This window comes from Vigna unguiculata, chromosome 7, assembly GCF_004118075.2.
Source record: "Vigna unguiculata cultivar IT97K-499-35 chromosome 7, ASM411807v1, whole genome shotgun sequence".
NCBI classification, from domain to species: Eukaryota; Viridiplantae; Streptophyta; class Magnoliopsida; order Fabales; family Fabaceae; genus Vigna; species Vigna unguiculata.
Window position 1 is genome coordinate 29498611 of NC_040285.1, and position 144179 is coordinate 29642789.

A 144179-nucleotide genomic window follows, 5' to 3' on the forward strand; every position below is an offset into this window, starting at 1 on the left:
TAAAATGTTGAAAAGGATAACTATATAGAATAAACATATATTTAAACATTTCTTTATTACTTATCTCCATATGTTTTGAGCTATTTAATTCGATCAATTAGTCCACATTGTTTGTTGCAATATCTAATAATATTTCATCTATTTTCATTTATACGTGGTTGTATCATATACATCAAAAAATATAATTAATATTTCCTACTAATTTTATTATATTTTTGGTAATATCAATTAATTTCTTTCTTTTTATCCATCAAAAGCCATTGTTAACGTTGGAATTCGAAGTATTTACTAAAATTATAAAACGATAATGAAAATACTCAGTTTACGTGTGTGTCTGAACTGTGATTTGAGGTCCCGTGCCTTGTTGCAACACGTGAAGTTGATGATATTGTTATTGATTCTTCTCTTTTCCTTTGTTCTTTTCGGACTAAAACCAAACCAATCAATATATGTCTTCATAAATTTATCCAAATTGCTTATGCTATACGAAATCTAGGATAGTACCGCAAAGGCCAAAATATAATGTTCTACTTTCCATAGATATGTCCGAATTTGTTATTCTTCTTATAAAACCTGTTGCTATCTAATGTCTATATACTTTTAACTAACTGTCCTAATCAAGAATATAATATAAAAACTTAGAATATACACATTCATTAATAATATATAGATACTGTAAAACAAGCAATTTCCAAAATAATGCATAAGAACATTAAATTGCTAGAAAGGAAGGAAAAAAAAAACATTTCCTTAGCTCCTTCCAATTTTATTATTGCTACATATAGTATTACTTATTGCTATGGTTGGAAATTCAAATATGAAATTGAAATCCCAAATTAAGTGAAAATAAGAAAGTTGGGTACCATCTCATTTATGTGTTGGGTCTCATTTATGATCATTTCTCTAAAATCCATCACTTATTACACTATTAAGAAAAATATCAATTTTTTAAATATCACTATCGTTTCCAAAATAATAACTAAAATAGGAATTCAATTAGTTTATAACAATTCACCTTTCCAAATCAAATATACATTATTAGATGTATCTAACTTATACAATCCAAAGGCAAAAGGCAAGGGGAAGAATTTGAACTAGGTTGTAACTCAAATGATGAATTAAAAAACCAATATAATTAGCATGTGAACCCAAAAAGAAAGGGAAGCAACTTAAGTGGATGGAAGATAATGTGGTCAATAATCTTAAGCACAATAGTAAATCCGAAAGGAAATAAGCTAGATTTTGCAATGATCCTATTAGATATTCTAAGATCTTATCTTTTGTATTTTCCATTTGGGTGTGCAAGTTAGTTATTTTGCTAAATAAACTATACATGTCTTAGTTTTTGACTAAGAAAGGAAATGAAAAAAATTCCTCCATCCTTTCTCTAATTCCTCTTTGTTTCTTCCCTCTTAACCTTCCTTTATTTGGTGCTTTTCACTAAGAGAATGACAGATTCGTCATCCGCTAACGATGTTGCTACCATGGAAGCTCTTATTTCTATTATTAAAGTCCTATCCACTAAACTTGATGCTTTAGAAAGCAAAAATGTTGAGCCAAAACTCCAAATCAATAAACCATTACACTTATCCACCACCATCACACTGGACTTACCTAGATTCAATGATGAGGATCCCTTGGGTTGATATTCAAAGTAAATTAATTTTTTTATTATCATCGTGCCATAGATGAAAAACGATTACAAATTGCCTCGTTCTACATGGAGGGAGAAGCCCTAAGTTAGTAGCAATGGATGCACACCAATGGCCAACAATATATGGAAAAATTAATTAGAGAGATGTTGGATTCAAGTATGGTTCAACACAACAATAGTGTTTTCTCTAGATTGATTGTTTGATGTATATTATGGTCTGCACATGGTCGAACATTGTTCATATTGTTGGTGTTGTTATTTTTTTTATTTTTTTTATTTTTTTTGCTAATCATGAAAAAGAGCATTGACAAGTTATAAAATGGACACCTAGGTATCTCATACGTACTTCTAGGGTTTATTTATGCTTTTGAAGTGGTAAGCCTTTATTGAATGGTTACACAAATGCAAACATGACTGGTGATGTGGATTCCAGAAAATCTACTTCAAGTTATATGATGACTTTTGGAAGGAAATGTCACGGCAATCTAGACTACAAAAATGTTATTTTATCTTCTACAAAGGAAAAATTTATTATTGTAACAAAAATTGTTAAGGGGCTCTTGTGGATGTAGAAATTTCTACAAGAATTGGGTTTATTCACAAGAAAAATATGTTTTATATTGTGATAGTCACCTCAGTAAGAACATGACTTGCTATTCAAGCTCAAAACATATTGAACTTTGATATTATTGGATACGGGATGCATCATAGATGAAACAATATCATCAGAGAAACTCCATATTGATGAGTATAGGTAAGATATGATGACAAAGATCTTTCCTAGAGAAAAACTTGCTATTTGTAAGAAGAAAACCAGTTTAGTTGACTCTAGGCTCAATTATTTGGTGAGAGGGAGATTAGTCAAATGGGTCACCAATTTATTAGACCCACACTAGCTTTATTAATAAAAAAAAAGTATTTTTCTTTATGGGATATCTGCCCATTATGCAATTTAAAATAATACAATCTTTTACATGAAATTTTAGGAGGGAGACAGGAAAACAAAAGCTTTGAGTGCTACTAGTGAGAACAAAGAAGCCACCAAGAGAATGAAAATGAAGAAAAAGAAGAAAAGAACAATTAGTATATCTTGTGTAAATTTATGCAAAGAAACTAGTTTGGAGAAAAGTTTTATATACATGTCCTATATTATATTAAGTTCCCTCTATTGTTTAGTTAAGTACCCATTAGAAATTTCTTGTGTTATTATCACCTTGTTGTTGAAGAAAATATTTTTTTGGTAATCCTTATTAGTGAAAGTTTTTATGCATTTTTCCTTCATATTGAAATTTTTTCAAGTTAAAATGTTTTTGTGTAAGGTATTTTCTCTCTTTCGTGGTTTGTGCTTTCCATTATTTTGCATTTTAGCTATATAGAAAATAATTAATCTAGTTTTACTTCCTCTTATTACTTTTGTTATCTTTCCAACTTATATATATATATATATATATATATATATATATATATATATATATATATATATATATATATATATATATATATATATATATATCGAGGATTTCTCTTCAAACATACCTTATGACTATTGTTTTTTATTGATCCTCTAATCATAATTATTATTAGTTTAAAAAGGATCAAAATAAAAATTGAAATTTAACTTAAATTTATAATTTTATACTCTAGTTGTTTTTCTCAATCCAAATAAAGGAATTAAAATTTGAAATCAATTTTAGTTTTGAAGGAAATTACAATTCTAGTTCGAGGTGGAAACTTATAATATTATAATTGATTCCAAAATGTATCAGTTCAGGATGCATTCACCCACTTTATGTGTGAACTCTACTAATTAGGTCAAAAAAGCTTTCCCAAATTGACTGCATAACTCATAACTAAGACGATAATTGTATTTTTTTTTTTAAATCTCGTTTCAATTTTTAAAATTTCTTATCTTAATGTTTCTCCAATAGAATTGAAAACAAGTGCCGAATATCGAGGTATATGTAATGATATTATGTAAACCGCAAGGAAAATTCTTACAATTAACAGTAAAAGGATTTGGTTGTTTTCTATGTTACATGATAATGAGATTTGATTGTAATCTGATTCCTACCGTAAATTACTTTAACAAACAAACAGACAAGACAATATCGATTCCCAGGTTGACTGACTAGTAAACACTTTTCTTACCTGAATTGGAACTTTTAATAAATATAATATTATTAAATATTGTTTTATTGGATTATAGTTTTTAAAAATATCGATTCCCATGATAGAGGATATATATAAAATTTGTTATATTAATATTAAATTATCTAATCATATATATAAAAATTAACATGATACGTTTTTTTTTTAATATTAAATATAAATTATTTAATCACATTTTTATTGGTGTTTAATTTTAATAGAAATCGACGTCAACAATCTTGATGATATGAAGTTACACGATTTAATGAAATCTTATGTAAAATTACTAAAGTCAAATCTTTAATATACATGAAATAGAAATCCTTGATTTTTATTTTTGAGTCATTGACTTTAGAAGTTGTGAGGAGCTAAACAAACCATAGTCCAAAATTATTGTATTTATAACAGAATTCAAATGAGTGATAAAATGAGTCCTATATTTCTAATGAGTCTCTTTTTTTTGGTGGTTGAATATGCAATTCACCGACTTTGATTGCTCTTTTATAAGGTGTGAGAAAAAGATTTTATAAATGGTGGCGTTTGTCTAGTCATTTTTGCAATTGGTTATGCATCTTATACATATGGGAAATTGTAAAAGAGAAGAAAAAAAATGCAAAATTCTGTTTTTGTTGTTCTGTTCACATTAACGAGGTTGTTTTCAACATTAGTCAACCTTTAGTGGAAAGTAACTGAAAATGTTGAGTTTAAATCATGGTGCTACGTTAAAACTAAATTTAAAAACGTGTTTGTTCTCATATTGACTTAAATGATTCAAAGTAGTACTGTCAGATTTACTGGAGTATTCTGTGTATGCATTATAGTCTAGATACGAGTTATACATATCTAAGTATTCTAGCATATATTTAGTACGGGCGATAACTTAACCGTTTGTTCTGGTAACTTATAGTTTAGATTACTTGGTGTGTGACTCTTTGTCATTATGAATAAAATTTATTATTTCTGTCTGAAAAACATATTGTATATATATGAGTACACTATTTATTTACAGTAGATATCGTAGCATACGTAAGAAACAAGGGTTAAATTATTTTTTGTGCTTATAGATGTGTGTAATTAAGCATCATTGAGGAACTTGATGGGGGAATGGATATACTATATCTCCATATGATACCTCTTACTAAACATTAGACATAGCATTGTCTCCAAAAACATTATCGTAGGAATGCTAAGTTGATGACAGAGAAAATGATACTATGGTTGGAAGCATTATCGTTAACATGAACGCACACAGAAATTATGAAATGACATGGTTTGATACAGTAGTATATATATATGGTGGGTGTTTGTTTTCAGGGGCCCCTTTTCTTTTTGTCCTCAAAGTCTAGAAGCTCCTCCAACAATTTGTCGTCTAAGTACTCGAACTCAAACACCTGTGTTCCTTGGTCACTTCTTGCTCTGGGTTCCGCATTTGCATGCCTAGAAGAAGAGGATGAGGAGGATGAAGCGACGGAGGAATGGGTGGCGGCATTAGTGGCACCACCAGCAGTCATAGGGTACTCCTCAGGGAAGTTCAGGATTGCAAATGGACCTCTCATGGCATAAGCAGATCTATCATAGGCTCTGGCTGCTTCCTCCGCCGTGTTGAAAGTTCCGAGCCACACCCTCTGGCCTTGCCGGGTGGAGTCTCGAATCTCCGCCGCGAACTTCCCCCAGGGCCGCCGCCGAACCCCCCGGTAACGGACATCTCCGCCGTCGTCCTTGGTTTTTCCCCTTGATCCTTCCTCATCCATGGTTTGGTTTTGTTTTTGTGGTTTTGCATGCATGGTAATGGAGGAGGAGATTTGGGGTTTTATATAGGGTTGAAAAAATGAACACGTAGTGCAAAGACTTTATTTGATTAGGCCACATGAGAATTGTTGGCACGTGACGATAAGAAGTTTCTGCTATTGAAACCAATGACCGATGTTGAAAAGTTTTGTGTCCATTGTATTTGGATGGTCAAGGTGGTGGCTTTGCAAAGTTTTGAAATTCTTTTTTCATTCTAGTAGCATTATCTCTCTTTTAAATGCCTTTTACCCATCGTTGTTCGGGAATTCATTTTACAAGGAAACAAATACCACTTTGTGGCTCACAAAAATATTGAAACCAAAATTGCAATTATTTAAAGTAAAGGTAACCCCACCTTCATCAATTTTATGCAACTTGATTGAGAAGGTCTTTAGTACGTACTTGTGTTCTTCAGTGCTGCCATTTTCTGAAGTCAGATTGCTTATTTATGCTTACTTAGGTAATCAATATTCTAATCATCTCAGAGCATATCATTATAATTTCGGACACAGTATCCACCACATTTTTTTTTTGCACAACAAGGAACTACTACTACAATAACATGATCTTTTTTTTCTTCTAGAAAGGACCTGGTTCTAGAAAAATGGTGCAGGATTATAAATTTATTAATATTAAAATTTCTTAATGCAAATGAATGTTGAAGAGCACTACAAGGGTGGGGAATCTTGAGGCTGGGTTGTCTTCTTGAAGTAATTGTAGGGATTGAATGAGATTCTCTATAAATGGTGCAAGAATCAGAATATGATTTACAAGTTATTGATTGAAATGAAAGAAGAGCAACAATTGAACCATATATAAACAAATTAGACTCATCAGTATTACAATAACATTTTATTTTTAAATTATTTGATTCAGGGTACTGAGTGTGAGTGAGATTAGTAGCCGTTGCACCAAATTTAAACTATTAATATGAGAAGGACCTTAAAACAACTTAAGAATTACCTGGGCCATAATCAGGAGTATGTCCAAATCCAAATAACAGAATAAAAGAGAATTAACCCTGGATTTAAAATAGTTTTTTAACCTTAATTTCCTATTTACAAGAAAAAGACAAAATCATGTACGTTGGAAAGTAGTGTCTAAAGTTGGTGAATATCTTGATTAATATGATTCGGAGCAAAATTACGATTCGCAGAGGAGTTCAGTGAATATGAACAAGCCTTTTTAGGGTCTTTTAAGCATAAAAAGGAGCTAAACAAGTTCAATATATATATGACGGTCACTTTTGAAAAAATAAGAATATTTTGTTGTCGATAAATGACACCAATTTAAAAAATGTAAATATGAATATTTATCGGGTGGACTCACAGAGACTAGAATCTCATTCTTACTACAAGGCTTATAATACTAGGGATAGGCCCAATAAAGTTATATAGTGTTGGCCACCTTTGAAGGCATGATCTACAAAATTGGGCTCAACACCATTCCTTTTGCTTTCATACAATGGTGAAATTATATGAGATATCAGGGTAGCATTTGCCTTCATTTTTTTTTATTTTAAAATTTATTTCAAACTTAATAAAGTTTTTTTAATGACTTTTATGTTTTAAAATTTCTTTCTATTTGAAGTATTGGAGTGGTGTGTTATTGGACAAAATAATTTGGAATAAAAGAGAAAATGTAAAGTAGAAGCAAATGTGAAGTAAACCTTTTCTTTTTCAAATTTTCTTCATTAGAAATGTATGTTTTTTTTTTCAAAATTTTCTTTCACTAAAAATATATGTATTCTTGAGCGAGTTTGATAAACAGCAATATCTATAAAAAGTACGAAGATTACCATAAATGGTTTCGTTACGAGGGTAATGATGGAAGTCAAAGATGCAGTACTCGGGGTATCTTGAACAAACCTCCATTACTAGCATTTATGGAACTGAGAACACAATTGAGTGTGCATTTAGAGCAAAAGTGAATAGTGGGTGAAGGCCAAGAAATCATTGGAGTTGGGGAAGGTGATGGAAACTGAAATATCTATCGGTCTTGGTGAGCAATGTCATATCGAGGTAACCAGAGTCACAGTAACAAGATTAAAAATAATTAATATATATTAAATCTTATAAAAATATATAAATAAGTATAATATTAAATAAAATCTGACTTGATAATTATTAATGTAACTTTATTTTTTTTAAAAAACAAAAATATTTATAAATATTATACATATATATTTAATATTTTATTTAATATTTATAAATAAAAATTAAAAATTAATTAAATAGTAAAATAACTATATTTTAATATTGTTAAAAATTAAAAATAAAAAAGTTTAAATTAACAGAAAAACTAACAAATAAATAGTGTTAAACATCTAAAACTTTAAAAAAATAACATAAATATCGTTAAACATCTAAAAATGTTACAAAGAAAACAATTAAAATGTTAATTTAAGACTTAATTAATTTTTTTTTTTTGTAAAAACCTTAAAAATTCTAAAATCCTTATTTTTTAACAATAAGTTATTATTTACAAATTTAAAAAAATATTTTTGTCTTTATAAAATTTATTATGTACATTTACTATTTTAATTACTATTTTAATTACTGTATTTGATTATTTCAGATTTTTATATAAAAATAATAATATTAAAACACATGTATTATTCCTTAATCAATATCACACTCATTAGCATTCTCCATTTCGATCTATGTAATATAATAGATCATAAATCATACCAGTGGCATTCGTAGAACTCATTTTAAGGAAAACTTTAACGGTCATTCATTGTTTGTTCTTCTTTTTTTTCTTTTTCTTTTTCCAAAATTTTATAACTTCAATTTATATAATTAATTGCATCATTTAAATCACAAAAAACATAGTGAAAATGAAAATTTATAACTGATTCTTGAAAAGTATATTTTATAGATGTTTAACTGAAAAGTTACAAATAATTTAATATTATTGGAATATGTATACGTATATTTATATATAAATAGGAATTTTCTTTGTTGTGTTCCTTTTTTTTTAATGCTCCAGTTACTATTTTATTTAAATTTAACTGGTTTTTTAAATTTTATCATCTTATTTTCTAAATTTAACTATTTTTCTACAAATGAGAATAATTGAATAGATGAGAAATGGTGTTACCATTATACCCCTACAATAAATAAATAAATAAATATATATATATATATATATATATATATATATATATATATATATATATATATATATATATATATATATATATATATATATATATATATATATATATATATATATATATATATATATATATATATATATATATATATATAGTATTGTGTGGACGGAGAGAATGTGATTTTGTAACTGAGAATGTGAGTGTGATTTTTCAAAGTGAAAAAAACCCTATAATATTTTACTATATTATTATTAATTATTATATATATATATATATATATATATATATATTATTTATTATGTATAATAAATTATGATAATAAATAATATATGTATATATATAATAATTAATATAATATATATTTATATATATAATAATTAAAATATTGTTAAAAATATAATGATTAATATATTAATATATAATAATTATAATATATAAAATATTATTATTTTTCAACATCCAATGAACCAAGTAATCTTACTTGAAAGTATGCTTAAAATATCAACAATCAAATAAAACATTTGTTAAAATATAATTAATGTAAAATATTTTTAAAAAATTGTAATATAATATACTTAAAAAATAAATTAAAAATTATATTATAATTCCTTCCAATTCCCAATATACAACATAATAAATTATGAACAATCAAATAGAACATTAGTTAAAATATAATTAATGTAAAATATTTTAAAAATAATGTAATATATTACACTAAAAAATAAATTAAAATTTATATAATAATTCCTTCCTGTTCCCAATATATAACATAATAAATTAAGAATAGTACTATAAGTTGTGATGTAAAAAAAAAAAGGACAAGTTGGTTGAATCCTTAAGTAATGATAGATGTTTGATTTTTTTTTATTATGAAAACACCATCAATAACTTAAAACAAATATTATTTTCACAGTTCTCAATCATAAGAATACCTTTCTTTAACTTCAGAAATATTGGACAATGACTTTGACCAAGTCAATAACCTGAGATGGGACATGAGGTAGTAATTGAGTCCGATTGATAATTGAGCCAAGATCTAGATTTTGTACTCTTAAATCAATATTGATTTAGAAGTTTTTAGTTTGTGAATCGATTGGAATAGACTTTAGAAGAAGAAATATATTTTATTTTTGGGATAAAGTATTAAATTTTAAAGTAAAAGTTAAAATAAATTTTAGATATATATCAGCTCATTTTGGAATTTGACCAGATCATACATGTTCGAAGACCATAAATGATTTAAATTAGGGAGGAAGTGATAAGTTAATTAACTAATTGGTAAACTTTTGTCTATACTCACTTGAGAATGTCTCATGATCGTCTAATTAATTAATCAAATGCAAACCTTTATATTTTGTTCTTTGTTTTACTCTGGTTTAATTTTCATCTTTTCATGATATGCTTTCATTTCATCATTAATATAAATTAAATTTTCTATTAAAAAATCATAATTGATTATCATTTATTCTTTATTTCTTTGACGTGAAAACAAAAAAGTTAACTTTAAAGTTAGATAGAATTAATTAACTTAATTTATTTTACTAAATATAATTATATGTATAATTAAACCGATCTCCATTATAACTTTTTCTACTTTACAGTGAAAGATTAATTTTAAAAAATTTCCAAAAGAAAATACAAGTGTGAGTAAAGTAATTTATGTTGACTAATAAATAAAAATAAGCAATTATATGCAGAGCGAGTTAAATAAAGAAATTAAACTAAGACATGCATGCAATATTTTGTTTTTTCTTATGTGGATTTAAAAAGGTACACAGTGCAGAGATCTTAATAGAGAAGGGAACTATGGACTGTCAGAAGAACACGTGAAGACACGTGCACATTGTGTGAACTCACTAATGTCTTTAACCCAGAAAATAACAAATAACTATTTTTCTTCATTTTGTTTAAGACAACAAATAATGTGAAACGCTAGAACTTTGCATCCTACAATGGAGATTTCACCAGTAAGAAACTAAGATGGTTGTTGATTTGACATGTTCCATGCAATCATGTGATAGAAATTTCACCTTCATAAAATCTAACAGATATTTAGAAAAAAAAATCGCTATTTTTTCGAGTGATTTTCCATTTTTTTTTCAGACACTTTTGTTTGTTTATTTAAGCATCCATCCGTCCACATAGTATATTGAGTTAAAATTATTTAAAATCTTAAATGTAAAATTTATGGATTGATTTTGACGACAAGGCAATAGTAAAAATGTTTTGGGTGGTTATTAAGAAAAATGCAAATAATTTAGTAATAGATATGTAGCAATTGATGCATTCTCAAATCAGTACAAATATTCTCTAAATATTCATTTAACATTAATCTTTTCATAAATCTTTGTGGCACTGAACTGAATTCTCAAACAACTTAAAAGTAACATTTAGATATATATCATAGGACAGGGTATGAATCGCTTAATTGTGTCTTTCAAATCTATTGATAAATTATTGTACATGAATCAATGAAAACACAACTTGGTCGCTCAGTTTTTATGAACACACATTAAAACGTTTATATACAATAAATATTCATTTAAGTCCACATTCCAACTAAATATGTATTTAGAAAGAAAAAAATCTTGGATTAATAATATAATGATTTTATTTTCAAAAAAATTCACCTTATGTCATTTAACTTTATATTCTAATCAAATAAAATAATAAATTCTTTCTTTTGTAACATATATCTTATACATGTCATATATCTTATATTTTTCATATTTTGACTATTTTTAAAACTTTTAAACAATCATAACATTTCATATTATATAATTTCAAATATTATAATATGATTCTTAAAATTTCATAAATCTATATCTCAATTAAATTCACATCAAACTCTTAATATTAAAATACCAAATTAAATGAATGTTGAGTATATATGCAGCCCACTATTGTAAATAACTGATGGATAAGGAAATCTGTTGAAAATAAAAAGTATTTATTGATGCCAAGGCACACTTCTTATTCACCTATTCTAGTGTATGTATTTATATTATTTTTAGTTGTGTTGAGGAAGTTGGTTGAGAAAAATACAATGCTATTTAAATATCTTTTTCATATTGATGTTTTTTTTGGTACAATCGGTGTTGACGTTTGATGTTTACTTGAACACGTCTTTATTATTTAGTTTTTTTTTTTGGTGTGTAAAGTTATATTTGGGAACTACAATTTATAATTTAACACGTTTTCAGCAAACATTAAATATTTTAAAATGACTAACCACTGATGTTCCCACTCAAAAAGAAAAAAAAAAAACCTGACCACCGATACATTTCATATAATTTAGACCTTAATTTATATTTTATAGACTTTATCGTGTTATATTTTTTGAAGATATTTGTGTAACTTTTATTTTGATATAAAAGTTTTTACAAGACAAACATTGTAATGAATGTTTAATTTAATTATTAATAAAAGTACATTTCTAAAATAAAAAAAAAGTATTTTTATGATTCAAAATTTTAAATTTGATGATATGTTCTATTCTTGTAAGGCCATATGGATACCATAAATGAGGGATATCCAGTTCTTCCCGACATGCAATGTTGCAAAAACGATTATCTCAAAACTAGTGTATTTTTTTTGTCCATTTTCTAACTTGGACGATATAAACACATGCATTTCTGCAAGTATATGGTGTGTAGAATAAAGAAGAGAAGAAATTTTGTTTGGCACCAGAAATGAACACCACCCAAAAAGAGAAGTGACATTAAGCACAACCCAGTAGTTGGGTGAAGTGACGGAAAAGAGACAATTATTGTGAAAATTTAAGGATTTATTTAGAGAAAAACGTTGCGTGTGTGAGCTCTTTTCCCAAGTAAACTGTCTAATAACAGCTGTTGCTTCCATGCCATATCCATGTGCCTCTTTCCCCTCACGCTAATCTTACTATTTCTATTATTTTCCCTCACCACTCACTCAGCATGGTGGTCCAATATTTCACTGCAACCATGGAAACCATTAACTAGCTGCACCTATATGCTCAACAACAGGGACACATGTGCTCCCATCATATTAAATCACCAAAACTATTTCATCGCAATAATATAACCTCAGTCAACAACCTTCGAGACCAAGCTTGACTTTCAGTTACAATTTTAAATGTGAAAACGAAATACACAAACAAAGAAATGTTACATTACATTCAACTTCAACCTAGAAATTGACAACAGTATCTGAAGTCACCAATACACACTGGCTCTAGCTAATATATTACTACTCAGTATCGGATGAGAAGAACTCTCCCCAATATGAACGCAGAGGGAGATTTTGAAACCACTATGGGTTAATTTAATTAGAATTTGTGGAAAAGTGGTGGGGGAAGTTTCTTCTTGCAGACGCCACAAGGCGTAAAACCTTTGACTAATGTGTGAAACACTTTTTGAAAATGGGAAAGCAAAAGGGTAACCGTGTCTGTTTTTTTCTCTCATTTGTGAATATGTGTCGGTTCTGAAACCTTTTATATATCCAACACAACAACACTGCACATATATTTGACTTTGTCACAAGCCACTGCATCAGGAACTGAGGACCCACAAAAAAATTTCCCTAACGTTAGACCACTGCCACACTTCCTCTGCCCAAAGCTTTTCAAACAAGATAGGCGGATGGTCAACATCTTCCCTCAACGGTCAGCCCTTTGATTAAGGACTTATATGGTGGGCTGCATGTGGGGTGCCTGTCTCACACCTTTTCTTTATCATTTAATTACTTGCAAAATAAATTAACCCTTTTTCTTCATTAACCTTATTTAAAAACAACAAAATTAACTTTTATTTCCTCTCTCATTTAGTAAGCAAATTTTCTTTCTTTTTTACCTTGCTCGGTTAAACTCCACCGATGTGGGTGTGCTAATAATGATCTTTTGGTCTTTTTGGATTCATAACGTGTGAATGATTGATCGAATGTAAAGAACAATTATCGCTAACGTTCTGATAAAATATTTCTGCTCCAAGGTTTCCTTTCTCCTGTAGGGACATACACTTTTTTCAAAAAAATGGGCCAGGAAATTCTGAAGTTAATTTTCAGTCCCAACACATTAATTACCATGAAACGGTGCAACATACGATATGTGGATATTTAAGTATGCAGTGCACCCATTCGTACTGATACCATGATATATATCAGTATTTTTATGTGTTAGAGTATATAGAATTATATTCTGCAATTCTGTTTTGACTCAGATTCTGTATTTGTTATACGGTTATAACCACTGTGACAGCTCAGCTCTAGAGAATATATTCCTTTCTGTTAGATGTTCCCTATATATAAAGGCCAACATTCTGGTCTATCAATATGAAGAAGATCTTTCATAAATTCTCTGCTGGTTTTCTTTTCTCTGTTTTTCTTTCTATGTTACAGTAGATTTAATTGTAATATGGTATCCAGAGCGTGAAGCCTAATTTATGGGCACCGGTCCTGAGCTCACGACTCCTCTTTCTCCAATGGCATCTTCGTCGACGACTCCGATCATCTTCTCGTATGTCATATCTGAGAAGCTATCCGACACTAACTTTTTAGTCTGGAAACAACAAGTCGAGCCTGTGATTAAAGCCCATCGTCTTCATCGTTATCTCGTCAATCCGTCCATTCCCTTGCAATTTCTCTCTCTTGCTGATCATGAATTAGGGATTGAAAATCCAGAATACACAACTTGGGAGACCCAAGATCAACTCTTACTTTCATGGTTGCAGTCTTCCTTATCTGCTCCGTTCTTAGCGCGTATGCTTGGTTGTAATCATGCGTTTCAAGTTTGGGATAAAATTCATACCCATTTCCACTCTCAGACAAAGGCTCGGGCACGTTAGCTGCGTACAGAACTCCGCACCATCAAGAAAGGTGATCGCTCTATTAGTGAATTTCTTCTCCGTATCAAGGCTCTCGTTCACTCTCTTAATTCGATTGGTGATCCTGTTTCTGAGTCCGAACAGTTAGATATTCTCCTTGAAGGCCTTCCCGTTGAATATGAAGCATTTCTTTCTCTTATGCATAGCAAACCTGAACTGTTCTCGTTTGCCGAGATCGAGTCATTGTTGGTCGCTCAGGAAGCACGTCTTGAGCGATTCAAACATGATAATGACAGTGTTTCTCTCAACCTCACTCAGGCACATTCACAAACAGCTTCAACCCCCACTGTTCAAGTTACTGAAATGCGCTCGCCGTCTCATCCTCGCTTTCCCCATCCGCCCTCTACACGGGGAGGTTATTATCAGCGCGGCAGATCCAGTCGTGGTCGTAGGGGTGGGCGCTCTGGTCGTAGCAACGTTCAATGCCAAGTTTGCACCAAGTATGGCCACACCGCTTCAGTTTGTTATTTTCGCTTTGACCCCAACTATGTGGCTCCATCATATACTTTTGCTTCTGCACCGCCTCAACAACACTTTTATTCCTCCCATTCACCTCACTTTCAAGGCACTCAGTTTCCAGGAGCCTCTTTCTCGCCACGTTCTCATCCACCATAGGCATCTTCTCCTCATCCTATGCCATCTGTTCCACCTCATGCATATGTTACTCATGCCCCACCTCCACCGCCTCCACCTCCTACATATGCCCCACCTGTCCCGGTTCCTGCCCAACAGTCTCAGAACTGGTTTGTTGACTCTGGCGCGTCACATCATATAACCCCTGATGCCACAAATATTATTGACCCTATGCCTTCTTCCCGGGATGATCATGTCTTCCTTGGTAACGGACAAGGTTTGCCCATTCATCTTTCAGGTTCTGCAACATTTTCTTCTTCTCATGATCCCCACATCTCTTTGCAGCTTAAGCATTTGTTACATGTTCCTGCCCTTAATAAAAACCTTGTGAGTGTTAGTCGGTTTGCCAAAGATAATAACGTGTATTTCGAATTTCACTCCTCTGTTTGTTTTGTCAAGTCTCAGGTTGATCACTCCATCTTGCTTCGTGGGTATCTTGGTCGTGATGGTCTGTATCAATTTCCTCTGCCTCCGTTGCGTTCTCATCGTCAGCCTTCTCTTCATGCTCCATCTGTTTCTGTTACACACAAATCACCCTCTGTTTCCACTGTACCCACACACAAGTTCACTATGTTTTCCCTTTGGCATAATAGGCTAGGCCATCCATCTGTTACAGTTTTACAAAATGTTCTTAAATGCTGTAATCTCTCTCCATTAAATAAAATTTCTTCAGATTTCTGTGTAGCTTGCTGTATGGGAAAGTCCCACCAACTTCCTTCTCACTCCTCTTTAAATTCTTATACTAAGCCGTTACAACTTGTTTTTTGTGATTTGTGGGGTCCCTCGCACATTAAATCTTCCATGGGGTATAACTATTATGTTTCATTTGTTGATGCATACAGCAGATACACTTGGATCTATTTTCTAAAGCACAAATCTGAAACCATCCATGTTTTTAAACAATTTAAAGTTTCTGCTGAACTTCAATTGAATCACAAAATTACAGAAATTCAAACAGATTGGGGTGGTGAATTTAGACCTTTCACTCATTATCTCACATCCCTTGGTATTCACCATCGTCTTATATGTCCTCATACTCACCACCAAAATGGTGTAGTCGAACGCAAACATCGTCACATTGTGGACATGGGTCTTACTCTTCTATCTCAAGCTTCTCTTCCTCTGTCTTTTTGGGACCATGCTTTCCACACTGCCGTTTATATCATCAATCGTCTTCCCTCATCTGCTGCTCCTTATCATGTCCCATATTTCACTCTTTTTCACAAAGAAATTGACTATCATTTCCTCAAAATCTTTGGTTGCGCTTGTTTTCCACACACACGTCCTTACCATAACAACAAATTACAGTTTAGGTCCACAGCCTGTACCTTTTTAGGCTATTCCCCTTGTCACAAAGGGTATAAATGTCTCGATACTAATGGCAAAATTTTTATATCTAAGGATGTTATTTTTGATGAACATACTTTTCCCTTTGCCACTCAAGTCCAGCCTCCTTTATTAGCCCCTTCATCCTCTCGAGTTCTTCCTCTTGGCATCATTCCTTCTGTGATTGTCACTCCCACTCAGCATGCTACTCTTGACACACCTCTTGTTTCGTCTCCTCCTGTGTCTTTCTCCTCCCAATCCCATTCATTAGACCCACCTGTTGTTCCTCCTTTTCCTGTGTCAACTTCTTCTCCTGAGTCTCACTCCTTGCCTCCTGTTTTGCCTTTACCATCTCAACCCACTCATCCTATGCAAACCCGTTCAAAATCTGGCATTGTTAAACCCCGTAGGTTTCCCACCTTACTTCTAAATGTTGCAGAACCTTCCACTGTTAAGCAAGCTTTGTCCTCTCCTCCTTGGCGTGAGGCTATGCAATGTGAATATGATGCGTTAATGGCCAATCAGACCTGGTCCCTTACTGCTCTTCCTTCTGGCCGCACTGCTATTGGTTGCAAATGGGTGTTTCGCATCAAAGAAAACCCAGATGGTTCTATTCAAAAGTATAAAGCCCGTCTTGTTGCTAAAGGGTTTCATCAAAGGTTAAGTTGTGACTATTCTGAGACTTTCTCTCCAGTTGTTAAGCTGGTTACTGTTCGGTTGATTCTTACACTTGCTCTAACCAATCGCTGGTCTGTGCAACAAATTGATATCAATAATGCCTTCTTAAATGGCATTTTACAGGAAGATGTCTACATGACTCAACCTCCTGGTTTTGAGTCTTCTGATTCCTCTCTTGTTTGCAAACTTCATCGTTCCATCTATGGCTTAAAACAAGCCCCACGTGCTTGGTATGATAGACTTACCTCTACCTTGGTCAGTTTTGGATTTGTTCACAGCAAGTGTGATCCCTCTCTGTTAGTTCTCACTACTGCTTCTGATTGTGTTTATGTGCTTATCTATGTTGACGACATAATTTTCACTGGGTCTTCTGCTGTGTTGCTGCAATCTATAATATCCAAACTGCATGCTGTTTTTGCTCTTAAACAACTTGGTGATCTTGAGTATTTTTTGGGTATTGAGGTAAAACATCTTCCTGATGGCTCTCTTCTTCTCTGTCAAACCAAATACATTTGTGATCTCCTTGTCAAAGCTGGCATGACAGAAGCTAAAGGCATTTCCACTCCTCTTCAAGGTGGCCTCAAACTTTCCAAGTATGGCTCTGACTACTTTGATGATCCTGCTCTCTACAGATCCATTGTGGGTGCTTTGCAATATATCACTATAACCAAACCTGAGATTGGCTTTAGTGTCAATAAAGTTTGCCAATTCATGTCTCAACCTTTATCTGCTCACTGGAAAGCTGTCAAACGCATTCTGCGCTATTTAAAGGGTACTCTTTCTTATGGGTTACATCTTCAGCCTGCTCTTAGTTCTTCCCAGTATACTCTCACTGCTTTCTGTGACGCTGATTGGGCCTCGGATATTGATGACAGAAGGTCCACTTCAGGTGCTTGTATTTATTTTGGTAAAAATCTGGTTTCTTGGTGGTCTAAGAAACAAACTTTAGTTGCTCGGTCCAGTGCAGAGGCCGAATATCGCAGCCTTGCTATCACTGCTTCTGAGCTCTTATGGTTGCAATCTCTTCTTAAAGAGTTAAAAATTGCGTGTGCCACACCGGTCATCTATTGTGATAATCAAAGTACTGTCGCTTTGAGCCATAATCCAGTTCTACATTCTCGCACAAAGCACATGGAATTAGACATCTTCTTTGTTCGAGAAAAGGTTTTGGATCGCTCTTTAATTGTCTCCCACATCCTTGCTACTGATCAAGTTGCTGACATCCTCACCAAATCCCTCTCTCAAGCTCAGTTATGTATCTTACGTCACAAACTCAATGTTATTGATTCCTTTCAATAACCTTGTGTTTGAGGGGGAATGTTAGAGTATATAGAATTATATTCTGCAATTCTGTTTTGACTCAGATTCTGTATTTGTTATACGGTTATAACCACTGTGACAGCTCAGCTCTAGAGAATATATTCCTTTCTGTTAGATGTTCCCTATATATAAAGGCCAACATTCTGGTCTATCAATATGAAGAAGATCTTTCATAAATTCTCTGCTGGTTTTCTTTTCTCTGTTTTTCTTTCTATGTTACAGTAGATTTAATTGTAATATTATGAAAAAAATATATATGCTCCCGTGTTATCCATATCAATTCAAATTTCTTCTAAAAGGATTATATGTGTGAAGTACTTTTTGTGTAATTATAATCTATCTGCATCAAGGTAGAGCACATTATTTAGAAAGACTGTTTGGTGGGTATTATTGAAGTTTGAGCATATTAAAAAAAATGTATAAAAGGGAACGAGAGAAGAGAAAAGTACTGTTTTGATGTTTTTTATTCCATGACAAATTAGTGGTCTCTTTTAAGGACTCAACAAGTTTTTTTGGTACGCTCCTTGATTGATTATGATGAAAACAGAGTATAACTAATGCTTGTACATATACAATTCTGAAATATTTAAACTATTCAATCATTTATGATTGGATGCTTATGGCATTAAACACATGGTGCATTGGTCCTTCTTGGACCCTATCACTGTTCATGAACCCTCATACACTGTTTAAAGTCTCTGATTTTTAAATTGGATCATACGCTGCTGTTACGTAAAATATAATAGGAACAGTGTCCAAGACACTTGAACAATTTTCTAGCCTAACTCTCTGTGAACCTCTGAGAAATTCACCAACTACGTAGTCTGAGCTAAGACTCCACCCTCCAACCTTAATAAAGAAACACAGGTTTTTGTCAACATTTTCATTCAATTTTAAGACCTTAATGTCTTGTCCACCTCACCCTCACCACACCACCCTCATTTAAACACCATCTAGGTTTCCTATCTCCCCCCTTCATACTCCTCCATTTTTCATTGCTTTAATAGTCTTGAATCTGCTTTCAATTCTCTCCTCATCCATCTTTTTTCAAAACTTGTTTTTTCTCCCTGTTTGATAGCAACTTAACAGCCAAGTGCTTCACTCGTTTACTCTGTTCACTCCCATCTTCTACTTGATAACAATCATAACTTACCTCAAGTACTACACAGTACACAAGCTTTAGATTTTCAAAAAGGTGATATTTATTCTCAACCTAAACTCTTACATAGGGGACTCATTCTATTCATGTCTTTTGCTTGTGTTCAAGATCTGAGAGAACCAATTGGTCTGCATTTTTGTCTTTGATATCTGGTATGGATCTTGCAAGCAGAAGATACTTGATTTATGTCTCACAACATGTTTCACAATCAGAACCACTTTCTCCGGTCACAAGTCCAGGGGGTTCATTCTTTCATCCTCACCAGCACTCTTCTAGCACCAGTTTTCCCATCATTGCGATTGCCATAATAGGAATAATGGCCACGGCTTTCTTGCTTGTGAGCTACTACATCTTTGTGATCAAATGCTGCCTCAACTGGCACAGAATCGATATTCTAAGACGTTTCTCTCCGTCTAGAAGGCGTGAAGATCCATCACCAATGTACTCACCAGGCACAGAAGCGCGTGGACTAGATGAGGCAATGATCCGGTTAATCCCTGTGATTCAATACAAGACACGAGGGGACGATAGAGAATCTGGGGAATGTGCTGTTTGCTTGAATGAGTTTCAAGAAGAGGAGAAGCTCAGGATTATACCAAATTGCAGTCATGTGTTTCACATTGATTGCATAGATGTTTGGCTTCAGAGCAATGCCAATTGCCCTCTGTGCAGAACAAGCATTTCCTTGACAAGCAGATTCCACGTGGAGCAGCTTCTTGCCCTAAGATCTTCTTCCCCTCCGGATCAAACTCCACCCAGGGAAAACCTCATTGGAAGAGATGAAGATTTTGTTGTAATTGAATTGGGCAATATCCATGACAGAAGCCAGAATTTGCAAGAGAGAGGAAATGGTTTGGAGTTACCATCACCAACATCTGTTATGCGTTCTTGTACACCAAGGAAATTGGAACAAGGAAATGTGCAGAAGAAAGCAATGAAACTGCATAAGGTGACAAGCATGGGAGATGAGTGTATTGATATCAGAGCAAAAGATAAGCAGTTTTCAGTGCAACCAATCAGAAGGTCTTTCTCCATGGATTCATCAGGGGATAGACAGTTCTATTTAGCAGTTCAAGAAGCTCTGAGGCTGCAGAACAGGCAAGTGAATGAAGTCAGCACCACTGAAGGGTGCAGTGGTGGTGGTGGTAGCAATAGAGTGAAGAGATCATTCTTTTCCTTCGGACATGGAAGTAGATCCAGGAGTTCTGTGCAACCTGTTTCTTTGGAACCCTGAAATTTCTCTTTTCTCCTCCCCTCTTTCCATTATGTTTGCAACTTGCAAGTTTCTTAGTTTTTTTTTTTTTTTTTTTTTGTGAGATAGAGATGTTACTATGTTAGATGATGAACAGGTCATAGGATTGTATGACACACAAATATTCAATTGCATTTAATTTTAACTTGAAACCATTATTGCTGTATTTGTATGTTTCTGAGTGTGTAAAATGGCATAGTGTTGTGGTTCGGTCTGGTTGTTTCACACGACAAGGAGATATGATAGTGAGCATCATTGCAGAAATCATCACAGAATAGCTTTCTATAAAGAAAAATACTTTTCCATTTTGGATCAATTAAGTGCACGTTTGTGCTTAGTTACGATTAAGGTAACTGTACATTCTTAAAAAACACCCATGTTATTACTTTTGAAAAAAAAAAAGTTATTTTGAATCGGATTTCATGCTTAACTTAAATCTACAATGTAAGTTGAAATTAATTTTATCGAACTTTCAACTCACATCTTCACATCCGAGGAAACCTTAAAAATTGAACTTTAAATTTAATTTAGTTCCACAAAAATAACTTGTGAAATAAGTTTTGAACTCAGTTATACAATGAAAATTGATCTTTTATCTCTAATCTATTTGAGTTGAGACTACTAAAATTTTTTTTTAAAATTTCTCAAAAGCAAAAGGTTAGTATGGGTTTGAAGTAAAAATAATAGTAGGAAAAGAAGTAAAACAAATGGAAATCAAAGTGGAGCAATTACCAAAATGGAGAATCCAAGGTTGAATATGAAGTAGACAGGTGAAGGTGTCCCAAGGTTTATTTTAATAGAAGGGGGAGGGTGGGGGTTCTTTTTCCATTGATAAATAATATTCACCCACCAAAATTATAATTTTGTACACACTGTGTGTGTTGTAATGCTGGTGGATGGAAAGATAAGTTTGGTCATATTTGGTTGGTTTGGTGATGGTTTTTGTTCCACAGTTTCATCAGTTTCCAGCTTGTAAGAATCAATCATTAATTTGCGGTTGAAATATTATATTAACTAATGAAGGAACATCCAAATTTATTGGTGGTAGTAGTTCATCAATCATCATTGTAGTTATGATTTTGCCCAACCAAACATTTGTCCGCACATAGTAATTTCTCAAGATCGATTACAGGAAAAAATTGAAACATTGATATGAAGTTTTTTTACCTCTTATTTTACTCTCTGCTATGTTTTTCTGATAACAGAGTCCCCCAAAGTGGTGGTGTCTTTGAAGGCCATGTGCACGTAAGCATGGGCAGAGGTACAAGATCTGCTGCACACTTGAGGAACCCGTGAGATGCTACATCTTTGTCAAAAAGGGAAGGGAGAAAAAACACAACCAAAAGTTTAAAGAAGGTAATCCCAAAAACAGAAAAATATAATCATCTATTTCATGGGGCCTCACTGTCTCTGTGTTTTTTCAAATCAGCTCAACATTTTCTCTTCTGTGTGTGTATTTATTTAAAAAAATGTTCTTGGAATAAGACCACACAGTGAATGCAAGATTTGATATCATTTTCTCTCAATTCCACTTGCCTTTTCTTTTCCTCTGTCAGAAATTTCACTTGCTTTTTCAGTGTGTAAGAATATTCTACCAAAAACAACAATGCATAAGAATAATAATCCCTAGAATCGCCTCCCATACACGCTTCCTAAAACTCTTCCAGTAATTGGACATGTTCCTAAAACAACCCTTTTTGGTATGACTACTGCAAGTATGGAAAGAGTCCCATCAAATTGTGTAACATTCAAAATAAAATAATGAAACTAAATGAGTCAAAAGTAACGTCAAAATTTTAAGTTTTTATTGAATAAACAAGGAAAGTGATAAAATAATGAAAATAAATGAAAAGTTGAATAAATAAAATAACGAGGAACCTTTATTACTTTTTAATTTTACTTCTCTTATTTTTTTAGTAAAACATATTAAATTATATTCTTTCTCTATTCATTTTTCCCTTCCCTCCAAATGTGAGTGAGTTTAAAATATATATTGGAAGTTCCAAATCAATTAGAGATAAAATTAATTCATAATATATAAATGGATGCAATCTTCACCTTAAATTGAGTTTTGTAGGATTGAGTTAGATTTAAAATTCACTTCTAACATAATATCAGAATCAAGTTAAAACTTATTCTAACAAAATTCCGTAGACATTCGGTGGGTTTTGTCGGAAAAACAATCATTCTATTATGATCATTCTATTATGGATCAAAATCTCCGAAAACCAATAATAATAAGATGTATGAAGAAATTTGATGGGATGACATTTAGGAAGAAACACCTTTCCATAATTTGGTTATTTATTTTGTTTCTCATATTTATTAAGGTTATAGTTGGGCTTCAGAGGCCTTTCTTTCTTATTGTATTGAGTATCAGTAACGTTGGACTATATGATAACAGATTAGATGACATTCACACGTCAGTTTCTTCGTCCACCTCCATATCATTCTTCTGCACCCGTACATTAAAGAAACTTTCCATTTTTTTATTTTTAATTATATAATCGAAAAGTAAAAACTACTTGTGCAATTCAGATATCATATTTAAAAAAAAAATTGTGAATTGCCAAAAATTGTTAAGAAAAAGAATTTTCGGATTGTATAATTAATAATTTATTTTGGTCTTTAAATTTCTCCTCTTAATCCCCCGTCACCTCCACGAAATTATCTTCTTTTCAATCCCCTCCTTTCTCTGCAATTTCTCAACCCCAATCACCTTGCACTGACTCAGTGATGAGTATTTTAATGAAGAGTATTTTGGGATTAAAGGTTTTATAGGGGTGCAAGAAGAATAAAAGGAAGGTGCAGAACGAAATGACCAGGAAGCAATTGCCTTCTTATTTTATTTCTACAGTTTTTAATTTGACCCATTCTCTCTTGAGTCTTTCGCATATACATTTTCTAAAATATACTAATTATTATTGTCTTTTTTTTTGTCTAAAAAAAACAGAGGAAAACTAGTAATTAGTAAATATATTCATAACCAATATATTTATTGCATAGTACTAATTGGATCGTAGTGTGATATTTATTTATTCCTACACAGTATCTTTTAAATATATATATATATATATATATATATATATATATATATATATATATATATATATATATATATAAATATATATATATATTAAAAATTAAACTAGTAACCATCGAAATTATAGTTTTTCAAATAGATCATATATGTTTATGAACTTTATATTTATTTCTGTCTCTTTTACCAAATTGAGAAATCAAATTTTAGTTTATTTTATCTTCCTTTCATTTGATTATTAAAAGCATGGGATAGAGATGGAAGCCGTGTCATGTTTGTCGTAATGAATGAGATAAGCGCTAAGCTAAAGCGTTGGATAAGATCAATTGCGCGCTACCAACTTCTACACGTCACTCCTTTCTTGCATTGTTCCTTCTTTTGGACCCAAACATAATACAGAATTCTAAATGTCTACTAATTCATTATCATCGTAAACTATTATAACTTTCATCAATCTCTTTTAAATTTTAAATTTTAACATACCATACATATTCTCTAAAATGATTTAATAAATTTCATTCACAAGGCAGCATATTTATAATTTTAATACTAAAATCATCTACCGAAAAAGAATCAAGTCTACTAAAACAATATCTCCCAACCCAATAGGACAAACTAAGATTATTCACATTTAACATTTCACCGTATCTTAATCTTAGTCGGGATTACCTCTAAAACAAAAAAATGCATGTAAGGAAATAAAAAAAAAATTGAATATATTTTGTAAAAAGTATTTAATTTTAAAAAATATTTTGAAGTAATAACACCTATCCATTATGAAAAAAAAATTTAAACTCATATTATCGATTGTCGAGGAAATTAAATGCAAGGCTACTCTTTTTTTAGTTAATGGGCTCAACTTTAATGAGTAAAGACCCATAGTCAGTCACATGTATTCCCATAAACCTATTCAGTTGTTCTTACTTTCCGTTATGTCTCTCCAACCTAAAATATCTCACTTTTTTTCCTCTCTTTCTAAAGTTGGACCTAAGCTATGGAAGCTGCAAGACCCTCCTCCAACGTTCCTCCTCCATGTAAGTTGAACAAAACTCTCTTTCTTTTCCTTTCTTTTCATGTTCCAAGTATTGGTTGTTCCTGATTCGTGATCATAGACCTCACTATTTTTCTTGCTCTTGGTTGTCAACTCCTTAAGTAGTAGTCGTGCTGTGGTGCTTTGTTGTTGGAGCTTGTTTGATGGGTTAACATATGTCAATGTAAGGGAAGCTAGGATTTAAAGCTTTTTTATAAATTTTGCATGTTTTCTAGTTTCTGTATCATGCTTCCAATGCCTGTTTGATGTTCACATTGTATGAAAATGAGTTGGGTGTGGTGTTGCTTGAGTTTTTGGGTCTACATGTGCGAATATATGAAAAACTTGTTAATCTCGTCCAAACAAGCAACTCTCGCCAAAGTGAGAGTAGCAGAAACTCAATTCTGCTTCTGCTCGAGTTGTAGCTCAAGCAAGGAGCTTCAGTTTTAGGCGAAGAGAAATCTCGTTCATGCAAGAATGGCCCACGTAAACCAAAATTTGCAAAAACATGATAGTGCTCACTGTTCGAGCTCTCGTCCGGGTGAGAATGCCTAGCTTAAGCGAGAGAACTTCTGTCGCTTAAGCGAAGACTTCCAGCTTGAGCGAGACTGGTGCAAGGATGTGCTTTATTGCTGCTCTCTTCTCTGATTTGGTTGTTTGTCTCCACGATTGAGTGATTTAACTTCAAGCATGAAGTAAGATACCATGTATGTTTTATGTGATATAATGAGGCTAAGATTTTTCTATGCTTGGTATGAAATGATAATGGATGTGTGAAAATATGTATATGGTATGAGCTAGACATAATTCCATGAGTCTCTTAGGGAAATTTTATGGTGGTGTTTGTATGTATGTAATGGAATATGGATTCAAGCAAGGCTACAGCCTAACACTCTAATGAATTAGTTAGACTCACATAGAATATACTGGTTCAAGTGGTGAGAGTAGCAGGAGATCCTAGTCTCTGGCAAGATAATGACCTTAGATGATCATTGACTAACCTTATGCTTGGTAGGGTGAAACTCATTGGCAATGACTCTACAAAACAGTAGAGGTCACCACAAGTGCAAGGAACCAGTGAATCCGATCTCATTACATGTATCCTAATAATGAAGTTAGAGGGTCTTTTATTGCTTGCAATCACATGCTTTGTGTGCTTACTGTTTTTGTTTTTGCCTCTATTCACAATCTGTTTAATAAATTGTTTGTTCATTTATATGTTAAAAATTATTTTTTTATTAGCTTACCATTCTTTTCTCTTTGCGTCTGATTTCTTGTTGGTTTTTTCCTTTGCAAGGATCACCAAATTTTGGTGTGAGCAAATATGAAGACCCTTATTGATCACTATGGTGATGGAGATGTTGTCTAGTTAGGCGTGTTGGATCATGCTCTTTGAGCATACATTGATGAACTGTTATTTTGAAATTCTTTGTTCTGTGAGCAATCCTTTTAAACAACTATTTCATGTTTAGTCTATGTTTATGACATTATTTTGTGTCTATGATACTTCTGTTCTAGTATATTTCGGAAAACTGTAATAAGTTAATTCTGATATACTTATATTATTACTCTAATTTATTATAATTTTGTGATATTTTATTGATTAGATTTATCTATTAAGTAAGATATTAACAACGTGAGATCACATTCCATTACATTAGTGTCAAATCTCGTATTTATATTTTACATACTATAAGAATAAAAATTGAATTATCTTTCTTTTCTCTAACTTTTTAATTTTAATATATTTACATAAAAGAAAAGTTTTGTAACTTTAATTTATTAATGAACTTATGTTTAATATACTGAAAAATAATTGTTTCTGTAATTTAACATATTCTTAATAAATACACAAATTTACTTATTTATAGAACATTAATTTATTTCTGGGAAAGCCATTGCAAGCCTTTTATCATTCAAATATATTTTTTTAAAACATGACTAATAATTTACTGATTCAAATTATACCTCTTTAAATAATGTTTCCAGCATGATTCTCCAATAAAATTTAGTTATTCCGTTCTGATGACTCAGAAGTCTTTTTGGATAAAACATTAAGTTCAACTAAAGATTGATGTTTATGTTATAAGATAAAATACTTGTTTTTTTTTTAATTTTATAAATTAAAAATGTTTTTTTATTCTAGTAACTTATATATATATATATATATATATATATATATATATATATATATATATATATATATATATTATCATTGAGTTAGGAAAGCTATACTGAGAATAACAAGTGTACTATTTTTTACTGTGAAATTAAGCAAAACCCTACTTTTAATTTGAAAAGTAACATCTAAAACATCAGCTTCGACCATGTTGGTGTTCATCTCGGATTAAACTGTGTTGTTTGTTTAGTTTGCAGTTGGTACAGCAAACACAGCACATGCACTCTCCTTCTTCTATATATCATCTCCACCTCCACTCCTAAACGCACACACCGCATCTTCAACCCATCACAATGAAGATAATGGTAGCCGTCAAGCGAGTCGTCGATTACGCCGTCAAAATCAGGGTCAAGCCCGACAAGGTAAGAAACTCACTCACAAGCTCACCTTTTTTTTTTCTTTCCGCTCCCAATTTGGCTCAACACGACGCCGCTTTGCAGACGGGGGTGGTGACCCAGAACGTGAAAATGTCGATGAACCCCTTCTGCGAGATTGCCCTGGAAGAGGCCCTTCGCATCAGAGAGTCTGGCTTGGCCTCCGAGGTTGTCGCTGTCAGCATCGGACCCTCTCAATGCGTAGATACTCTCCGAACGGGTCTTGCCATGGGAGCTAACAGAGGCATCCACGTCGAGTCCACTGCTTCCCTGTTCCCTCTTTCGGTTGCCAAAATCTTCAGAAAGCTCGTGGAGATTGAGAAGCCCGATCTTCTCATCCTTGGCAAGCAGGTATTACTACTACTGTTATCCTTTCCTTCTATTTGTGGAAATTCAGGTTTTTGTTTGTGCGGGTGTTCTGCAGATCAATTATTAGAGTAGAAATTGTTGTTTCAACTTGTGTTGTTCTCTATAAAGTGTTCTTGCTATTTTTTTTTACAGGCTATCGATGATGATTGCAATCAGACAGGGCAGATGGTAGCAGGACTCCTCAACTGGCCTCAAGGGACTTTTGCTTCAAAGGTTAGCGTTGTCCATTTCATCATCTGCATAATTAGTAAACAATGTCTTCATGACTATCTGTGATGTGCTAAGTTACTTGTCATTTTAATGCACTGTAATCAGATTATTTTACTGTTTCTGTCCTCCATTCTTCCCAATTTGGTCAAAGCTAAATGTTTTTCTTTGAACATCAAATGGGTTCCTTCAAATGCAGTGACGTTGGTTGGGTTTTCTCATTTTTTTTTCCTACTATTTATCACTGCCCTGCCCATCTAGAATAGGATTATTGATGCCTTTGTGAAGTCATTAGGCGTTAGTCATAGGACTTCCTTTCTTCATTTTATTTTAGGATGGGTATATACATGACATGTTAAGTTGGGTATGTGTACATGACAAACCAACCGCTAATAGCATGCTTGGTTCTGTCGCCACCCCAGATAGTAGTGGTTTGTGGGAAAGCTCCAACGTTTTAGAACGAAGAACTTAGTAGTAGCTTTTCCACAAACCATGGTTTGGGGATTTTCAAAGCCTAAATCTAAGATGTTATCACCAGTTATTATAGAAAATTTATCCAATCTTATGCAGTACTTGTTGCACCCTTGACTAATTTGCTCAAGAAGGATAAACTTTTATGGGGAGCAGAGCAAACGAAGCCTTCTCCTTGCTCAAGCATGCTATTACCAAGGCACTAGTCTTAGTTTTACCTGATTTTTCAAAACCATTCACTTTGGAAACCGATGCCTCAGGGTGGGTATAGGTGTTGTCCTGAGTCAACAACAACATCCTATTGCTTATTTTTCATTAAGACTGATAAAAAAAGCCTCAGATCTCTCAGGAACAACGATGTCATACACCTGAACAATAGAATTGGTTGCACAAATTGATTGGGAATGACTTCACCATTGAGTATAAACCTGGAAAAGAGTGGAAAAGAGAACGTGGTTGTTGATTCTCTTTCTAGATCCTTCTTGATGGTACTATCTCATTCTCAACTCCAGCTACTTCCAGCTTCAAATCCATCTTCCCCTTTCCCTTCAAACAGCAAATGACATCAAACCTTTCCCTTCAAACAGCAAATGAGATCAAACAAACACAGGCTAAGGGAAGCTCTTGCATCAGACCTGCAATTGCATACAATTATGCAGATCTGTTTACAGAACACTCCTCCTAATCCACATTACTCAGTTTCAGATAAATTACTATATTGGATAGATTAGTTTTACCCAAGGGACATAATCTGGTGCATAAAGTTCTACAGAAGTTCCACAGTACATTGTTGGGTGGACACTCTGGTTTCACTAGAACATTGCAGAGAATCACAGCTCAAGTTTATTGGCATTGTATGCAAAAAGACATCAAGGAATTTGTGCAAAATTGTCTCATTTGCCAACAGGCCAAGCACAATACAACACTACCATCTGGATTGCTTCAACCATTACCCATTCCAACTCAAATATGGGAAGATGTGGCCATGGATTTCATCATTGGCCTCCCTTCTTCAAATGGGCATACTCTCATCATGGTGGTCATTGATATGCTTTCTAAATATGCTCATTTGGCAAGCTTGAAATCAGACTTTAATAGTAAGCAGGGGGCTGGGTTATTTATGAGAACCATCGTAAAGTTACCTCTTCAATATTCTTGAATATTGATTGAACTTATCCTAGATTCCTTGTAAGATCAGACCTTGTGCCATCCTTTCACCCAATTTTTCTATCAAAAGTAGTTTAGAATTTGGTCATTGTTGTTTCTTGTGTCAAACTGTTTGGTAACAAAAATTATTGATCAAGTTACTTAGCCACTGCTTTCAGAAAAAAATCTCTTTATTTGGCACTTGATTTTCTTGGAAGGATACCCGGTCATTTGCTTGATTTGAATTAGAGTAATCAAGTTTTCATGTGGTAGAATTTATTAATTTTTCGTTATGTAGGCATATAGAACATGTTCTTTCTTCTGATTAAATTATTTTATAACTAACTGCTGCTTTCCAGTAGGTTGTCCTCGACAAAGAGAAAGGGGTTGCCACAGTGGACAGAGAGGTTGATGATGGTATAGAAACTGTGCGTCTGAATTTACCAGCAGTAATAACGTGAGTGTCATATTCTTTTATGTTTTAAAAGAATGTTGTATACACCCTATCTATATTTCTAAGAAGCCTTACCTTTTTATACTTGCTGTCATCTGGGTTTACCTTTATCACATGGTGGTGACCTAAAACCCATTTATTTTCAATTTTCTTTTCATTTCTTTCATAACTAAATTTCAAATAGCTTACTGGATCATGAAGCAACGTAAAATCTTTTATAAACTAACTTCTCCCTAAATTCGTAAGAAAAGCTTTCTCTTTGACTAATATTGCTGGTTTGTATGCATGTGATTGAAAAGAAGGAATATCATGTTAATTGTAAGGTTGTAGTTTTCGTTTTATTTTCTGTATTGTTTAGCATGGGAGTGTTTGAAATCACAAGTGTGGTATGAAATATTGTACCCTTTACCAAATTTCTGAATGCAAACATGAATTGTTTCTTGTTTAACATATCAAAGTCACTGTGTCATCTTCAAATTTTGATCTATTCATAACTATTCTTGAAATTTCCCTGGGATGCGCATCCTTATGATGCAACTATATCAAGTTTCGTGATTATTCTTACAAGATTATCTCTTTTCTTCATGCAGCACCGATCTGAGATTGAATCAACCAAGGTATGCTACTCTTCCGAACATAATGAAAGCAAAGTCGAAACCCATAAAAAAATTCACTCCGGAGGAGTTGAATGTGGAAATAAAATCTGATTTGGAGATAGTTGAAGTGACAGAACCTCCCAAGAGAAAAGCAGGGGTTATTGTTTCATCTGTGGATGAGCTTATCGACAAACTAAAAAATGAGGCTAATGTCATTTGATTATTCTCTGTTTACCCCAGTTACTTCTCAATAAAAGATGAATAATCATGATCCGACATTCTTATATATTTCATCAAATAACACGATAAGTTAAAATAGTGTTCCTTTTTACTTTATTTATAGTAAAATTGAAATAGTTTGAATTGAATATAGAATCAACTATATGAAAAAGAAAATCACATTATATTATAGCAAGAGTTTCGGCAATAGTTATTTCCTTAACAAAAATCAACTTTTCCTGATTGGTAGTCATTTTCTATTAAAATATGAGAAACACTGGTGCCACTGTTAAATGCATTTTTGCATTTACATTATCCCAGAGATGAGCATCTAATCACAGGAAAAGAAATCCACAGTTTGATTTATAAATTGTAACGTAATGTCAACTTGTTTCTGAACCACTAAAATTCAAAAATAATTTGTAAAATTGAAGAATTCAATCTAGTTAGTTCCACTATAGATTTTTTTTTCTTTTCAGAAATAATGTTTTAAAAGATATTATCTTAGTAAACTCCTAGTTATTCTGTTTTTCACACTAATATGGATCACTATAGCAGTAGGGAATTCAGAATTCGGAGAACCAAATTCCCAACTATATTTGGTATCTTTGGCGACAAAAACACATGAAATTTAGTTTCATGTGTTTTTGTCGAATTTTGGAAGGTCTTTTTTTTGTCGTACTATTTGAGAGGTGTCGAAAGTCCCATTTAATTAAAAATAAAGTTAATTTATAATATATATATATATATATATATATATATATATAAAGTAAGTGTAAATTTAATTTTATAATTTAATTTTATAAAATTAAATTAAGTTTATAGTCTACAACATAATTTTAAAAAGTACGAGTTAGAGTTTATTGAAAATGGTTTAAGGGTTTTCGAGATTTAAAATAAATTTAATAATGAAACATTTTTATTTATTAATAAAATAATTTGTTAAAATATATCATAATTTTTTTTTTTACATTTTTGTTATGCACCATTGTCTATTAAATTGTCAGTACTAATTATATGATTAAGTATGTTTTTAGTTCCTTTAATGCAAAATTACAAATTGTCCATCTCTGAAATTTAGATAAATTTTTAAAAATTAATTGATATAGTCATTTTAATTTAATTATGTTTTTATACATTTCATGTTAATATTTGAGTTGTTTATTCCGTTTGATACATTCTCATTCCATAATCTGCTAAAGATATATACTAATGATAATGGTGGTAGAGGAGGAAGGAAAAAAGAAGAGATGAAAAGAAAGAAAACAAAGAAGTGGACGAGAAAGAAGATCTAATTATGATATTTATTGATGAATTTTAATTAATAATTATAAACAAATTTTGGTCATCGATAATTATTAAAAAATTCAAAAAACAAATATATTATGAACTAATTTTTTATATTATCTATATATATTTTGTTTGTAAATAATTACCCATTTTTTTATAGTGAAATACTTTGACCTTTCCTTCATGGTACTTTACTAGTCAATTACAATAGTTGTGGCCATTCCTTAAATTTGAAAGTTTTAAATGGTTAAGAAAGGAATAAAAAAGTTTTATAAGGTGGGGTCTTGTGAAAAGTATTTAGACAACGAAAAAATATTTCCATACTTAATTTGGTTATTCACCGCTAGGCATACAAACTTGTCTAATAGACGTCAATTTTTTTTTTTCATATGTAAAAGATTTTGGAATAACAAATATATTAAAATTTAAGGAAATTAATTAATTAATTAATTTATATATATATATATATATATATATATATATATTAATTAGGATCCTTCACATGTAATCCGTCTAAAAAGAAAAAAAGAAAAACTTGTTCTTCTTTATTTATAATTTCTTTTGAAAAGTGATTATACATTAGCAATCAATTTTTTAATGTTAAATTAAAATATAATTTAAAATATTTAATAAAAATGTAGTTAGACGTTGATATGGAATTAGAAGTTAACACCACTTAAAAAGAAAAGATACGTTAAAGCTGTATACTGTTGTAAAGGGACATGGTTTTTCAGGTTGGTTCATCGTACTTTTAGCATTTCTATTTTTATCTTATATCTATTTACAGTTTCATAAATTATTATTTTATTATAGCATTCATTAAGTATTTATTTTTATTATGTGAATGTAATATTATTGTATTATAAAAAGAAATTATGAACGACAAAAAGTTATGTTTCATTCCTCTGCATTTCAAAGGACATTTCCAAACACACGTTAATGCTACAAACTTTTACTTCAACACAAACACGATCTGATTTTTAAAAGGAATACTTGAGAGGATTGGAAAGCAGCAAACTTTGTTGGTTTTACAGAAAAGTGTTTATCGAAAAAAAACATAGAAACCTAGCTTCATGACTTCCATGTTCTGTTCTCTTCCCAATTCCTGTTAAATTGACTACATTCTGCATTCTGGGTCTGCAGAACTGCACTGTGATTTATCTGTGCTCTTCATGCAAACCACTTGGTCACGTTCTTTGCCCCATAACAGAAAGTAAAGACCAATTATGACAATGAGTGAACCTATGATGCTGAACATCCATCACAAACAAATTTCAGAAATGTATTAGTTAATTTCTCATTCTATCTACTGCATGTTCTACCTTAGGTAAGTGTCGCATGCTTTAAATCAGGGATAATGTGATCAAGATCCTTATATCCTAATAACAAAACTGCTATAAATTAACTAAATATTCACTATTTTTAGGATAAAGAAAAAACGATCATGTTAAAACCAGCTTTAGCAGAATTGCATTCTTTTGTAAATTTTGAAAGGCATCGGTTATTACCTTCCCAAATAAAGTTTCTCACCAAAGACAAAGTAGGCTAGAATTGCCACCAATATAGTAGAAAGAGGGTTGAACATTGTGACAAAAACTGGTCCTCTTTTCTCAGTGCACCATAGTTGAATGTAGATTATCAAGCCAGCAACTACAACTCCCTGCGATCAATGATTGATATCGTTAAAATTATGGATTTTATGCTTCCTTTTTGTTGGTACTAAGATTTTATACACTTCATTTAACAGCTTATTGTATTATATATATACTGACACCATATATTGTGGACCACAAGTCAATGTTTAGCCCCATAGTCCATGCAGAAGAGTCGTGTTCTATTATAACAGTAAAAACAGCTGATTGTGCTGCTCCAACAAAGCACATCCACGTGGTGAGTGAGAGTTGAGCAGGGTATCTTTTCAAAGTCGATGCCTGAATTCCACAAAAACATGATAAAACTAAGAATTGTCACAATTTCTAGTTACAACCAAAAGAACACCAATAAGAATCCATGTTGTCCGTATATAGACACGGATACAGATATCTCACACACAAACGAAGATATGATTAAATTTAAAAAAGTATAGAACACGAGATACCATAAAAATTGTGACACAAATATACGTATATATTAGTTTGAAACTCTCAATGGTTATTAATATTGTGTTGAAATCATGTAAAAAAATCTTTTAAAAGTGTCTTACAAGTACAAGTATTGATATCCTATATGTGTAGAATACCGACACTATTTATGAGAAAGTTATGATAGGTTAACAAAATGTTTTTGAAAAAGTTTTCACAAACTTTCTTATTCAGGCAAAAAAATATTATATTATTATTTTATTTTTACTGAAAAATAAAAATTTAATCTACTTTAATTCTATTTTTAGAATCTTCATTAAGTTTGTCAAAAATTTTGTTTTCAAAAGATAATTTTCCTTTATGAGGCGCGTCCCTGCTTCATAGATAAGAATAGAAAGTAGAAACGAAACTACTTTATGCATGGCGTGAAAAATGTAGACAGAAGTTTTGAGTTAAGGTGAAAACCTGCATAATGTACCATAAAGACCATGCAACACAGCTTGCAACTGTAAGAATCGAACCCTTTAACCAGTCTTCGGTGATAGCAGCACTTTTCGGTCGAATGTGGATTAGAGGACGCCATAAATTTCTCATCACGGGTCCTTTGTACAGGGTCATAATCAAAACACCAGCTAAGGAGATCATGGTCCCAATAACTTTTGCAATACCTCGAGGATTCCAAACATCAACAACCTCAAACCTACACATAACTCAACTCTTCTAAGGATTAAATAAATGTATTTTAATAACTCTAAATTCACGTCGATGAAGAATTAAGCAAACCTGATTGCTACTGCAATAATGAAGGTAAGGGAAGCTATGGTGTTGACCATGGAAGCAACAAAGGTCGGATTTGTGTAGTTCAGGCTTGCAAAGTACATGTTAAGGGTTACACTAACCCTGAAAATTTTCATGTTAGACAAATCAAGTTTCCACTCTAAGGTTATAAATATTAGAAGCATGCATGGTCCTTACCCTAACAGAGAAAGCAAAAAAAATTCCATGAGAAGAGCAAATGTCAGCTTTGGTCTAACATCTCTGCATGATAAAAGTTATAGGATCATACCAAACTCAATTGTTAGCATAAATTGAAGTTGATGAGGAATGAAAATGCAAAATTTGATATGAAACAAGTGAAGTGTGTATACATATGTACCTCTCCAGAAAGTATGCAAAAGGGAACATAACAAGCGTGGCCACAATATGGCGATAGGTTACATAGACATGAGGACTCATCCCATGATTGAAGGAGGCTTCAGTGATGAAATATAATAAGGTATATCCCACCTGAACTATAACCATGAACAGGTGTGGCTTTAACTCTCTGAACACAAACACATCAGAACCTCTTTTCTGTTGTTCCATAGCTTTAGCCATTACTGAATGACTATATGTGATTCAGAAGCTCAAAATATAGCCGATGAGCTTGCTGAATGTGATTCTCATTGCAGTTGATGCGGTATCATGTTCTTTATTAAATTCCCACAAAATGTACTCAACATTCATGACTAGACTATGACTTCAGAATGCGCAACTAGATGGATACTGGAGCAGAAAAAAAAAAAGTATATATTATCATTTTCAAAAGTATACTGATTGAACGTTTACTTACCCGAAACTATAACTATTCTCTTTATTAATTTATTTGTTGTGCTTGCTGAAGTAGAGTGAGATCATACGTGAAGCAAAATATAATTCTGAATTTGTTCACTTTTTCCTGCTATGTTTTGCTGACAAGGAATTTCTGAAACACCCCACACGTTAATCTGATTCAAATTTAAGTTTGAGACTATGTCTTGTACGAAGTTACACTGCTAAATATTCTGAAAAACTCAATAATGATATGATAGTCGAGATAAATTTATATGGTCCAATGGCTGAAAACTACAGTGACCCCTTATAAAATGGTACGTCCCATTCATTTTTGTACTGATCTAATCTGATATGGGAAAAATAATTCAGTGCTTTAATAAATTGCCCCACAGTGGGTTGAGATGTTTTATTAAATTTATTAAAGCAATTCAATTTCCATGTAGCCATGCATTATGATATTTCAGGAAAGGAAATATAGCACTACTTTTGGTTTTCTTCTACCTAAAACGCAACATCTAAAGCAATTAACTTTATTGTATGGCCAGTACCAAACACTATTAAAGCAAGGATAGCTCACAGCATTAATGGAGATTATACCATCTAATAATTTATTTATAATTTGTATATAATCCAAAATTCAGTGTCTGTCCTTTCATCTTTTTTGATGGGGATTATTCTTTAGTTGTTTGATTCAACAAACCTGCTATGGACTGAATCGGTATATATGAGACAATAATTGTTATTCAATAATTTGGATACTTTTTTTATTTTCTTAAATCATTGCATTTCTTTTTGTTAACTGTTTTACTAAGAAGTGATGTTTCCAGTCAAAGCTTGTTTTGCTTGTATTTTTATTATTCCTGATCACATGTCACTAATGTAAGTAATCCTTAACCACCACTTGGATTTAGTCTCAAACAGAATAAATATCTATTAGTTTCTAAATTATTTCTTCCTCTGTAATTTAAATACATTCCAATTGTTTTCCTTCTCACTTGGAATACAAACAGAAAAGATTAATTCCAAAGAATAGATACGTTACAAAAATAATAGCCATTTAGTAACGAAAAATATAAATAATTAATTTAAACTATCTTATAAATTAATAATTAATAATTTTTTATTTATAAAATAATATCTAAATTAATCCCTAAAGTAACTAATTATCTTGGTCTCTAAAATTAATTACTATTTATATAATAATTATACGATTAATCAACCATATATTTCACCAATTTTCAAGTTTTGCACATAAAGTTTATTTTATTTGCAACATATATATAAACCATCTGAGGTTTGAATTAAAAAGGAAACGAAAATTATTTAATTCAGATTAGGATTAACATTCCATTAATAAGGTAGTGTCTTTTATTAATATCTTTGTGTAATAAAAAAATAGGCTATACATCGAATATTTATCAAAATTAGTAAAATTGAACAACAAGCACCAGTGGTCTAGTGGTAGAATAGTACCCTGCCACGGTACAGACCCGGGTTCGATTCCCGGCTGGTGCACTTGTAGTTTTTTTTTTTTATGCTTTTCCTTTTTTATTATGATTCAATTTTTCAATAGTCGATGTATTAATTACAAAGTATGAATTCTTTTAAATTAGAAGTATTACTTTCAAACATTAATAGTTGCAGTTTAACTATATAAAAAAATTATTAATGAAACTTGAAAATTATTATTATAAAAGTAAAATAAATAACGTATAGTTGGAAAATTCTAGTTTAAATATTAGAAAAATTATTTTTATAAATGACATTAGACTTACTAAAATCAACTAGTGATATTATATCAATAAAATTATTATTATTGTATATTGCTATAATTATAAAAATAAACATAAATAATTTTTATTATCTTATTATAAATAGTTTTAATTTATTTTGTAAGTAGTTTTATAATTATGAAAATGATTAAGTTTAAAAAAGGGTCAAATTAAAAAATGTTTAATTTAAAAAAAACAATTAATTAAAAAGTAAAATTGATGAAATAATTATTTTAGTTTAAATAGTAAAATTGAAAAATAAATGTGAATAAGTTCATGTATATTCTAACATCCCAAATTAATAGAATAATTCTATTAAATGAAGCATCACACAACTATAAATAATTAGAGCACCAGAGATGAAATATAAAGACTTAATCATTATAGTCATCCCAAATTATACCGCAAAAGAGAACTTAAGGCACAAAACAATGCCAATAACAGAACTAAAAACAGTTTAGCAAAAGATTGCTGACAGAAGAAGGAATTACAAAGGCAACAATGCCTCAAAAGATGCCCAAAAAGAACAATAACTAAACACATAAACTAGACAGCAGCATCACTACCCCTACACAATCACCAGAAACTCCCATATCTGCTCACACCAAAATTGGTGATCATTGTAGTAAGAAAAAAAAAAAACCAAACAGGAACACAACATAAAGAGAAAGGGTAAGCTAGAGATAAAAATAATTTTCATCATATATATATATATATATATATATATATATATATATATATATATATATATATATATATATATATAAACACTTAAAATTGTTTGTCATCTTGCAAAAATTTGTTTTGATGTTAAGTTTTTAACATTTTTTTGATAAATGTCTTTTGCAGATTTACAATCGACACAAATTAAAAAATTTTGGTTAAGCAAATCAGATTGAAATTTTGAAACACAAAGAACAATTGCTAAAATTTCTTTCTTAAGAGTCGAATAATTCTGCTGTGCAGGATTAACCCACCACTTTACATAGAAATTCTTTTGTAATATTGGTAGTCTGTTTGGATGTTCTTTCTTTTCGAACTTATATTGCCATGAGAATACCCTTGCTAAGGAAAATTCGGAGTAGTACTTCAAATCTGCAGGAGTCATTGAATCGATATATATATATATATATATATATATATATATATATATATATATATATATATATATATATATAAAAGAAGATTTTTAAACCGGCATTTCAATAAGCACACAAGGCATGTGATGACAAACAATAAAGATCCTTTAACTCAATTATATGGATAAATATAAAAAGATCAAATTCATTAGCTGCTTGCATATGTGGTGATCTATACTGCTCTACAGAGCCATTGCAATTAGGTTTGATCTTACCACGCACAAGGTTAGTCCATGGTCATCTAGGGTCATTAGCTTGTCAAAGAGTAGCTTGGCAAAGGAGAGTTTTATACTATTCTCGCTTAGGCTAGAGGATTCTCGTCTGGGGGAGAATAGCAGTTTCTCTCCTATTCTTGCATGCAACATCAGAAACCATCCAAAAAATATATACATCATATTATCACACCATCATCCAAGCACTTCAACACAAAAACAAAACCAAAACAAGCAAAATATTTTAAAAACATGCAAAATCCTAACCTCCTTTACTTAGATAAAGAGTTACACTTGAGATGAGAAAACCTTTAGTGGAAGGAGTACCAAGGCCACGAACAACTTAGAGAGTTGTAAGTGAGAACACAAGAACGAGAATGAAGTCATAAAGAAGACCCTATACAGAACCAAGGTTGGGTATTGAACTTACATGAAAGGAGGTTTCGACTAGCTCGGAGAGGAGTTTTGCAGTGCCCTAGCTCAACTTTCTACTTCAAAGGAGAAGAAAGGGTGAGAACGGGTCTGGATGCATGTGAAAAAAAAAAGAGAAAAGTGATGAGTGAGAAAGTTGAAGAGATTGTTTGAAGTAGAAATAAATGGACTGACCTAGGACCTACCAAGTTGAACCCAAGACTTAAAAACAAGAAAGTGGACTTCACGTACATGTATATATAACTATATATGAATATATAACTAAATATATAAAAAATTATTTAAATGTTAAACAATTATTGTCGATTAAAATTTTTCTTAGTCAATATTTATAAAATAAATCAAGTAAACTATTGATATATAATAACATTTGAATTGGTAATAAAAGCAATATAATCACAGTAAAAGTTGATAAAATCATCACGAAAACGTGAATCAAATTATATAATGCACATCTTTTAAAAGATAGTTTTCCTAATATTTATTAGTAAAAATTCTCATATTATACGAGATTTTTTTTATAAATTTGTTAAAAAGAATATGCAAGAAAAGACTTTTTTCTGTTATTTTTTTTTAAGAATCTTAATTGGCAGGTCATTTCTTTATGAGTAATTATTTTCTACAAAATTATAAAATTCATAAGTATTTCCTACAAAATTTATTATGAAAAGTATTTTATACAAAATAATTGGCAGCAATTTTGTGCAAATTTTTTTCATAACAAAATTTATAAGTATTTCTTACAAAAATAAAATTTTAAAACAAAATTGACAAGAAATATGAGTTTTTTTAGTAGATTTTTCTACAAAATTCTGATTGATATTAAGTAAAAAATAATAGTGGTTAAACTCAATAAAAATACTTCTAACTATCTAAAAAGAAAATATTTTGTATCAATAACAATAGAAATCCTAATCGACATCAACCTAAAATTAATAATTTTAATACTGGTTCTTTATTAATGTCCATAATCTATAAACAAAAGATCGAGTTGAAAAAGAATTACTATGATAAAACATGTGAGTTTGAAAATTGAAGAATTTTAATTTTTTTAATTTAATATTCTTTATTTTGAATAATCCAATTACTTTCATAAAGTTCTAAAGTTTCAATTTATTTAAATTTGTCATACTCTAATAATATATTTTGTTATAAAAAATTCAAAATTTCCATGATAATGAATTATTCTCTATAAGATTTATTGTTTAAATATACTATCAAAATTACTTTGATTCAGTGTCATTTTTAAAAGCTACAATTAAACTATGCAATTATATATAAATTTATATTTTATTAACAAAATAAAAACTTTTATATTTTTAATAATTAATTTAACATCAAACCACAGATTTAGACATATATAGGTATTTAAAAAAAGCAATAGTTATTTCCCATAGTGGGAACAATTATTATGCAGAGGTGTATGATCTTATCTTGGTGAAGCAGAAGTTTGGCCCCGTTAACCGTAGGCAAAATATTAGTGCTTCCTATATGTTCCACTTTCTTTTCAACTGTGTACAGTAATGTTTTTGTGGTGGCGATGATACTGAATTCCACTTCACTTTTTCTACTAAAATAATGCAATCACATTAACCCTTTTTTAGTGCCTTTCCTCGTATAGCATAAAGATGCCACCAATTGCATGCTTCGTATTTTCTCAGCCACAAATTTATCTAAACAAACTGCCAAAACTGCCACAATTGTTTTAGGAATTTGCAGTAAACATGTTACTTGGAACTGTTACACATGACAATCCCACTCAGCGAGCATGCATATTTGGAAAACGACAAATATATTTTAACTCAATTTTTATTTTTATTTTTAACTCATCACTTCGATCATCACATTACATCATTAAAAAAAAGTTAAAATACCTTTTTGGTTACAATTTTTGTCAAAATTTTTCAAATAAGTCCTAATTTTGGTTTTGTATTCAAATAGGTTCCAATTTTTGTCAATTTTGTTCAATTGAGTCTTTTTTTGCTAACACCGTTTAAATCATTAACAGCAATAAACAGTGACTGTCACGTGTCACTTCGTGGTTTTTTTGAATTTTTTTGAATTTTTTTTGAATTTTTTTGAAATTTTTTTAAAATGTACACGTGTCAATCCAAGAGTGTGTCACGTGTCACTTTGTGGTTTTTTTGATTTTTTTTTGAATTTTTTTTAAAATTTTTTTAATTTTTTTTAAATGTCCACGTCTCAACACGTGTCAAAGTCAATGTTCTAAATTTAATTTGGTCCCTATTTGTTATTTTTGTTCAATTAGGTCCCAATTTTTGTTAACATTAACCAATTTGATCTCTCTCCAAATTAAAACCAAATTTAATTTTTATATTAAAATTCACATTTTTTATTAAATATTTTTATATACTATATTAAAATTCACATCATTATAACTTTGATATAAAAATTAAATTTGGTCACATCTTCGATAAGAACCAAATTGGTTAATGTTAACAAAAATTGGGACCTAATTGAACAAAAATAACAAATATAGGGACCAAATTGAATATAGAATATTGACTTTGACACGTGACATACTATTGGGTTGACACGTGGACATTTAAAAAAAATTCAAACAAAATTCAAAAAATAAAAATAAAAAATTCAAAAAAACCACGAAGTGACACGTGTCACGCTCCTGGGTTGACATGTGTACATTTAAAAAAAATTAAAAACATTTAAAAAAAATTCAAAAAAACCACGAAGTGACACGTGGCAGTCACTGTTCATGGCCGTTAATGATTTAAACGGTGTTAGCAAAAAAGGACCCAATTGAACAAAATTGACGAAAATTGGGACCTATTTGAACACAAAACTAAAATTAGGACTTATTTGAAAAAACTTGACGAAAATTGGGACCAAAAAGGTATTTTAACCTAAAAAAAATCAAAATAAATGATTTAATGGTGATTGAAGTAGTAGGTTAAAAATGGGTAAAAAAAAGTGGATTAAAATATCATTTTCCTTTGAAAAATGAGTTAAATATGTTTTTTGTCTCTTAAGTTTCAGTTAATTTTGAAATTAGTATCTTTTTGAAACTTTATACCAATTTAGTCCTTCATTTTTAAAAATGTGTGAATTTAATTCTTCTTGTCAAATTTTATTAAGTTTATTTGACATTTTAAATGTATTTTATGATAATTTTTGAGTTAACATTAAAACGAAAATGTATCAAACGGTGTAAACAATTCAAATACTATCATGAAATGCGTTTGAAATGTCAGATAAACTTAACAAAATTTTTTTAAAATGATTAAATTTACGTATTTTTAAAGATGAATGACTAAATTGGTCGAAAGTTTTGAAGATGACTAATTTCAAATTTTACTAAAACTTGAGGGACTAAAAACATATTTAACCCTTAAAAAATTATTCATTATGATTATGTTTATTAATATTTGGACAATAATAATATGAATTTTATTTTTTTGATTTTTATCCTCTATTTTTTAATGTGACTTAGTGTAGGTTATTGATTAATATATCACTATTTTTTTTAATTGAAAAAATCAATAATCCACACTAAATCACGTGAAAAAAATAAAGGATGAGACTCAAAAGATAAGAGTAAAAGTATAATTTTTCTTAAAATTTTATACTATGATCAATTGTTATATTAATGCTAACGGAAAATAATGATAATATCATTCTTTCTTGTTTTCACATTGAATGAATGTAAGCTAAATGTAAATCTTAATAAAATTGAGTTAAATTGAGATTTGAAAGGGATTTTTATTCCAGAACGAATAATCAAAAGGTTATGTTATGCAGGTACATATTACATTCTTGAAGGCACATTCCTTCCTACTTGGTATTGGTAATTAAGATTGTAATCAAAGGATCGAATAATTCATATGTGAAATTAATTATAATAATAGGCAGCATAAAGTTCATTCATTGGAGGTGTAAGGTTTCTCTCAAGAATTTCACCAAAAAAATCTATGTTATATTTTTAATAGAAAACACTTTTAGATGGGTCAAAAAATGCATTCAATAAACCCACATCACATCAAAGGGCCCAAAATTCTTTTATTCCGTGAGCACAGACAGCTAACAAAATCTGTAATTCACTTTTATGAAATTACGTCAAGATTACAACTTTTTTGTTCCGTGATTCAAGACGTTGTAAATTTTACCTAACCAAATAATTAAACTTTTCTTTATGCTGTACTGAATCTTGACACTAATAAAAATTTATAAAAGTAGTTATGAAAAACTATGGAATTCGTACTCAAGAAAAAGTTTTGGTTTCTCCTATTAAGAATCACTAGAGTATTAGGAAGCCAAAAATTGACTCTTGTGGGATCCGGTTTCAGTTGGGGATTTCAACGAGGAAGGTTTAGGCCATGTTTGCAAAAAAAAAAAAAAAGAGCACTTATAGGGTAAAAATAACACTTAAATTGTTATAAAGAAGTATAATAATAATAACATTAATTATATTTTATATTAAATTACTTTTATGATAAATGATAAAATTTTATTTTTATATATTAAAATATATTTTAATTTACCAATCATATCACATCACTCTAAACTTTCATAAATTTTTATTTTATTTTTTTTTTAATTTTTCATCACTTTCATTAATCTAAATAATACTATATTCATCCGTTTCTCCCCTTCTTCAAATTCATTCTCTCAAATCCATTTTCAAATTCAAATACAGAATAAAAAATAAAATAAAATAAAAACAAATAAAATATAAATTCTTGTAAGATACATAAAAGTATTAAATTTTGTTTAAGGTCAAAACATGTGTATTTTAGACTACAATATAAATACTTATCATTTTGGCCAGAAGTCTCTTGTTGTTAATGAGCTAAAAATTTAAATTCTTATTTAAAATAAATAAACAACAATGTTGTATCATTAGCTATTATATTATGTCATGTCACAACGGTAATAAAGTTTAATTGATTTGAATAGTGATATCTAATGTATTGAATTAAAGTTTTCATTGTACATACTTGGTAAATATAAAAATCTCGTTTTACTTCTCATTCAGCTATGTCTTAATTTGTATGTGATATCAACTATTACTGAAATTAGAATATCTATCATTGGTAATAAGTGTTTTTGTGCTTAATATTTTGATCCTAGATTCCCAATATATACATTGTGTATATCATATAAAGATATGCATCTTATTATTAGCACATTTTTTATATATATATATATATATATATATATATATATATATATATATATATATATATATATATATATATATTATACATGTATATAATCATTACATCATCGCACATTGCTTGAACGATCTTACTCTAACTATGCAACTGTAGCTTTCAAATTGTAATCCTACACCTTCAGCACATTCCATAATAAACATCCAAAAAAATATAAGAGAAGAAAAATCAAATAAGAGTTCAGAGAGAATTTGAATTCTGAAGAAATGAAATTCTTAATGAAATATAGAACAAATTATTGTAACACTATTATTATTTATACGTTAGAAAACTATATTTGGAAAGAAAATTTCAGGTCTTACATTATATAGATTCTAATTAGGCCCACCATGATTCATATGAGCTTATCCCTAACATACAATATTAATAAAGGATTTAGTGCATCAAATTAGTGATTAACACCATTACCATGCATTTCTTCTTAGTCAATTTCATCATGTTTAGACATATATAACACTCTGGTCACTCTCATCGTGATCATCCATCATCCCCATCCCATCTTGGTCAATGTCATCATCATCATCATCCATCACATTTTTCATATTTTCACTGCACCATCACAATTTGTCTGTGAACAACACATAATTTTAATAAAATGAGGTGGTGGAAGAGTGTGTTCCACAACTATCTTGTTTCACTTCACATATACACTTTAAGGCATAGTTACCCAATTACATGACATTCATGTCATTCTCAAATCACTTTATATTGGCTTTAAAGGGCAAGTTCTTCGATTCTCACCAAAATTTCATCAAATCCATCGTACGACAAATTATTCGACAAACTCCTAACCTTAAAAGGAATATCACCGATCAATATCTACACCATGAAAAACGTGGACCTCCACCAACATAGTCCACACTAAGTTCATTTTGGAATCTTCCATGGAATATAACACAAAAGTCCTTTTAGTAAATCCACACTTAGTGACAGATTTTTGAAAATTATTTTTTGGATGTCAAAATAGATATAAAAAGCTTTTCAAAGCCTGGATATGTAGAAATCAAATTTTCAACCCGCAACAATTTTTTCCTTAACAATTGTCCACTTAGAATCAAACTTGTGGCCTTAGGCTCTGATATCAATTGTTAGGATTGAACACTTTCCACTAGGCCAAAAACTATAACCATTAATCAAGGCGCAACTATTTTTACTTAAGAGTGTAACAGCCCAAACGTCACGATTCGATTGTGACTCGGCCCACTTGGCCTCCGCCACGGTGACTGCGAAGTGCAGATGTTCGATTTGTGGTTTTTCGTCATGTTATGTGGTTTTGCGTCATGGGTTGCAGTATGGTTCCGTCGGACAAAGGATGTATGGTGTTTATGCGCGAGCATTGGCTAATATTAATGCAATGTGTGTGGGCATTGGTTAGCATTGATGCATGGTGCATGGAAATTCTTGGGATGACTATTCAGAGTGAAAATTCTTGGGATTGTTTGATTTCAAGTGGAAATTCTTGGGATGGTTTGATTCCAAGTGGAAATTCTTGGGTTTGTTTGATTCCAAATGGAAATTCTTCGAATGGTTTAACTCCAAGTGAAGATTCCTGGGATGGTTTGATTTCGAGTGGAAATTCTTGAGATGGTTTGATTCCAAATGAAAATTCTTGGGATGGTTTGATTCCAAGTAGAAATTCTTGGGATAGTTTGATTCCAAGTGGAAATTCTCGGAACAACTTGATTCCAAGTGATACCCCTTATGGTGGAGTATGATTGCTGGTATAGACAATGAAGATGTGTTTATTTTAATTAGGGTGAAGAATATTGGGATGATGAAAATAACATGTTTTGAAAAGTCTCAGCTCTAAGTCTGTGATGTTCTTTGTCCCGAGTCAAAGACACTTCAAGCTTATATTTGACTCTTATAATAATCTTGTAATAAGAGTGTTGTGAGGTTTGATTTAAATTATTACTTTGGAGAGTGTGGGTGTACTCGGTGCCAAAGGGCATGGGTGTGTTGTCTATGTGTTTCCTTATGTTTATATTATTTCTCTATTAATAAAGTGATTCTCGGGGGTTTTTCCCAACAATACTTTAGGATAGAGGAACTACTGCAAGGATTCCTTCTCAATCATGGATCGTGTTTGGTTCTCTTAATACATGTAGAAAACAAAGGATAAAGAAATACATGGACAAAGGATAAAGAAATACATGGAGAAGGAGAGGAGATTGTGTATTATATATTGAGTGTTATAAAATGTTACAAGATGTATACACACAAAGGTAACCGGAGAGCTAGAAGTAAATGGGCCTAAAGTAAATGGGTATATGCGAACATAACATGTTAAATGAGGTTAATTATGTTTTTGATCTCTTAACTTACACGAAATTGAAATTCATTTTTTGTATCAAACTTTGATACAGCTTGATCATCAAATTTAAAAAATGAATAAATATAGTCTTCTTAATTCAACTACATTGAATTTGTTTTTGACTTGTCAAATGACATTTTAATTTGTGTTTAAACTGTTTTCACTATATGTCTACCAAGAACGTCGTTTAATACGTTAAATAAATTTAATGTCATTGGATTAAAAGAAGAACTACACTTATTCATTTTTAAAGTTTAGAGATCAAAATTTATAAAAATTTAAGACATGAATAAATTTCAATTTCATGAACATGTTTAGGGGTTCAAAGTATATTTAACCCCCTCAAATACACTAATTAAGATCCGTCCTTATCCACGCTCATCTTTTCTATCCACACACATTCGCTTACATTCTTTTTCGTCACCCCCTTTATTCATATTTTTCTCAACATCTTCATCATGTTCTTCTCCTCACCTTCTTTTTTTATATTCATTTCTTTCACTCACATTCATCTCCCTTATACACATTCATCTTTTTCATTTCTTTTTCTTTCTATTTTTTTCATTTATATTTTTTGAATATGAAAGTAATATACGAGAATTTATTTTTTATTGTTCGACTAAGCTGACACTAAATCAAATAAATCTTAAAATAAAAATATATTAGTATAACACTAAATTGCTTTTTAAAAAATAATTTAAAAATTAGTTATGAGTTAACATTGTCAAAAGCTCCTACTAACAAATTAACATCCGTGATTTTAAAATCAGATGCACATATTATGCAAATTTGGTTCTAAATATTTAGAGTCAATTTTAACTTGTTAGTGTCGACTCTTTACCAACACCAACATTAAATGTGTGTTTTCTCATATAGTGTTTTAATCACAAGTACCAATACCTCTGATACAACATTAAATGTGTGTTCTACACGGTTTCTTCTTAATGTTAGCAGGAGTTACCAGTGACATAATAAGCAAGGATAAAGGTACTCCAATAAAGATATACTTGTGAGATGAGAAAAGAGAAAACCATCTTGCAAAAACATGCATTAGCAACCCAATTCCCTGTAAACATAAAATGTTTAACTTTGTTCTAGTTACATAGTTACAGGAACAGGAAATCAGCATAACACTTTGGTAACTTAATTTCTTTGCAAGGCAAAATCACGTATACATTTATACTCTTTACAATCTACAGCTACCACATTTGGAGATGAAATGAAGGAATCGTTTTAAATGCGTGTAACCCTGTACTCTATTTCCTTTCCTATTGACACTTCCAAAGAAAATTTCCAATTAGATGAACACGTGATGGTATTCAAATATAGAGTATGCTAGCCTGCTGCTAATAGCCAGAGCATAATTAGGGATGATATTGAAATCGGTAACCAGCTCAAGAACGCTAAGGCCACTGAAATCTGGTACTTTTGGCATTCCTCTCCAAAATGGCAGTGTCCAAGATCATTGAAGTACAAAACTGTGATGCCAGCTGAGGAAGAAGCTGCAGCTAGTGATAGTGTTGCTGTTACCTGTACAAAGCAGTCAAGAACACTTTTAAATGAAAGATCATAACTTCAGAACTAATATTATGTAGCAAAAAGAATGATGAAGACACAAATAAGTAAATTCCTGAGACGTGTTGAAACACTATTCTTAAGGATTTATTCGCAAGTCAAAAACAAACTAGTAAGAGTAAAAGTTTAGGCAGAGGCTAACCCAATCTCCAACTACAAAGAGGCTAACCAGTACTGCGTTGTGGAGGACCTTCTTACTCACATAGGCATATGCGTCCAATAAAGCAATCCCAAAACTCCAAATCACTTGTAAACCCATTGAAGCTATCAAATAACTGTATCACAAAAGGAACAGTAAGCGTCAAGTTGATGTTCATCAACAACTTAAGTATATTTCCATATTATCATGTCAACGATAAAACAGTTTATGACATACATGTTTCAAGAGGTTCTTAGTGTCAAAGATTACAGAGAAAAACAGTTTTACTACAGACATCATTTGCTTTGGAGAACCAAAGCTCATGTAGCATTTTTAGTTTCATATCTTCATTTGGCATATACACCGATTAACAACAAGAGCTTGAAAGTAATATTCATAGGCTTTAGGGGAACATGACAAGTAGAGGGAATATCATATGAACATGTCCGATAGTGAAACAAACTGAACTGAGATAGATTGCGCCTAATGAGTAATCTGTTGAAACAAAAACAATGACCTCGAAGTAATTGTTCAGTGTAATTCTTTTTCCACATAAGTATGTCAAAATCTTCGAGCACAACTTGAGTGAAAAAACCAAATGTATTTGGAATTGAATGGTTAGTAGGTCCATGTTCTATAGGTCTAACTATTTGAAAATCAACAGACAACAAGAATTGTGAAAAATGCTGCTGATATCAATGAATAGTTGGGAACTTGGGATGCAGTTATCAACCAAAAGTTATTAACACAAAAGTATGATGATTTCATAAGGCTCCCACCTAGTGGAGTCTAGAGAGGGTAAACAAACTAAAATTTATTGTCATTAAACATGTAAGTCATTAAACATTACAGTTTATTGTCAATGCTGTGGATATATAACTAAAGATCAAGGAGGCACAGACACAAAATTACCACTTCTTATGTACAACTTAAGAACGAAAGATGTTTTGGTGAATCTTTCTAAGAAGTTACCAAATAACTTTAATCAAATTGTACATAGTACCAAACTCACTAAGAAGATGCTATTCTCATTCTCACCATCCTCAAAACCATGAAATAACCTTTCATTCCTTACCTTTTATATGACATTCAAGTTCAGAAGCTCATTTGCTCATACAAAAAATCGGATAGTTTTTATTTAATTTGAATCCGCCACAATGTTATAAATTTGAATTCTCACTCTTGATAGGATAATTTCCATCTGTACACCTCCCCAATCCTCATGTAGCCAAGTTTTCCTCCTTAATTAGTTATTCAACCAAAGGAGATTAAACCTTTCTTTAAGCAACTTCTTAAATTTCTTCAATCAATATACAAGGTTTAAGTACGTTTTTAATACCTATAAAATGATTGTGTTTTAATCCCTCTATAATTAGAAAACATTGCTTTAGTTCTTATAAAATGTATGACTTTTGGTTTAAATCCATATAAACTATAGTTCTCTGGTTTTCATTATTTCAAAATTTTACATCACCGTTTTGATCCTAACATCTATTGTTAAGATAGATAAATAACAAGCATTTTACAGACCTTAACAGTTTTTTTAAAGGGGTAACTTGCTGATACCATGAAACAGTCTCTTTACTTTTCATTTACCTCCCAAGCAGTTAACGAGTGTAGCATGATACAAAGGATAAAAAACAGTATTTTCAATTTCAGAGGGATGAAAAACATAAAGAAAAAAAATCAAATTACGCATCTTTTACATGCACTACAAACATATTCACAGCCTAAGTACAATTATATATTTGCAAACCATTGGTGAAGGAACCTTCTATAAATTACCACAAAGGTTTTTCAAAATTTGAACACGTCTACTTTTATGATACAAATTTGTTTTCTGAAGTATACTTTTGTATTTTTCACATGTGTTTAAAAGTACCTGCGACATACACAAAACTTATAGAGATTGATCAGCACCATGAACAAGTTGGTCCTGAATTACCTAATAAGTTATCCTCCATCAAAATAACTAGCACTAAGTTTCTTCTAGGGGAGACCTGTGTCAATTTCAGTTAAATGGTAAACAACTGATAAGAGAATTTCCACACAAGTTTGATCATAACGTGTTTGCTTTCTTGTTTCAGATGTGATTTTTAAAAGCTAAGAACATGTCTGGTTCCACATTTTGGATATGATTTTTATAAACCAAAAGTTAGCTTTTACATCCCATTCGAATCCTCTGTTTCCAAGCATAGCCTCAGTCAGGTAAAAATTCTGATTAGAAAGCTTCATGAATATCACATTTCCCAATTCTCATTTCCCAACAACAATGACAAATTTCCACTACACATTCTTCACTCCAATCACGACTAAAACAGCCAAAGTGCTAAACCTGCTTGAAGAAGCTGGATTAACTCAAATTACATGCACAAAAACAGAATCAACAACAGTTGGCTAACATGCAAGTTATGTGTTTCAAGGATTTCATCAGTACTGAAACAAAGTCACACAACAGATAAATGCAAGAAAAAGTTTCAGAAGAGCGAAATGTATAACTTATTACCAAAAGGCCGTAAAATTAAAGAAACTGGGAGTGGTAGCCATGGAAGCAATTGATCCAGCAGCAAAAACGAACTGTGATATCCTCAGAGCCAAAGCAAGGAGAGTGCCCGGTGTTCCAGGGAAATCTTTCATCTTTCCCTCCAAATCTAGGATTCTCAATGGCTATGGATGAACACCCATCTTCATATTTGACCCAAAAGTAAAAAAGAAAAGAAAGTTAAGAGTTTTAAGGCAAACAGATGAAGACCCAGAAAGAAAGAAGGGAAATTGAAATCTGGGGTGAGGAGAGGCTGTCACGGGCAAAACAGGACAGGGAAATGAGGAAGTTAGATTAGATAGATAAGGAAAGCAAGGATGTTAAGGTTGGCAAATCGCAATAGTCAAACGTGTGACCAAACAGAACAGCCTCGGTTCGGTTGCTTGTAAATGCATTTCTCTTTCTTTTCTTTTCTTTTCTTTTATTTTCTTTTGGTTATGTTCTTTTTCTGGCACAGTGAAAGTGAACTCTCACCCACGCGTCCCCAGTAGCGTGCAGGTTATGTCACAAAAGTGTATGGACCCACATTATGTATATACTATGTTATGTTCATATTTTTCATAAATTCTTTTCGAAATTGCCCATACAATTTTAGTATTGTCATGTCAACTTCCAAGGCTATGTTTGTCTTTTTATCAATATTTTTTTTTCTATTTTCTTGAACTTTGGGAAGAAAGAAGAGATTGATGTTATGTTCTGGGACTGACTTCTGGTTTAACAGAGCCGCCATCCCACAGAAATGAAGTATACTGGTCTCTTCAAAATATATTTTTGAAATATAGATTAAAATAAATATATAAACTGTCTATTTATAAGTTTTGCTTTATTTTTAACAAAAATGTTTCAGTAATAGTGTTTATTTTGAAAAAAAAAAAGGAATCACCATATTAAAGTCAAGGTTACAATATTGAATTAAAATAAAAGAGATTTTTAAACATAAGAATAGCATACCTTCAAGTAGACATTAGTCTTCTTTTACTGTAACTGATGCATGAATAACTTTTAACATAAGAATGGCAGACCTTCGAGACTACGACAAAACCTCTTCTCCTACCACCTTGATTTGACCATCTTAAGCAGTCACAGCCACAGCCACCAAATACTTGAAAATTTCTGTGTCACATAAAATTCACTAAAACTTAATTCAAGGAATACTTTTGTACTTGTTCCCTTCACAACAACCTTTCAAATGTAGAAGTCAAAGGTAGCCTTTTCCCTGCCAACATACTACTAAAAATTGACCTATTGGTATCAATTACAAAGATTGCTCAAGAAAAATCTAACTATTAGCTAGCATCATTTTCATGACATTAAGACTTTTACAAATTTAATGATATAATATTCATTGTATTTCTATTATTGGAATAGAAAAATTCTATACAGTAAACAAGAGGGAAGACCCAGAAATAAAAGCTCCTAAAGAAAATAAGTAGAACAATCAGAGTGAATGAGAGAAGAAGAGCATAAGGGAAAAACTCGGGAATCTAGCTATAACTCTATTGATGGTTTGTTAACTTTGAAAATTACCTCCGGTGGATTGAGGATGAAATATATGTATGATCTTCAAGTAAACTTTTGATGCACAAGTCTGAACAAACTATTTTTCAGATGAGAAAATCAAAATATGAGAGGGAAAGTACTACTATGTATTAGGAATAGAAGGTAATCCCCAATTGCTAAAACAATCTCATTTAAATGGCACTCAATAATAACACTTTTGCTACAATTTTCAATTATCAAGTTGAATTTTCAAATATTAGTGCTCTGTAGGATTAGGCACATAAATAAAACTCCCTATTTTTTGCATTTTAAAATTGTTTTAGAAAAATGCAGATTTAGAATGAACCAGATTTAAATCACAGGACACAGCACAGTTTATTTAATTGAAAAGGAACAATAGAAATTGCAAGGAATTGCTATATAGGATAGCTTAGGTTTTATAGTCTTCGATGTGGGACTAGAGAGCTGTTTATACCCTCAAGCGTTTACAACCTTCTATGCTAACGAGATTTCATAGTTGTAGTTGATTGGGGCTACTGACGATTTTATTTTATATTTTTTAAAAATTTATCACCTTCAGTCAGAATTTTGTAGACGATGTGGAACTAAGTTTACACCATTTTCAAAGAAAAACTTAGTCTTTGCCTTTTTCGTTAAGACAGTATTTTCTAATTTACTTTTTTAATAATTGTAGCCTAAACATGCTTCATTAATTCTCTCCTTGTTTTATATATATAACTATTTTCTTTTATCTTTCGTAAACTTCTCCTTACTAGCATATGTAGTTTCTTTCTTCTACTCTTTTAAGATTGTTCAAACTATTTCTCATATTTTACTTTATCAAATCCCACAAATGAGACTGTGACAGGAAGAGATGATTTTATTTAAATTTATGAATTTAATAAGTTTCAAATTATATTTCAATGTGGTATTGTTCATGTTGAAGCCTAAAATGTACAATTTAGTTTTCATTAAGTTATGAAATGTGTCCAAGTAAAATATTGTTTCAAAATCGAGAGAAATTATCTTAAGATGCCGGCACAAATTTCTAAGATAAGAAAAATCTCAATTTCATCTATCATTAATTATAGAGTTAATATTAACATTCGTTAAAAAAATAATTTATTTTATTATTGCTTTCAAAGTAATATTAAATTTCATCAAGATAAGTATGTATTAACTCATGTTGACATTCTTAAAGGGTGACAAACAATAAGTATCAACTACCGTTGACTTCTTAATGGTGACAAACAATTTATACCTGATGTCAATTGACTTTTACCTGGTGTAATATAAATTTACCTTCTACTGCCACCACATTCTTTTATTGAAAAATAAATAAAATCGCGTATCAGTTTACAACAATGTGAGTCACACTCAAATTGTATCAATTTATAATTTAATGAAAGAAACAAATAAATTTTTCTCGCCTTAATAATCCTAATACTTTAAGTAGGTATAACAGGCTGGGTTGAAGACTAATAGTGCTTATCTATATTATTCATCCTACCGTGGAAACAGATTCGTTTGGTTATCTATTTTATTATTTTGTATTATTCATGGAGTATTAATAAAAAAGTATTTGAACGTCTTTTTATACTCGTGGATATACTCGTAGTTATTTACAAAGATTTTTATATCTATTTTTTAAAAATTTAAATTTAATTATTAAAGTAAAACTTAAAAATAAAAATTTAATTTTTAAATACAATTCAAAATAAATTAATCATTAATATTAATGTAAACAAATTTGATACTTTTAGAAAACAAATTAAAATGAGTTGTGTTAGGATATAAAAAATTAATCTTTCATAAAATAAATTCAAATTTCATAGGACTAAATAAAAATATATAAATATATGAAGCCAGTTTTTAAACAATTTTTTCATGATATCTTTTTGTTAATAATTTTATTTTAATCACATGAATTTTAAAAAAATATATTTAAATAAAATTCATTAATAAATATAGTGGGTAAAAAGTATCCATAGGTCGGATGTCATGATATTTATACATGAGGATGATAAAAACCTTCATCCTTAAAGATATTTGTGAAAAAATTTCATGGATGATAAATATTCTTAATGAAAAAATTTTATGTTTTAAACATTTATTTTGAAATATATTTTTTAATAAAAAAAATAATATATAAATATATTTATGGATACCATGGATATTTAACTGATGAGACGTATAATAAGACAGAATTTGTTAGACAAAAACTACCCTTACTCGACTTGTTATAATTCATATCCATACTTAAATCTCATCCATTATCCATAAATATCAATGAAAGATATCATTTAGTATTTCTCACAAATTTTAAATATTGTGTGTACAATTTTTTCTCATCACTAACTTTAAGTAACTATATTAAAATGAGAATGAAACACATGATTCAAAATTCTAAAATAACTCTCATATAACCACACACACCTATATACAAGGACCAACGTTAGTTTGGTCTCAGGATCACAGTCTCCCCAAAATTTTTAAATATTTTTAAAAAATATATCCCAAAATTTTATTTATTTTTTGAATATATAATACACATTATATTGATGAAAATTAAACTATAAAAAATATATTTATTTTTATTTATAAATTATAATATTTAATTTTAATAAATAAAAAACCATAAAATTAAATATAATAAAAATAAAAAATTATTAGGATGTTGTTTATGTTCTCTTTCATTATTTTTAAGTTTTTCACATGTTCTATCTATCTTTCACTCTTATATATTTTCTTTTGTTCTTTTTTTATAAAGAAAGTTAGACACAAATTCATTCTTTCTATTCTCATTTATTCATATGTTCTCTCTATTTTTTTAAGATAAAAAAGGTAACTCTTTCATCTCTTAATAGTAAAATATTTATTTAATAGTTAATATTTTCTTTCATCTCATAAGTTTTTTGTATAATTTTTTTATGAATATTAAAGGAAGAGTCATGTACTATATGTTTTTTCATAACCATTTTTAGTTTTGACTTATCATATATATTTCTTTTAGTAATTACGTCTCTTAATTTATATTAAATTTTGATAATTTTTTCTTAATTTTTTTAAAGTGATAAAAGAAAAGATATTCATGAAGATAAAAACTAGATGGATTTACTATTCTATATATTTTCAAGCATGAGGTTGATGATTCAATTATTGAATTAAAGGAACCATTTCTTAAGATTAAAAGAATTCAAAGAATTATAAGTAGAGGTTTGATATTAATTCTTTTGAACATGGGTGAAAAAAAATTTAGAAACAAATGATTTAAAATGGATTTTATATCGAATACAACTTCAAAACTGTTTCTTTAAGAAGAAACATATAAAAAAATTTTAATACTAAATACTAAATACTAAATTATTTATATTGTTTATTACGTTACTGACAATAATAAAATATATAAATTTTGAATATATTATTTTGACCATTTCAAATATTTTGTCAAGATTTACACCGGACTATGTATATATAATACTTAACGATCAAAATTCAATTTGAAATTCTCTATTTCGTCCCCTCTCTCGATAAACAATCATGTAGGATTTCTTTCTTAAGATAAATATATGGAGATTGGGGAAAAAGAAAATATTATTACCTAATGTGGGATAAAACTTGAGATTACTACCTTAAGGATCTTTTGCAAATGAAGAGAGAATAAACTTTTGCAGCTCTCAAGCTTTTTCATTAATTAATTTTATTTAACTTGGATTGGAGTAAAGAAAAAAGACAATGATTTATTTCAATAGTTATCCCTTATTATTAACTCTTTCTCAACCCATCCCCTGAGATTTATCAAATTCTTCCTAAAAAAAAGGTGGAGGTATCAAATCAATTAATAGGAAATCAACAATATAGTACGGAGTCACGCGCACTTTAAATCTTAAAGCGATTGCAAACTAAGTTAGTTGAAATCAAAGCAAAAAAGAAAAATGACAAATCAATTAAAGCAGTAAGATAAGCATATGTGTTAATGACAAAAATAAAAAAGTGTTAAGCAGTATATGACATTTGTGTTTTTCTTGCATAACATTTATCCTCGTCTCACTAAATATTCCTAATGTTTCGGACCTTAAATTTGGTTCAAATTCTTTAACAAATCAAAATAGAGACCAAATCCAAATTGATTACAATCCGCAGAACACTGCGACCCTTTTTCTTTTATTTTCTCCCCTTCTGCGTCTGCTGCTGCTACTTCAAAACACAGTCACAATAATGGGGTTTTCCTCCTTTCTGGGTCGTGTCCTCTTTGCCTCCCTTTTCATCCTCTCAGCATGGCAGATGTGAGTCCTCTCTCTCTTTCTAGATCCATTCGTAATGTTCAAATTATTTAATGTTTGTCCATTAAATTTTCATTTTTTCCATCTGGGTTTTCATTCAGATTTGTATTTTCACATAGCTATTGTATAAACCCATGATGTTGTTTAATGGATACATTTTTTTGTATAATTGGGCTTCTTCGTATTGCTCAATGATTCTTTTGGGAACTATGCTCAGTTGTTCCAGTTTAATGACGCGTCTTTTAGTGTAAAGAGTTGTCTCTGGAACTTCATGGTTTACATTAATGTAAACTATTAGTTAATTGCTTAGTTTTCTTGGGTGTGCAGGCATGTTGGAATAAAAATACAAAGAGCAATTAGTAATAATAACAAAAGCGATCCTGAAACTTTGAGTTGCTCATTGCATGTATGTTTGATGTTGATTTTCCTGTAGTTTCTTCCTTCAAACCATTGGAGATTTTTAAGTTTGCAAATTGCAATTAGTACTGTGTTTGATGTCAAGTACAGTCTGCAAATCGATGGTTTTAATGGCTCATTTAACATGGCTTGAATTCTGGTTTGTTCCTAACACACTATACAAGGAGCTTCTAGGCATCAATAGTTGATGATTTCGAATGGTCTAGTGATGTAGCCAAAATGTACCATTTATGTGAGGGGCAAACTTTATGTCAGGAACTGGTTTTGTAGGAACTGGTTTTGTAGGGTTAAGTTAGGTTAAAATTCAAGCTCTAACAGCAATAGTATTTCTTTATGAACTATGCTTCCTGTAATTTTACATTTTTGTCTTTATTGGAGGATGGATGGATAGTGAATATAAAACCTCAGTAGAAGCCTTGTTGTGTATCAACTGATAAAGTAAGAACTAATCTGTGGCTTTCCAATGGCATTTATTACATAAAAACCATTCATATGCAATTTGTGCAGAGACTACAGCTCTATTAAATTTTATTGTTCTGATACGACGTCTTGCAGACATGTCGGTTGGCAGGCATTTCAGTAACCAGACACAACCTTTTCAGCAGTTTTAAGTCCTATTACTTTTTGTAACTTATTTCGTGGTGCATCACCATTTTGATGTTTATGAAAGGGCATAGCTATGTATACCTCGTACCTTGTTTGACAACATTTTATACTATCAAATGTTTGGTTGTTAATGTAATTTTTAGTTTGTTAGTAATACTTTTAAAGCAACATTTAGTACATTCCTACTTATATAGAATGCATATTGCCCAGGTTTAATGAATTTGATGACACTGGTGGACCAGTTGCAAAGGAGTTGATTCCCAAACTTGCGCTTGTGAGGAGAAATTTATCCTCCAAACTGGGGGTAGCGGTACCAGACATTAACGTAAGGCCATCTTTTCTCACACTATCAACTTTTTAGAATGGAATTTAATTTTTACTTGTATAATCTTTCTGGATAAAATGTTAAATGCAGGTTCGGCCAGTCATTGCCTCTACCATATTTTTAAAGGGGGTTGGAGGAATTCTATTTGTGCTTGGCAGTACATTTGGATCTTATCTTCTGGTGAGGGCTTACTCTCTTGGCTTTGAAATGAATACATGTTAATCTTAAATTTACTTTTCAGTTTTGATCTTTGTTTTTGGTTCTAAAGCGTCATAACCCTGATTACTTTTATTTGTAGCTCTTTTATCTGGGACTTTCTACACCAATTCTGTGTGATTTCTACAACTATAGACCTAATAACCCTGAATACAGTTTATTGCTGAGTGATTTCATTCAGGTATGTGCAAACTATTGTTATTCATGCGTTCCTATCTGATGATTTTACCTGAGTCAGAACTTAAAATGTGTTCACTTTTTTTATGGCAGAACACAGCACTTTGTGGTGCATTGCTATTTTTTATAGAGATGAAATACTTGATTAGCAGGAAACAAATCAGGAGGAAGACCCCAAAAGCAAAGACAGTTTAGAGATTAGAAAAAAGAAGTATGTATCTGTTGCCAGTAAAAAGGTTATTAAATTCTTGGTTGCAGCGTTATGGAATAATAATTAAACCCTTTTCGCATTGATTATTTTGTATGTGGGCACATAATTGAATTATGGACATGCTTATGCGTTCTCATGGAATTCTTTTGTATTGGCAGTAAGAATAGCTATTAACAAAAGCTTTGGATAGATTTTCTCGTCAATCAAGGTTTGATGGCCAGGATACTCTGGCAAATATTTACACAGACCAATTATCTCACAATGTTCAATCCGGTACAATTTGTTTAATGTTAACATAATTAAATGTAATTGAAAGATATCCAATACATGATATATATATATATATATATATATATATATATATATATATATATATATATATATATATATATATATATATATATATATATATATATATATATGTTTTTGGATCTTAACCGAGTCCAGAGAAACGTCAATCCGTCAAGTCTCTTCCCTCTGTATTTGCTGCATTGAAATGCAAGAACCTCATAATAAAATAGTGCAAACGAGTTTCCAAACACAAACTTATCATTTATGTACCAACAAGTAAATTTCACTTTTCTTATGTCACGAAATTCTTCGATCCAGTAGACAAAATACTAATTCAACGTATAGTTCTTTGACTATTATCAATCCAATAAATTTGTGCATACAGTGAAGATCGACCACTGATATATTCCCTACCAATATTATTCAATTTTATAATAACTCAAAAAAATGTAGAAGTCTGTGTTAAATGCCGACTTGAAGCTACAAATAATTTCCTTTAGCCATTTGATAAACTAGAGACACCTTGTCCAAAGCCATAAAAACTGATACAGTACAAATATTTATAAGTGGTCTCGATGTTGGTTAACCAACAGGAAAGCGAAAGACAAATTTCACTACAAACAAGAAGGAAACAAAGAAAAGAAAAAGAGAAGGGTACATTACAAAAATAAAATTGTCCGTAAAAAATGTATTGTTCAGGAAGCATCAATTTCTCAACCAGTAGATGATATGTTCAAAGAATGTTACTAAGTAGCCACTATTGATCTGATTAACCACTAATAGCAGTTAATTATTCCTAAATTGGAAGTAGAGAAAATTTTGCTTCCAACCAAGTCGAAATTCTTCATTCACCCCGTTATATACAAGACAAGTGCACATCATCAGCGAGCGGAATTTCGACGCAGCCTTGGAGGAAGTTAAGAACTTGATGATTAAATAGCCATCTAGATCGAGGGGGTGTTACATTACAACAAGATTTTTTTTTTTTTCACAAATGGATCAAACTACGAAGGGTCGACTCACACTTCAAATAACTTCTTCTCGCGGCATAAAGTCCAGTCTAAATCATCCCCTGAAGCAATTAGACCACCACCATCAATGCTTAGGGACTCGGCACCTGAACATGACATCAAAGCTCGAAACTTTTCTTTGCCAAGGCCATCAATTTCCTGTTCATTATCCTCAGTTTCAGTAATTGCAATATCACTGCTCAATTTTTTACCATCTTTTGTTTCAATAATGACTTGAGGACCTGAAAATTTATTGATATCAGAGTCATTGACATTTTCCTCTTCATCTGACAAGCATCTACAGCAGTCACATTCATCTAGATCGTAAGGTTGGCTCAGTGACCCTTCCCTCCATGATATCCTCATTTGGGACTGTGAAGCATTCACTGTTGTAGAACTCGATAACCAAGGGTCCTGATCATCCAAAAATTTTGGAAGTTTACTGAGATCAATAGATTCACAAGGCATATCTAAACAATCAAATTGAAAACTTGAATTAACAGAATCCACCGGGGGCATCGAACTATTGAGAAGGAAGCTTTCTGATAGAAGTGCGTTTCTGATAGAATTATTTTCCTTTTGATTGTCTGCATGCACCAATGATGATCTAACATGTAATTCTGAACTAGAATCTGACTGTGGAGTTTGAATAACATTTCCACTGCCAAATGAATTCAGGGAAAAGGGTGAATTCTCATCAATGAGATTGTATCGATCGCTTTTTCCTTTTCCTGAGATACCTGCCCTACAAATAGGTGTGGGATTGGGAGAAAACAACAAGGATGAATAAGAAGGCGATAGCATGTAATCAGAGGGTACTTGAAATTCAGCAAGCCCATTTGGAGAAATCGAAGAACTGATTTTTCTCATGATACCATTGGCACCACCAGACAAATCACTGTTATCACTTACATCCCAAAAAGTCTTGGAACCGGATGATGGGGAAGTACTGGAAGCAAGAGTTATGGATGATGCTAGTCCCTGACTTTTATTTAGTCCATTTTCAAACTTCTGACTCAGAATGTTCTTTCCCTTCTTACTTGGAGAAGAAAGCCAATGCACTACAGCTTCAGTTGGCAAAGGTAACACGGAAGGACTAGCATGGTCAATACTGTCAATTACTTTTTTCTCATCATCATCAAAACTACTATCAGCTACTTTACCACTGCCTAAATACTTCTTCTCTACAGTGAGAATCCCTCTGGGCCTACATTTCCTCTTGTCAACAACACCAGAAACAACATAGCCAGCGCCATAACAAGCAGGTGTTACTGTTTTTGGAACCAGAGAGGACCCACATTGTATCTCTGGGGAAACAGAGTTGTGAATTGGAGGTGTTCTACTGATGCTTGCATTTGGATTCTCCTCCAAATCCCCAAAAACTCTAACATCTTTCAAACACGACCCTGTTGCGTTTTTGCTCGAAGGAGTCAAGTTTAAATCACCATGACACAATATGACATGGTCATGCTCACCGGCATTATCATTTCTGTCTACCAAGATATTCTCTTTTTCCTTTACCTGGTCTGATGAAGATGGCAACCTAGGTAAACACTTGCCACGGTCTTTGAAAGTGGAGCAAGTCTTGGACATTTGGTTTTGACCAGTCCTAGAACCTGATTTCTTCCCAGACTGCCATTGGTTGAGGCAAGGGGGCCTCTTCCTATGATTCCGTGGCTTATCCAATGCAAGTGTCTTAGTTTTCAACCCAGCATCACCCTTTGGAATGTTTTCCTTGGAGGATTTCGATTTAGAAAGTTTCAAAGCAGCTGCATGAGGGGCTGAGCTGGGAGTTTTAGTGAGATTCTTGGGTCTGTGGACAGGGGTTCTAAAGGAAGAGGATGACAAAAACCTGAGGCATCCCTTTGGGGCTTCAGTGGAGACACTGCTAGAAGCATAACTACTGTTGCTACTGGTGGAAATGCGGTTGAGATCCTGCAAAGGGCTTCTAGGACTTCGCTTCTTTTTCCCACAGGATGATGCAACTGTGCTTGGTGTAGGTGGTGGGGGCAATGAGGAAGATTTCTTCGATGAAAATGCGTTATTCATAGTGAGGCCTGCAGGATCTACATCACATTGAACTGATCTAGATGCATTAATTATTTAATTAATCAGTTAATTAACATCACATTGACACATTCTGCAAAAGCACATTAGTTTTTCAAACAAGATGAACCCAACGGTAATCTTCGATGGAAATTAGAAACCCAGCACCCAAATGTAATCATGCGAAAACAAGAATGAACAATTACTAGTACGGAAAATTGAAGCCGTAGAATTTCTAAGTTGGGTCATTCTCATTCAATTTCCATAACATTCTTTAAAAAGTTGCTCTGGGAAAAGAATGTGGTGAGAAATTGGAAAGGAAAGTATAAGTGGGTGTGACGTTACCTGTGAAACGGTGTGATGGATCTGAGTGATGCAGATGAACCAGCAAAGGATTTCAAACTGCAACTCGCTTCAACCTTAACTGGGAACACTCCAACGATGAGTGTGTGGCGCACTTGCTTTGGTTTCGTTTTGTTTGAACATTTCACTTTAATTAAACTTTAAAATTAAAATGATAATATAATAATATTATAATAATACTTTATTTAAAGTTTAACTTAAGTGGTTTCATCATTCCAACCAATTCAAAAGCATGAACTGAAGACCGAAAAGACTACTATACCCTTTAACCCAAGTTCATAAATGGTTTAATACAGAAAATTCGTTTTATTCTAATTGCAGTAAAAATAAAATTGAAGCAATATATTTGCATATGGATAAAAGATTCATACGTTTAACTTAGGATGTTTTTAATTTATATTTATTTATTTTTTAAATAATTTGTTTAAAATTGTATTTCCTTTAAGAAATATTCATGATATCTATGGTAAGAAAATCTATGAACAATTTTTAGAAATAGATATCTTGTAATGACAATATAGGTAATGCGACGAATTTCTATCACATGCTCACTTATGGATTCAAAAACATAATTGACTCATTAGGAATAAATTTGTCATTATTTCAATGAAAAAAAAGAGTCTAATTTTTTTAGATTATCTCGTGTTATTGACATAAAGCATTTTTAGATTTTTTTAATTAATCTCTAACAAAAATTTAATTGATTATCATTAATTGTATAATATTCCAATAGTATAAAACTATTAAACAAAACATTTCATTACTGATAATCTTAAAATATAGAAAAACAAGATGTACTTATCACATTACAGTCATTCAAAAGATAAACTGAAATACAAGTTTATACATGACTAAAGACCCACTGGTTAATTAAGAATGCTTTTAGATTTTTGGGGTTAAATATACATACACAAAGCTCCGTCTTTTAAAAAAGTTTTAAACCTTTATAATTTTTAGTTTGCAATGATCTTAATCAACCGTCTTGAAATATATATCTTTAAATAAATTAGACTTATCACATATTAATTATATGTATTAATTATATGCACACATTAATGAAATTTTAAGGTTGTTACACTTAACATGTTTTTTAATAAAAAAATAACGAAGCATATAAACATTTCTAACTCAATCAAAGAAATTCTTAAAATTTTAACGTATAAAATTAACTCCTGGACTTATTTATATGACAGTAAGAATTTATATTCCTCAATTGATCAAGATAAATGGAGAGAAAACACATAAACATATAGGGAAAAGAAAAGAAAAATAAATTTAAAAATAAAAAATGTGTATAAATCAAGATTTTGATCAATTTATTAATACAGTCATTTATGGCTCTAAAAGTAAAACCAAGTTATAAATCATAAATTTTTAAAAATTTGAAAAGAAATTTATAAAAGAATAAACTAATACTTAGAAAAATTATACTTTTTTCTTTCAATATAGTGATGGAACTAGAGGTTTATAGAATATAGTATTGTGACGAAGTTGTGATACGCACTTTATGAACAACAATTGAAGTGAGAATAGACCAGAGGTGTTTTTGTTTTTAAGTTTGCCTTTTTATTAATTAAATATTTTTTTAGATAGATCCATTTTGATTCTTTCTAATTAATACAATTAGACACAATTTTAGACTGTTGTTTAAAAGTAGTCACTCATTAATGATATTTTAATCATTTAAAGAGTAAAATATTTATTAAAAAAATTGTAAATTATCGCTATTTAACTTTATACGAGCAAAAATATTTATTTTTTTAAAAAAAAAAATTTTAAAATAGAAATCTCATAGTCGGTTTAACCATTATGTAATATCATTCAACTTTTAAAATACTTTAATAACTTTATTTTATTACAGTTAGTATTAAAATTTATTTTTATTGTTAAAGTTTTTTTTTTAATTTATAAAACAATAATACCATAATAAATAATTCATATCAATTACGTTATTTTTCTATTTATTAATTAAAATCAAAAAGTGATAAAAACGTAGGGACTATATTGCATGAATTTGAAAATCAAAAAGATAACAAATGAATAAATAGTAAGAAGAAAATTAGTTAATTCTTTTTTAAAAAATAAAAACTATCATTACATTTCTAAATTGATGTAAAAAATAATTTGAAGAATAAATTATAATTTTAGTTTCCCTTCATTTTTAATACGTGGTTTTGATCCTTTATTTTTTGCAATCTTAATCTCCAAACGTTAACAAAATCCAATTTTTGTTTTATCATCAATTTTCCTATGTTTACATTTAATATCTTAATTAATTAAATAGCTTTTATAATATCTTAAATAAATTTATTACTTTTCTATAGTTTGATTGAATATATATATATATATATATATATATATATATATATAATGAAAGCTTTAACTGAGATATTTTTTTTAATCTGTAAACTAAAATTACAAAAATAATTAGAACTTAACCTAAAAGTTATTATATTTTTAAATAAACATACTTTGGCTACTTAAAAATATAAATTTTTTAACTTATGAGATTTCAGAATCGGAACCTTTATCAGGGACATTGTCAGATGTTTACTCAGTTTTGAACTGAGGAAGAACCGAAAAAGAAAAACAAAGGCTGAAAGGGAAAAAACCCACCAAATTTGAAAAACCTTTGTAACTCTATTCTCTCTCTGTCTAACTGCAACTACAACTACAACTTACTCTCTTTTCCATGGTATAATCTATTTCTCTATGGCACCGTTGCATTTTCAAACAAATTGTTCTCATATATCATGTTGGGGATGTTTTAATGTCACAGGATTACCTTAAATCCGCGCTTCCTTCTCAAATAATTTCAGAACGAGGCTCTAATCTGGTTGTTATCAACCCAGGTATGCAAAATATTCAATTTCGTTCACTACCCATTTGTTGCCCTGTTCCCAAAATAACACCAGAAGTTAACATATTCTAACTTGTTTGATACCATCCCCATATTACTCAGGTTCTGCAAATATTAGGATTGGCTTGGCTTCTCAAGACACCCCCTTTAATATTCCTCACTGCATTGCTCGCCACACCAAACAGACTGAGGGGAATGTCATAGATCAGGTTTTTCTGATAATTTGGTTGTTTTATTTTATACTCTATTGTATTCTGTTCCCCTCCTTTTTTTGCATGGATACATGTTTTAATTTAATTGTTGCTTTTTTTTTTACCTTTTGCATTTAGATGCTCAATAGTCATGTGGTGCCGGAACAGCACAAGGAAAGGGAAAAAGCTTATAATACTGTAAGTTATTACACACTTTGGTTCTGTTATTTTTTATTACAGTTTTGCTAATATGGATTTATACGCTTCTTTTGTTAAAAAAAGATTGCATCATTGTTGAAGATACCATTTCTGGATGAAGAAGCTCCCAGTAACTCTGTCCCTCGCAAGGTGTGTGGAGTGTTTATTCAGCTACAATTCAAATGATTAAACTGATCCTGTTTGTTTGTAGATCTGTTTTTCTTGTTTGCTGTGTCTGTGTTGTAATAATGTTTGGACCTGTCCAGATTTTCTCAGGATCTGTTTAAGCACGGGATTAATGTTTCCCTTTCAAATCTTTGCTTCTCAAGTAGTGTGATATCTGTGTACTTGATTTAATAAATATTTTGAGCTGAAGATAAGTGATGAACTTCAGTAGACAAACACGGTGGCAGACAAATATATTATTCATTAAGGAAAGAGTACTGTAATTATATTCACCCTTTTGAACATTCTTACTTTTCTATGGAGGTTTCTGCTATTTTAGTCCTTAATATAAGTAAATAATGCTATTTTTATGCTTAACTGAGCTTTTATATTTTATATACTATATATCACTTCTATTGTTTATACATATATGATTTGAAGATATATATTCAATGCATGTCCTTATATTCTCATGAAGTTTGTCGCTTCACTCAAGTATCATCCTGACAGTTCTTCTTTCGGTGGTACTTTTCTTCTAATAAAAGTTTTATTTGAATAACAATGGAACAAAATCTAGCATGTAAAACTGGATTATAGAAGACAAAAGAGGCAAAATAATAGGTTATGTAGTGAGAGAGCAAGAAAGATAAGTATTGGGATGATTGTTTTAGCTGGCTATTCATTGATTCTACGAACATGTTAACGAGGATGGATTCTAAGGTTTCTGTAAGTCACGTTCCCATTCTCTTGTTCAGGCAAAACTAATCTATTTGGAAACTTCTATCAAATATTTATGATGTTGTTATTGTTTTTTTTTTTCTGGGATTACTATACAACAATAAAACTTTAAGTGTAAACTACTTTTTTTTCTTAATTCATACTGTGACTTTCAATGTACATAATATGCAGATGGGACGTGTTGATGGACACAATCCTCATATTATCAGGAAAAACTTGCCCTTCACTTGGACTAATGTCATTGAAGAGGCCATTGATTCATCTGTATCATTAGGTAAGAGGAAATTGGCATGTTCTCATTGTGTCAATTAGCTTAGCATTTTATTCATTTAAGTTTGTTTTACCTGGAATCTAATATGAGCTGGATAGTACCTTTCATGTATTATACAAAAAAGAAGAAGTAATATTAGAGATGATGCATTACCTTATTTTATTATAAAGTATTTCAATTATTATATGAAAAACCACTTTAAGATAATTTTTACTCTTTTCCTTTTTTTGGTAACAGTAAATTAAAACATATTAGTCTTTCATTGTCTGGTTTGCTTAGCTGCTTGTTTTATTGGAACTGAGTTCCTCATTAGAAGCAACAAGTTGCAATGTTAAATGTTTTGTTATTTTAATATTAATTAGCACTATGTTATGAATTATATGTAAATTGGCACTTGTAGAAACTTCAAGTAAAGGTGAGAATGGTGAGTCTTCAGATCCAAAAGAAGGTACAGATTCAAAGGACATTAATGCAAGTGAAAGAAAATTCAAAGAGTTCATTTGTGGTGATGAAGCATTACGAATATCCCCAACTGAGCCGTATTGTATATGTCGACCAATCCGCAGAGGACACTTAAACATTTCACAACATTATTCCATGCAGCAGGTACTCACTACTTTCAAACTAGAATAATATTAGTGCAAGTTAGGAATTTTAGTTAGATCACACATGGTTAATTAGTGAGCAGAAAAGTGTATATATTACATAGTTTGAGAATTCTGTTTTGTAATATAGAGCTAGGTGTTTCATTATTATAATGTAATAGCAAAACATATTAGTGACCTTTATTTTTGTTTAATGAATTCATATCAATAGTTTTATTTGTAAAAATACGCATACCCTGCCTGCCTAGTCCTGCAAATTTCTAGTAGAGTTTTACTTTAAGTTTCTAAGTAATATGTTGAAACTGTATGCTTTGACTACTCAGGAAGACGTGATAAACAATCTTCAATAAATATACTATTACAGCATGACAATAATAGTGCTTTTAAAATATGCATACTTTACCTGCTTGTTCCTGCAAATTTATAGCACACTTCTTGTACGTATTACTAGTTAAACAGATTAGTCATGATAGAAAGAAAAATAAAAAAAGAACATGTAAAGCCTCTTGACAACCTAATGCTGTATGAGGGGATTTTCTGTGTCCTTTCAATGACAATTTGGCATTTTGTGCATATGTATCTTTGTCTTTGGTTTGATTACATAATCTCCACACTACATGCTAGCAAGGTTTTTGAGAAAGTATTGAGTTATTGTGATGAAGGTACATTGAAAGGAACATTCTTCTAATTGTACAGTGATCCTACTCATCCAGAATTTCGCACCTTCACTTTTTTTGTATTGATGTATGGAAGAATCAACACTGGATTCTCAATTAGAAGCCTCTGCTCAGTCTGAAATCTGAATAGATTTAATACAAAACCATTTGTGTCTTCACCTAATACCTAAAGCTTTTGAGATAAATTTGTCATTATAAATTAGTGTGTCTTTCCCTGGCGTAGGAGTCTGTCACACACTTCTCAGCTGTGCTATGTTTCTGAACTATCTATCTGCAAAATGATTAAGCTGTTAACCAGAGGTTGATCCATTTCCATACGACTTTTATTCTCCTGATTTCACTTGAGGTTATTTTCTTAGTTTGGAGATTTGATATACTGATTTGATGATTTCTTTCCTGTTATTTATGGATTTTTGGGCTTCTAAGTTATGTTTTGCGGCTTCTCAATATTCAATTGATTGGCAGCATGAAGATTATGAATAGGGAGATTCACAAAGCTAGAACAATATGAAATCATCATTCAAAACTTCCACCGGGAAAATGCCAATAACTTGGAAATTATTGGTTATGTTTAATGTTGAGATCCCGCATTGACTAAAGATGTGACCAATTATAACCACATTAATGGGTGTAGGATATCAAAATTTAACCATATCTTTAAGATTAGATGATTGAGTAGTGAGAATTTTGAGTGTCTTTGACACCATTCGTAACTCTTATTTTATATCACTGTCACTTGCCTATTATGCAGGTACTGGATGATCTACATACTATTTGGGACTGGATTTTGATAGAGAAACTTCATATTCCTCGCAATGAAAGAAATATGTATTCTGCTGTTCTTGTGATGCCAGAAACATTTGACAATCGTGGTATTTGGCAATCAGTTCGTTTAAACTGTGATAAATACTTGTCCTATATTTATTTGCATGTGCTTTTAGAATTCTTATTTTCCCACGCTTGATATAGTCATTTTATGTTTCTGTCCTTGCCACAAGCAGAAATAAAGGAAATTATATCTTTGGTGTTGCGAGAACTCTGCTTTGGCTCTGCAGTGGTACACCAGGTGTGATCTTCTATCTTGCTGTTATACCTTCTTATGATGATTGCAGGTATAAATGACTATTAATATATGAGATGATACACATTCATCATCGTGGTTATAGCTGTTTTGTTGCTGCTCTTGATAATATTATAACCTTATTTCTGCGGTTTTTCCAACTCCCTTGACTATTACAGATGGATACATACTGGTATCATTAGCAAGTCTCATTCTTGAGGAGTGGGTTCAATCCCTCAAGATTGGATCTAAGTATGTTGGTTATGAAAATTGAGGGAAATGAACAAATGTGTATTGAGCAAAGCAGTTCAGTTATTTCCCTTAAGTTTGGTGTTTTCATGGTCATAGATTTGGTTCATACTTTCCAAATAAAACCAAGTCTTACTGTTGGAAGTTGTTGCAGACAACTTTGTTCAAATTTCCGTAGTCTCAAACTTTTTTCTCTTGGTTTACAAATCTCTATGCTATAATGGTCACGATATCTTTAATCTACATAAGGGATCATGATTTTGATGGATTATGAAATTCATTTATAGAACGGGGTTGGTGGAGATCAAACAATACATCATCTGATCAAATTGGAAGTGAACCCTTTGTCAGGATTTCTTAATTAGCTTCTAAAAATTTCATAAGGTGTTATTTGACTTGACCAGGAAGGTATTGCAGCAGTTTTTGGAAATGGATTATCAACAGCATGTGTTGTGAATATTGGTGCTCAGGTGACATCACTTATATGCATTGAGGTAAATGAAACTTATTTTATTATTAAACATATCTTATTTTAACTTATTTGGGAGTTTTCTATTAGGATATCTTGGAAGATGGAATAACTAAATGATGTATAACATTTGCCGAGCACAAATCTGAAAGTTGTATTTATGAATTAATTAATATTTCTATGATCCACTACTCTTAACAGCAGAAAGTTTGGAACTAGATTAACAAAAGCACTGTATGTAGATCAACATATCACTGTATATTTATTCAGCATCACTTGATAGTAGATTAATTACAACAGAAAATGTATGTAGGCTCCTGAAGTTTACTTCATTTTGAAGTAACTACCCTGAATTTGTAAATTTGCTAATCTGGAAAATTGTGTTCAGTTCAGTTGGTGTATCATCATTGGTAATGTAAATAACAATTACTTTTCTGCTATTCTTCAATTTTTGAAAGAGGTCCTTATTTTCTAAAATTACACTCTTGGTGACATTAAAGTTAAAATCAAATCACTAGGTTGCTTTCATGTGTTAATTAATATGACAATAACCAAACCATTTGAGTAAGTGAGTTTATGCCTAATTCAACCTCACAAAAAAGTGTGGTTTGCAACCTACTTATATTATATATATATATATATATATATATATATATATATATATATTATCATTTGGCTATATCTCTAGATGATGTGAGATCTCCAATACAACTCTCACAATATTAATGTTTTCCCTCACTTATATGGGCTTTTCTTCTCCTGAAAAGTAGAAGCTCTTCCAAATGGCTTATATAGAAACTCTATTTTTGGTATTTTGTTAATAAGGAATGAGAAGCTTGGAAAATGTTAGGTCAAACACTACGTAGAGGGGATAGTCTGTGGATCAAATTATGCTCCATGCTGCTATCTTGGATTAGTAACTCTGGTCAGTGATATAACAAAAAAAAAATTCCACTGTGAGGTTGCCTTTAAATCTTATGTTGGCCGTGGTAAACATAAGAACTAAATATTGTTGATTGTGATGTTTGTTTTAATGATTTAAACTTTTTGCTGGTTACTGGATTTACTTTATCATTTCAATAAAACAACTTATATGGTAAAGTAGCTTCTCGGGCGACTTTGACACTTGTAGTTATTCTGAATATCATTTTGTTATTGGTCACATATACCAACTTTAACTTGTTTATTGGCTTGTGTATATTATTATGTTAACTGTCAATTTGAGTTCTTTTCACATTTGATGGTAGTTCAGATTGTTATGAAAAACAACAAGTCATTAATTCTCACATTTAAATTCTTCTCTTGTTGAATAGGACGGAGGTGCTCTACCTTCAACTGGAAAGACTTTACCTTTTGGTGGTGAGGTACAAAAGTAGTTCCATGCTTCTACCCATTACTGATGTTTTAAAATAATCCAAAACTTGGAAAATATTCACTTACCAGCATGCTTGATATACTAATTTTTGTTTTTCTGACTCTAGTTTTTCTTTGCTTATTTAGCAACAATGTTTCACATGTAGGGATGACAAAAATATTTGTGTCCATGGGTATCCGTGGATAAAATCCGCGGCGGATAATTGATATTCGTGAATATTTATTATCCGCGAATAGTGTGTATTTTAATACCCGTTTATAAATGGGTTGGGTGCGTACTTTGCCACAACCACAACCTTCTAAAACTGGAGCCACGACACCACAAAAACTAGTAGTGACTTGAGCTTTTCCATCTTGGATTTGAACATTGGTGTCATTGCACAAGAAGTTTCTTGATCATTTTGTGAAGCATAATTGGGTATTGTTGCTTGAGTCAGATTAAGAGAAATGGAATCAAGAACAAACTTCTTGCTGCACTTTTGAAGACATGACTCGTATGCAAGAAGAGCTTCAACTTCCTCAATAGAAAGAGGTCCAAACTTACTTTCAATAATAGATTCATAGTCTTAGATAAACCTTCAAGAATCACATCAATGTGTTGTTGAAGAGAAACATGGTCACCCACAAAGGCAAGATAGTCAACCAATGCTTTAGTCTGTAGGAGAAATTCCGAACTATTCTCAAGAGTAATGGAATGTAGTTTAGTGCAAGGTGGCACACTCCAGCTGTCTCATCTGTTTATAAAAGTACTCATGCACTTTATCCCAAATCTGATAGAAAGAATTGTGATAACATAGACTTAACCATGTCAATAGCATTTGATTTTGTTCCTATTGTTCCTAGGCACCATACGCTAGATTGATTTTTCAAGCAGCACGATCTGCTTCACAAAGAAAGAAACGGAGGTGGAATAGATAACTTATCTACAGTATTTTGAAAATGATGTCATTTGATGCATGGTTCCATCTGTTGCAGCCAGAGCAAGAAGTTGGAATCATCTAGTTTCTCTGAAATTTTTATGAGGGCAGCAGATTAAGGTGAAATAGAGGAAGATTTTTAGCCATTAAGGATCTTTAGTCTCTTAATACCATACTAGAGTATAGACAGAAAGAGAGAAGAGGAGGAAGCAAGAAACATAGAGGCTAATTTTGTATTACTAATAACAGATTACAGGAGCTCTCTTTGTATAGAGTAAAGAGAAGGACACAACTTTCAAGACCTAACTAACAGAAACAAAACAGCGTAACAACCATAACAGAAAACTTTCCAACGCAGCTAAAGAAAGCCGTGCTTGCAATGTATACTGATTCTCCGTTATGTAATAAATATGTTGCCATTTTCAATTTGCTTCTTTTTATGAAGATTTTAATATTATAATTCTTTGAATTATGTAGTGACATTTTTTTTTCTCCAAATTTTGTATATTTTTGGTAGTTTTTCATGTCATTATATAAATTACAACTTCATACTTTCAGGATATAACAAGGGGCCTTCTCTGGACCCAAAGACATCACCAGACTTGGCCACAAATTCGTACAGATGTTTTCAGAAAGCCTGTAGATCTGTTAATGTTAAATCAACTGAAAGAAACATATTGTGAAATCAAGGTGAGTTGTACTACTTCTCATTTTGCTTAGTTTGCAGTCGTCAGCCTGAGTATTTTAGAGCCCAGCCTTATTGAGTACGAATTTGACTTTTAATTTGAAAATTAGTTGCAGCATAATTGTGGCCATGTTCATCATATGTTTATCATGTTTCTAAATAACTTGAATATGAAAATTCTTTAAATAAAACAAGTGAGACTCTCTTTATGTGTCATGTGTGGCACCGCAGGTTGCATTTCAGCCCTAAACATCATTCTTATAGAAAAGGACACGTGATGTACATGAAATTCTGAGAGTAATTTGCTATTAAAAATACTTTTGTTGTGTTTATTATTGTTGGTAATGAGAAGGTTTATAGACTTGCTACTCCTCTTTGGTTTTCACTTGCTTCCAAACTTGGACCCTTTCTTTAATTATCTGGTGTCCTGTCTGTAGGAAGAGGAACATGATGCTGTTGCAGTAGTTCATTCATATGAGGACAAAGGCCCACCTATGTCTCACAAGATAAGGCTTACTGCTCTTAATGTATGTATCCAACATTTATTTTTGTTTTACCCTCACTTTTAATTTGAACAATGCTATGACTGTGAAGTGATGTTGATTATTGCTTAGGTCCCTCCTATGGGATTGTTCTATCCAAAGCTTTTAGTTCCTGATGTGTATCCTCCTCCTCCTCGCACTTGGTTAGTGGATTCAAGAAATTATTTCGGTGCTGTTAGCATGTTTGTGAACAATTAATCTTATTGGTTTCCTTGACCAGGTTTCATGACTATGAGGATATGCTTGAAGATACATGGCATATTGATTTTTCCCGGAGGTCTGACATGTCAGATACCTTCTATCCCAATGTTAATGGAGGATTACCAATGTGGGAAAGCTATCCCATTTTTTCAGCTAAGCCAAAAAAAGAAGAAAAAGTGGGCCTCGCAGAGGCTATTACTAACTGCATTCTCTCAACTGGTAATTTTTTGTCCCTTTTTTTTCATTTTTTATGCATAAATTTGAAGCTTGTTTAACTGGTCAGTACCATGTCACAGGTCGCATAGACATCCAGAGAAAATTATTTTGTAGCATACAATTGGTGAGTTTTACATGTTGAGCTTGGTGTATAATTGTCTTGATATTACATACTGATTGATAGGAGCTGACATATTTATTTGGAATAGACTGGCGGCGTGGCTTTAACAAGTGGTTTAGTTGCAGCAGTTGAAGAAAGGTTTGTTCCAAATTTCATTGACCTTACCATGTTAACCTACCCGGCTATAAGCTAATTGGCTGATACTGATGTTTGGAATGATAATTCAATGTATTGTTTTATATTAGAGAAAAAGGAAAACTAGTCAATGAGGATTGGCTCAATTGGTGTGATATTGTAGATGTATTAAGTACATCTTTTCCTTCTTGATGTAATTATATTTTGCATGAAAACAAAATCTCTTTTATTATAATGATTGTATTATTTTTTAGTTTATTCATAATTTTAATGAGATTTGCCTACTTTTGGAACTGTTTCTTCTTTCCTCGTCCTGTTTTACATTATCCGTATCTTTTAATACTTTTTCTCTTACAGCACTGTACTGTTAGCAGTGCCCATCATTTTGTTTTTCCCTCGACCTGCTTTAACATCATTAATTCTATTTTTCATTTGAATTTCAACACCCTAGTGCGATGCATGATTATTTAATTATGTCATGATATTAATGGGATGAATCACTATTCTTATGTCTCAGAGTTTTACACGCCATCCCTCCAAATGAAGCAATTGATACTGTGGAGGTTAGTTTACTATCATACGATCTAATGCTTATTTTTTAGTTGTTTGTACTTTAAATTATACATTATATATGTATCCAAATCTTTTCCAAGTGGTCATTAACAATAAAGGTTTGGCTACTATAAAGAATGGTTATTAAATTACCATGGTTTGACCTCTATGCAACCAAGGTCAGACTATTGAATTATTATGTAAAATTTAATATATGTTTTGCTTTCTTTATATAATTATTTTTGTATATAATCTTATGTAACATTTGTACATGACTCTCAAGGTTCTACAATCAAGGACAAATCCGACGTTTGTGTCTTGGAAAGGCGGGGTGGTATGAATTTCTTCTCGGTTGATTTTTCAATTGTTCTTGTCATTGTTTTCCAATTCTACTTTTGAAATATTTGTTCATTGCTATTTGTATATAGCCTTAAATTATTGTAGACAGAACTTTGTTAATTATTTAGCTTTGGAAGTCATTATATCATTATAATGTAATAGGGAAACGGAGAGTGAGTTTAGCATAAGCTAACAGTATTCATTTTATAACTATTTATCGTTTTACATATGTAAATTATCATTATTTTTTTAGAAATAAAATTATCACTTTCATGTACATAATAATAAATTTCTGTACATCAAGTTGGTACTTGGTTGGAAATATTCAAGGTGGGATTTTACATGACCTCTGGGATGGAAGTTAGAGTTTATTTATTGTGTTAACATAGGTGATAGTTAGTGGTCATATTCTGTGTTAACATAGATAGTAGGTAGTGGTCATATACTTTGTGTTAACACATCTTACATATGGCTTTGCAGATTCTTGGAGTACTTGATTTGGGTAGGGATGCATGGATAAGCAGGGAGGATTGGATTCACAATGGTATTCATGTGGGAAGTAGCAAGAAATACAAAGATTCCTATTATCTTCAAGCTCAAGCGATGTGTTATATGAATTCTTAACCATTGAAGACACTCAGAAATAACTATACAAAAGAATGTTTGATAAAATGATTTTAGTTGATTTTAGTATAATCTACTGTTAATTCAAATGTTCGACATTTGCTATAAGTTTAAATTGTAGTTTGTATAGATTGAAATTATCTGATATGGTTAATTTATATATTCAAATATAAGAAGAAATACGTTGTAAAGTATAATGAAACCTATAATAGAACATACAGTTGAAGTCCCACATCGGAAAAACAAGGAGAAGGGGTTGAGGCTTCTTGTTATAAATAAAAGTGAATGTTACATTTAAAATATCAAAAAGGGTCGGTTGGCTAATTATGCCACGTTCGCCCTAGATAGGTGAATGCTGTATGGCTATCAAGACATATGGCCGACATAATTTATGGAACCTGGAAGGGTTGGCTTCTTTGGCCGACCCTCTAATTTAATTTAAAATTTTAATTATTATAAATAATTTGTAAATTAGATTTATATAATGTTTTTAATTTTTTAAAATTAAGTTGTCTTTAATTATGAAGTTTTGTCATATAATTTATGGTATTATAATTTTAATTTGCAAATTCAAATTTATCCCTTAATATTTTATCTAATAATCTATTTATAAGATGCCTCATAATCTTACAACATTGTAAAATGACACCAATTAAAATATACATTTGTTTTATTCAATAATTTATTTATTTGATGCCTCATAATATAACATTTTAAAATGATTTATTTATAAGATGCCTCATAATATAACATTGTAAAATGACTTGGATGGTTTAGATTCAAAGATTATCAAAGTAGTATTCTCAGCTTTGCCAATATTCACTCCATTGTTCCATTTTCTTTGTCATTGTTTTTCTATCCAACAACATGGGTGACCACTTCTGATTATTCATGTTGTTTTGGCTAACTATTCAATCAACAACTACAGTGCTTTCTATAGTAGTCAAATATCACTTTACCTGATGGCTTTCATCTCTAACACTACTTCTGAGTTGTGGTGGTGGGTCCAACTTCTAGAAAACATCTTTTTATCATAAATCCAATTATCACATTTTTTTTCTTCTAATTAAGTATTTAAGGTAGTACTAATTACTCTGGTAATATAGCTTTAGAGATTATGGGAGAAAAATTTATTATATTTCAAAGTTTATTAGGGTATGTTACAAGTTTCCAAAATTCTTTTAAGGACAGCCTACCATATCATGGGAGTTTTTCTAAAAGTATTTGTTAAATAAAGAATTTTTTTTTATAAATTAAAATTAATTTATACAAACTAATAAAATTATATTATTGTGAGTTTCTTTAAAATCTAATTCCCATAATTTTATTTTAAGAAAAATCTCTTTTTTTCTCTTTTCTTATAAATAATTTTAAATTTTGGTCTAGGCACATGTACAAGAAATTAATATTGATCTAGTTTAGATCTATTTTTTGCTTAACTTGTAATATATATATATATATATATATATATATATATATATATATATATATATATATATATATATATATATATATATATATATATATATTTTGCTTAAATTAAAACTACAAATATCAAAGTCATTTAAACAATATAGGTAAATAGAAGAATTTTGTTTCTTTAATAACTCACTTAACATCGTTAAAATACCCTAAGTAAATTGTGCTCAATAAATATAAATTAGTATTTGTCGGAAATTAATGAGTTTAAATATCATATTGAATAAATATGAAAAATTAGAGTAACCAAATAGAACAAACTCTTTCAAAAGCTAATCACTAACAAGTCTAATATCAAAAAATAACCCAAACACAAATTAAAAGGAATCTATTGACGAAAATAAAAATTCTCAACTACCCAAATGAAAAAAAAAATGTGAGTCATCCATAGACTTTTAAAAAAAGGAAACATATTATAAAATAAATGTAAATTTCTTCTCATAATTAAATTGAATAAAATTACTCTCAATCTTAGATGTAATATAAAAGAAATGAGAAAAATATGTTAGAAGTTCGTTTCTTAATATAATATCAGAATTGTTGTCAGAGTTTTTTTTAGAAAATTGTGTAATTTATAATTTGTCAGATCTATTGTTTTCTCCAGTGTCATATTACTATATGACCAATCATTAATGTCTAATTTCATACATAATATGTATATACTTCGACGTGATAAAATGTGTTAGAAGACTCATATCGATCAGATAAAGTCAATTCACATTGCAAATCTAATCTTACAAAGTGAATAAAATTACTCTTGAAATTAGATACAATATAAAAGAAATAAAAAAATATGTCTTTATATTATTATTCAATTATAAATTGATAAACGTAATAAGTGAGTTTATTTCTGTAAAACAATTTTTAATTTAGCATCTATCACTTTTTATCAATTAATTATATAATAAACTTTTACATTTGTACGTAAAAGTTGAACTCGTTGTTTAATAGTTTAATTAGAAATCTATGATGGTTTACAATGGGTGAAAATCTATGCACCTATTACTTTCCTACTTTTGTTAATTAATTTGAACAAACTAAACCTGGTTTAAGATGAGATAACTTAAATTCCTATACCAATGATTAAAAAAAATATCTTAGATGAATTAATATGATTTTGATATCTGTTGTTCCATAAGCGCAACATGAAAATAAAATGTACTTTCATCATCTATTGTAGATGTGACAAAGCTTTATTCAACGAACTTAGTTGCTAATTTGACTGAAATTTAAAATATTTCAGTCCAAATTATTAAATTTAAATATTTAATAAAATGAATAGTTAAACGTAATGTTTACATCTACTCTACTTTTAGATATTTCTAATTACTTTTTGTTTTTAAAATTTATTTATTCTTCAATTGTTGTTTTTATGAAGAAAATATTTTATGAAAAATTAAAATAAATATAACATTTAAAATAAATAATATAATATTTTCAGAAATATTGAAGAGAATTTATGGTAGTTGGAAAGATGAATAATTTGAATATTTTTTGTATAGAAATTGGAAAAGTGGAAAAGTAACTATCTTCTTTAGTAGGGTTGTTTCTTTTTTAAATTTTAATAGATCTATTCTTGAAAACATAAATTTTCAAATAATTAATTTATAAGAATTGAAGCTCAAGAAAAAAAGGTTGATGTTGTTTTTGGGATGATATTTTTAAATTATGCTTCGAGAATAATGTTTCCATAAAAACATTTATTGAAAATGTAATTTTATAACATGAACCAACACCCTCAACTGAATCCAGTAACAATATACCAGTGCTTGATTTGTGTTGGTTATCTGCGCAATAAGTCTGTGACACGTGGATTTTGTGAGTAGAAGGTATATAATTGACCACGCCACCTACACCTTAGCCGTTGGATTGAAAACGATTTCTGACCATTGGATTTGCAATTAGTTTATTTCTTGTTTTTAAGGTCTCCAACTTCTTACAAATGTCTTCAAAACCCTCCGACAAATTTTCTTGTAGACTTTCTCGGTCATAAAATCTAGTTTATATGATTCATTCAGCATCCGGATTAAAATAATCTCATACACATATTCATATTCCACCATTCCTTTAACTATTAAAAAGAATTATATTTATTACTCTCTGGATTAGCTAAATAATTATATCAGTAAATGTATTTTATGAATTGCGAAAGTATTTTAAAATATAGTTTTTGTCCTTACCCCATGGCAGGGGTTAACCAGATATATTCCTCCTGCACATCAAATCATATGTTCTGAAAATTCCCATCACTACCTTTTCTCTACAATATCTAGCCTGTTACCAAAAGGAGAAAGAAGAAGAGAAATTTTTTTGATAAAGTAAAATAAATTTAGAAATGATAATGAGAGATTAATTAATGGAAGATGGAGGGATTAGAGTGATAGAATGAGAGATTAAGAGGAAAGAGTGAGGGTTTTGGCTTGTAGTGATGATGTGATTTGAGAGGGACCTAATAAGTGGGATTATTGTGTGATAATAATAGAAAAACGTCAAAAGAAAAGAAACAAAAGAGGCATTATTTTTGTGTATTGATGTGTCTATCTTCCCCTCTACCTCTCTCATGTCTTAGATTATAATAATATCATTCAATTCATTATTCTGTGTGGTGTCTATCATTCAACCTTTGACTCTCATCTACTTTTTCCTCCTTTCCACATCTTCCAATCAAATGCCAAAACAACTCTCTTCCTCACAACCATGTCCACCACCACTTGCATTATTTTAATTTAATATAACATTTAAATTCTATTTATTTTCATACTAATATTTGAATATTTATATGATATTGAATTTGAAATGGAAGAAGGATTTATGAAGAAAAAGATGAAATACTGAAAGTAGAAGGATGCTATATTAAGTAAATGAAACCCGTAAAAGGGAATAGTGAGCCAGCTAGCCAGCCAGCGTAGCCGAACCGAGCCGAGCTGTATGACAGATAGGTGGACCCCACTTTCATGACCCTTTCACTTCCCAACGTGTGTGTCTGCACTCTCTTCCTTTATTTCTTTATTACATATATAAAAAAAAAAAACCAGCACAATTTGCATTCCATCTTCAACATAATCACTCTTCTCTTCTGTTCTCGTTTCTTCTCTGGTGTTCCAATGTCAAATCCCCAGACAAACAATAACCGCCACCAGCCCAGCCGCCTGCAGCGGCGGGCCCCCTCCTCCCTCCAAATCAACCGGCCACTCAAGTGGAACGTCGCCATCCCCCTCCTCTCGCCCCTCGCCTCCTCGCCGCCGCCGCTCGAGGTTAAGCCGCCGCAAGAGGCGCCGCAGCACGAGCCGGAGAAGGTGAGCGTGTCCTTCAAGAAGTGGCAGCACCCGGCGGCTCCCTTCTGTTACGAGCCGGCGCCGATGGTCCCTCCCTTTGTTCCCGTGTAGATAGAAACAAAAGGAAGAGATAGCAGAAGGTTGCTGTTAATGGTCCATAATTAGAGAGAATTATGATCTAACGCTGTATTTTAATATTCTTCTTTTTTCTTCGGGGGAAGCCTTTGCCTCGTTTTTGCACGCCGGGGATATCACCAATTCATCAACACACACCCTGCGTGTTTCTTCCCTTTTTTTCTTTTTTTCTTTTTTTCAGCTTTTCCCTGTTTTTATTTTGCCTTTATATGCTGGGACTTTAATTAAAATTACTCCATAGGAACACATCTCTCTCTTTTTCCCTTCTTAATGTTCAGTTTTTGCACAATCTGTTTCTGTTATTCGTTTGTACGAATTATTCCAACAATAAGGAAACAATTAACGTAATCTTTAATCTTTAATGTTTTTCTTATCCGATGCCTCGGATGTTGTGTTGTTGTGGATGATACACCACCACCACCACCAGTCTGTGGAATCCTATATTGATTTCTTGAATGGATTTTTGTGTGCGTTCGAGCGGCTCAAGGTTTCAACTTCCAACACAATGGAATCAAATCACTCCTGTGCTGGTCTTTCCGACACGCTCAATTTTTTAGTGTTTAATTTTGCGGTGAAATGTTGTTAAATAGGTACTGAATTGAATTATATATATATATATGAAAAAATCAATAATGAAAATTGAATCTTAATGTTTAGTGGGAGGAGTCAAGGATGCGTCCTTGATTGTATGCCCCACAATTGACGATTTTTATTCTGGTTGTCTTTCCTGAGCGCGGTGTTCCAGATTGATCTTGGAACTAGTACTGCTGAAATTTGAAGTAAAAAATGTAGATGAATATGCATCCCAAAAGTAAAGAAGTTGAAGGTTGTCTGATTCACAACGTAAAAATAAGAATTAGTTAATTTTTATTTAACGTGATTTTTTTTATTTTATAATTGATTTTAAAAAAAAAAATCTACCTTAAAATATCAATTATAATTAATTTTACGTTATTTTAATGTATAACCAAACACGCACCACGTTGATGCATCACCAAATACGCAGGGTGGTTTATGCGTGAGAATGAATAGAATGAGATTTGGCAGTAACAATGGCAATAGACAGTGTTGATGTGATGTTGATTGTATGCAAACAGCACATGTGGTGTTTCCGACATCTATGATTCAACAACTATCCAACCCACATGTCCACAAGATTGCTATTCCTAAATAATTCTTCCTTCTGTCACCAAAATCACAACTGTTTGCCCTCATTTTACAGATTCACCTTTTTCCCCTGTTTTTCAGTAATCAAAGTTTAGGTGAGTTTGGTTTTCGCAACTCACCAAATTTAAAACATGTCTATTTAATATGTCTAAGCCTAAGAAAGTTTGAGAATTACATATCAACAATATTTAAATTTAAGTTAACAGAATATTTCGAAAATATGTTCAACTTTGTTTACATTTTCTTTTTTGAAACGTGACTTACACATATTCTCCTAAAATATGATTTTATTAAAATTTATGACAATGATGAACACGTATAATAAGATGATTCATTCTGGGAACGCAATATGCTTCCTGTGTGTAAAAGTTGACGCACTTTTTTATACACTGCAATATGTGTGAAGTGAGATAATGTTAATTAAACAATATTTATTCTTAGTTTTAATGAAAAAAAAAAACTTCTGCAAATAAATCTGTGTCAATTAATATAGTGTGGGTGAGTATCTATTTAGATTAAAATTTGTAATAAATTAATGAATCTCATTTTTTTAAAAAAAAGGCCTACCATTTACAATACAAATGTTCCATGAAACCCAAGATAAGGTACTCATCACTTTGAAAGATTATATTACAAAATTGTGCGTATAAACTTTGAAACAAAACTGTTTCAAATAAGGTGAGACTTCTATTTTTTTAAATATTTTTCAAAACCTTTCCAAAATATCACGTGAATCGAAAAAAAAATGATATTTTGATACCCAAAACTTGACACTATTGTCTAATGGTTTTTTTTGTGCGAAACAATCTTTTTCCAAATCCTAAATTATTCATTAAGCGCTTAACACTCTCAATGAATTCATTCGTAAACATGAGTGAAGATGAAACTAAGAATCAATACAGACTTTAATAAGAAAAAAATAATTATATTTTGAAACACATTTATAAGGATAAAATAATAATAAAAAGGTAAATTTTTGTACTTGTAAAAGAAAAAATAAGACGGAAAATATCAAATGAGTATAAACAAACTTTTGCGTAATGCTCGATAAAAATTTAGGAAGATTCGTTAAGGGGGAGAAAAAAAGATTTCAAAAATCCACACAACTACTATAAAATGTACTTCTAACCCTAATTGCTTCTTCTGTGACCACTTTATAATATGAGTAACCCTACATCTGCGTAATTAATAATTAGATTATCCTAATATGAGTTCAGGAATCTTAATATTTTTTAACAGAAAGGAATCTTAAGGTTAGAGAAGATGGCACATGCTTTCCGAAGTATCAAAAACAGAAGGTGATTTGTACTAGATTTATTGCTTTGTGACTATTTATAGGCATCAAATTTTAATTAATTTATCTTTTTTACGAATTAATTTTATTGAGATGTTGGGAAGTAATAACTTGTATGGGCATGAGAAGAAAGGTAATAGTACAGTAAGTTATTGTGAAAATTGAAGCGAGTTATTAATGAAATTGTTGAGGTTTGCGTTGAGTGAAAGGCAAAGATATGCAGATTTGAGTGGGGAAAGTGAAAGATGAAAAGAAGAAAAGAAGGAAGGCATTGCAATGAGATAAAGTTATACGGCAAATATAGAAATGTTGGTTGCTGATACGCAAAGCAATATTCTATCTTCGTGCCTTTCTTTTTTTCTCTTTTGTCCTTTCTACTATACATCTTCCTCATGCACCCAACAACGATTCTTTTCTATTTCTTTCCCATTTATTGCTTAAGCCATTCTTGTACATTATTAGGTAAGTAATATAGAAGGGATAAATAATTCATTTTGGTGTTAAAGTATTAATCGTAATTTATATATCAAATAATGATGCTAATTAATTCCTCAGATATTAAAATTGAAATCCTTTAAATGAATTCTTACTTTTTTTAGGAAGATATATTTTTTAATATTTTTATAAAATCAGACTATTAGAATGAATATTATATTTATTTATATATTATAATTTAGTTATATTTTTAGTCAATGAGAGATCTCTCTACCATGATGTTTTGGTATGGTCGGTCTGTACTGCAAAATTTTCGAATTATTTGTCTTGCATTTCTCCTATCTCTTGTCTGTTTAATTTCTAAGGTCTCTCGTTGGTCTTAAATCGCTTGGATGGTACTTGCATAAGGCATTCTGAATGGATAGAAAAAATAAATTTAAATATTATATAAGATGAAAGACCCATAACTTCATTGTCTTAAGGTTTTGAGATAAAGGTTGATGTCATATATATATATATATATATATATATATATATATATATATATATATAGATAAAGAGAGAGAATAACAATTTCTCAATGATTATAACTCATATGAAACATAAACCCATCAATGGTCAGTGGTATCAGAGTCGATGGTTCAAAGTGACTGACCACAAAACCATAACAAAAGCGATCACCATAGGCCGATGGTTCGAGTGATTGACAACATAACCATAACACAAAAAAAAGGGATCACCATACATCTGAGGGAAAATATACCATATGAAAAAGAAAAAAAAGGTACTCATCTGTGAGGAGAGATTGTTGGAAATAGTCCAACTGTGAGTCAAAGTCCCACATTGGATACAAAATACAAAGTTAAACACTATATTATATAAGATGAAAGACTCATAACCCAAAGCACTTTGATGCCTAAATTAGTAGGTGACTAATCACAAGAATATTAAGTGATGCATGTGTCTCAGCAATCATACCTTAGCCTTTATTCTTTTATTTATAATCGATGTTATGAGCTTTTACCTTTTTGTTAACCTAATCACAGTCCAATCATATCTTAATCAACGTTAGTTGGTTGATTCATGATTATCATTAGTGAAGTGTTAATCTAACTTTTATTTTCCAACCGATTGTTCTTGCCAATCGGTGTTGAAAGATGTTCAGCCAAAGAATTATTATTCCAAGGGTGATTAATCACAGAATGATTGACCCAAAGATGATTGATCACAGAATAATCAATCTAAGGATGATCGGTCCAAAGGTACACCATACACATAATATAATAAATGTTTTGTTATATATACATTTAAATCGTTATATTACTACACGTATTTTTAGAAGGTATTTATTTTATTTTAGTTGTTTTTATATGGAAGGAATATATTAGTAGATGTGTTTAGACAAGTTACAACTCATGAGTTTTACATTTCTTTTTCATAATAGATATAAAGACATTTTATTAGTTTTAAACATGTGTTGCAAACTTTCTATTGAAAAGAAAAAATATGTTTTCAAATACACGTTAATATATAATTCCTTAAATTCCGAATAAAGATAAGAATATAGGTTGTTATTGGAGATGCTACATAATTTAGAGATGAAATGAGTTTATCCTGATTGACTTATATTTTGTAGTATCATAAATTAAATGACAGAAACAATTAGATAAATTCAATTAGAATAAAAGTTATTAACGATATTATTAAAAATTCAAATAAATGTGAGTTTATAATAAGAAAGTTCAGTATTATATATATATTATTTTAAGGTTTTGTGTTAAAGGTGATATAATTTTAGTTGATAAAGCAAGTAGTTATTCTGGGAGGGTGAAATTCTTTGTGGTGTGGCTTCCATGTGTTTTTGAGAAGAAGAAAAAAAATGTTGTAGTTGAAGAAAAGTGTTAGTGTAAACTGGAAATCCTAAGTAGAAAAAGAGGCTTTTAAAACAATAATTTGGTTTTGGATGTACTTTTTGTTCACACAAGAGATCCATCCATATCTGCATGTTCATCAGTTATTGGAAGGAAAAAGAAGGAGCTTTGGTGTCACATTTAGACTAATAATTGGTCATTGAAAAAGAGGCTTTACAATAATTAAGATATTATATATAATATAAGGTTTTTCTTGGCAAACATCTTAACAAAATGTTTAGGGACTAATAATTCATCCATCAATATATAATAATTTCCAAATTTTAGAGTTATTCATATAATTTGCTTACCTAGTTATCGGTTTCTCCTTGCACTTCCACACAATTTTTCTGTATCTTCAAAAGATTTCAATTTTTCCATAATATTCTTCTGGTCAATAAAAATTAATAACTCTTTATTCTTTTCTCTTTTCTCTTATTTATTTACTGTACTCTTCTGACCAATAAAAATAAATTAATCTTTTCTTTCTTTTTTTTCTTATTTATTTACTGTACTGTTATCACTCAATACCCCAAACTAATAACTAGGAGAATACAGTAATTTGGAGGTGTTCAGTAAGAACACTACCATAAAGAATATAAAAGAGAGAAGAAAAAAAGGTGATTTATTTTTATTTATCACAGAATTTTTTTGTTGAAAAATTGAAATCTTTTGGAGGTCCAGAAATATTGTTTGGAGGTGCAAGGAGAAACCCATGTTATTGTTGTCCTGATTTGTAGATATTTGTATGGACTCGGCCCATAAATGACAGAGCACAGCCCAAAATATCGGGCTTAATAGCCTGGACCCATAATTAGGCAGACAACAGCTGTATGATACGACGTACGATTTACGCAACAAACAATGCTTGAATTTTAACGTACCACTACCACAATAACAAACTTCTAAATTATAAAAGAAAAATAAGAGGTAAAATAAAAAGCTAAAAGGCACCAAATGTTTTTATTACGTTAAAATCGACGTCTTACATTTTTAGAAACAGGTAAATGTAACTTCTATAAAAAAATATATTACATAAATTAATAATTACTATTGAATATTTAATTTGTTTATTATTTTTATTTTTTCTCTTATAAATATAAATAAAAGAATTTATTCAAATAATTACTTACGTATTTGTGAGGATTATAGTTTATTCTTGAATTCACCAAGATTATGAATCAAATTAAAACTATAGGTCTAGTTAATGATTAAACTGAATTAACTCACTCTTGCTTTCATATTATTCTTATCTCTAATTCAAACAAAACATCAAAACATTTATTTTATCCTATGCAGTTTTATAAAATGAATATAAATCGAAATGAATTTGTCTAGCAATACGAACAATATTTTTTATATATTCATGGATGAATTATTGGTTCCTCGTTGTTTTGTGCAAACTGCTGGTTATGAAGGACAAATTAAGAGGGTTAAAATACTTAACTCATAACACACTTTTTGTTGACTTCATAAGATAATGCATGGCTCGTCCAATCCTAAAATTAAGTTATAAATGAAAAATAATATACAATTTTTAAAAGATAATACAATTCTAAAAACTTTAATAAGTTTTAAAAATGTAAAATTATAGCCAGCTAATAATTTTTTTTTAAATATAACTTTTTTCTATAATAAAACTCAATAAAAGCATTAAATTTTTTAATCAAAATTATTTATTTAAAAATAAATAAAACTTCATAATGATATATGTAACCATTTAGTTTTACATTTATAAACTATTTCATTAATTAATTTAATAAACATTATGAATTCAATAAAGAGCTTATCAACTAAACATATCTAAGTATCATCAAACTCAATGAAATATTAATATATAATTTCTAGGACATTATTTGAATATATATATATATATATATATATATATATATATATATATATATATATATATATATATTAACAATTAGAATTTGCATGGATTCCCGTTGTATACTTAACGTCTCCCTTTGTATCTTTCAATATGTTTCAATCACTAAAAAGAAGTGAAGTAAAAAAAAGTATTCGCTAAAATGTTTGATTTTGTTATATTTTAAACATATAAAAATATTTTGTAGTATTTTATCTTTTAAATTAAGATTATCTCTATTATTATGAAGGTCATTTTATTAAATTTTAATTTTGTATCTGTAGATTTTATGTTAAATAATTCTAATTAATATTTTATTCAATTAATAATAAGAATATATATTTTTTAGATAAAATCTATTTTTTAATTTTTATAGCCTAATACCTGTATATCATATTAATTTATTTTACTACTAATGTCTTAAAATTTGTATTTAAATTCATAATCTTTTTCTATGATTTGTAATAGATACTAGTAATGCAAACAATTCAAAATAATATACTAAAAGAAAAAGAAAAGCTGGAATGATTCAATTCAAAATCGTGAGCCCTGACTTCTGACTCCACTTTTCAAAATTTGATTTCTTTTTTGAAATTGAATGGATAGTTCTGAAATAGCGATGAAAGCAAAACCAAAGCAATCATTCACCTCCCTCTTTCGTCCCTCTCTACCCTTTTCTATTTCAATTCCTTCTTTCCCTCCACTTTCTGTCTCTTCTCTTTTCACCTGAACATTTTTTTTCCCAGTTATCCTCCATCCCTCATCGAGTTTTTTTCTTTGGCCACGCACAAACAATCTCATTGCACCCTTTGCTTTCTTTCTCCGCCCCACCAACAATTCCATTCCCTAAACCGCTGTTCAGCGTCAAAGTTTGCAGCTTTGACAAGCTACCAGGCTCTTTTATTCTTGTTCCCCACAGTGGGTCTTGTCACGCGATTTGAATGAAGGGCATTTGGTGAAAGTGGTACATAGCTATGGTCGCTGAAGCTTGGATTGTGAAGATGGGTAACCAGGTAAGTGCCAATCTTAAACAAGCTCTTCTTCTTGAACCCTCAGCCAGGAAAAAGCACAACCCCAAAAGGCAAGATAGTAGCAGTAAAGAATTAATTGGAATTCTTTCCTTTGAAGTAGCAAACGTAATGTCTAAAACCATTCATCTTCACAGATCCTTGTCTCATCCTGAGATTATGAAGCTCAGGAACGAGATTTCCAACTCACAGGGTATTCAAAACCTGGTTTCCTCCGAAGAGGGTTATCTTCTTGAGCTGGCTCGAGCAGAGAAGCTTGAGGAGTTGAACCGTGTTGCTAGTGTGGTTTCTAGGTTGGGAAGGAAGTGTTCTGAGCCTGCCGTGCAAGGTTTTGAACATGTTTACGGGGACATTGTTAACGGGGTTATAGATGTGAAGGAATTGGGGTTCTTGGTTAAGCGTATGGAAGGAATGGTGAGGAAAATGGATAGGTATGTTAGTGCCACCAGGAGTTTGTACAGTGAAATGGGGGTGTTGAATGATTTGGAGCAAGCAGTAAAGAAGTTTCAGCATAACCAGCACGAGGAGAACAGAAGGGCGTTTGAACAGAAACTCACATGGCAGAGGCAAGATGTGAGGCATCTAAAGGAGATTTCACTTTGGAATCAGAGCTTTGATAAGGTTGTTGAGTTGTTGGCCAGAACAGTTTGTACCATTTATGCTAGAATCTGCATAATCTTTGGTGATTCTACGTGGAGGAAGAGTACTACTAGTCTTGGGCTTAGTGGAGATTCACCACCACCCATGCGAAGTGAATGCAAGCTAATGTCTGGCCAGATTGGTGCTCCTTTGAGTTCTGAGAAGTTGAAAAGCAATCATGGCAAGAGAAATAATGGTCATGGTTATCATTTGGGTTCCACTGCAAGAACTACTGTGGGAACAAGGGTAACTGCTTGGAAGCCTCAAACAGATATCAGGAGAGGTGAATTACCATATCTTCAACTTGAAGATTTTGGTTTTCCTTGTGGAACAAGTCCGGGGAAACTTTTCATGGATTGTTTAAGCTTAAGCAGCTCGATTTCGAAATTTGATGATGACAATGATGATTATGTTGTTGACAGTGAGGAGCAACATAAGATTTCAAGCTATCATAGTATTGGTGTTGAGAATAAGGTGAAGAAAAGGGAGCAGTTGTACCATTCTGGTGATCTGAATCATGTTCACAGTAGCGTCCCTATCACTGGAGATCTAAGTTTGTCAAGCTTTGGTCCCCACAGTAGATTGACACTTTATGCTCCTCCTTCTACACTTGGAGGGTGTGGTCTAGCAATGCACTATGCCAATGTGATAACCGTGATAGAGAAGTTCCTAAAGTATCCACATTTAGTTGGTGAGGAAGCTAGGAATGATCTATATCAGATGCTACCATCGAGCTTAAGGTTGTCTCTGAAAGGCAAACTAAAGAGCTATGTGAAGAACTTGGGCATATATGATGCTCCTCTTGCTCATGACTGGAAGTTAACTCTAGATGGGATACTGAAGTGGCTTGCTCCACTGGCTCATAATATGATCAGGTGGCAAAGTGAGAGGAATTTTGAGCAACACCAAATTGTTAGTAGGACATATGTGCTGCTATTCCAGACATTGTATTTCGCTGATAAGGACAAAACAGAGGAAGCTATGTGCCAACTTCTCATGGGACTCAATTACATATGTCGTTATGAACAACAACAAAACGCCTTGTTGGGTTGTGCTAGTAGTTTTGATTTTGAAGATTGCATGGATTGGCAATTGCAATGTGGCGCTTTTCCCAGTTGACATCATTTTGATGCGGCATTGAATTCTAAACTTAGTACATTTAGGACTCTTGTTAAAGGCTTGAAAGGGGGCAAAAAAGGATTGTACTGAAGTTGTAAATATGTTTTTTGTGCAGTTCACTTGATGCTTTACACTATGCTTTCGTTATTTATTTTGGGTACACTGCTTAAATTAAGCTTTATCACAACTGTTATTGTTATGAATGACACAGACTAATATTGATATTGAATTTATCCATGTCTTATTTCTTTGGTTAATGTTCATTTATTTGTACATTTACTTCAAGCTATGTTGATATCCTAAATCTCTTATACATTTATTTCAAATCTTTTACTTATTAGTTTTTAGTTGTGATTTATTATGATCAAGTAGTAAGGTCTAATATTGACTTGTTTGTGTGGTTGAGGAACCGATTCAAAAAGTGCGTGTGAAAAAAATTTGAATTGTAAAACTTCAAATTTCAAACTTAAGGTACCTCTCAAACTTATATACCTGGACTGCGTCAACATTCGGGTACAGGCTCATTAAACCTGTGTTTTGGATCTGCACGTGAAAAATTTAAGAACGAAGAAAAATAAGGGAAGATAAAAAATCGAAATATATATTTATTATAAAAATTAGGTTTAAATATATTTGATTCCTATTTAATAATTATATTTTAATAATATTTTAAATAATTGTATTTTATTTAACAATTAAATCTAAGAATTATATTCAATTAATAATTAAATTTAATAATTTATAATTGAATTTCAAAAATAATTAATAAAAACGTGCAGAAAAAAATATTAGTATAATATTTATAAAAGATATTAAATTTGGTACTGTGAGGCCCAATTATTTGTTTTTGTTTCAGCCCTAATGTCAGTGGGTCGCCCTTGTAGTTGGGCCTAAGGCCGGCCCAACATAAATGCCCTTAGGTCTGCCCTAAACCTAGGGTACCCTACATTTCAGAGACACTTTGCCCTTGCCTTGAACCCAGCAGCCGCCACCCCTCTGCTAGGGTTTCGTTTCTTCGTCTCGAACCAGTCCATCACAAGAGCTCGACTTGTGATTTCTGCTCCACGTAAGTAACTCTAACCTACTGTACTTACCTTATGAGGTTTACATTCGATTTCCACCGATTAAAGTACGAAAATAATCGTGTCCTCTGCTGTTTTCGCCAGTTTTGCAAGTACGCCTTTCAAGTTGTTGTGCTCCGAGGTCCCGCGTCGAGGTTCTGTTAACCTTTTCCAGGTACGGGAAGCTAGGGTTCTAGTTTCGAGTCTTTTTAGAACTGTTTCTGCGTTGGTTGTTGATTTCATGGTTGGATCTGTTGTTGTGATGTGTGAAAACAGCTTGCATGTGTTGTTTGGCCGGAAAACATGGCGGTACAGCGAAGAACAGTGGCGAGACCTGTTAATCTCGCCCAAGCGAGTCCATCTCGCCTAGGCGAGATGAAACAGGGAGCTCGCCTAAGGTTTTTGCGCGAAAAGTCGCCCGGGCGGCTCGCTCAATTTTTGAGCGAGCAGGCAACTCGCCCAAGCGAGAGGGATCTCGCTTAAGCGAGATCCCGTGTTGCCCATGCCCTAGTTTTTGGCGCTCTCGCCTAGGCGAGGGGGAGGCTCGCCTGAGCGAGCACGTCTCGCCTGAGCGAGACCCCTCAGCCTGAGCGAGGTGCTGGGCGAGACTGTGCTATGTATTGGATGTTTGATGTTTCCCGAGTGATCTATTTTGGTTGAGTATGATTGTATGATGGGTGATATGTATATAATGGAGCATGAGGTATGTTTGGCATGATGCATGAGTTGAGTATGACGGGTCGAGTATGATATTGGCATGTGAAATGAATGAATGGGTTGGAACCAAAGGAACACGTGATTAATATGAGATGAGACCCCAGACTCATTGGGGTGGTGATGATCAGAGGTATGGATTTGGGATGTGATTGATATGAGGATTAAACTTCAAGGGTTGATAAGGAATTGATAATATTATTTAATATTCTTTTATTGCTGATTTTACGAATGTTGGTCCGTGTCAGCGTGTAATTTCCTTGGGGTCTCTAGGTGAGACCTCCGGGGTTGCGCTTCAGTGGTCGGGACGTAATTCCATGGCCTCTGTTAGTGGGTGTTCATGGTGGTGCCCCATCTGTATAACTAGGTAAGGATTCAAGGTAAGGTTGCATCCTGACGCTCCGAGGAGTCAGTTAGTCTCACTTAGAGCGGACTGACTCTTGTGGTGGGAGTAGCAGGAGGCCTGAAACTCACTAAGGGCTAACCTTGTGGTGGGAGAGATTTGATTCATTATAACACTGGTATTACAAAGCTCAGGGATCGAGCAGCTCAGGTTCGAGCAGAGGTACCCACACAAGTGCAAGCATCCGCTGAATCCGACCAAGTTATACGTATCCGGATGAGTCTAGTCGAGTCGTAGTGTATTGAATGAAGAGTCATAACATGTTTGGTTGCTATGTGGATGAGATGATGAAAATATGCTTGATTGCATGATATATGTTGTTGGCTCTAGCTTACCCGTTTTGTTGTATGCTTGTGTTGTATGTGGCCGTTTTTCCTTGCGATGATCATCAACTTGGTTGATGGGAGCAGTTGGGCGAGGTTCTCAGGGTCAACAAGCGAATGGTGATTCCGCTGCTTAGCCATCCGGGCTGGAGTCTTCCTTGTGTTTATTTAGGGCCAAGGCCCATGTATTTCTTTCCGTATTTCTACGCTACATTCTACGTTGTATTCGTATTCAGCTATCCTGTTTTTGTTGGCATCGTGGTGTGCCTAGTTTAGTAGGGGTTGTGTTAGGGACCCCAAGACTACTCTGCAGTACTATTATCGCGTGACGTTTCCTTTAATTTCGTTCAATAATTAAATGGGACGTTACATTTATGGTATCAGAGCGGTCATTCCTTAGGTCTGTGGACTTGGATGTCCGCTTAGCTTTCTCTGTGTCTTCAGAGTATTCTTAGTTAAATTCTTGCCTTTATCGAGTCTAACCAAGTGATTTTCTGTGTGCCAGTGGATTATGGCACCTCCTCGCCGAGCTTCTAAGTCATCCCAGGGGGACACATCAGATATCGCCAGAGCTATAGAGGCGATGGTAGCAGCTATGACGCAGCAGAGTGCTGCGATGATGCAGCAGCACGAGGCATCTATGCAGCGACATGCAGCGTCGCTTGAGCAGCAGCAGGCAGTGATGCAGCAGATGGAGGCTGCGAGGGTAGCTGCTGAGGATGCTCATCGGCAGCATATGGAGGCCCTCCGCCAGATGGAGGAGAGCAGGACGACGACACCTGTGTTTGGTCCTGAGCCACGACCTGCGGTCAGGGAGTGGAGCTTGGAGGACTTTTTGAAGCACCACCCAACAAAGTTTGATGGGAAGACTAGTCCTGACGCCGCAGACCAATGGCTGAAGGACTTGGAGCGCATCTACGACGCCAAGATGTGCCCTGCAGAGGACAGATTGGCGTTCTCAGTCTATATGCTCACGGGAGAGGCAGAGCATTGGTGGAGCAGCACCAGATCCATCCTAGAGGAGAGGGATGAGCCTGTGACATGGGAAACCTTCAGGGAGAAATTTCTTTCCGAGTACTTTCCAGACAGCATCAGATACGCCAAGGAGGTGGAGTTCCTCCAGTTGACCCAGGGAGGGAAGACTGTCACAGAGTATGCTGAGAGGTTCAAACACCTCAGCCGTTTTTATACCCTACCGCTTGATGAGGAGTGGAGATGCCGTAAGTTTGAGAACGGCCTCAGGGGAGATATCCGCTTGATGGTGGCACCCTTGTCCATCAAGGACTTTGCTGCTCTGGTAGAGAAGGCCAGGGTGATGGAGAAGATGAAGCGCGAGGTGGAGGGTCAGCGCCCACAGCAACTGCAGCCGTCGCAGAGGATAGGTGGACCAGCTGGGTCCAGGCCCATACATGAGGAGAGGAGGAGGCCATATGATAGACCACACCATCAGCCTCAGGAGTCTAGGAGCTTTCCTCCGCAGCAGGGTAGAGTTCGGTGTTACTCATGTGGAGGACCCCACCCGAGGTATGCATGTCCACGTAGGGAGGGTTACCGTCGGTGCAACAACTGTGGCAAGGAAGGCCACTTTGGGAGAGATTGTCCCAACCTTGCTAGGGCAGCGGCACGCCCTCTAGTTCAGACACCCCATCAGCATCAGGGGAGAGACAGAGGCAACGGGCCTCAGGCGACGGGCAGAGTGTACGCCATGTCAGGAGCTGAGGCATCAGGCTCAGGTAACTTGGTTATGGGTACTTGCTTGATAGCTGGTTCTTCTTGTTGTGTGCTATATGATTCTGGAGCGACACACTCTTTTGTGTCTTATGCATGTGTGGAACGGTTGGGTCTACCGTTGCGCGAGCTACAGTGCGAGCTCGCGGTGTCTTCTCCGGCGTCGGGATTGGTCACGACGTCGTCTTTGTGTGCTCGGTGTCCAGTGGAAGTAGAGGGACGCAGGTACAAGGTGAATCTAATCTGCTTGCCTCTGCAAGACTTGGAAGTGATCTTAGGGATGGATTGGCTCTCGGCTAGTCGCGTCCTTATAGACTGCCGGGAGAAGAGGTTGTTGTTTCCCGATTCAGAGGATCTCGAGTTAGTGTCTCCCCAGGGAGCGGTGAGGGAGATTCAGAGTGGCGCGCAGTGCTTCATAATCTTCGCTCGTATGGAGGTGGGAGAGAGAGAGACCATCAGTCATACCTGTGGTACATGAGTTCGAAGACGTGTTTTCAGATGAAGTACCAGGGTTGCCACCCAGTAGAGAGGTGGAGTTCTCTATCGATCTAGTCCCAGGAACAGGCCCGGTCTCGATGGCCCCATATCGCATGGCTCCGGCAGAGTTGGTAGAGCTTAAGAAACAGATAGAAGATCTGATGGAGAAACAGTTCATCCGACCCAGCACTTCACCTTGGGGAGCACCAGTGTTGTTGGTGAAGAAGAAGGACGGGAGTTCACGCCTGTGTGGGGATTACAGGCAACTGAACAAGATGACTATCAAGAACAAGTACCCGCTCCCGAGGATTGATGACTTGATGGATCAGTTGCATGGGTCATCGGTGTTCTCGAAGATAGATCTGCGATCGGGTTATCATCAGATTTTGGTAAAGGCTGACGATGTACAGAAGACAGCCTTCAGGTCGAGGTATGGCCACTATGAGTATGTGGTTATGCCGTTTGGTGTGACCAACGCCCCAGTAGTGTTCATGGACTATATGAACAGGATCTTTCGACCCTTCCTAGATAGGTTTGTCGTGGTCTTCATAGACGACATCCTTATCTATTCCAGGACCCAGGAGGAACATGCAGAACACCTGAGGTTGGTGCTTGGTGTTTTGAGGGAGAAGCAGTTGTATGCCAAGTTGTCCAAGTGTGAGTTCTGGTTAGACGAAGTTCAGTTTTTGGGGCACGTGATATCAGCACAGGGGATTGCAGTGGATCCGACGAAGGTCGAGGCAGTGGTAAAATGGGAGAGTCCTAAATCAGCCACAGAGATCAGGAGCTTTGTGGGGTTAGCAGGATACTACAGGAGGTTCATAGAGGGATTCTCCAAGATCGTGGCACCTTTGACTTTGCTTACCCGGAAGGATCAACCCTTCATCTGGACGGATAAATGTGAGGAGAGTTTCCAGGAACTGAAGAAGAGACTGACCAGTGCACCGATACTCGTGATTCCGGATGTCGGAAAGCCGTTTGAGGTCTACTGTGATGCCTCCCGCCTTGGACTTGGATGTGTTTTGATGCAAGAAAAGAAGGCAGTGGCGTATGCTTCACGACAGCTTAAGGTACATGAGCGTAATTACCCCACTCATGATCTTGAGTTGGCAGCGATAGTGTTTGCCTTGAAGATCTGGAGGCACTATCTGTATGGTGCTCAGTTTCGGGTGTTCAGCGACCACAAAAGTTTAAAGTACTTGTTTGATCAGAAGGAGCTGAATATGAGGCAAAGGAGGTGGATGGAATTCTTGAAGGACTACGACTTCGAGCTTCTATATCATCCGGGGAAGGCAAATGTAGTGGCAGATGCCTTGAGTAGGAAGACGGTACACACAGCACATCTCATGATAAAAGAGGCAGAGCTACTAGAGAAGTTCAGAGACATGAGGCTACAGGTGGAGTTGGGGTCCGAGTCCATTAGGTGTAGTACCCTTACTATATCTAGTGACTTCTTGGGCTCGATCAGAGAGAGGCAGTTGTTGGATGCTCATCTGAACAGAGTTAGAGAACAGCTGGGATCCGAGGAGGCCAGAGACTTTGCTGTGAGTGATGATGACATACTGAGGTTTCGAGGCAGAGTATGTATACCGGACGATGCTGAGGTGAGAAGGTTGATCCTTGAGGAAGGACACAAGAGTCGTCTTAGCTTGCATCCTGGCATGACTAAGATGTACCAGGACCTCAAGGAAACTTTCTGGTGGCAGGGGATGAAGAAGGATGTGGCTCAGTTTGTGTCCGCCTGTCTGACATGTCAGAAGGCGAAGGTGGAGCATCAGAGACCCGTTGGCGTTCTACAGTCGTTGGAGGTACTGGTGTGGAAATGGGACAGCATCTCCATGGACTTCGTGACTCATCTTCCGCAGACTTTTAGAGGACATGACACCATCTGGGTGATAGTGGATCGGTTGACCAAGAGTGCACACTTCTTGGCGATGAACTTGAGGATGTCCATGACCAAGTTGGCCCAGCTGTACGTCAAAGAGATTGTGAGGTTGCATGGAGTACCTTCGAGCATAGTTTCCGATAGGGACCCGCGATTCACGTCCCGGTTTTGGCAGACGCTACAGAGTGCTATGGGTAGTGTCAACACCCAATTTCATCCGGGTAAAAAAAAAAAAAAAAAGGGACTATACATAAAATGAATATTTAATTCAGCATAAATAAATATTTCTTTCTTACTTTTTATCTTATTTCAAATTTATTTTCATCTTCATTTTGTTTTATTTTTGTTTCAAATCCGTTCTACTTTTATGGTTTTATTTTATTTTATTATTGCTATTATCTTATATTATTTTAACCTTCTTTTTTTTAATTTAATTTTATTTTAAATTTTATTCTCTCTCTTCATTTGGTTTCATTTTTATTCAGTTTTTATTTTATAATATTTGGGTTTAATAGGTTTTACTGTACCTTTATATTTTATTTTAACTCATTTTTATCTTATTCTTTTTATTTAGTCGTTTGTTTTTTAAAAAAATAATAATAAAAAAATAGAAATAAAAAATAAATAAAAAAATAAAAAATAATAAAAAATAATAAAAAAATAAAATCGTGAATCATCATTTTCCTTCTTCTAACACGTTGTCTCTGCACGAGAAGATCATAATGTCATGCAAAAACCTTCATTTCGTGGGAATCATCAACACCACCAACTGACTGACGGGGAGAAGAACCACACTCCACTCCTTCTAAAAACATTGGTCACCACCTACACACAAAAAGGAGGGCATCAGAAAAGAACACAAAAAAAAAAGGAGGAGGAGAACGGAAGCAAAAAAGGAAAGGAGAGGAAAAATCGTCTAAGTCGCGAAGACACTGATAGGGAGGACGGCGAGAGGTAAATACTTCATTTGCATAGTTGAATGTGAATCTGATGCAGTTGCATTGTGCTTGAGGATGAACATAATATAGTGATATATACTGGGCTTGGCTTGTCATTTATTTGGGCTCACTCTATGGAATATGTTGCATGCATTACTACGTTACTGTTGAATCTGTTGTATGCATCACTACATTGAATCTTCCATTATCATCCTAGTCATTCTCACACCTTCATCGCACCTCCATTCTTTAAAAAGTTTTATCACCATCATTCATCCACCACCTTCACGCTCTCACCACTCCATAATCTCCAGATCAGTTTCATCCACCAATCCCTTATCCTCTATGTTTCACCATTCTTCATGATCCATCAAAACTTTCACCCGCTTCATACTCGTTTTCACCAACACACAACTGTTTTCACCAACACACAACTGTTTTCACCAACACACAACTAGCACACGAACGAGCCAACATCTGTCTTGACTCACCTTCAAGTTCATCCACCTGCACAAAAACCAGAATCACAGCCCCACCCATGCGATCCAATACCGCACCGGATCAGAACTCCATTCCAGTCTCATTTTGTCCGATCAGTCACATTCAATCATAGCACAGAGATAGACAAAGGAGTAGAAACCATCGCCGGCGGCGGTTCGAAGCTTTGAACGGAAATCGCAGCGACCCTGGGTGTCGCGAGAGCAGCGCGAGTCGAGCCTGAGAGAGGGAGAGTGGTCGAGCGTCTCTGGGTTCTCGCCGTCAACGTCTGTGGTGGACGCCGCTGCCGCTGCCGCCGTTGACGTCCCTGGTGCGGCGAGGCAGATTCGAACCCAATCACGGTGGCTGGCATGGCGGTGACGAGTTGCAGAGTCCTCGCGTGCCTCTCTTTCGTGCAGAAGAGGATGGGGGCGAAGGGGGCGCTGGCGCGGATGTCAGCGGCGGCTGGAACCGCTGACGGCGGTCTCCGGCAGGTGACTCCTCGAGGCCACAAAGGGGATGAGTGCAGCCCCTGTCTCGCGCGCGACGGAGAAGAAAGAAAAAAAAAAGGGAGATGCGTGGTCACCGGTGTTCTTGGTGGTGGACATCGTCGTCACCGGCATCGTCACCGGCGTCGTCGCCGACGTCCCTGGTGCGGCGAGGCAGAGGTGGAAGGGGCGTGCTGGTGGTCGGTGGACAAGGGCCGCATCTCGTTGTTCAATTTTAAGAAGGAGGAAGATTAGGGTTGAGTAATCTGCCACTTTGCATTTGATTTGCTCGTGCAACCCCCTTCTTTTACTGAGTCCACACCCCCAGCATGCATTATTACCTTTTCCCCCATTTCTTCCTTGCTTCCTGCACCTTCAACTTATTCTTTGCACCCCCTCCATTACCATACGCACTCCCTTTTTATCTCTGCACCTCCATGTTCATCTTTTCTTTTCTTTGTGCACCACCATTTTAATATTCTCACTCTCTTGCATTTTTGAGTCATGTTTGCTTCCTTCCCGCACCTCCGTTATCTTTATCCTTGCGCACTCCCCTGTTTTTAATTGCAGCCCTTGCTTCACTAGGCATATACCTCCCAATATTTGCTGACGACACCACCATGTTTACTGACCCCACTCCCCTGGCATGCTTTATAGTATTTTTGGGCTTGTTTTATATTTTACTCGCCGCACCACCGCCCTTAATAAACACACCTCACTCACTTCATGTACCCCTCCCTAATTACTCATGCACTCTCATAATTTGCTTTCCACTTTCATCCTTCTTAATTAAATTGTTTCTTTTTTATTTTATTTTGTTTTTACCTTTTTTATGTTGTTTATTATTATCATTATTATTATTATTTTCTTCTTCCTTTTTTTTATTTTTGAAAATTACGAAAAACTACAAAAAAATAGAAAAAATAAAAAAAATAATAATAATAAAACAAAAATAAAATATAAAATATTCTCTTTCACTTCAATGTGTCTGTCCGGTCGCTCGCACCGCGTGACACTTATTTTCTAAAAATACTAAAAATGTTTTCTTTTTCTTTTAGTGTTTGTCCGACCGCTCGCGTCGTGTGACACATATCTTTAACTAATTCAAAAATACCAAAAAAAATATACAAAATTTCAAAATATAAATACACAAACATTTTCAAACAAATATCTATAAAGAACTACGTAACCCTGATTTCTCATTTTGAATGAGAATACGTAGGACCAAGGTGAATCCTTGTCGGGCCCAAAAAATTAAAAAAAATATATATATTTTGTTTCTCTTAGCATTTTTGTCTTATTATTTTCGGGGAATATTAATATTTTGAAAACCACATCAACTTTGCGTTTTTAATTAAAAGTACCGCCCTTGGGCGGGCGCTGTAGGGTGTTAACACCTTTCCTACGCGTAACCGACTCCCGGATCCAAAATCTGGTTTTTCGCAAACTTGTTTTATTTCTATGGTTTTCCATAGTTTTCCAGAATAACTATGGTGGCGACTCCCAAATCTCTTTTTCAAACTCGTTTTCTTTTTCGGTTCGCCTTCCCGTCGCGATTTCGGTTGCGACAGGTAGTAAACTCACCATGAGCTCAGCTTATCACCCTCAGACCGATGGCCAGTCTGAGAGGACGATCCAGTCACTAGAGGATTTGTTGAGGACTTGCATTTTGGACCACCTGGGAGCTTGGGACGAGGTATTGCCTTTGATAGAGTTCACCTACAACAACAGCTTTCATGCGAGCATTGGCATGGCGCCATACGAGGCTCTTTATGGCAGGAGGTGTAGGACTCCTCTCTGTTGGTATCAGGATGGAGAGGCAGTGTTGGTTGGACCGGAGTTGTTAGCACAGACCACCGAGAAGGTGAGAATGGTGAGAGATAGGATGTTGGCTTCGCAGAGTAGGCAGAAGGCTTATGCGGATCGCAGGAGGAGGCCTTTGGAGTTTGCAGCAGGAGATCATGTATTCTTGAGGGTGACCCGAACCACGGGCGTGGGAAGGGCTCTCCGCTCGAGGAAGCTTTCACCCAAGTTCCTTGGCCCGTATCAGATCACGAGGAGGATTGGACCAGTGGCTTATGAGATAGCTTTACCCCCGCAGTTGGCGAACCTTCATCCAGTGTTTCATGTGTCACAACTGAGGAAGTATGTATTCGATCCGGCTCACGTGTTGGAAGCGGAGGATATACAGGTCAAGGAAGATCTCATAGTGGAAGTACCACCCATCGCTCTCGAGGATAGCAAGGTTGAGGAACGTCGTGGAAAGACCGTCAGTCTTGTCAAGGTCATCTGGGATCGGAGGACAGGTGACTCGACTTGGGAGTTAGAGGAGGACATGAGAAAATCACATCCACATCTGTTTACCTGGTGAGTCTTTATTTTCGAGATCGAAAATTTTCTTGTTGGGGAGAATGTGAGGCCCAATTATTTGTTTTTGTTTCAGCCCTAATGTTAGTGGGCCGCCCTTGTAGTTGGGCCTAAGGCCGGCCCAACATAAATGCCCTTAGGTCTGCCCTAAACCTAGGGTACCCTACATTTCAGAGACACTTTGCCCTTGCCTTGAACCCAGCAGCCGCCACCCCTCTGCTAGGGTTTCATTTCTTCGTCTCGAACCAGTCCATCACAAGAGCTCGACTTGTGATTTCTGCTCCACGTAAGTAACTCTAACCTACTGTACTTACCTTATGAGGTTTACATTCGTTTTCCACCGATTAAAGTACGAAAATAATCGTGTCCTCCGCTGTTTTCGCCAGTTTTGCAAGTACGCCTTTCAAGTTGTTGTGCTCCGAGGTCCCGCGTCGAGGTTCTGTTAACCTTTTCCAGGTACGGGAAGCTAGGGTTCGAGTTTCGAGTCTTTTTAGAACTGTTTCTGCGTTGGTTGTTGATTTCATGGTTGGATCTGTTGTTGTGATGTGTGAAAACAGCTTGCATGTGTTGTTTGGCCGGAAAACATGGCGGTACAGCGAAGAATAGTGGCGAGACCTGTTAATCTCGCCCAAGCGAGTCCATCTCGCCTAGGCGAGATGAAACAGGGAGCTCGCCTAAGGTTTTTGCGCGAAAAGTCGCCCGGGCGGCTCACTCAATTTTTGAGCGAGCAGGCAACTCGCCCAAGCGAGAGGGATCTCGCTTAAGCGAGATCCCGTGTTGCCCATGCCCTAGTTTTTGGCGCTCTCGCCTAGGCGAGGGGGAGGCTCGCCTGAGCGAGCACGTCTCGCCTGAGCGAGACCCTTCAGCCTGAGCGAGGTGATGGGCGAGACTATGCTATGTATTGGATGTTTGATGTTTCCCGAGTGATCTATTTTGGTTGAGTATGATTGTATGATGGGTGATATGTATATAATGGAGCATGAGGTATGTTTGGCATGATGCATGAGTTGAGTATGACGGGTCGAGTATGATATTGGCATGTGAAATGAATGAATGGGTTGGAACCAAAGGAACACGTGATTAATATGAGATGAGACCCCAGACTCATTGGGGTGGTGATGATCAGAGGTATGGATTTGGGATGTGATTGATATGAGGATTAAACTTCATGGGTTGATAAGGAATTGATAATATTATTTAATATTCTTTTATTGCTGATTTTACGAATGTTGGTCCGTGTCAGCGTGTAATTTCCTTGGGGTCTCTAGGTGAGACCTCCGGGGTTGCGCTTCAGTGGTCGGGACGTAATTCCATGGCCCATGTTAGTGGGTGTTCATGGTGGTGCCCCATCTGTATAACTAGGTAAGGATTCAAGGTAAGGTTGCATCCTGACGCTCCGAGGAGTCAGTTAGTCTCACTTAGAGCGGACTGACTCTTGTGGTGGGAGTAGTAGGAGGCCTGAAACTCACTAAGGGCTAACCTTGTGGTGGGAGAGATTTGATTCATTATAACACTGGTATTACAAAGCTCAGGGATCGAGCAGCTCAGGTTCGAGCAGAGGTACCCACACAAGTGCAAGCATCCGCTGAATCCGACCAAGTTATACGTATCCGGATGAGTCGAGTCGAGTCGTAGTGTATTGAATGAAGAGTCATAACATGTTTGGTTGCTATGTGGATGAGATGATGAAAATATGCTTGATTGCATGATATATGTTGTTGGCTCTAGCTTACCCGTTTTGTTGTATGCTTGTGTTGTATGTGGCCGTTTTTCCTTGCGATGATCATCAACTTGGTTGATGGGAGCAGTTGGGCGAGGTTCTTAGGGTCAACAAGCGAATGGTGATTCCGCTGCTTAGCCATCCGGGCTGGAGTCTTCCTTGTGTTTATTTAGGGCCAAGGCCCATGTATTTCTTTCCGTATTTCTACGCTACATTCTACGTTGTATTCGTATTCAGCTATCCTGTTTTTGTTGGCATCGTGGTGTGCCTAGTTTAGTAGGGGTTGTGTTAGAGACCCCAAGACTACTCTGCAGTACTATTATCGCGTGACGTTTCCTTTAATTTCGTTCAATAATTAAATGGGACGTTACAGGTACCAATTTGAAATACACAAAATTATTCATTTTAACCAAAATTGAGATTAAAATGAAAAAAATAATAAATATACATACTGAATTGAACAAAAATAATAAATATAGAAACTAAATTGGACAAAAAGAAATAACACAACTACAAACTGACACGTAGACTAACATTGAGATGTGATACAATTATGACTTGACAAATGAATAATTTTTTTAAATTAAAAATAAACTTAAAAAAACAAAAAAAAACGAGATGATACATGACATGCACGATTCAAAAACATTAATAATTTAAACACCGTTAGTAAAAATGATCAAATTGACCAAAATTTAACGAAAATAAAGACTTAATTGAACGTAAAACGAAAATGAGGATCAAATTAAACAAACACAACGAAGATAGAGACCAAATATATATTTAAACCTAACAATTATAAAAAAAACATAAACTCTATATAAGCTTCATACATCAAAGATCAAAGTACTAAAGTAAAAATTGTCCAAATAAAACAATATTTTACTTCTACTAAATGTTTTTAAATTTATGTACATTAACTTTAAGAAACTAAATTATGGAAAGACTAGTATTTTTTTAACTATGTTAATTATCTTTAAATATTTTTTAAAAATATTAAATTTGGTAGAAAATAATTAATTAAATAAAGTAAATAATCATTAAATCTTATAAATTTTAACTCTGTTCAGAATAGTATGTTAAAAAGATATACCTAATCATTCCACACTCATATGAGAGAAGGGGCTGAAGGCTAGTAATGAAAAGAGGAGAGTGTTTTATTATTATTATTATTATTATTATTATTATTAATATGAAAGAATTAAATTATTCCATCAAAATTTGCAGCAAAATACTTATTGTTGAATTAAATAAAGTCAGATTTCTATAAAATAAGGAAGTTACTCTTTTTGTTTCCTTTTAATTGTAAGATTTTTGGAAAAATATTCCCTTCAGTATGTGTACTTTGCAAAACTTAATATCATACTGATTACTTTTTTTTTTATTAATTACACTCTTATGTGCTTTTTAATCTCTAAGTAATTTGATGGGTGAAAAGACAAGAGAAAGAAAATTTCAAAAAAAGTTTTATGAAAATAATTTTTATTGTATTTCTCCACAAAACAATCTTAAAAACAAATAAAAAGGATTACAGGGAGTGCAGAATAGTTAACAGTTTTAAAATATAGAAAAGAAGTAGGGAGAGTTTAAAGATAAAAATAGAGATGCGAAAAGAATAAAAAGGATTTTAATCAACGAGTTTTGTTTGCTCAATTTTTTGCTAAGTAAATCTGTTTTGGTTTTCCGCATTTCTCAAAAATCGAAAATGAATTTTTTGCCCTTCATATCAGGAATTGGATGCGAATGAACATCCAAACTTTATGTCACTCTGACAAAGCTACTCGATGGAAATATCAATTCTAACTATTTGTTTTGAAATCGATATAAAAAAGTTAAACTTCTTTTAATTTGAGTTGTCCTAACTTTGTTTTGTTTTGTTTGATTTGGATTGTACTGGATTTTGGTGTTTTTTATTTTATTTTTTATTTCGCTGTTCCATTTTGTTTAATTAGGTTCTATTTTGTTATATTATATTTTTTTTATACAAGTTTTTTTTCTCCAATAAATATTTGTCTTGTGTAACACTTTGGTCTGTGTAAAAATAAAAATAAAAATTGCGGATTAATCCATTGGCTTATTTTGTTTAATTGGGTTCTATTTTGTTATATTATCCTTTTTTATACAAGTTTTTTTTTCTCCAATAAATATTTGTCTTGTGTAACACTTTGGTCTGCGTAAAAATAAAAATAAAAATTGCGGATACCCATTGACTCATTTTATTGTGAGACAAGTTACACAATTCAACTTGTTGATTATGTTCCATTTTATTGATTTGGGTTCCATTATATTCCTTTATACAAATTGTTTGTTTTCTTTGATTTGTATAAGTATTTAACATGTGTAACACTCTGGTCTAAGTAACAGTGCAAAAAAATAAATAAATAAAAAACTGGTGGGCCAACCCATCAGTTCGTCCTGTAGTGGGATGAATTACAATATTCAATCCGCTTTTAAGTCGCAAAGTGAGATAAATTGAGAAAAGATGAGAAAATAACGGTTGTTGAATAAAAAAAAGAAAGAAGATACATAATTTTATAGAAAACATTGTTAATTTTTAAAAATTTAACAAATAATTATATTATAAGGGTAAAATTGGAATTATTTATTGTGGACATAAAAGAGGGATTCCTCTTTATATATAGTTATAGATTATATCAAAACACATAAAAATGCTCAAATTGAAAATGATTGAACAACTCTGTCATTCTCGCTTAGCGAGCTCATCCATTCGCTCAACAACTAGAGACCTTGTCCAACTATCCTAACACTAGAACAATTTTTGTAAGAAATCATCAAACCAGAATCCTAATCATAACCCTAAACCATAAATCCTAATTCATAAACCCATTACCCTAACCCTAATCATAAACCTTAATCATAACATATAAACCTTAAACCTCTCACACACACAAATCCTAACCGAAACTCTTCTAAATAACACTAACGTTTTTTTTTTTCGATTCTGGGTCATTTTTGAATAGAAAATTATAAAATGGAGTTGTTTGACTAGATATTTATAAATTAGGGTCAAGTCGAGGTGATTTTTGTTGACTTTAAAGAGGAAGTCATTATGTTTCAAAAAAGTTTTTTTAAGAATCATGATAGAAGCAAAGTCGCTAAGTGTGATAATGATTTCTCTTTCCTAACCCCAAAGAAAGAAATCGTTATGAGTTGTAGCAACATTGGGATGAGACTATTATGAGTCTTTATGACTTTTTTTTTATCAATTTATAAAAGTCATTACGATACATAACGACTTTACTTTTAAATACATTCTTGGTGATTTTTGTCTACATGTCTGTCTGAGTCCAATTAACTTCATCCAATTTTATAACTTTTTGGTCAACTAATTCTATTTTGTAATTTCTGGAAAAAACTGACCCAAATCTAAAAATTAACCAACACTAACACCGGACACTAACTGTTGCACACACTTTTGGATAATTTATATCGACTGAGATATGTTCCTCCCCTTATCTCTGTTTCGCTTATAGTTGAGTTACATATTCTCTAAATTAAAAATATAGTTTAGTTGGTTCAGGCTTACAAAGATAAAGTTATTCTTCACCTTTAACCAATTACATGTCTGAAAGTCCAAATGTAATGAGTTATTTGGCGCCACACTCTTATTACTATGTTTATATTTTTTTTGGTAGCACCAACTGCTTAGTACTACCAATATATGTACATATATTAACTATAATTTACAACTAAAATATTTCATATTTCCCTGACATTTTTCTTACCAATATTCTCATCTGTTATTGGATAATATTTACTCAGAACCTTCTAAATTTATGTTTATATATTTTGGTACAATTTGTTTTGATGTTTGAGTTAAAAATGTTAAATTTTTAAAAGAAAAGTTATTTACCCAATAGTTAGCCTATAGGCGAGATTTGAACATGAAGCCATAAATTATAACTTTAGTGTTAGACTTTCTAAAAAAGAAAAACAAAGAATTAGCAAGTGATGATTAGTAAAGATTAAATCAGCATGGCACACAAGTAAAGATTAAAATCAGCATGGCACACAATTTTTTTGTGAACAAATAAAAGTATTCAACTCCAATGCCAAATATTATTCCTTTAACAAAAATAATAAAATATCCTTTACATTTCAAGGAGAAATAAAAATTAAGTTTCAAAGTAATATTTTTCGTATCTTTGTTGCTTTTATTTACCTGTATGGAGGGATTTGTTGTCATTTTGGTAGTTGTTAATGATAAAATTACGGTAGAACAAAAAAAAAATCTTTAATAAAGGACATCTTTGGACAATATCAAAGACGAATTTAGATTTTTTATTAGATTTTGTTGTATTATTTTTTTATTGTATCTTCATAATACACTGATTATCACTAATTTTGACGTCTTAAAATATATTAAAAAATATTTAAAATACCAACACAATGTACTTTTAATATTCAGGAGAGGATAATAAAAAAAAAAGAAAAACAGTAAAGAACATAAACTCATCAAAGACATGTATAATGGAGTAAGTCGCAGAAAAAAAGTCAAAACTCATGTCTAATATGAGTTTTTTGGGAAGCAATTGATAAAAATAAGATAATATAATTGACTTGTGTAACACATTGCAAACTGGAATGGGCAGGAGCAACGAGTTATATGGAGAAGATTTGAACGAAAGAAGGTATAAGCATTCTTGATCTCTACATGTGTTTAATTTCTCCTCTATTTTTCTTTATTTTTTTTCTTTCTCTATATTTTAATTTTCTTAATTGGAGAAGAGAATAAACAATTTTTCGGAAAAAGACAACGAAATGTAATTGGTCCATAAAAAATGAAGTTTAATAGAGGAAGAAACTAAAAGAAAATTTTCCTCTCATTATAGTTTCTAACTTTCTTTCATTAAGTCCCCTATATGGAAAAAAATAGTAAAATATTACTTTACTTCGTAATTTAAATAAAAATGTCTTGCTAAATTGGCTTAAACTCTACATCTATACTTAGTGTTTGTATTGGATGTAGAAAATATCCATTACTTACACACAAAATTGTAAGAAAAAACTGTAAATAATCATAAAAATTCATAAAAAAAATACATCAACAAATAAAAAAGGAATCAAAATTGAATAATCATTCTCTTAGCTTATTTTATAAATTAATTTAAAGATTAACTTTATTTTAATATGACCAATAAACAAAATGCATAAAGACAGATATATTTAAGAAGAGTTTTATTTGAAGTAAGAATAAACCAATCAATAAAATTAAAATAAATATTTTCTAAGCTTATAACCAAATTCACAAATCAATAAATAAAAAATATTGCATAATTCAAATTATATTTTCTAAGCTTATTTCTCTTTAGAAAAAAAAAAGTTAGACTTACTAAAAATTACAATATTGAATTTAAGACATACTACTACAAAAATGTTCCTTGAACAATGAGTTATTTAAATAATGATAATCTAATAATTAATGTAGAAAGATATAAGGCATTAAATTTATAATGTTTTACAAGCTTTCTATATGTTTTGTCTAATAAATGATATGATTTTGGATATTAGTTAAGTCATTAACCGATATTGAAAGTTTTTTTTATATCTTTTACCAGACTATTGATGTAAAAAGACATTCAAAACATAATAGATCTTTCTTATCGGCAAACATTATACAAATATTAGAGTATATGTATACTCTAACCTTTTTACAAATATTATAAATTAAGTTCTTCAAGTATATATGTTAAAGAATTTGTTAATAACTAATTTACATACCAAAACAATATTGATCTCCATATTCCATAACTTCCAAAAGAAAATTTACTCAATGCTATATAAATATAGCTAGAATGATTACCTCAGTGATCAGCGACCGAGGTTAGAAGGAGAAATCGGGCCACGATCCCCCCTCCTCCAAATTTTTTAATTTTTTTACATTATTTATATTTTTAAATTTTTTAAATTATATACATTTTTTAATTTTTTTAAATTGTATTAAGTAATATTATATTAAAAATTAATAAAAATTAAATTAAGTATTTTTTTATTTATTTTATAAAGTATAATAAAAAATAATAAAACATAAAATCAAATATATAAAAAAATAAAATTATTAAGATATTTTTTACTTTTTCTTCCATAGTTTTTTTAGTTTCTCATATATATTGTATTAATCTCTCATACTGATTTATTTTCTTTTGTTACTAAAAAAAAGTTAGACAGAAATTCATCATTTTTGTCCTCGTTTTTTTATATATTCTCTTCCATTCTTAAATAAATAAAAAAGATAACTTTCTTTTGTTTCTAGTGAAATATTTATTTAACATTTAACACTAGTTTTTATCTCATGACATTTTTGTATATTCATTTTTTATTAATATAAAAGAAGAAACAATGCATTATGTGATTTGTCATAGTCGATTTTTAGTTGTAACTTGATTATCATAGTATTTTTTTAATAATTATGTCTCTCAACTACTCTTTTGATTAGATTAAGATAAATTATTTTTTATTCTTAAACTTTTTTTAAAATGGGTATATTGATGAAAAACAAAAAATAAATTTATTTTTTAAAATTGATAGAGAAACTACAAGTGCAGATGAAAACATGATAACATGATTGCTCATCACATAACAATGAAATGAAAGCTTGTGACTTTTTGAATTAAATGCACCTTAATAAAATTGAAAATGAATATTTTACAAATAATATGATTACTAACATAGAAAAAAGTTAACTAAAAAATTTAATTATGATTCAATTACCATAAATTCAAAATATAAACAAATGATAGACATTTATATATATATATATATATATATATATATATATATATATATAATTTTTTTATAATTATAAATATATTAGATTATGTATTTATTTTTATTAAATTAGTCACATCAATACTAAATATATAGACTTTTATTTTGGTTCGTTCAGAGAAAATTTTGGTAAAAATCCTCCATTCTCGATAATAAAAGTATTGTTTCATTGTTCGTTCTATTTAAATAGCTAGCACAATAGATCCAATCGTCAAACTACTTGCGACTCTTGCTACTTATCTTCCTAAGATAAAACCATCACCAAACAGTCTCATTGTTCATTTCAATGTTGTCATGATTATCATTAAACAGACAATAAATTGTTATGTGTGTTGCCTCCATTAATTATCTAACAGTCTTCTACTTGTAACCTCCTGCAAGCTTCATTCATCATAATAATTACCCTTGCATGGTCTTCTCTCACCATAAACTTTGCCATTATTGTGTGATTTTTTTTTGTTACATACCTAACTCGTGTATAGTTATTGGGTTATTTAAAAGTACATTGTGTAATTTAGTATTTAATACCATAGAATGGTGTTGTGTGAGAAATTTGTCACCACACTATCACAAAACAATCTTTTATGTTGGATATTTATGAGTTTTTTTACATTTTTACTTGATGTAACAATCTGATAGGGATGCAAGTGACAGTTTATATAAGACAAAATACTTGACATAAACTTACATATGAGATGTTGATGTTCAACATAAATTTTTGCGTTTATTTTCAGATTTAATTAATTTTGACGTAGACTGAAATATAAAATAAAAACAATACTAATGTTAATTTAAATATATTGAAACATATCGTTATGAGAATCATATTGCAAGAAAAGAAAAAGTTGACAACCTTAATTTAAATAATTTTACATCAGAACTTATAGGGTGTGTTGTAAAACTCAACAATTACGTCAAACTGTATGTAGTGTAATGTAAATGTCAAGTTTTACGTTAAATCCCTATTTGTCGTATATAAAAAGGTTTTGATTATTTACAAAACCATACATTTTATTAATATTTTTCTGAGATAAATTTAAATTGTGTGACATAAAAAATTAATTTTGCTTTAGTGTCATAATCAATCATAGAACTTTTTATGATAACTCTAGTTATTATAAGTTTTTTCATTTTAGAACTAAAGTGATGAGTAAAATAATGTGGATTTATGTAATAAGAAAATGTACGTGATAATATGTTATATCTTTATGGAATTTTGTATGTAAAGTAATAAGGATCAGAATTCTTAAAAGAAGATTTCATTCTTGAATATTGTTTATGCTAAAAGGCTTGTTCAAATTCAAGAAGCAATTAGTGATTTAGTTGCATATCAATATTATAGATGTAATTGACCTTTCCTATGTTCAATATAGATTTTAGCTTAGGTTTGTTTTGATTTAGATAGTTTCTTTATTAAGTTAAAATGTTTGGCAAAAGCAAAGAGACTTTAAATTTATGGCTATTTAACAAAAACTATTCTTTTGTTGAATTGTTGTAAAACTTTAGATATCAATAATTTGTTATTGTTAACAGAAGAAAAAGAAATCAAATAATAAGATAAAAATTAAATTATATATAAATTTTATATTAGTACTATATATAATGTACCTGATTATATATGTTTATTGTTTTTTTTTTTGAATGAAGGAGAATAACTAAATAATAAAGAACTAAGAGTAGATGGGATAAGGAATGAAATTAAAGTTGGAAAATAAATGTAGAGTGGTATGATGAGAACAGTAAGAAGAAAATTTATCTAAATGAGAATAAATATTATTGAATATTGCAAAACAACATTCATAATTTCACAAATTAAAATTGATATTTATATTATATAATTTTTTTTTATTAGTGGACCGAATCCTCTTTCCAAATTTATCACATGTAGGTATATGAAAAGTTATACATATCTAAAATTGATATTTAGTTTGTTCAAATTATATATTTCATTAAACATTATGCTTCAGAAATTTTCCGCTTGCATATGACACGGATACACTATTTTAAAAATATTTATAATTATTTATATCATAATATGTAGATTTTTATAGTTTTTTTAAAGTATTTATGATTAGATTTCTACATATACCATTACACAATTTTTATTCGATAATTATATCATTATTTTTAAATATGTAGTTGCACAAACATGCTAATAATTGCATTTTTTATTTTTTGTTATAATCGGTCTCCAAAACAAACAACTCAACATATTAAAAATTATAATTACAACTCAACATATTTTTTGAACACCAATTTTTAAAAAATAATAATAATATTTCAAAATTTATTTAACAATTTAACTAGTGTTTTTATACTTCCAATTACACCATATATCTAACATACTAGAACAACTTGAAATAAGTTTCTTGTAACAATGTCATATATGGTTCTCTTACTCTATATACATATAGATATATATATTCTCTTACTGAACATTGACAAATGAAAATATGCAAGTAATCTAATTTCATCAATATTAAAAGACATACCTGAATTCCTAATTTGACTTTGCAAATTGTATGTAGAAAGATTGAATTCCAGTAGTCATTTTCTTTACTCCAATGCCTTGAGGACACTATTTTTTTTAAGATATAGTTTATCTTAAATTTTATATTATATCACTAGAATTTAGTATTTAAATCACTTTAGTTAAAAACATAAGTATATTTATGTTCAATATATATATATATATATATATATATATATATATATAAAAGTTAATGAGGATACATTTTCTTGAATTTTCTTACTCTTGTTCAAATTTCATCTCATTTATTCTTTTCTTGGCACTACCCACAGATAAATTTGAATCTAATCAGGATTTAAGGTGTTCAAAAAATTATTGGCCATATTTTAGAATTTTTAAAGAGCTGCCTTCTTCTTCACCAACTCTACTAATTTAAGGATTTTTCTTAAATTTCAAAAGAGGATGAAAATTAAATAAGAATGTTCTCAAATCATAAATTTAATGGTGCAACTACAACCAATGATAAATATTAAAATTTTCAAGTTGATTTTAAATCTAGTAGAGGCTTTCAATTAAGTAAGACGTTTAAAAGTGAGACACCCAATTTTACAATTTGAAAATTCTATAGTAAAATGAGCTAAATTCTCAAAATTCAATATTAATTCTCTGGCTTCTTTTATGGTAATTTACTTTTCAGCCTTGATATCATCAACTCATAAACCTCAATATGTTCCAGCCGACAAATCTTAAAGTAGGCACTGTTATCCACCAAAAGAGCACATTTATAATAAATATTAAAGCACTATAATAATGGATTTGTCAAGATGTGATCTTATTCAATTACTTGTTTCTGAATCTTAACTGGTACAGTTGTAAGAAGGTTATAAACCACTTCTATTAAACCAAATAAGCTTTTTCCTAAGTCTTCCTTTTGAGGATAAAACATTATAACATGTTAAGAAGATATGTATAAAAAAGGAAGACATTAAATGATTACAATTTACGTGTAAATATATATTTTATGACAAAAAAAAAAAGCTTCACTTTGGTTAGTGTAGAGATATAGAAGTAAAGAACACATCAACATAAAAAAGTTAACAACTCAAGCCGGCCAGTAACATTTGTTTGGCATGGACACAGTGCCAAAGTTGAGTAGTTGAAATGTATCAGCAGATGAAGGGTTCACCAATATAGCTTCTTCTTCCTCTAATTACCTTTCTCACACACTTGTTCTTTCTTACTCTTACCGGTGGTATGTATCGGGCCCCGAGAAAACGACGTGCCCGCACCTGCCTACACGCACGCTACCCCACAAAACCCTAATTTCCAAGACCCTCTAAAAGCAGTGCTTATTGTTAGTTCCCATTATATAATACCAGAAGCAACAAGCAAGGATTGGGAAAATTTTTGAAATAAAGATAGTAATAATAATAATAATAAAGTAAGAGAGAAAATATATTGGCTCCCTTAGTAACAGCACAGCACACGCCAAGAAAGAGAACAAATCAAAAACATTTCTTCTCCTTTGTTCTTGTCAAATAGTAGTAGTTTAAGGTCTGTGTTCTTTCTCTTTCTATATCTTATTGTTAGATAGTACTGTCCCCTATTTTGGTTTTCTTAATGATCTCTCTCTATCTTTTTTCTGTTTCTGCCCTCGTATTTGCTCTCTCAGTGCTTGATTCTGTGAAAGGTTTCGCATCTGTTCTGTCTCATGTCCACTCAGATCACTTCTTCATAAATAGCCAAAGAATAATCAAACAAGTTAAAGAAAAAGAAGAAGAGAGAGAACAATTGATGTTCGTCTGATCTTCCATCCTTTTCTTTCCATCTCTTGAAAAAACCTATTTGATAAACTCTTTAGTACCCTTTACTTGATTCTTCTTCAGTATCTGAATCTAATTCGCTCTTCTAAGCACCTCACCTCTCATTCCTTTACTCTCTTTCTGGCCTCTCATCCATGGGACCAACCAAACATCATATCTCACAGGTCTTCCCAGAGAAAACACCTACCCAAACCCTTTGTTTCTTATGAGCTATGCGGGTTTGACTTTTATCTTATTTTAATTTTTTTTTCTCTCTTACAATTACAACGAGGTGAAGGAAACCTAGGAAGACAAAATCAAAACCCCAATCACAAGAAGGTAGCTCACAGGTCAAATTTGCGTTTTCTGGTAAAGGCAATTGAGCTTGCTTAATTGCTTTCTGGGTGTGAAGTAACTGCTATATAATTTTCCTTACCTTAACCTGAATTAATCTTTGCAGTAACAGTAACTCTGGCAAATCCTTGGTGGACAGGTCAGGGAGGGTTATCTGGGGTTGACCCAGGAACCCATTCACCTGGCCTAAGCAAACGCCACACCGACCTTGCAATCAATGAAACCAGTGGTGTCCATAATATAGAAGAAGATGAAGACAATAGAGATGAACCGAGAGAGGGTGCAGTTGAGGTTGGAACCCGCAGACCGAGAGGAAGACCTCCCGGATCCAAAAACAAGCCAAAACCACCCATTTTTGTAACAAGGGACAGTCCAAACGCCCTGAGGAGCCATGTGATGGAGATAACCGGAGGAGCTGATGTTGCCGAAAGTGTAGCCCAATTTGCAAGAAGGCGTCAGCGTGGGGTTTGTGTGCTCAGTGGGAGTGGCTCAGTGGCCAATGTTACTCTTAGACAACCTGCGGCTCCTGGAGCTGTGGTGGCACTTCATGGGAGGTTTGAGATTTTGTCCCTCACCGGGACTTTCTTACCTGGTCCTGCTCCTCCGGGATCTACAGGACTCACGGTGTATCTTGCTGGAGGACAGGGCCAAGTACTAGGAGGGAGTGTGGTTGGGCCTCTAGTTGCGACAGGACCAGTGATGGTGATTGCTGCAACTTTTTCTAATGCAACATATGAGAGACTTCCACTCGATGAAGATGATGAAGGGCCTAGTTCCGCCGCTGCGGTACAAGGAGGAGGATCGCCACCACCGCCACTTGGAATTGGAAGCGGTGGGGGTGCGCAGTTGCAGGGTGGGATCCCAGATCCATCATCTTTGCCTTTGTATAATCTTCCACCAAATGGAGGAGTGGGTCAAGTGGGGCACGAAGCCCTTGCTTGGGCTCATGGACGAGCACCTTTCTGAATTGCAAAAAGTGGTAGAAGAGTTGCATCTAATAATCAAATTTAACCTGCTTATTGTATTCATCTTGTGCTGTATTTTGAAGGCTAGGAATCGGAAGAATTGCAAGGTTAGAGTACTAATTATATATATATATATATATATATATATATATATATATATATATATAGTTGTGAAGAACAGTGAGAGAGGAAGCTATAGCTAGCTACCAAGCAAGCATGCTTATTTTATGATGTACATGGATTATGAACCATCTTTTTTCTCTTTTGCTTCTGTGTTTTGAATAAAAAAGATGATCATGGGCGTCTTTTAATATATTTATGAATAATTTAGTGGTTTTTTCTCCATCTGGTATTTCTTTTCGTCCCTTTATTTCCTGGTTGCATTTTTATTTGATTTCTTTATTATTTTCTTCTATAACTGATGCATTTCATGGCTGTGGTTTAAATATATGATAGAATGGAATGATTAGACTCTCAAAATATGGGGAAGTTGGAGTTTTGAAGGGAGGGGAGATGATCCTAATCATGGGTTGATATGGTTTCTCAAACTTCTTTCACTCTTTCCTTTTTCTGAGATGGGAAAAGAAACCAAATCACTGTTAGGGTTTGTAACCTTCATTAAAACTTCTGCATCTGGAATTTGCTTGTGTGATTGCACAGGGGATAGGGCTAATGCGCAGATCTATTAAATGCTGCCTTCTAGATTCTTGTTCAAATGAATTTAACAAGGATTGGTGTTGTAGGTATATATACATAGATAGATATAGATAGATAATAAAACCTATAATTTTTAATAGGTTAAATATGATCTAGTATATTCATTTTGTATATAGAAATAATATTAATATCACATTATACTAAACAAATCCTTTTATTATTTTGTAATAATAAAAAATCATAGTCAAATATTAAATAAAAATTAGAACAATATATTTTAAAATTTGAAAAAATAATAATTTAAAAATACAAATACAAAGAACAATCCAACTTTGATTGGATTCAATGCAGTGTATAAATTTAAGGTCACACAGAAACATCCAGATTAATAGGGCATGATGAAGAAAGAGTGATATATATGTGAGTTGAAAAGAGAAAGAACTCAGCAACATTCATCTGTATAAATATTATGATTCTCTTTTGTCGGTTGTGCAACCATGTTGCATAGAATTAAAGTTCTATAAGCTTTACTGTGGGGTATATCTTCCATAATCTGATGTTTATTCTAGACGACACTGTCTCAGTTTGGGTATGGCTCTCTTCTTTACATTGATTTGGTGAAGTCCCAGAGCCTTGTGTTATTCTACACGCACGTGTTATGTTTATAGGATTTAAGGTGAGTCCCATGAAGACACTCATAAAGTTCATTTGACAGAATGGGGAATTTTCTGCCATACCCTATACATGGATCGATTAGGATGCTACAAAGAGTGACTCTTTCCCCAATATATATTTGAACATAATTGAAAACACTGTTTTCTTCTTTCAAACATTGAGCGTTGTCTTCATGTGCCTGGTGCAAGGTCTCTAATTTAGAAATTAAAATATGGTTCAGACTATTTCGGTTGCAATATGATAATATTATTATAACTGTTCTTTTTCTTGGTCCATGCCTCCTTTAGTTGTTTAAGGGTCATTTACTTGATATGAAAACCCGGTAAAAACATGGGAAGATAGACATTTTAGGGGTGACATAGAAACATGTTGGATATTGACCTTTGTTTTTCTTGCCAATATTATATCAGTCATCTTACAAAGAAATCAAAAGTATTATTCGTAAAGTAATCAATAATTAAGCATTTTCACTATTAGATCAACCAATGTGGGTAGTTAGTTAAAAAGCATATATGTTTAAACAAGTTTTTTCAAAATGACTTTTAGGACAAAAATATTAAATGAAAAATGATTGAGTTTTTTTATAGGTAAATCAATTTAAATACAAGTTCAAAATAAAATATTTGAAAAGTTATATACGAAAATTTTGACAAATAAGTTTATTCGTAAAGCCGACTATAACTAACTTAAGGAAAAATTTATGTCATTACAAGCATTGCGTATGATGTCAGATTTTACATCTTTTGACTTTAAAATGGTTTGAAATATGTATCGAGGCTTCAATACACGGAAAAAAGATAAGAAATTAAATGAGTAAAAATTTGTGGAAAAGAAATGATAAAGTGTGTTTGACATTACATTTTAATTGTTTGATTAATCCATAAAATTTTTAATTTAATCAAAGTATTTAGGTTACTGTTGTAAAATCTTTTTTAATAATTGAATTAATTATAAAACATATAAACAATATATATATATATATATATATATATATATATATATATATATATATATATATATATATATATAATACTATCGTATAATTTTTACTTAAATTCTCTCATCATCATTTTCTCTCATGTAACACATAATCATTACAATAAAATAGAAATCATACAAAATAAGGGAAGCTAGAGTTTTTAAATCTTTCATGCATCTATATACCAGAGGTATCTAACTCCACCCATTGGCTACCTCTCATGTCATAAGTTATTGATATAACTAATTATAGACAATTAACTCTATTTTTTGAAGACTAATCCCTTGAATTATACTCGAAAATTTATATATGTCATACTAGTTTTACTAAGTTGTTATGACAACAATGCTACATATCAGAAACTCAATCCACTCATATGACATCTTTATGATTTATCATTCACAATTCTTGTTTACACCGTAAACTAGGTTATAAAAACTTCCATTGAGTCTCACCACATGATATTTTTCTCTATATGAGTTCAATATTAATAGAGTTATCAAAAACTCCATTTCAATATACACTACAAGAAAATATTTTATTAATAATCAATTTTAGTAATCAAAAGTTATTAATTAGACATTTTCTTGTAATGACACAATTTAATCATCTCAATATAGTAATCCCTCTCTAGAAATAACTACTTTCAGGACACATCGTATGTTATATCACAATCACAATATCATATACTCTCATTCGTATACATATTAACTTAATTCAATTACTAATACTATCATATATTTACCATTTATCAAATTTAATAACATTCAACCCTATATATTAATAAAAAAAAGTATAATAATCTAATAAAAGATAAATAAAATTTAGAATTTACAAATATTAAAATTTATCAAAATTTATAAAATACTCTCTCACTCAATCCACAATTGGTTTCCCTAGCAAATTATAAATATATGTTACAATTCATCAAACCATTTTGCTCGACAAGGGCATCAACACCCTAAAAAATGACTAATTGTCCAATGAGCAAGATAACATGAATTCAAAGTAAAGGTAGGAAAAGTCAATATAGCCAGGCTCAAAAAAATTAGTCTATAGAGTTACAAGTAAGCGCAACATCAGAAGCCATGCAACTCATATATTAAAAAAACTCATATTTCTTACAAATTTTGTTTTGAAATTTTTTTCGTAGGAAATACTTACAAATTTTGTTGTGAAAAAAAAAATTGTAAGAAATTCCTACCAATTTTCTTACAAAATATTTTATATAAAACGCAACAAATTTTGTAGAAAATACTTGTAAATTTTTGTAGGAAAATTTTACCAATAAAAAAATTACCTGTCAATTAAAATTCTTACAATTTTTTAACAAATTTACAAGAAAAATCTCATGTAATATGAGAATTTCTAGTAGTGTTATAAGATGAGAGCCAAGTTGTTTTCTGAAATAACCATAACAACAAGCTTAAACTCTAATGTTTACAAGGAAAATAAATAAGAAACCATAAGTGACAATGATTTAAGGAATTAGGATTTAAAGAAGAAGAAAAACAAATTAAAAAATATCCTTGATAGTAAGATCCTAGCTCTACTATCACCTATAACATTTAAAAACCACTTGATCTAAAACTTCCAGATTTTGTATGTGCCTTTCTGAGAAAGAATTGGAAACAAAGGGAGTACTTACTCTATAGTTTTTCAATTAAAATATCTTAATATTTAAGTTTTGCCAGCAGAAAAAAAAAATTATTACAAAAGCAGGTCAAAGATAATGAGTAGGATTTTCCAAAAAATAAATGAAATATTAAAGTTAGACTTTCCTCGTAACATTTTTTTTTATGAGCAAAATTTTTCAATTAAATGAAACCTTTGAATTGCTCCTACCTATATACTCCTAACATGAAATATTTTTTTTTTTTTCTATCAGCAAAATATATCTACAGAGCAACGGCGGATCTTATAGAAGCGTTAGGGACACGGTCCTACCAAAATTTTTAATTTTTTCAAATATTTAAAATAATTTTTTAGATTAATTTTTATATTTCTTTTATAAAATATAATATTTAATGTTAATAAATAATAAAATATAAAATTAAATAAATAAAAAATAATTAAATTATTGAGATATTTTTCTTATTGTCTTCCCAAATTTTTCACATATTGTATTCATTTATTATTTTTGCATATTTTCTTTTATTTTATTTTTTTTAAAATGAATAAAAAATTAGACACAAATTTATTCTTTTCGCTTTTCATTCTCATAAGTTCTCTTTTATTCTTCAAGATAAAAAAGTAACTCTTTTGTGTCTTGAAAGTGAAATATTAGTTTGATATTTAGTTATTTTTTCATCTTATGATTTTCTTGTATAATTATTTTTTATGAACATAGAAAAAAAGGTTACATACGGTATATTTTTTCATAACCATTTTTTAAATGTGACTTGATTATCATAATTCTTTTTCTTAGTAATTATGTTTCTCAATTGTTGATTAGATTTTAATAAATTATTTTTTAGTCTTAAATTTTGTTTAAAATAGGTATATAGATGAAAAATAAAATAATAGGTTCAGTTTTTTCAAAAATGAGAAGAGGACTGTGAAGATGAAAATAATACAAAATTACTTCTTCACATGTTATCAATTTTTCAAGTATGATAATAAGATTTAATGGATTCAATTGTTGAATTAAAGAACCCTATCTTAAGATCCAAAGAATTATAGGGGAAAGTTTCATATCAATTCTTTAGAATTATAGGTGAGAAATTTTATATTAATTATTTGAAACTTATTATAATTTTTTTTTCATAAATATGGGAATATCCCGTGAAAAGTGAAAGAGATTAAATTAAAAAAATTATTTTAAAATGAATTTTATATTAAATACAATTGATATATCAATCCTTATACATAAAAATATTTACATTGTTCATGTTTTAGATCTCTATAAAAATAATTAAAACTCTACATTTCAAAATATACTTGACATATAAAATATATATGACTATTAATTATATATGTGTATTACTTTGGATTCGTTTACTCCAAAAGTAAATGAAATGAAATACTCCCGATCTCACTAATAATATATTAATGGAGGGTAAGAGAATGTTAAATAGTATTCATCTCATTATTGAAACGTGTTCACTTTTTATTTTCTCTTATGTAACTATGCATACATATTCACAATTGCAAATTTAAAATAATTTTAAGGATAATATGAATATAAAAAGTATCCATTATATATTATTTCAATAAAGTATACTTTAGTGTTAATTTTATTTTAATAATTTAAATATTTTTAAAAAAGTTGTTTTAGCATTTATAAAGTGTTGGGATAACATATAAGTTTTTAGCTCTTCTTTGGGTAAAAAAAAAATTAAAAAATAATGTGTTTAGATAAAAATTAAAAATGAGATAATATCGAGATGTTGGATGTTGGTAAGTGATAAATACTTCTATCTAAAAAAAGTCATAATTGAGGGAAATTTCCAACAAAAACAAATATATGCATATTAATTAAAATAATTCTTGTATTATTATTATTATTATGATGACAAAGAGAAGGATTATTGTTTGGGTATTAGAGAACATTCATCTTAATTATATGTTTATTATTATTTTTTCATCAGTAATAATCATTTTTTTATCAGCAATAACTCATATATAAATAAAAGAATGAGACATTAGGATGTTTCAACCCATGTACAATACCAATAAAAACGGAGGAGATACAAAAATGAACTAGTAAATCTCTTTTTCAACCTACAAACCTTTAAGCAACACCCAAACCTCGCATAAGACAAAACACAAAAAAATTCATGTTATTATCTATATAGACCTAAAATATTTCAAAGAATATATGTATACAATTATATCATAGGGTCATATCTTACCAAGATAAATCTAACAATCTACATATAACATAAAATAAAATTGCAAAAAGTTGAGGTCCAACACACTCCCATGAATCAACCTTTCAACTAGAACCAGCAAGAAATAATTTCTCTTTCAGAGTAACTTGTTTCTGATAATTCCAAGACATAGCTATCTCTTTTGCAATAAGTTTGTCTATCAACATTTCCAAGACATTAGTAATAATCATAAGTACCATTGTAAACTTAATCATTGCCAATCATTGCCATTGTGAACTTTTTATCCTTTAAATTCTATTTTTATCGGATTTGGGAGTGTGGACACTTTGTACAGGTGGCAAGATCATTTTGGAGAATCCTAATGCATGCTCATGAAGACTAGAACACCGGAGAAGATCTATTCGAGAATCATGATGTATGTTTCCGATGGCTGGAACACAAAGAAGATTCACCTGTAAAAGACTCTCTAACACTAAAAACAATAAGAGAATAAAGATTTTTTATAAGAGTGGGTATGAATATATGAGAGTTTATGTATTATTTAGGAATACTAAATGTATTTATAGGACATTTTTGAACATTGGATAAACACTCTTCCGGCTAATTGAAGTATGTCTCATTTCCATCAATCACTATGCGTTTTTTCTTTCATGCACCTTTGACCTTATTAAGTTTATAAAACGTTTTTCATATATGCAAAAGTTCATGTTCAAACTACAAAACAACTAGTGTTGGTCAAAGTTTTCCGCGTCCCGGTTAAGATTTTCCAAAGCTTAACAAACCTAACCAAAACTTTAATTATTTAATAAATAATGAGGGTTTAGAAACATATTTCTTAATATGTTTATGATTCTTTGTTAAAATTCATTAAAAATAATAAATTTTATGACTGAAACTTGTTAATGCAATAAATGGTTAGATTTAATATCAATAGATTTGAGTTAATAAGAAGAGGTGTATGTGAAACATACCAACCGATTAAAAATTAAAATCATATTACTCTCTTTAATGAAACCTTTTTAAAAAGATGTTTAACTATAACCTTGAAGGTATCCTAGAGGCATAGTAGCTGCTTGGAGGACCCATCTTCACATGGATTCACGTGTCCTACTTCTTAATCCTTGATTATTTAATTCCAATGTTGTTATATATATATAATCTTGAATACGACATTCCAAGGTAAAGCCACAATTTTAATGGCCCCACTTTTAGTTCAATAATTACGAGACTCTCCTTAAGATAATCCTAGCTATTTTGTTGTCCTATTTGCCTTTAGAAGTTTAAGTTTAAGTTTAAGCACACCACCCGTTTGAAGTATTTAATTATGTTTTGAGATTAAAAGAAGGAAATGAATTATGATTAGATTTAAAGAAATCCACTAAGGTTGCATTAATGAAATGTCGACCAGGCATTGAAAGGTTTTATATATAAAAGAGAGGGTGAGAATTGAAATGGTGGGGTAGAATCAGATGTCACCCAAGAAAAGTGCCGGAAAATATTGGCTTTACTTAGAAGATCTATTCCGACATCGCCTTTCAATAATTACTTCTATTCCAGACACAAAAATATTAATGTTATTGGTCGGAACTGTGGTGTAAAAAAAATATATGTATATGCTCTTAAATGGCTCCAATGTGGCTCCAAGTTTATCTAATGACCAACTTCACTATCGCTATGGTTTCATTATGTTCATGACTTTTTAGATTGTTATAGTGGATTGATGTCTGTCAACAAAGCGATTAGCTGGTTAAGATCCAAACCCTATATCAGAATGTTTCTTACTACTACCAATGAAAAAATCTCGTTTGTGGATCTTTCATATTGTTTTTTAAATTTACAGACACGTATTTTATAGTAAAAAATGAGTTTTATGGAACTAAAATGATAGTTAGTCACAACTTTAACATTATTAAATATTGTCACATAAAGTTTATGTTATCATGATATATAGGCTTATGTTCCTGATAAAAGAAATGATAGGCTTATGTTCTCCCACCTTGAAAGAAGAAATGTCAGGAAAACCAAACAAGAAAACAAAGTTGGCACCATAGGAACGGAAGAAGGATGAACCTAATCGAGGACTCAAATAAATTTAAAAAATTAAATATGTTTTTAGTTATTAAATTTGAATATAAAATTGAAAGTTGTCTTTATTATAAACTTTAATATATATTGGTCCTTAAACTTTTAAAAACAACATATAGTTTTTTAATTAAACGATGTTCCAAATAAATGTTCAAACGATGTAAACAACTCAAATGTTATTCTAAAACGCGTTTAACACGTCAAAACTTAAACACGATTGGGTTTGGGGTTTGGAGGATTAGATTTACTCATTTTTAAAATTTATCAAAATTTGGAATATAGACGAATTTTAATTTCATTTTAAATTTTAGGAACTAAAACATATTTAATCCTTTTAAAAAAATGTAGCATATGTCATACAAAATTGTAATGCTCATTATAAATTTGCTTCCAATTCAATCACTATAAGAAAATTTCTCATTAACAACCAATTTTAGTGACAAAAAATTGTTAATCACTATAATGATTATAATTTAGATATTAATTTACAAATAACAAATTATTGGTTACTAAAATAGTTATTATTATGAATAAAAAATTATTGTTGGTATCTAAATTGGTCTCTAAAATTTATCTACCAAGATTTTGATTACTAAAGAAATTAGTTTATAAATCAGTTACTAAATATTAATTACCAAAATTTTAAATACCAAAATAATTAATTTCTAAATTAATCTCTAATTAATTAATCTTGTGAAGCTTCCAATAAACCTAACACAACTAGAAGGAGCAATGTAGGCTAATTAGTGCCATATTTAGTCCATCTTATATTTGGCCCTTTAAAAATATGCGAAAAATAAGTTAAGAGAAAGGCTTAATCTGCATAACTATGATTATGGATCTACAGAACAATCTACATAAATAAAAGAAAAAAGGAAAAAAATATAAAAAATCCTTTCGTAACTTTTTAATCACAAATATGAATATCTACAAAGATTTCTTACAAGTATAACTATTAACAAAGAAAACTTGAAGATTAGTCTTTCGTTATTAACTACAACTAAATAAGGAAAAAATATTGAAGTGTCTCACGAAATACAATATACATTTTCACTTCTAAATATGTGATATTGATAAAATAATGAATGGAAAAATTGTCATATTCATCCGAGTTACAAGATGAGACGGAATACTCCAAACACTTGTTGTATATTATAATTATAATAGTAATTAAACACAATAAAATTAGTGAGAACTTTGTGCACACATAAATATATTATATTTAAATTAATCTCATTTTAAATTATTTAATTTTTTAAATAAGTTGTTTAAAAAATATAATTCAAATATATTGAATTTTAATTTTAACGTTTGCACAAAGAATCTTAATCATTATCAAATAAAAAATTATTTTAATGTTTAATAATTGTGAATAAGTCAAAAATATAATGTTAACAATCCTATTTTAGTCAAATTTAATTAATATTTTTTTCAGTAAAAAAATTTTAATTTCATATTGACAAAATTTTTTCCGTAATTGATGTTGATTGAGATTGTTTTTAATTGATATTAACCGTAATTATTTAGGATGCATCAATTAATTTGAATTTTTTTTGTCAACTTACTTAGTATTGGCAGAAAATCATAGCTAATACTCGTTAAAAGCTTTCCTAGAGTGCACTATAAAAAAATTATAATAAATTGTTGACGAAAACTGGTTTAGTTAAAAAATATATTTAATTATTTTATCACAAATAAAATAATGATTGGATAAAATATATGAATTAAAGCGAATTACTCTAAAGTTAAACTTTAAAAAAACTGGTTTCACGAAATTCAACATAATTATATAAAGATTTAAATAAATTGTATTATAGTTTAATTTAAACTATTACAAATTGTTTGAATTCTTGTTCATTAACATCTTATTTTAGATTTAGAATATAAGTTATAGACTACTTTAGCTGAACAAGATCTATTTATAGATAATTCAATTTTAAAAAACTAAATTAATTAACATAGCAATTCAATTTTTTTATTCTTTTATAAGTTAGTGCAGTTCAAAATCAATGTGATGATACTATATATTAATAATTAACTTTATAATTTTGTAATTTTATTTATAAATATATTTTTCAATTAAATAATTATATATGTTGTAGAGCTCATTTTTGTTTCAATATTTTTTTGGGTTTGGTTTAGTTAAAGGGTCCAAGGCTGGTCCACATGTTTTCCCAAGACTCCTACTAGACTACTCACTCACTTCCATCTTATCTCCTGACCGAACAATAGCTCACTTACCTTTCCCCCTCTTCTGAAACAAAAGCTCTATTAGGGCTTAAGCTGCATCATCCTCCAAGCTTACTGAAACGTTCTCCCTTTTGCATAAGTTGAACACCAAAACTCTGTGTTTTCCTTAGTTGAACACCAAAATTCTGTCTTTTCCTTCTTTTCCATTTTAGTTGCTTTAGTTTTGTCTTGGGTTCGTCTCTAAAGCTTTATTCTCGTTCTTGTGTGCATACTTTTCAGCTCTTTAATTTGTTTCTGGAGTTTTGATGTTGTTCCTGTTAGAGCTCTCTTTCTACAGGTCTATTTTCTAATTTCAAGGTAAGGAAAGCTAGGGTTTTGCACGTTTTAAAAATATTTTTGCTTATTTTGGTTCTATTTTTGCGTTCTTAATGCTTGAATGATGCTTGTGATTGTGTGAAAATATACTGTTTGTGTGGATGGCTGGATTTTTACTATTGCATGCAAGACTAGGAGAGGAACTGTTATTCTCGCCCGGACGAGAATCCTTTAGCCTAAGCGAGAGTAGCAGAGAACTCTCATTTGCCTCTACTCGAGTTGTCGCTCAAACGAAAGCAGTCTCGCCTAAGTGAGAAGGTCTAGCTTAAGCGAGAACTTGCAGTGATGCATTGTACCCTCTGTTCGAGTTCTCACTCAAGCTAGGACAGTCTAGCTTAAACGAGGGGACCCTATCGCTTAAGCGAGATCTCTTAGATTGAATGAGAATGAGGCAAAGTGGCTTCAAACTCTGTGATTTCACTTGTGGATTGATTGAATTATTCTTAGAAGCATGAACATGTGACTATGCATGTATTATGGGATATTTTGAACTAAATTTTTTATGCTTGGAATGAAATGAGAATGGATGCATGAGAATATGTATATGGTATGTGATTGACGTAATTTCATAAGTTTCTTGAAGAGATTTTATGGTGGTGTTATGGTAGTGTATGTAATTAGATAATTATTCAAGCAAGGTTACATCCTGATACTTGAAAGAATCAGTCAAACTCATGTAGAATAGATTGGTTCAAGTGGTGAGAGTAGCAGGAGGTCCTAGTCTCTGGTAGGATGGCCTTAGATGATCATGAACTAACATTGTGTGTGATAGAGTGAAACCCATTGGCAATAGCTCTGCAGAGCGATAGAGGCCACCACAAGTGCTAGCAACTAGTGAATCGAATCTCATTACATGTATCCGGATAATCGAGTTATAGGATCTTTGATTGTTTGCTATCACATGTTTGTGTGCTTACTAATTTGCTTGCTTATAAACTGTTTGCATATATGTATATCAAAAATTTCTTTTTCTCTAGCTTATCCTGTCTGTTTGTGTTTGTTTCTTATTTGGTTTTCCTTTTTGCAATGACCACCAATGTTGGTGTAAGCAGATATGGACACACTACAATGTAGTTTAGTTATGTCTTGGATCTGGCTCACTGTTGAGCCTATTTTGAAGAACTCTATGAACACTCTTATGTTATATTATTTCATGTTTAAGTTATGCTTAGAGTATTGTATTGTGTCTTTAGTATTTCTCTCGATATATTATGGATAATTATAATGGCATGCTATCAATACTCTACTTTATATTATAAATTATGTAATATTTTATTTATTAGAATTATTCTGTTGGATGTAACATACCCGAATTTAAGTATATGCTAGAGTAAATATTACAACAGTGGTGTCTATAAAATTTTGCTTGCAAATTTATGACGCTGGGCTCATATCCATTTAGTAAATATTTATTGTACAAATTGTGAATGTCTTTTGTGGATATCATAGAATTTAAGTCGAATTATCTCCTCTAGATCTAGATATGGGCCTTTGGCATCCACTTAGATCCTATAATTGGGCTATAATCTCTCATTCTTTTCTTTTTTGCTTTTTATTTTCTTCAGAAAGTGCAATTATTGCTTAACTTTAAACTTTTCAAACTGGTCCTAGTTCTAATACAGGAGTTATGACTAGAAAAATCGTACAGATGAATAGTGTGGGCCTTTCTGAAATTAGTCTCAATTTTTCTTTTAACTTTGGTATAGGCTCTATGACCATTCTTTATCATTTGGTTTGGGCCAATGGTATATAAACATTCCAGGAATTTTCTTACTGCACCCCAATGTTTCTTTACTACACCCCATAAGGAAGTTAAAAAGTTAAATTTGTCTTACTCTTCATAGTCCTCGTCCCCATAATACTTCCATACTTTCTTCCACTTTCACCCCATCTTCTTCTTCTACCTCCACCTCCACCTTATCTTTTTTGTCCACCTCCAACTACACCATCTCCATCTTCACCTCCACCCTAAAAAACATTCACAATTGTCCATTAAAAAAAAAGAGAAACATCCAAAATATGAAATGTAAGGAAAAAAATGAGAATCAACGATAAAAAATGTGAAATGTAAGTTTTGAATTTCACAATTTATGAATATTTCAGATTGTACAATTCACAATATAAATTTGTATCACTGATTTAATAATTCAAAAAATAATACATTCTAAATTGTATAATCTGTAATATATAATTACATTTCAAATTGTTGAATACATAATGTAATTTTTTTATTATAGATTGTATAATCTGCACACGAATTATGAAATTCAGAATTATAATCACCTAAAGGTATGAATAGAAGTTTAAAAAATATGGAAGTGCAAGAAGAAATTCTCCAACATTCCTTATCATTTCGTTTGTACCAATGGTATGTCATTGTGTTTACTACATTCTGCACATCCACGATTACTAAGTGCACGCGAACAATAATAGCAAAAGACTCCAACACCTTTCACCATTCACCATTGCACCACATTACCAACCACCGTTGTCACTGTTACTACCATCGCTCTACCATACTTACATAGGAGAGAGAAGAACACAAATGCATACAATAATTTATTCTAAAATACTTTTTTCAAAACATATTTTATATATTTTGAAAAGTTCTTATGAAAACGTATTTTATGTATTTTGGAAAGTTTTTTCCCCAACACATTCATGTATTCTAAAAAGCTCCTTTTAAAACGCATTTTACATAAAAATGTCTTGAATGTTATGAATTAATGATTGTCCATTGATTTGATACATTTACTCATATGATTCATTACTCATTACTCTTTATGGTAGATATTTGTATTAACTAAGTTGATTTGTTTCCTTTATGGATTACATATTGTATCTATAAACAGGACTCTTCCTATCAATAATAAGACACAAAATGAGTTGCTCCCTATTCTCTATTCTCTATTGTTTCTTCTCTTCTCTATTATTTATTATTCTCTCTATTATTCACTTTATTTCATAACACGTTATCAGCACGATGCTTCAACCAATTGAGGACTAGTGGAAGCTTTTTCTCTATAACGACAGTGCTCTGCGTGTCTCAGTCCAGGCTCTTTCTAATCCTTTCTCCAATTATAATTTTAACTTATATTCTTCCTCTTGTGATAAAAATTGTTTGATCTTATTAATTTTCATCTTCATCTTATTATTTATTTTTATTATGACGATGATTATTATTAATATTATTATTTTGATGATGATGATTATTATTAATATTATTATTTTATGTGTTAGTTCTAAACACGCGAAACGTTGCAAAATTTGGATTTGTGACCCTTGATATTGTAAGGAAGAATTCCTTATATTGGATTTTAAATGTTGAAATACATTTAGATGCAATGGATAATTGGATACCATTAAATAAAGAAATAAAGCATCTAAGCAACTAATTTGTTCATGCGACAAAAATATTGTGAAAAAGGATTCACAAATATTATGAATTTATTTCATGCCTATGTATGGCTGGCTGGACAAAGCAATAAAGCTTTTGATGAAAAATCATGAGATCCGCCTAATCTGCTCCATTCCCAGAAGTGAATGCAGCAATCAATATTATGAATTTATTTCATGCCTTTGTATGGCTGAAAAAAGCAATGAGCTTTTGATAGAAAATCATGAAACCTGTCCAAATTGGTTCTGCTCCATTCCTAGAAGTGAATGCAACAACATTTTATTTATATTTTCATGATCGATCATGATCTTGATTTTGGACATGGTTATAAAGAAAATTTCAAAGACACATTTTGTCACCAGAAGTGGCACGATAATGAGAAAAAAGAAAAAGGAAAATGTGAAAATATTGACAAAAAGATGAAGGTATATATTATCATTACGATGGTAAAGGCCATTTGAGTTGTACTTATTATACACTAGAGCATCTTACAAATAACGAGAAGAACAAAGAAACACACTTTGCTTATGAAGATGGTGATTCTGATTATGGCCATATGGATGTTACTCATCTTAATATTGTTATTTTCTTTGCTAAAGCAAATGAAAGCATTGATCACCTAATTGATTATGAGAGTGTTGAAAAAAAAATCTCATATTGATATTTACGTTTATATGAAAAACGAATGTTTTGCACTAGTACCAAAAGATATGCGTCTTATTGATAGTACAACAACTTATACAATTTTCAAGAGTAATAAATTTTTCTCTTGTTTGATAATGTGAGACATCGATGTTAGTATTATTTATAGTACTACAAATATATTTGAAGACTCTAAAAGAGCTACTATACTTCTACCAAGAAGTTGAATAGAAACTTATTAAGTTTCAATGATATTTGTCTGAATGGATATTATATTGACAATGAAAAAGATATGAAATATCTTTATATCTCTATGATTGATTTGAAAAAGAAAGTGTATTGGAGAAATTATCAACATTCTCTTATAGTTTGTACTACAAGTTTATTAGTACAATTTAAATGCATGTCATGGTAAACCAGAAATTTACAAATCAAAATGATTGCCTTGTTTGACATGATCATTTATTATGATGCGAAAAAAAAAAGGGTTGAAAAACTCATGTGAACACGTTTGAAGCGTGGTAGACCTATTGGTTCCAAAGATAAAAACTCTTGAATGAGAAAGGGGGCTAATATGCAAAATAACCTAATCGAAAAGGTTGAAATCCCAAAAGATTCATTTGACATAATTAATGGTTCGGTTCAAGAAGAACCTCAGGTACCTGAAATGGTTGAAAATGATAAGATCTCAATAAATTATGTCATGAATCATATAATATGGAACCAAAATAAAGTTAACATTGACGAAACTTTTACTTATAACATAGCGATGAATGCTATGAATGACAATGAGGATCAATAAGCAATGATCATTGAAGATTGTCGGCAAAGAAAAGATTGGCCAAAATGAAAATATGCAAAGAAGCATAATTATATTTGTTTGCTAAACGAAAGGTTTTTGAACATATAGTTCGCACACCTGAAGTTATGAAACCCGTTGGGTACATATGAATTTTTGCGCAAAAATCAAATTAAGAATGATGAAATTGTTAGATACAAAGCACAATTGGTTGCTCAAGGTTGTTCACAAAACCTTGTATTGATTTGTGAAAAAACATATTCACTAGTATTGGATGTAACAACATTGCAATATTCGATTATCCTAGTTGCACAACAAGGTTTGCATTTACATCTAATGGATGATGTTATAACCTATTCGTACGATTCTTTTGAGAATCATATTTATATGAAAATCCCTGAAGGATTTTATTTGCCCAACAAGACAAATTCTTAAGAGGGTTATTCAATAAAATTGAACATGCTCTTTTATTGATTAAAGAAATCAAGACGTGTGTGGCATAACCGTCTTATTGAGTACTTATTAAAAGAAGGATATAAAAAATGATCCTATTTGGTCTTGTATTTATATGAAAAGATCCAAATAATGAATTTGCCATAATTATTGTTTATGTAGATGACATAAACGTCGTTGAAACTACTAATAAGCTCACAAGGCAATTGAAAGAATTTGAGATGAATGATCTTTGAAGGGCAAAATCTTGTTTGAAATTAGAAATTGAGTATTTAAATAAAAGTATTTTTATACGTCAAGAGGCTTATATGATTAAGGTGCTTAAAATGTTCTAAATGGATAAGTCATGTTCATTATGCACTCCAATAGTTGTGAGGTCGTTAGATGTTGATAAAGACTCTTCTTAGACCTCAAGAAAATGATGAAAATCTTTTTGGTCTAGAAGCACCATATCTTAGTGTCATAGAAACACTAATGTATCTTGCGAATTATACTCGATCTAATATTGCATTTGCTATAAATTTGTTAAGCAAGATATAGTTCTTCAACTACAAGAAGAAAATGGTTTGGAGTAAAACATATACTTCGTTACTTTAAGGATACTACGAATATATTCCATCCAAATGATTCAAATTCAGACCAATGGGTTATGGATATGCATGTTATTTTACATATTCTTACAATGTCATAATGGTTGATCACAAACAAGATGTTTGTTCAAATGTGGTAGCACAATGGTTTCATTAAGGTATATGAAACAAACCATAGTAGCAACATCGTCTAATCGTACAAAATTACGAGGAAAGTTGTGAATATGTTTGGTTAAGGTTTATAATTTAACATGTGCAAGAAACTTGTGACTATCCCCGAGAAAGATGAAATCAACAACCATATATGAAGACAATAGTATATTGTTCAATTGAAAGGATGATATAGATATCCAAAAATTCGTTCATCTGAAAATATGACAAGTCTATTTGTAAAGTTTTTGCCAAGAAAAACTTTTGAGCAAATGACTCACAAATTCGGACTCTGTCACCTTAATGATGTAAGTTTACATGAGAGGGAGAAATAGAATATGTGATAAACAATATTGTATTAAAGAATACAGAATGTTGTACTCTTTTTCCTTCACTAGGTTTTTTTTATCCCAAAGGGTTTTTCCTAGTAAGGTTTTAACGAGGCACATTCTTTATCAATGGACACTCAAGGGGGAGTGTTATGAATTAATGATTGACCATTGATTTGATACATCTACTCATATGATTCATTACTCTTTATGGTAGATATTAACTAAGTTGATTTGTTTCCTTTATGGATTACATATTGTATCTATAAATAGGACTCTTCCTATCAATAATAAGACACAACATGAGTTGCTCCCTATTCTCTATTCTCTATTATTTCTTCTCTTCTTTATTATTTATTATTCTCTCTATTATTCACTTTATTTCATAACAATGAAAATTTTGTTTTAGGAATTTTGTTCCAGGAATTTTAGAAGGTTTATTTTTGGAAAGTTTCGGAAACATATATTTCAAAAGTCACTTTTACAAAAAAAAAAAAATCATTTTGAAAACTTGAAGAGTACGTGAAGCAATTTTTGGAGTACAGAAAGTAAAAGCCTATGAATTCCTGTGCCTGAAGGACACCATGGCCTAATAAAAATTTTGGACTTGGGATTCCTTTTGGATTTAAAATTTACTTAATTATTTATTTTTTAAATGCAGCTAAAGTTTATATAATTAAATAAAAACACATATTAATAGACATAAACATTATGTCTTAAATTTATCTTATTCCGTACAATATTTATTTAGCAAATAAAAATATTACTTTTAGTTTTATGAGTATAAATTAGTGTATATATATATATATATATATATATATATATATATATATATATATATATATATATATATATATATATATATATAGTATTAACAAGATTTTGTGATTTTTTTTCATATAATTTTTATGTAAAACTTCGTAAAATATTAATATCATGTAAAATTGATAAAAGGTTCCATGTATTCATAAAAAAAATCCTACAAAACAAAAAGAAAAAAATCGAATAATAACATTAACCGCATTAAAATATGATACACAAATAATATACCAATGTTCAAGATTTGTTGTGATTTCATCTTTCATTATCTATGTAATGAGATAATTAAAGCTGTCAAAACGGGTCATCTAACACAATTCGGCTCGGCCCGCGACGGGTTGACCATTTAATGGGTCAACCCAACCCGGCTCACTTATTAGCGAGCCAACAAAATTAGAACCCAACCCGACTCACCACGGGTTGGCTCACTGGCACACTTAATTAAAAAACACACACAATTTTTTTTCTTCAATCTCAAGAAAACTAAATTATAATTCCGATTAAAAATCTAAATAAACTTCAATACAATCCAAATAAAATCCCAAATTATGTTAAACTTCAAATACAAACCAAAATCATAAAAATATAAATTACTATCTAACATCAAATCATTATTCTCACTTATCAAACTATAGTATTAGAATCTTGAATGAATAAATCCACAACATTTTCATCTATTGAAACATCTTCTTTATCCCCATCTACAATATATATATATATATATATATATATATATATATATATATATATATATATATATTAAATATTTAAAATTTATTGGCGGGTTAGTGAGCCAATCCGGCTCATCACGGATTCAACCCGAATGAGCCGGGTTCTTAATGGGTTGGATTCATTTTTAATCCGTACTGAAATTTGTAATTTTTTTTCAATCCAACCCGATCCGAACCCGTGATGAGCTGGGTTGACTCGCGGTTATAACCCATTTTGATGGCTCTAGAAACGATAGAAACCCTTTTAAATGCAGATATATGAGAGTAGTAGCATAGCAATTACCAGCTACATATATTATAATTATTTTACTTAATTAAGAATTGAATAATTTATAAGTTTAATTATGTTTAGTTGAGTTTTAAAAGATTTTGATACGTTGATTATTTAAAATACTATATTATTTGATTTTGTTGTTGATATGTGATAGTTAGGTCATGGAATCCAATATTGAAATGAGAAAGGATAAAAGTAAGAGAAAGCAGAATAAAAACAAAAATGGCAGAATTTAATTTGCTTGAATCTTAGCATAGTATTGGTGAGGAAGTTATTCCAATACCTAACTGTACTTACTCAACTAACCACTCAAATTATATCCAATAACTCAACCCATGCCATTCTGCAATCTGAATTTTCAAATCTATAATAATAATTTGGCACTGAGTTGAGACAAATGATGTAGTTATTTTGTTGGGAGATTCCAAATTGCAATCTTATAAAGATCCATTTCCAATTATAATTAGATGGTGCATGTGAAGCACCAGAAATAGAAAAGGCACATAGACACGCGCATCTGCACGTGTGATGAAAATCATATTGTGTTTATAATAATGAATGAATGAGGTGAAGCAGTGGAAGAGAGAGAGAGAAGAGAAGAGTATAGAAATGAAGTAGGAGAAGATGCAGAGCCCCTGCCACAACATTCATCACCTACGTAATAAAAAATAAATTCAACTTCTTCGGAACTTCCAACTTCAACTTCTATATAATAAGCTTCAGGACTCTTTCCTAATGACGATCCAACAAATTATATTTTATCAACATTTGCTATAAATAAATTCAACCTTTCATGTCAAATATATATTTAACTCCGGCTGCAAACTGCAACTCATCTCATATATTTATAGGTAATATGTAATCATCAAAGTGTCTCTCTTTCAACAAAACCAGAGACATAAATCAAGAACAAAGAGAAAAGAGAATCATCTCTTTAATGAAATAGTATTCGATATATGATTATAAGTGTCTATATCAGTACATCAGTTTTTATACTTTTATATATAGTCACATAAATTTAAGAAAATCTAGAACTTTACAAAAGTCCTGAGCCCAAAAACATAAATTAATTTATAAAAGAAAATCTAAAGCCTAAAAACATAAAAACATAACTAATTTTTAAAAGAAAACCAAAAGTTCAAAAACAAAAACCAATTTTCCTAAAACATATCATTGAAATTTGATTCAAGTCATGATCTTCATATTCTTTAAATTTCCCTTGTAGCATCAGGAGCCTTCAAATTAATTTGATCTTGCGATATCTTGCTCCCTACCCTTATGTTATCATAGAACCTTTAAATTGTAAAGATTTATTTTTAAGTTCTTTATGTATGGAATCCAAGAATAGTCATCTATCATTCCCTCCTTCTCGAAGAGAATTTACCTTCAAATTCGTACCACTTGAAATTTATGAAAAAGTCTTCTATCGAAATTTAAAATGTATATGCACTAAATTTAAATTTGTGTTTTAAGGTTTTTCTAGTATTGACTAATTATACTAAATAAAATAAATATTAGCATACACATAATAAATGATAATAATAATAACTTTTCAATTGTTGTTCGAGTAAAATTTGACTTATCTAAATAAAGTTCATATTTTAACTTTTGGAATAAAAAGATTAAATTGAAAGAGCGAATGCTACCAAAAATGGTATTTCACGCTTATAATATTATAATCGTAATTTTTGTATTAATCTCACCTACTCATACCCGGAGTGAAGACTAATAAGTAAATCTCAAACATACAGAACGATATATGTTATAATTAATATATAATTTTGGTCCCTATATTTAAAAAAAAAAAATCCCAATTTTCAGATGATTTTAAAAATAATAAACGGCGTGTCACATGTTATTCACAAAAATTGAAAAAACAAATGTTTTTGACTTCTGAATTTTGAACTGAATTTTGAACTTAATTTGAAAATAATCTCTAGTCAAAATTTGATATATTTGGTCCATTGTACATTCAAAATCATTGTTAATATATAATAATCATATTACTAATAATAATAATATATAATAATAATATTATACAATTATTAATAGTATTATTATTACATATTAATAATAATTATTATTATTATATATTATTATTAATAATATTAAAATATATAATATTATTATAATTATTAATAATATAGAATAATAACACTAATATATAATAATAATTATTATTATTATTATTAACAATTAACAAAAATTATATATTAATATATGAGTAATCATATTAATAATAATTAATATATTAGATAATAATATTATTATAATATATAATAACAATTATTTATATATTATTATAATAATATTAATAATAAATAATAATATTATTAATAGTAATATTATTATTATATATTAACAATGATTTTGAATGTGTACGGATGAAAGACCATAATAACCAATTTTCTACCAGATATCATTTCCAAATTAAGTTCAAACTTCAGGGACCAAAAACATATGTTTTCCGATTTTTGTGAGAAGCGTCAGCTAGGCCGACCCTAGTTTTTTCTTTTATAAAAAAACATGTTGTACCCCGTTTGTTATTTTTAACACCGTCCAAAAATAGGGATAAAAAACAATGATTTTGAAAGTACAGGAACCAGACAGTGACCAAATTTTGACCAGGGACCATTTCCAAATGAAGGTAGAACTTCAGGGACCAAAAACATGTTTTTTGTTATGAATTAATGGTCGTCCATTGATTTATACAATCACTCATATGATTGATAATCATATTATTCATTACTCTTTATGATGTAATATTTTGTATTTACTATTTGATTTTATATCCTTTCTGGGTTACCATATTGTACCTATAAATAGGACTCGTCCTATCAGTAATGAGACACACATAAAAACAGAAGTTGCTCCCTACTCTCTCATTCTCTATTCTTCCTCTCCTTTGTCTCTCTTATTACCTTTATTTTATAACACGTTATCAGCACGAAGGTTATCCAACTGAGCGTGAAGGCATATTTTTTTTTTTTCTCCCTAAGAACAACGCTCTATATTCCTTAACCGAGGTTCTTTCTAATCTTTTTCTCATTCACAAACTTTATCTCATTTTTTTTTTTTTTTGTGTAATGATAATTGTTTGATTTATTTTTCTCTGTCATATTATTATTATTATTATTATTTGATTTTAATAATTTCATACATGAAATTTGATTATATTAATATTTTATGTGCTAGTTTTAAACACGCGAAACGTTGCAAAATTCTCTGTCATAATATTTTTATTATGACGATGATTATTATTAATATTATTATTTTGATGATGATGATTATTATTAATATTATTATTTTATGTGTTAGTTTTAAACACGCGAAACGTTGCAAAATTTGGATTTGTGACCCTTGATATTGTAAGGAAGAATTCCTTATATTGGATTTTAAATGTTGAAATATATTTAGATGCAATGGATATTGGGATACCATTAAATAAAGAAATAATGCAACTAATTTGCTCATAACAAAAATATTGTGAAAAGAGACTTCACAAATATTGTGAATTTATTTCATGCCTATGCATGGCTGGCTGGACAAAGCAATAAAGCTTTTGATGAAAAATCATGAGATCCGCCTAATCTGCTCCATTCCCAGAAGTGAATGGAACAATCAATATTATGAATTGATTTCATGCCTTCTTGTGGCTGAACAAAATAATGAGCTCTTGATGAAAAATCATGAGGCCCGACCAACTGGTTCTGCTCCATTCCCAGAAGTGAATGCAGCAACATCTGATCCATATAATCATGGACGAGGTCAAGACCATAATAATAATCGTGGTCGTAATTTTGGCCGTGGTCGTAGCCATGGTCGTGGTTGTGGTCGTGCTATTAATCATGGTCGTGGACATGGTTATAAAGGAAATTTTCAAAGAGAAACTTCATCAACAGAAGTGGAACAAGAATGCGAAAAAGGAAAAAGAAAGGGGTGAAAATAATGGCAAAAAGGCTGAAAATATATGTTACCGTTGTGGTAGTAAAGGTCATTGGACCCGTGCCTGTTATACACCAAAGCATCTTGTTGAACTCTACCAAGAATCACTTAAAAAGAAGAATGTAGAAACACACTTTGCTTATGAAGATGGTGATTCTGATTATGGTCATATGGATACTACTCATCTTGATATTGGTGATTTCTTTTCTAAACCCGATGGAAGCATTGATCACCTTATTGGTGATGGGAGTGTTAGAAAATAGTTTTATTTTATGATTAATTTTTAAGACAATGTTTTATATTTAATTCATGTTGCTTTTATATGTACAAGTTTTTATGTTTTTATGAATAAAATCCTCTATTTTATTTTATGATTATTTTTTTTGTAATAAGACCATCACCAGAAAAAATTAGAAATGAGTCAATCTCATTTTTAGAACGAATACAAGGTGATATTTGTGGTCCAATACACCCACCATGTGGATCATTTAGATATTTCATGGTATTAATTGATGCGTCCACTAGATGGTCACATATTTGTTTACTATCAACTCGAAATCAAGCATTTGCTAAGTTATTAGCACAATTGATCAAGTTAAGAGCCCACTTCCCAGATTATCCAATTAAGAAAATTTGTCTTGATAATGCTGGTGAATTTACATCTCATGCTTTTAATGAGTATTGTATGTCAATTGGAATTGAAGTTGAACATCCAGTAGCACATGTTCATACTCAAAATGGACTTGCAGAATCATTGATAAAACGTCTAAAATTGATTGCACGACCTTTACTTATGAAAGCTAATCTTCCAATGACTACTTGGGGATATGCAATTCTGCATGCTGCAGTATTGATTCGCATCAGACCAACAAGTTATCACAAATACTCTCCTTTACAGTTGGTTTTTGGTCAACAACCAAATATTTCTCATTTAAGAATTTTTGGGTGTGCTGTATATGTCCCAATTTCCCCACCAAAAAGGACTATGATGGGTCCTCAAAGACGTTTGGGAATATATGTTGGATATGATTCTCCATCGATAATAAAATATCTTGAACCATCAACAGGTGACTTATTTACAGCTCGATTTGCTGATAGTCATTTTGATGAATCAATTTTTCCAACGTTAGGGGGAGAAAGAAAGAAACTGGAAAAAGATATTGGTTGGAATGAATTATCATTATCTCATCTTGATCCTCGTACAAAAGAGTGTGAACTAGAAGTTCAACGGATAATTCATTTACAAAAATTGGCCAACCAATTACCAGATGCTTTTACTGACACAAAAAGGGTAACTAAGTCGCATATACCCGCTGCTAATACTCCAATCAGAATTGATATTCCTGTTGGACAATCTAATATAGCAAATGAATCTCAAACACGCCTAAAGCGTGGTAGGCCTTTGGGTTCCAAAGATAAAAATCCTCGTGTGAGAAAAAGGGAAAAAAGGCAAGATGGCCTAATCGAGGGGGTAAAAGTCCCAAAAGATTCTTTTGACATAATCAATGATTCGGTTCCAGAAGAACCTCAGGTACCTGAAATTGTTGAAAATGATGAGATCTCAATAAATTATGTCATGAATCATAAAATATGGAATCGAAATAAAGTCAATATTGACGAGGTTTTTGCATATAATGTAGCAAAGGATGTCATAAGTGACAATGATGATCAAGAACCAATGACAATTGAAGATTGTCGGCAAAGAAATGATTGGCCAAAATGGAAAGATGCAATCCAAGCAGAATTAGATTCGCTTGCTAAACGAAAGGTTTTTGGACCTGTAGTTCGCACACCTGAGGGTGTAAAACCTATTGGGTACAGATGGGTTTTTGTACAAAAACGAAATGAGAATGGTGAAATTGTTAGATACAAAGCACGGTTAGTTGCTCAAGGTTTTTCACAAAGACCTGGTATTGATTTTGAGGAGACATATTCTCCAGTATTGGATGCAACAACATTTAGATATTTAATTAGCCTTGTTGCACAAGAAGGTTTGAATTTGCACCTCATGGATGTTGTTACAGCCTATTTGTATGGCTCTTTGGAAAATGATATTTATATGAAACTCCCTGAAGGATTTAATGTGCCCAACAAAGCAAATTCTAAAAAGGATTATTCAATAAAATTGAATAAGTCCCTTTATGGATTGAAACAATCAGGACGTATGTGGTATAACCGTCTAAGTGAGTACTTATTAAAGGAAGGGTATAAAAATGACCCTATTTGTCCTTGTATTTATATGAAAAGATCCGAGAATGAATTTGCCATAATTGCTGTTTATGTAGATGACATAAACATAGTTGGAACTCCTAATGAGCTCACAAAGGCAATTGATTGTTTAAAGAAAGAATTTGAGATGAAGGATCTTGGAAGGACAAAGTTTTGTTTGGGATTACAAATTGAGTATTTAAACAAAGGTGTTCTTGTACATCAAGAAGCTTATATAACGAAAGTGCTTAAAAAGTTCTATATGGACAAATCACATTCACTATGCACTCCAATGGTGGTGAGGTCATTAGATGTTGATAAAGACCCTTTTAGACCTCAAGAAAAAGATGAAGAACTACTTGGTCCTGAAGTACCATATCTTAGTGCTATAGGAGCACTAATGTATCTTGCTAATTATACTCGACCCGATATAGCATTTGCTGTAAATTTGTTAGCAAGATATAGTTCTTCACCTACAAGAAGACATTGGAATGGAGTAAAACAAATACTCCGTTACCTTAAAGGCACTATGAATATGGGCTTGTTTTACCCAAATGATTCAAAATTAGATCTAATGGGTTATGCAGATGCAGGTTATTTATCAGATCCTCATAATGGTCGATCACAAACAGGATATTTGTTCACATGTGGTGGCACAGCGATTTCATGGCGATCTGTGAAACAAACAATAACAGCAACATCGTCAAATCATGCAGAAATTTTAGCATTACATGAGGCAAGTCGTGAATGTGTTTGGTTAAGGTCTATAATTCAACATGTGCGACAAACTTGTGGTTTATCCTTGGGAAAAATGAAACCAACAACGATATATGAAGACAATAGTGCATGCATTGCTCAATTGAAAGAAGGATATATTAAAGGAGACAGAACAAAACATATTCTTCCAAAATTCTTTTTCACTCATAATCTTCAAAGAAATGGTGATGTAGAGATCCAAAAGATTCGCTCATGTGAAAATCTAGCAGATTTATTTACAAAGTCTTTGCCAAGGAGAACTTTTGAGCAATTGGTTCATAGGATTGGACTCCGCCATCTTAATGATGTAAGTTTACATGAGGGGGAGAAATTAGAAGATGCAAAGAACAATATTATATAGAATGATGTACTCTTTTTCCTTCACTAGGTTTTTATCCCAAAGGGTTTTTCCTAGTAAGGTTTTAACGAGGCACATTCTTTTATCAATGGACACCCAAGGGGGAGTGTTATGAATTAATGGTCGTCCATTGATTTATACAATCACTCATATGATTGATAATCATATTATTCATTACTCTTTATGATGTAATATTTTGTATTTACTATTTGATTTTATATCCTTTCTGGGTTACCATATTGTACCTATAAATAGGACTCGTCCTATCAGTAATGAGACACACATAAAAACAGAAGTTGCTCCCTACTCTCTCATTCTCTATTCTTCCTCTCCTTTGTCTCTCTTATTACCTTTATTTTATAACATTTTTCCCTATATTTAAATTAAGCTTACTTTTAGTGTCTAATTTGTTGAAAGTCTCTCATCAATTATAAATAAGGTCAATTTACAATATATATAAATGGGTAAAAATCGTATAAGTCGGCTTGTATTGTTAAGTTAGGCTTAAATTCACTTTTTAACATACTATCAGAGTCGTGGGTTAAAGTCTATCATAACAAAGTTTGTTCTTTTTTAGGTCTATTATTTCACCCGTCATCGATACACCTATTAATGTTTAGTTTTACACTCGATGTATTCCTTGTGGATTCAAGGAAGGTGTTTCTTCATTCAAGATTGTGAGACTCAAAGGAGGTGTTCATCCTTATGGTGAATTTTAAGAGTAACCCATGAAGGAAGTGATAATATTAAAAGGGTAAGAAAAAAATTTTCTCATCCAGGAGTATGAGATATTCTGGATATTACGAAGGAAAACAATATACGATGTGCAGAAAAGATTCACCCACATTGTCAATCATCTCTCTAGGTTATGTAAAAATTTTGGATTGATGAACTTAATATAAAAATCTTGAAATCCTTGAACATGTCTTAGCAACCAAACATCGGCGATCCTTCATTAGGACATAAGGGAGTCACGACTCCCCAATATTTTTTTAATTTATTATTACTATTATTATTATTATTATTATTATTAAAATTATATTTATATATTATTGTATTGTTTTATTAAATTTAGGAAAATTTCTTACAACTTTATTTATATATATTATTAATGTATATATCTTTGTTGATTAAAAAATAAAATAAAAATCAATTTGATTGATATCAGTTAATAAAACAATATTAGGGTTCTATCTTTAGTGATAATAAAGTTAGTTCTCAATAAATCATCGAGAGAGCAGAGAATAAAAAATAAGTAAAGAGATAAATCGAAAATGAAAATTGGAGAACAAAGAATTGAAGAACGTATTATCAAAATGTCTCTCATGAATCAAGATTAGTAGTCTATTAGTATTCTATTATGATTTATGTATCTTATATTTATTATGTTTCTATTACGATGTTTCTTCCAACTTAGTATGAATCCTAATTTTAGAGATTTTTTTATAAAATTGAGATGAATACTAGTTATATTTTTATGCAAATTAATATAACTTTAAATTATAAAATTTAAAAATTTGTTTAAAAGAGAAAAAATTTAAAAGCACATTGTTTATTCCCTGCGACATTCTAATAAATACATCGAACCAACTAATTCATAGTGTAACAAGATGAATTGTATTTTGTCTAACTCAAAAAAAGTGAACCAACCCTATTAGCTTGATTTGAAAGCTCCAAGTCTATAACCCTCTCCGACTCCTTTTTCTAACATGTTTGAATGGGTGTTAACAAAATTTATTTCGACAGATATTGATTTTATTCAAATTTAATTTTCAAACGAAGTGATTTAAGATTGGATATATTTTACCTTGAAAACAAGTACGCTACGAAACTTAATATAAAATTGTCAACTCAATACAAGTTATTTAGTGAAACTGAAAATTTGAGGCAATATAAATTTTATGAGTCGTCAAAATGAATTTTCATCATATCCAGCATCAAGCTAAAACATTCTAATAAAACAAACTTGTTTGTTTTTAATTCAAAACAAAGTAGGTTTACATCACACCAATTAAGATTACAAAATATGCGAACAATGGTTTTTTTTTTATACATATTAAAATATATTGAGTTTGTTGGGGTGTTGAAGAGGGTAAAGTTGAAAGTGAGAAAAAGGATAAACAATGGAATGTGACAAATAGACCAGCAGAAGATATAAATAATGATAATAAAAGGCAAGTTGGGCTAAGTGTGTTAGAGACACGAGGAAATTAAAATAAGTGATGGGTCCACGTGAAAATGACAAGTGTTCTAGGTACGTGCTCAGATTCATGCATGGTTTCAACTTCAAAAATATCTGGCCCATACCTGGAATCAAGTTTATATAATTCTCTGAAAGAGAAACCGATTGCAGATTCTGAACCCAATAAAACCTTCCCTCTTTTGCAAATGCACCTGCACCAACACTACAACTTCAACACTCTTACGTTTCTTTCTCTTTTTCTTTTTCCTCCACTTTTCGCTCATTCATTTCGATAATCTCAAACCAAATATCCAACTCTGTTAGTTATTAAAGCCTGTCCCTCTCGGTGCGTGCCAAATGTTGACGCCACAACCTTCAGACACTTTCATGCCATTTTTTTATCACCCTACTTCTGCAAGACATTCATTATTGTGTTAACGTTATTTAATACCATTACGTTCTCATCATTGATAATAACGTTCCGTAGTAAA

The 144179-nt window shown here is 31.5% G+C and overlaps 11 protein-coding genes and 2 non-coding genes across 16 annotated transcripts; 9 read left to right on the plus strand and 4 right to left on the minus strand.

The window, feature by feature from the left end:
- Positions 1-4822: 4822 nt before the first annotated feature.
- LOC114192661 (ethylene-responsive transcription factor ERF096-like) lies at positions 4823-5573 on the minus strand. The gene has a single exon (XM_028082436.1). The coding sequence runs from the start codon at positions 5551-5553 to the stop codon at positions 5113-5115; it is 441 nt and encodes a 146-aa protein (XP_027938237.1). The 5' UTR covers positions 5554-5573; the 3' UTR covers positions 4823-5112.
- Positions 5574-19280: 13707 nt separating this feature from the next.
- Positions 19281-21144, plus strand: LOC114190151 (RING-H2 finger protein ATL16). Its single transcript, XM_028078938.1, has one exon. It carries the CDS (start codon positions 19837-19839, stop codon positions 20914-20916), a length of 1080 nt encoding a protein of 359 aa, XP_027934739.1. The 5' UTR covers positions 19281-19836; the 3' UTR covers positions 20917-21144.
- Positions 21145-27263: 6119 nt separating this feature from the next.
- LOC114189965 (electron transfer flavoprotein subunit beta, mitochondrial) lies at positions 27264-31121 on the plus strand. The gene is made up of 5 exons (XM_028078695.1): positions 27264-27545; positions 27624-27908; positions 28059-28139; positions 30113-30207; positions 30795-31121. The coding sequence occupies exons 1-5, from the start codon at positions 27477-27479 to the stop codon at positions 31018-31020; spliced, it is 756 nt and encodes a 251-aa protein (XP_027934496.1). The 5' UTR covers positions 27264-27476; the 3' UTR covers positions 31021-31121.
- A 2064-nt stretch (positions 31122-33185) lies between these two features.
- Positions 33186-36172, minus strand: LOC114189713 (WAT1-related protein At5g07050-like). The gene is made up of 7 exons (XM_028078370.1): positions 35547-36172; positions 35366-35428; positions 35174-35290; positions 34856-35090; positions 34082-34240; positions 33818-33969; positions 33186-33559 (listed from the first exon to the last, which is right to left on the minus strand). The coding sequence occupies exons 1-7, from the start codon at positions 35765-35767 to the stop codon at positions 33427-33429; spliced, it is 1080 nt and encodes a 359-aa protein (XP_027934171.1). The 5' UTR covers positions 35768-36172; the 3' UTR covers positions 33186-33426.
- Positions 36173-37427: 1255 nt separating this feature from the next.
- On the plus strand, positions 37428-37498 carry TRNAG-GCC. The gene has a single exon. It is a non-coding gene; the product is annotated as a tRNA-Gly (tRNA).
- Positions 37499-48108: 10610 nt separating this feature from the next.
- On the minus strand, positions 48109-51702 carry LOC114192582 (CASP-like protein 5B3). Its single transcript, XM_028082344.1, has 3 exons — positions 51283-51702; positions 48780-48912; positions 48109-48592 (listed from the first exon to the last, which is right to left on the minus strand). The coding sequence occupies exons 1-3, from the start codon at positions 51411-51413 to the stop codon at positions 48398-48400; spliced, it is 459 nt and encodes a 152-aa protein (XP_027938145.1). The 5' UTR covers positions 51414-51702; the 3' UTR covers positions 48109-48397.
- Positions 51703-56810: 5108 nt separating this feature from the next.
- On the plus strand, positions 56811-59256 carry LOC114190556. The gene is made up of 5 exons (XM_028079492.1): positions 56811-57104; positions 58335-58449; positions 58540-58629; positions 58748-58846; positions 58936-59256. Exons 1-5 carry the CDS (start codon positions 57037-57039, stop codon positions 59035-59037), a joined length of 474 nt encoding a protein of 157 aa, XP_027935293.1. The 5' UTR covers positions 56811-57036; the 3' UTR covers positions 59038-59256.
- A 562-nt stretch (positions 59257-59818) lies between these two features.
- LOC114190092 lies at positions 59819-62877 on the minus strand. Of its 4 annotated transcripts, XM_028078859.1 has the most exons (3): positions 62746-62873; positions 60597-62435; positions 60398-60513 (listed from the first exon to the last, which is right to left on the minus strand). In XM_028078859.1, the coding sequence occupies exons 2-3, from the start codon at positions 62401-62403 to the stop codon at positions 60506-60508; spliced, it is 1815 nt and encodes a 604-aa protein (XP_027934660.1). In that variant the 5' UTR covers positions 62404-62435; positions 62746-62873; the 3' UTR covers positions 60398-60505. The 4 variants fall into 4 exon arrangements, with proteins under 4 accessions (XP_027934658.1, XP_027934659.1, XP_027934657.1 ...); XM_028078857.1 differs by having other exon boundaries at positions 59819-62440; positions 62746-62877; XM_028078858.1 differs by having other exon boundaries at positions 59819-62420.
- Positions 62878-65290: 2413 nt separating this feature from the next.
- Positions 65291-76041, plus strand: LOC114189915 (actin-related protein 9). The gene is made up of 20 exons (XM_028078643.1): positions 65291-65458; positions 65543-65615; positions 65726-65832; positions 65953-66012; positions 66097-66162; positions 67087-67189; positions 67587-67792; positions 69220-69340; positions 69470-69534; positions 70182-70271; positions 71560-71610; positions 73096-73227; positions 73660-73749; positions 73837-73907; positions 73985-74184; positions 74262-74305; positions 74391-74440; positions 74955-75000; positions 75273-75323; positions 75809-76041. The coding sequence occupies exons 1-20, from the start codon at positions 65456-65458 to the stop codon at positions 75950-75952; spliced, it is 1773 nt and encodes a 590-aa protein (XP_027934444.1). The 5' UTR covers positions 65291-65455; the 3' UTR covers positions 75953-76041.
- Positions 76042-76256: 215 nt separating this feature from the next.
- Positions 76257-76383, plus strand: LOC114192861. The gene has a single exon (XR_003606180.1). It is a non-coding gene; the product is annotated as a U11 spliceosomal RNA (small nuclear RNA).
- Positions 76384-88125: 11742 nt separating this feature from the next.
- LOC114190819 lies at positions 88126-90523 on the plus strand. The gene has a single exon (XM_028079868.1). The coding sequence runs from the start codon at positions 88489-88491 to the stop codon at positions 90298-90300; it is 1812 nt and encodes a 603-aa protein (XP_027935669.1). The 5' UTR covers positions 88126-88488; the 3' UTR covers positions 90301-90523.
- Positions 90524-93537: 3014 nt separating this feature from the next.
- On the plus strand, positions 93538-100424 carry LOC114191379 (the record flags this gene model as incomplete). The annotated part of the gene is made up of 6 exons (XM_028080548.1): positions 93538-93794; positions 94113-94581; positions 94666-94889; positions 94966-95179; positions 95408-96297; positions 100361-100424. Coding segments are annotated over exons 1-6 (2118 nt in total), but the record flags the coding sequence as incomplete, so codon positions are not given.
- Positions 100425-114383: 13959 nt separating this feature from the next.
- On the plus strand, positions 114384-115393 carry LOC114191380 (AT-hook motif nuclear-localized protein 20-like; the record flags this gene model as incomplete). The annotated part of the gene is made up of 1 exon (XM_028080549.1): positions 114384-115393. A coding segment is annotated over one exon (879 nt), but the record flags the coding sequence as incomplete, so codon positions are not given.
- Positions 115394-144179: the final 28786 nt, after the last annotated feature.

What these genes read in the sequence shown, in the direction of transcription:
- LOC114192661 (XM_028082436.1), bottom strand. Translation starts at nt 5,553, where the DNA reads ATGGATGAGGAAGGATCAAGGGGAAAAACCAAGGACGACGGCGGAGAT.
- LOC114190151 (XM_028078938.1), top strand. Translation starts at nt 19,837, where the DNA reads ATGGATCTTGCAAGCAGAAGATACTTGATTTATGTCTCACAACATGTT.
- LOC114189965 (XM_028078695.1), top strand. Translation starts at nt 27,477, where the DNA reads ATGAAGATAATGGTAGCCGTCAAGCGAGTCGTCGATTACGCCGTCAAA. An exon ending in TCAGGGTCAAGCCCGACAAG is followed by an intron (nt 27,546 to 27,623) that starts GTAAGAAACTCA and finishes GCCGCTTTGCAG; the next exon opens with ACGGGGGTGGTGACCCAGAA. An exon ending in AATTTACCAGCAGTAATAAC is followed by an intron (nt 30,208 to 30,794) that starts GTGAGTGTCATA and finishes TTCTTCATGCAG; the next exon opens with CACCGATCTGAGATTGAATC.
- LOC114189713 (XM_028078370.1), bottom strand. Translation starts at nt 35,767, where the DNA reads ATGGCTAAAGCTATGGAACAACAGAAAAGAGGTTCTGATGTGTTTGTG. An exon ending in TTTGCATACTTTCTGGAGAG is followed by an intron (nt 35,429 to 35,546) that starts GTACATATGTAT and finishes TTTATCATGCAG; the next exon opens with AGATGTTAGACCAAAGCTGA. An exon ending in GAGAAACTTTATTTGGGAAG is followed by an intron (nt 33,560 to 33,817) that starts GTAATAACCGAT and finishes ATGGATGTTCAG; the next exon opens with CATCATAGGTTCACTCATTG.
- LOC114192582 (XM_028082344.1), bottom strand. Translation starts at nt 51,413, where the DNA reads ATGAAAGATTTCCCTGGAACACCGGGCACTCTCCTTGCTTTGGCTCTG. An exon ending in TTTAATTTTACGGCCTTTTG is followed by an intron (nt 48,913 to 51,282) that starts GTAATAAGTTAT and finishes TTTGTGATACAG; the next exon opens with TTATTTGATAGCTTCAATGG. An exon ending in TCTTTGTAGTTGGAGATTGG is followed by an intron (nt 48,593 to 48,779) that starts GTTAGCCTCTGC and finishes TGCTTTGTACAG; the next exon opens with GTAACAGCAACACTATCACT.
- LOC114190556 (XM_028079492.1), top strand. Translation starts at nt 57,037, where the DNA reads ATGGGGTTTTCCTCCTTTCTGGGTCGTGTCCTCTTTGCCTCCCTTTTC. An exon ending in CATTTGGATCTTATCTTCTG is followed by an intron (nt 58,630 to 58,747) that starts GTGAGGGCTTAC and finishes TTTTATTTGTAG; the next exon opens with CTCTTTTATCTGGGACTTTC. An exon ending in TGCTGAGTGATTTCATTCAG is followed by an intron (nt 58,847 to 58,935) that starts GTATGTGCAAAC and finishes TTTTTATGGCAG; the next exon opens with AACACAGCACTTTGTGGTGC.
- LOC114190092 (XM_028078857.1), bottom strand. Translation starts at nt 62,403, where the DNA reads ATGAATAACGCATTTTCATCGAAGAAATCTTCCTCATTGCCCCCACCA.
- LOC114189915 (XM_028078643.1), top strand. An exon ending in CTTTACCTTTTGGTGGTGAG is followed by an intron (nt 71,611 to 73,095) that starts GTACAAAAGTAG and finishes TCATACTTTCAG; the next exon opens with GATATAACAAGGGGCCTTCT. An exon ending in TATTTTGTAGCATACAATTG is followed by an intron (nt 74,306 to 74,390) that starts GTGAGTTTTACA and finishes TATTTGGAATAG; the next exon opens with ACTGGCGGCGTGGCTTTAAC.
- LOC114190819 (XM_028079868.1), top strand. Translation starts at nt 88,489, where the DNA reads ATGGTCGCTGAAGCTTGGATTGTGAAGATGGGTAACCAGGTAAGTGCC.